At 56.7% G+C, this 136,145-nt stretch overlaps 6 protein-coding genes across 12 annotated transcripts in view; 3 read left to right on the top strand and 3 right to left on the bottom strand.

The window, feature by feature from the left end:
- Positions 1–22,961: 22,961 nt before the first annotated feature.
- Positions 22,962–89,461, top strand: NFIX (nuclear factor I X). Of its 2 annotated transcripts, XM_065873100.1 has the most exons (9): positions 23,328–23,883; positions 69,293–69,355; positions 69,695–69,769; positions 70,144–70,264; positions 71,414–71,550; positions 74,529–74,651; positions 76,598–76,773; positions 84,706–84,797; positions 89,447–89,461. In XM_065873100.1, the coding sequence occupies exons 1-8, from the start codon at positions 23,328–23,330 to the stop codon at positions 84,775–84,777; spliced, it is 1,323 nt and encodes a 440-aa protein (XP_065729172.1). In that variant the 3' UTR covers positions 84,778–84,797; positions 89,447–89,461. The 2 variants fall into 2 exon arrangements, with proteins under 2 accessions (XP_065729173.1, XP_065729172.1); XM_065873101.1 differs by lacking the exons at positions 74,529–74,651; positions 89,447–89,461 and adding an exon at positions 22,962–22,997 and having other exon boundaries at positions 23,352–23,883; positions 84,706–84,777.
- Positions 89,462–94,084: 4,623 nt separating this feature from the next.
- On the bottom strand, positions 94,085–96,941 carry LYL1 (LYL1 basic helix-loop-helix family member). Of its 2 annotated transcripts, XM_065875335.1 has the most exons (4): positions 96,933–96,941; positions 95,652–96,004; positions 95,477–95,568; positions 94,085–94,626 (listed from the first exon to the last, which is right to left on the bottom strand). In XM_065875335.1, the coding sequence occupies exons 2-4, from the start codon at positions 95,981–95,983 to the stop codon at positions 94,211–94,213; spliced, it is 840 nt and encodes a 279-aa protein (XP_065731407.1). In that variant the 5' UTR covers positions 95,984–96,004; positions 96,933–96,941; the 3' UTR covers positions 94,085–94,210. The 2 variants fall into 2 exon arrangements, with proteins under 2 accessions (XP_065731407.1, XP_065731406.1); XM_065875334.1 differs by lacking the exon at positions 96,933–96,941 and having other exon boundaries at positions 95,652–95,983.
- A 2,182-nt stretch (positions 96,942–99,123) lies between these two features.
- On the bottom strand, positions 99,124–108,016 carry TRMT1 (tRNA methyltransferase 1). 3 transcript variants are annotated; one of them, XM_065873260.1, is made up of 17 exons: positions 107,938–108,016; positions 107,430–107,633; positions 107,289–107,344; positions 106,893–107,035; positions 106,539–106,726; positions 104,449–104,564; positions 104,227–104,339; positions 102,028–102,176; positions 101,770–101,856; positions 101,616–101,685; positions 101,386–101,520; positions 101,208–101,293; positions 100,763–100,871; positions 100,600–100,676; positions 99,722–99,841; positions 99,502–99,631; positions 99,124–99,302 (listed from the first exon to the last, which is right to left on the bottom strand). In XM_065873260.1, the coding sequence occupies exons 2-17, from the start codon at positions 107,612–107,614 to the stop codon at positions 99,153–99,155; spliced, it is 1,914 nt and encodes a 637-aa protein (XP_065729332.1). In that variant the 5' UTR covers positions 107,615–107,633; positions 107,938–108,016; the 3' UTR covers positions 99,124–99,152. The 3 variants fall into 3 exon arrangements, with proteins under 3 accessions (XP_065729332.1, XP_065729331.1, XP_065729333.1); XM_065873259.1 differs by having other exon boundaries at positions 107,430–107,714; positions 107,938–107,994; XM_065873261.1 differs by lacking the exons at positions 101,770–101,856; positions 107,938–108,016 and having other exon boundaries at positions 107,430–107,590.
- A 14,260-nt stretch (positions 108,017–122,276) lies between these two features.
- On the top strand, positions 122,277–125,272 carry NACC1 (nucleus accumbens associated 1). Its single transcript, XM_065875327.1, has 5 exons — positions 122,277–123,222; positions 123,309–123,482; positions 124,076–124,181; positions 124,288–124,385; positions 125,010–125,272. The coding sequence occupies exons 1-5, from the start codon at positions 122,277–122,279 to the stop codon at positions 125,270–125,272; spliced, it is 1,587 nt and encodes a 528-aa protein (XP_065731399.1).
- A 4,899-nt stretch (positions 125,273–130,171) lies between these two features.
- Positions 130,172–133,031, bottom strand: STX10 (syntaxin 10). 3 transcript variants are annotated; one of them, XM_065874444.1, is made up of 8 exons: positions 132,910–133,031; positions 132,500–132,669; positions 132,230–132,324; positions 132,091–132,153; positions 131,039–131,146; positions 130,838–130,944; positions 130,656–130,750; positions 130,172–130,551 (listed from the first exon to the last, which is right to left on the bottom strand). In XM_065874444.1, the coding sequence occupies exons 1-8, from the start codon at positions 132,942–132,944 to the stop codon at positions 130,475–130,477; spliced, it is 750 nt and encodes a 249-aa protein (XP_065730516.1). In that variant the 5' UTR covers positions 132,945–133,031; the 3' UTR covers positions 130,172–130,474. The 3 variants fall into 3 exon arrangements, with proteins under 3 accessions (XP_065730516.1, XP_065730519.1, XP_065730518.1); XM_065874447.1 differs by lacking the exon at positions 132,091–132,153 and having other exon boundaries at positions 130,475–130,551; positions 131,039–131,136; positions 132,304–132,324; positions 132,910–132,944; XM_065874446.1 differs by lacking the exon at positions 130,172–130,551 and having other exon boundaries at positions 130,662–130,750; positions 130,842–130,944; positions 132,910–132,944.
- A 2,955-nt stretch (positions 133,032–135,986) lies between these two features.
- Positions 135,987–136,145, top strand: part of IER2 (immediate early response 2) — a 1,777-nt gene continuing 1,618 nt past the window's right edge. Inside the window, exon 1 of the mRNA XM_065875371.1 lies at positions 135,987–136,145. This exon is cut by the window's right edge and continues 1,618 nt beyond it. Coding sequence (XP_065731443.1) covers positions 136,122–136,145 — 24 coding nt within the window. The 5' untranslated portion in view covers positions 135,987–136,121.

The raw sequence follows: 136,145 nt of genomic DNA on the forward strand, positions 1-136,145 counted from the left end.
TGCATGTGTGGGACCCTACGTGGTCACTTGGCAGGGTCAAGTGGGCGTTTCAGGTATGTGCAGGGGGTGGGCATGCAGCTGTGGCTGACAGTGAAATCCCCCCCGCACTGACCACCTGCTTCCACTTCCAACCCGCTGGGAGCCTGGCCTTTTTGGTCTGCTTGGTTCCTGTCCTCTGCTCTTGAAGTGCAAGTGTGGGGTCTCACGCTTTCCTCCAGCTGGACCAACAGAGGATGAGGAGGCCCGGACAACCGTGCTTCCCTCCAACGCGGTGCTGAGGATGGGGCTCCTGTCCCTCCTAGCTGAGGTGGGAAAAAGGAGGGGGTGTCTGCACTTTCCTACCCCCAAAACCCTGGATGTGGAGGCGAAGGGGCCAGGGGAGACATCCCTGAGCAGCTCCCCGGCTTCTCCCCGATTCGCATGTGTGTTCGTCAGCATGGTGAGCCTTAGAGCCACCATTTTCCCGAGGGCGGCAGTGTGGCTGTGCGTGTGTGTGGGTCCCTTTCCAAATGTCCCTGTGTCTCCGGACGGTATGTCACTGGATGCGGCCTGGTGTCTCTGAGGGCCATTCCAAGCTCCGTCTCTGCGTATTCGGGTGACAGTGGGGTTGGTGGTGTGTGTCACCATGTGTGTCGGGATACCTGATGTGGTCTTTGTGTCACGGTGCCGCTGTGGGATGTCACTAAACAAATCGTCGAATCCTCTGGGTGTCTGATCGTCGTGACAGGCGTTGTATCCGTGTGCCTTACCGTGCATGGCGGCCTGTTGTGTTGACATACCTGTGTCAATGCGTGCGCCTATAGGTATTGCCCCCATGGCATTGTGCGTCCCGGGCTTGTCCCTGTGACCATCAATGTGTGTTTCACCACATGGGCCCCTCTCCCTGGCCTCCCTTGGCCTCTTGGCACCTTGTGAAGTGCCCACCATGGCGGCCAAGCTAGTGTCTGGGAGCAGGCTGGCTTCTTCGAGGCTTCCCATGAGGTGGCCCTGCTGTGGGCCCCACCCGTGCCCCTGGCCCGGCATGGACAGAAGCCCGTTGTGTGGCGAGGTGCGGGTGTGTGTTTGGGCCGCCCACAGGCCTCCCTCTGTCTGCCCGGCGCACATTGATCTTGGCTTCTGCCTGTGTCCGTCCTGGCCTGGCCAGCTGGGGTGTCCGGCTGTCTCTGTGGGCCAGAGCCCACCGCCCCCTACCGTCCCCAGCGGTCAAGCCTGCCCCAGGTCCCACACCTCCGTGCCGCCCGCTGTCCCTCCGAGGCCCTGAGAGCGCGGATTTGGAAACTGAGGCCCCCTGCCTGCTCCCCCGCCCCCCTCTCCTTCCTCCCTCTCTCTCCCCCCCTCCCGCTCCCTCGCTCCCTCTCTCTCTCTCCTCCTGCCAAACGCATCTTGGCTCCGTCTGAATATCTCTCCTCCTCGATTTTTGGCTCCAGCTCTGGGCGCGTTCACTAAAAGAAGGGCTAGCTCCCCCCTTCCCCGCCCCCCTTCCTTGCTGCCTCCCCCCCCTCTGGAGGAGCCCCTCTGAGGGCGGGAGTGGCCGCGTGCAGGGGCCTGGGCCCCCAAGCGGGCTTGGCCAAGGGGGCACAGGCCTGGTGGGCGAGGGGGCTGGGTGGACTGGGCCTGGCAGCCCGAGAGAGCGGTGGCCGGGGTGACCATGCTGCCCGGCTGGGCGGGCGGCCGGGTGGGGAGGGGTCGGGGGCACGGAGCTGGGGTGTCTGGCTTCTGGTGGGGCTGGCAGGCCTCTGTGAGGCGCAGCTGTGCCCAGAACGCCAAGCTGCGTTTGCCATCACTACCGATGTGGCTGCGCCAGCGGGGAGGGGGAGGCGGGTGGCGGGCACTGCGGCGCTCCATAGCCAATCGGAAGCCGGGGTTGCACTGGGGAGCTCTCCCCCCACTGGGCCCCACCCTGAGGGAAGCTGGGGTTGGTGTCCAGCAGTGGGTAGGGGGCAATGCCACCACCGCCGCTGAGGACCCTGCCCCCTTGGTTGAAAGCTCGGGGCCAGCCTTCCTGGCACAGATGGGGCAAGGGCGGGGGGGGGGTGGGGTCTGTGCCCACCTGAATCTTCAGGAGCCTAGCTGGAGTAAGGGGCAGCTCAGAGGCGCACCCCACCCCCTCGGCCCCAGGAAGCGGCTTTCAGTCCGGGGCAGCCAGGAGCTGGGGGTGGGGGCCGAATCATCCAGGAGGGTCCATCCAAATATCGGCTTCAGTAGAATCATCTCGGGGGTTTATTCCGGGTCCATCTCACACAAAGTCGCACACTCTCATTGGCACACACAGGCACAAAGAATCACGCTGTCACACAGGCACAGCACACCCTGGCACAGCACACAGACAGGAGCACACAGACACAGGCGTTCCCACACAGAGGCTCGCCTTCGCGCCCAGACACCTAGGGATGCCCGCCACACTGAACACAGAGGCTCGTGCTACACACGCAGGGACACACATGTGGGTGCAGACCCTGGGGCACACATGGTCACACGGTAACACACTGTGAGACACACAGCACAGACACAGGCACTGCCACCGCCCAACACACAGGAGCTCACGGCCCCACAGACACGTGGTGAGAAGCACACGGCACACGCACATGGGGACATTGTCAGACACATGGTGAACACACCTGGCGATGTCTGGAAGCATTTGGTTGTCACACTTGGAGGGGGGTTTGCCACTGGCACCTAGTGGGTGGGAGCCAGGGATGCTGCCCAATACCCCACAGTGCACAGGATGGCCCCAACCACACATAATGATCCAGCCCCCAATGTCAACAGTTACACACATGGGCCCAGCTAACCCCTGACACCCACTGCGTGCGCACGCACCCACACACACACGGACAAGAGTCCAGCTGACACAGTATCTCACAGTGTCTTGCTTACTAGGACCCATGTTTTGTCACAAATGCAGGGCCCCCCACCTCTCACACACACACACAAGCCCAGGTGCAGATGGTGTGGCATGTACACAGTCCCATGTTGCCCCAGCACACAGGGACGAGGGTCACACCCACACACCCATTCACACCTGGGCCACACCTGGCCCTGCTTGGAAATGGCACCTGAGAGGCGAGACCTGCCCTCCTTGTACCTCCCCTCTACTTGCTGGCCCTGCTGGCTGTCTTTGAGCTGCAGATCCAACCACCCCAGGCTCTCCTGAGGGAACTGGGAGCTCTGAGTCCCTGTGCTGGTTTGTAGAGGCCTGGGGGATACTCCTGGGAGGCCACAGGCCCACGCATGCCCAGGAGACCCTGGCCCTCTGGGCCTAGCGGCTAGGGGCCCCCGTCTCACGGTCTTGCTTCTGGCAGCCATCGAGACCGTCCAGGATGGAGGCGAGGCTGACCTCTGAGACTCTTGTCCTCCGTGTGGTTGTCTCATTAATCCTCTGGCCGTTGACTCCTCATTTCTGACTCTGGAGAAATACGACTGGTGGAATCATACAGGAAGAAAGCGTTTTGTGGGATAATAAGTGAATGAGTGTTTGTCCTAAAAATCACAGCAATGGCTAAAGTGTGCCGTGGGCTCGCTGTGTCTCGACCTGTGCTAAGTGCCTTCCTAGCTTGTCTCCCCGAATCCTTCCACATGAGGCGGGTGTGGCAAGGGTTAGCTGTGCCCGTGTGTGTGTCTGACAGTATATTAGGGCAGGGTTTCTCCACTTTGGCACTGTTGGCATTTGGGACATTTGGACATTATTAGGGGAATGGGGCCTCTGAGCCAACTTCCTGGGTTTGAATCCTGGCTCTGCTATTCACTAGCTGTGTGACCTGGGCAAGTTGCTCAACTTCTCTGGGCCTCAGTTTTCTCTCACAGGGTTGTGGTAAGGATCAGAAAGGAGTTGGCTTATCCAGAGTCCTTTAAAACAGTGCCTGATGTGAAGTAAGTGCTTGATTTTATAGATGAAAAACTGAGACTCAGAGGAGAAGCACGCTGGGACAAGGCCAAGGGCTAGAAAGTGGTGGAGCCTGAGCCTCTTCTCTGATTGCCACCATCCTAAATCCTACTGATGGGACAAAAATGCGGCTTATTCTCTGGCCTTTACCAAATTTCGGAGTGGGCCTCTAGGCCTTCCATACCCCCATTTGAAGTATGTCCCTGCTGTTGGCCCTTGAACCGTCCTTACTGCTCTGACCTTCAGATCTTTTTCTGTCCAGGGCTCAGAATGAGAGTGGATGGTTATCTCATCCCCTCTGCACACCCACTGGCCAGGCTTGCCCTCACCTTCCTGGCAGGGCCCAACACCCTCTCCCACACATTGCTGGGCACCTAGCCGAAGCCCTCGTGCTGGGGGTGCAGCCAGGGACCTGTGCATTCCTTCCACAAATATTTGTTAAGCACCTCCTGGGTGCCAGGCCCTGTTCTAGGCCCTGGGGGCTCGGCGAGGAGCAAAATCAGTGGAGGTGCCAGCCCCGGTGAGAGGGTAGACCGTGAACCCGATAAACAAGGGAGGGTCCAGCACTTGAGACAGCGATGGGTGTTATGGGGAAAAGAGAACAGTAGGGTCCTCGGAAGTGCCGGGCAGCTGTGGTTTTAGCAGAGGTGGTCTGGGAGGCCTCGTGGCTCGGTGTTGACTTTCAACTCTGTTGCTCTGCCACAGCTCAAGTGCGGCCTCCCAGGCCCTTTGCCCTCTGCAAGGGGGCGGTGCAGAGGTCAGGGGTACGTGACTTAGCATGGTTGCCCCCACCGTCTGCCCGGAGCGCACAGCCTGTTGTTGCTGCTGTCTGAGGTCATCCGTGAGCCGTACTTGTGGATACGCCGTATGCTGCCCGCCTAAGACCTGGGGACAAGATGGCCGGCGCCTCTTCTCTACAGAAACTGGGCGTCAATGGGCACCGGGCACTCTCAACTGTGCCGCTCTGAGCTGGGGGGTGGGGCTGGGGCAGCTGGTGGCCCGGAGTGGCACTTCCACCTGGGCCCCTCAATTTAGCTCCCTTGGGGCGGGTCCAGTTTATTTTTACCCCAGCCTGTCACCCTGGCAGTGCCAGGCCGTGCCATCTTTGTAGGGTCTTGGGGACCTGGCTTTGTCTGCCGGAACCCCGATTCCCAACTAGGTCCCCATCTCCCTCCACCCCCAGAACTCCAGGTGTGAGGGCTCTGGGCTGGGGCTAGTGGGGTAGGCACTGCTGGCTGGCAACCATCATGCCCAGCCTGGTGGCATTTGGTTTGGCACCCTGCCTGCCCCCCACCCCCACCCCATGCCTGGGCAGAGCCGAGCGGCTGCTGCTGCCAGTCTCCATCTTGAAGCTTGGAGTGGGGGTGGGGGAACGCTGGGCACCTCCCGGCCCCCTGCCCGCCCTGTGCCACCTGGGACTTGTCCCCCATGCCTACTCCTTGGAAGGGCCCGGGCTGCTTTTCCCGCTGCCCCTTTGCATCCTGGAGCTCGGCGAGGATGCCCGCCTGGCTTCCATCTTCCCTGCTCGCTTCCTCGCTCTCTCGCCTGCTTCCCTGTAATGGCTCACCATTTTTGGCATCTCCTCCCCCTCCCCCTCCCATAGGCGCCAACCTCACTTCCAAACCCGCCATTGCTGGCTCTCTGGCCTCTGCTGCCTGGGGCTGGGACCCTGGAAGAGAGAGTTTGGGGGGCCGAGCATATGGGCATGAGGGGGGCTTTCTGGGTGCTTGTGTGAGTGTGTGTCTGGAGGGGGAAACATGCTTCGAGCCAGCTCGTGCAACCAGCCTCGAGGTTGGCAGAGCTGGGCTGCAGGAAGGGGGTGGCGGAGAAGTGCAGACTCTCCCATTTCTGACCGGCCCCGGGGCTTCGTGTCAGCCTCTGGGCCACTGGGAGACCAGGTGGGCATTTCTGTGCAAGCCGGGGGTCTGGACTGGGAAAAGCAAGGCTTCATTTGTAGGGTGCTCCAACCCTTCCTCCCCCAAGTCACCCCCGTCCCCAGGACTTCAAGTTTTCTGTTCCCCCCGTCCAGAGCCAGGGGTGGGGGAATCAAGCCCCACGTTGGGCACTCGTGCCCCCAGAGGGACAAGGGACTTCGGAGGAACCGGTTTACTGCCCCCCCCTCAACCCCAGCTCGCTGCCCGCCTCTCTCGGCACTAAACAAAGTTTGCTAAGTAACTTCAAATGTTATTTGAGGACGGCCTGGCCTCAGCCCAAGGCGGCCCTGTGGAAACTTGTTTTTCGCTGCCGAGGCTGCAAGTATCAAAGACACACTTTCGGGGAGGGGGGGTGCTTCGACGCCTCTCCCCTCTCTCTGGCAGGGGCTGGCCCTGAACGGACACATAGACACACAGAGGCCCGCACCGGCAGAGGGACACACACATCATGCTGTAGCTTGCGACACCAGACACATGACAAGCAAGGACCATAGCGCTCACTGATAACACACACAACACCCACATACTGACACACCCAGGGGGGAGGGAAGGGTTTGGAGTGTGCTGCCCCCAGCCCACAGGCCCTGGGGTTTTTCCAGCTGGTGAGGTTTTTCCACACTGGGAAAGTGCATGGCCACGAAGCCTGGAGTCCTGCATTCTCAGGTCTGGTGGGCATGAGTGGGTGCTCAGATGGGTCCCCTCCCCTTTCTCAGCCTCAGTTTCTCCAACTGTAGAAGGAGGCGCTGGGCCCAGAGGGTGTAAGAAGCAGAATCCCACACTGATGAGAAGAGTGCCTGGGTTGGAATCATTGAAGGGAGGAGTGAGTCCCTAATAGCGGGGTCTGAGCATGAGGCATGGGGTACAAGCAGTGCTCATAGGTGTCATCTGGCATTTCTGCAAACCTGATGGGTGTCCACCCTGACTGGAGACCCCGACCTCAAGCAACTCTAGGTTTGCCAGTTCCCAGGGAGGTCTCTGTTTTTCTCCCCGCTCCCTCCATTTCTCTCCTGGCTTTTCTTGATCTTTCCCTAAATCCCTCCTTCTCTGGGTCTCCACCAGCCCTGCCCAGGCCTGGAGCTCAGGGAAATCGTGGGAAACAGGCTTGGGGTGTGTGTCCCTCACTGAAGCCAGACAGGCCTGGGGTCCTCCATGCCCTGAGGTCCCTGATGAGCCTCCTGGAGTTCCCCAAACTCAGGCAAGAAGATGGGGGGTGGGCATCTGAGCTGACACAATGTGGGAGGGGGAAGATCCATCACAGGGTCCCTCTGAAACATCCCCTCCTGAGGTTTGTAAGCAGATGGGATCCTGCTGGACAATAGAAAGCCCAAGGCTGGACAGGACACCGGACTGACCCGCCCCCAGGCCCTGAGAGCCTCCCCATCTCGCTGTCAGCCAGACCCTCACTGAGATAGGTTTATGGGGGGTCCCCTGGTCCCAGCCCCACACACCGCTTCATCTCCACTCACAGTCGGTACCCGCAACACCCCGCCACCCGCAGTCTGTCGCGCAGTGACAGCCTGTCACAGGCACCGCCGCACACCGGCACAATCTGTCGTCCACGCACAGTCTCACACACAACCTGTCACACACACGCACACACACACAGCGGCACAGTCACACACACAGCCAGCCTCACGCGATCACACCAAGCGTCACAGCTTGTCACAGCCATAGACTCCTCACAATAAAAATAACAGCTACCAACTCCCGAGCAATTATGCCTGGGCAGTGGGTGGGCGGGTGCACGTGACCTCCTGTAACCCTCTCAGCGTAAGGCAGGTATGAGTAACCTGTTTTACAGATGAGGAAACAGGCCGGAAGGTCACGTGCCAAGGTCATGAGGCTAGAAGTGGGGTGGCAGGAATTAGCCAGGCCCCCAGGGGCAAGCGACATTTAAACAGATCTCACTGCTTTTCAACCCACTCCTATCCATCTGAGACTCCCCCTTCTGCCCCCCACCCCCGCATGGGAGTTCCCTTCCCATTCCCCAGATGGGAAAAACTGAGGTTCTAAGCAGCCCAGCCAAGAAACAGGGGAAGGGGCCTCCTGGCCCCTCGCGTAAGAGGGCTCACACTGTCTGCCTTCACCTGAGGAAATGTGAGCCATGCCCTCCAGCCCAAATGTTACTTTGCTCCTTTTGGACCGCGGTGGCTGCAGCCTGCGGTTCTGCTGGATTCCATATGTAGGAGCCTTTGGCTGGGGCCAGGGTTCTGGAAGGCAGAGAAGTCCTGGGTCTTCAAAACCTCTGTCTCCATCCACAGTTGGGGGTGGGAGTGGCAAGCCGTTGGCTGCCAGGCAAGTCCCTCGGCCCAATCCATGCCCGGGAGACTCGGGCTGCCCTGTACCCCTACTCCCCAGGGCCCTCCGCATTCCAGGGCGCTTCCTCCTCCTCTGCAGCTCGCTTTCCCCTTCTTTGTTCCACCACCCCCACCCCACCCCCGCCCCGCTCCCCGGGGCTTCCCCCATTAGCGCTGCCACGGCCAAAACCAACACCGCTCCAACGACATCCCGCTGAGACCCGCCGGGCGGCGGGCGGGCCCTGCCCCCTGGCCCGCTCAGGGGCCAAATCCTGGCTCGGCGTGGCGGCGACGGCGGCCCCGGCGCACGTGGCTACCCTTAGGGCAAGCACATGCGCACACCCCGGCGCATCGGCCCCGACGGGGCACCCGGGCGGGCGCAATCCCAGGTCCAAAGACCCAGCGGACACTCGGCCGCGCGCACGCACTGCACGTAAGCACGCTCCTGCACAGGGGCTCAGACCCCGGTCGCCAGAGTGCCCTAGCCAGGCGCCCCCGACCGGGATCCCAGGCACCGCCAGCTTATACGCATACACGGGCTTCACGCCCCAATGGGACTGCTGGGAGCACACCCCCCCCCGATAAATAATACCCTTTCCCAACCTCAGATGGGGTCGCGCGCACACACACACACACACACAAAACACACACACCCATGCGCTCTTGCTTGCATCCTCACCGAGGTTCTGAGCGCTGGTACTGCTCTGCATCCCCACGGGGGTCCCGGGCTTAGGTGAGCCTGCAGGAACTGCCGGTGCCCGCGCGCGTGGCTCCCGGCCCACGCGGGCACACACCTCCCCAGTCTGCACACGCGTGTGTTTCACGTGAGCTGCACACCTGCCAGGCCGCCCAGGGCACCTGGCTGCAAAACCGCATTCAGGTTTTGGGGGAGGGGACTGGGAATCGGAGGCCTAATTCCCACCGCCCCCATCTCTCTCAGAACACCCGCCTCCCCAAATGTCCCTGGGGCGCAGGTGAGACGCCCCAGAACTGTTGCCCAGTGGCGCCCCTGCATGTGCTATATTTATATTGGAAATGTGTACCTTTATATATATTTCTTATATGTAAGAACCTCCCCCCATTCCCGCTCCACGTTTATACTTGGGTTTTACCATCCCTATTCGGCTTCTTCCCAAACCTGCAAAAAACCCCATTTCTCCAAGCAGGGACGTGGGGCGAGGCAGGAGCAGCCTCCCCCCTTCCCACTGTGGTCGCCCCTCGTTCTTAAAGGCTAGGGACCCCCTTCCCACGAAAGGCCGAGCTACATCACCGAATCCCCAAGCCCTCCCCGAAACACAATCGCGGGGGTGGGTGCTGGTGGCGAGACATTGCTTTTTGGTGTGTTTGCTGTTGCTGCTTAAATTAATCCTGAGTGACGGCCTGCAATTCCTCTCCACAAAGAGGCCGTTTAATGCCCCCCCCCTTCTCGGGCGAAACTTCCATTTGCCCCCCTGAGTCCAGCTTGGCAGCTCAGGCCGCGCGCTACGAGCCCTCCTGGACTTTCCCTCAGGTGCGCCCGGGGCTTGGAGGCGGGTTCCCTGTGAGCACCGTGGACCTCAGGAGCGAGTGTGGGTGGGTTTTGGAGGGATGGGAGATGTCTTAAAATAGAAGCGTCTCGCTGAACGGAGGTGGGGGGACGGCGTCCCAAGACTCCCTAGACGGCCCCACTGCCCAACCAAAGCCCTCCGGATGCCCCCGTCCGCCGAAGAAAGATCAACTTCCGTGCCTTCTCCAGAGCGCCCCGAGGGGAGGATCCAGACCGTCCCCCAAGTCGCCCTGAAGCCCCCCAGTCCGCGTGTGTTTGTGGAAATTCCGGCAGAGCCGTGCAGCGGGTGCCCGGTGCCCGTGTGCTAGCCCCAGCGTATGCCCCTCGCCAGGCTCCCGCCTCCTGCGACTCCTTTCATTGTCACCTCCCGGGTATTCTTTTCGTGCGTGACATTTCCCCGACCCGCTGCAATTGGCTCACGCTTGGCTTGGGGGGCAACATAGGTGGGTGAGGGTCGTGGCGAGGCCTCCCCTGGGCTCAGGCAAGGGGAGGGCTGGGTGTTTTCCACGCGCAGAACTTGGGTGCTGACTGTCGTTGTCACTTGCAACGCGCACCACAGGGTAGAAGGGGACAGCATAGCCCTCCAAGGTGCGGACGGCCGGGACCCGAGGGCGTTTGAGGGCCAGTGCTTAGAGTCGGGCGTGCGCGTGCGCCGAGGCGAAAAGGCGGGAAGTGGTGCGTTGAAGCCCCGGATGTGGAAAGCGCCTGTGGCACAAGGTTGTGTCGCTCGGCAGGCGGAACGGCTCCAGGCGTTGAATGAGGAGTGAGGACCACTGCCCCCGCGGGCAGGTGAGGGGAAACCGGGAATGGGTGTGAAGGAGCAGCGGCGACAGGCGAGGCCTAGGGCCGTTTGCGTTCGCAGCCAGAAGCACCAGAATGATGCCAACTAGACCCCGAGGGGGTCTGTGGCGGCCTTTCGGACCCCGCACTGCGCTGGCGCGGCTCCCTCTAGCCCCGTTGCGGCCCAACCCCTCCCCGCGACCCCGCAAAAAGTAACCCGGTGCGGGCGTCGAGGGCCGGCCTGGTTCGCGTCCTGGGACATTCGCCATTTGCAGCACCAGAGGCCTGCGCCAGAAGGGGCTCAAATGGCGGCGTTTTGGCCTCGAGGCGGGTTCGGTCCCTTCACCAGGCGCGCGACGTGGGGTTCCGGGCCGCCGTTTCCTCATTGTCCCTCCTCCTGTGCCATCTTGATACCCGACAGGGGATAACGAGGGGGCTTTGGGGAGAATGCGATGTTAATGATTCCTGTTCTTTGGCTGCTCGAGGGACTTTTTGAGCTTAACTGCCCCAGAATCTTGAGGGCAACTTTGGGGCGTCCTTACGGAGAGAATCCCTCGTACGCGTCTCAGCCTCCAGACCCCTAGCCTCGGAAGAGCCTCCCCATTTCTCCCCAAGTCGCCTCTTTTTTTGTGTGTGAATAAGGGCGGGGAAATTTACCAGGGGAGCATTTTGTTTGTTTCAAGGGTTGGCTGGGTTTGGGGGCGTTTGGCCTCCAGCGAGCACAGGGAAGAAATGTGACTAAGTGTTAGAAAATGCGCTTTCCCTTTCCCTCTTTTCCGCCCTCAGGCCGCGGGAGTTGCGCAGCTTCTAAGAACCTTTATAAAAAATTTCCCCCTCAGATATCCTCTGATCGACACCGCCTTCCCTCGGCGCTGACTTCTTGAATTTGGGGCGCGCTAAGGCCTCTCCACCCATTGCTTCCAGCCATTTTGCAACACTTCTGGGCAGGCCGGGGGAGAGGATGGAAAAGAGGAAAAAGAACGTGTGCGCCGAGTGGATCCGACTTAACCTGTTGGAGAGGGAAGCTAGTGTCCGGAAGGCGTCCCCCCCAGTCTACCCCTGGAGCTCGAGCAGCCCCCGGGCGTTCAGAGAAAGCACTCAGGGGCCTCCCGATCTGCCCCTCCGAAGCCAGTCATAAACCCGACTTCTCATCGCCCGAATTACTTAAGGGCGCTTTGATGGTGTTAGGTCCTTTTCCTTTTCCACGCTCCAGCTGCGACTGGGGAGGTGACCCGGGGCAGCGGTTGACACGGCGCTCGGCACCCTCGATGGGTTGGGAGGCGCCCCATCCCAGTCGCATCCACTCCCCTCAGGCTCCCAGACCACACTTAGCTCCCCTTTTCCCCCCCGTTTATTTTTCGGGTCATCTTTTCCCTCTTCTTTAAAAAAATTATTTTAAACACTGTAAGGAGTTTTTGTACTTTTTTCTTAACGTGAGACAGAGAATGTTTAATGGAAACAGGCATTTAAAAAAAAAGAAAGGAAAAAATACATGTCGGCTGTCCGTGGAGCTCGAGCCTCGCCTGCTTGGCGACTGAGCTTTTGGTCGCCGGTTCCCTGGTAGAACCGGCGTGGGGCACCTGGGATCTCTGCCCGTGAAAAGGCGCTATAGAACTACGAGGAATTATTATGATTTTAATAAAATTGTGTCTCATTTAGGAGCGCGCTTCTGCACTGCCTCTGTCGTCGGAGCCCGGGTTTGCCACCGCAAAGTCTGTAATCAGAGAAAAATACCAGCTTTGTTGAGGGTTAGAATATATCATTGGCTCATGTGTGCGGGTTTTTGTTTTTAATAATGCTAAGCATTGGAATAATTAAAGAGTGAGAAATAATTCGTCTCTCCTCTCCCCTCGGTATTGTCTTCTTTAAGGGTGGAAAGCGCACTTTTAGGCAAAGCTAGTTAGTTTTAATGCGGGCTTTATTTCTCAATCGCCTTCCCTCCGCTCCGGTTTGATTCGCAAATCCCCAAACTGGCACAAGCCGGGAAACTTGCCGCGGCGGCCGTTCTTCTCCCGGAGTTGGAGGCTCGCTTTCCTTTTTTCCCCCCCCTCTTTCAGAGACAACCCTCTCTTCTTCCCTCCCCTGCCTCTGGGCCCTGACCCACTGCCTGGTTTTCGCTAGAGCGATTTAAAAAAGAAAGAAAGGAAGAAAGGAGCCGGGCTCTGGTACCCCCGTGCCAGCCGAGGGCGCGTTTCCCTGGCGGCCGGCTGGTGGGAGAGTCAAACCCGGTGGCTGGCGGGTGTGGGGTCTCAGATGAACAGTCTCGCCGCCTACCCTGCACCCCCCCACCCCCCCAAAAAAGGATCAAGTAATCCAGTATTTCTAAAGATCGAAGCCTCAGAGAGCTCAGATCCCTTATCATATTTTAAATTAAGCTAAACAGTTCTTTCTTCCCAGCCTCATATGCAATAGGAAGAGAAAATTCGGTCCTCGAGAGCCTGCCTTGGCAGCCCCGTGCCCTTGGTAGGGGAGAGAGCTGTCTACTTGGGCTGGGGCTGGCATCCAGCCCCAGGATGGTGCCACTACCCACAGGGCCTAGATTTGGGGCAGGAGAGAAGGGTCCAGGGCCAGTGGTGGGCACAGCCTAGGGAGATGTAGGAACAGAAGAAGAAACATTTCATCAGGGCTGCAGAGGTTTGCTTCAGGCTGGTGGGAGGCTGGGCCACTGTCCTGGTCATTCCCCCAGGTGTGGGGTGGACGGGCTTGAAGGGAAAAGAGGCTTTGGTGGTGCTTGGGGAAGACGCAGCTCCCGTGAGAAAAGAAAGGGGAAAGAGGGCAAGAAATTGGGGGTAGGGGCTTGTGCCCCAGGCACCAGTGGATGTGCAGTGGCTTCGCATTGCAATGGGAGTTATTTATTTGCTTCAGGTGTTTTTAATTAAATGGGTTCCTGTTTTATTTACCTTGTTATTCGGTGCTTAGACTTTTCAGCGATCCCTTGCATTCTTTTTTTTTTTTTTTTTTTTTTTACATAAGGAGAAACTTTTTTCTCCCCTTGGAAAGATATTGTGGGAGGTATTTTGCCTTCAGTGCTTTCTCTTTCCTGCTTTTTTTAAAATTTAATTTTAAAATTTTAAAGTAAATTTAGTGCCAGTGAAAGTGAGGGGGGAGCCAGCTGGGGCTGGAGCCAGGGAAAGAGGGAGGCAGATGCAGCAGAGTTGGGCCTCCCTTCCCGCGGCAGCTCCACCCCGGGACCCCCTCACTCTCTAGGCCCCCTTCTGCCACTGCTACTCCCTTCCTCTCCCTGCAAGGCTCTTTTGGACAGGGACGAGGGGAGCCTGTCCTGTTGTGTGCGCATTCACCCTTCAGGAACCCCTGCCTCTGCAGAGCCACTTTTCCCTCATGACCACCTAATATCAGGGCCCCCCAGTCCCTGCCTGCTTACTCCCGTCAGTCAGCTTTCAGCTCGGTGGGCCCAGTTTGTCTCCCACACTTGCCCTGCTTGTCCACTAACCCCGCTGCGTAGTTGGTTGCCCTGTTGATGGGATCAGAGTTGGGCAAGCACAGAGAGAGACGGACAGACAGACAGACAGAGGCGCAGAAACCCGTCTGCAGCAGTGAGGATTCAAGCGGCTTCTTTTCACTATGAATTTTTGTGGTCACATGAGTAGTGCACTTGGCTCTGTAATGTGCGTGTATACATAGGTGCTCAAATTTGAGGCTGCTGGCGTGGGCAGGAGCTATTTCTAAGGCATATGAATTATGAGGACTCTGTAGTTGAAAAACTCAAGGCCCCTTGAGCGGTGCTGAAAATGTTCTATTTCTTAATCTGGGTGGAGGTACACAGGTGTGTTCACTTTGTGAAAATGTATCGAGTGGAAGACTTAGAACTGTGTGCCTTCTTTCTGTGTGCCACACTTCAGTTAAAAAGTTTATTTTTTAAAAAGGAAGGCACAGCCTCAAAAGTAAAGGCCGAGGGTTACAAAATAATAATAATCATTATTATTATTTAAATAAGAAAGTTCTCCAGCCTGCTTTGCTCAGGCCTCTCCACTAAGGAATGGTGGGAGGTCTTGTAAAAATTAGTGGGCTGATAAAAAACCTCTCAGGCATGTGGCCCATGAGGCTTCCTTCCTCCACATGTGCGGAGTGCCTGGAAACCACCTGCAGACATAGGTTTAGCTGTAGGATTTTAACATCTCAGGACCAAAGGATAGAAATTGGTAAGGAAGAAGTTACATGCCAATTACATTTTGCTCTCAACATCTGGAAAGCAAAATTGCAGCTGTTCTCCCCCTCCCCATTACCACCTCTTCTTTTTTTTCTGCACACTTAAATTTTTTGTACTTGTGCCATTCGTACTTCGGTTTTCTGCACTGTTAAAACATTTTCACGGCTCTGACGAAATCAAATTGTTGGGTTTGGGCTTTTAAAAAAAATGTGTATGTATATGTATGTATCTTACAGTCTGACAGTATAATTTTTTGGAGCGATTTATTTGAACAGGCCCGCAATCAGTTGATAATCCCCTTCCTTTTCTTTCCCCTTCTTGGCCTTTCCAGCACCATTCAGGCCAGAAGCTTGAGGGAGAACGCTTGGCCGCTCTTGCCTCTGCTCCTTTGGGCAGGTACTGACAGCTTCGCCCTCCACGGCCCTTCTGCGGTGTTTTTGTTTTCCCTTCGCCCCCCAAAAATATTTGAACCAAAAAGCCTCTTTTTTTTTTTCCTCCACCCACAGCAAACTGAAAGGGCTAGTGAACCGTGATTCAACAGAGCGAGGGCGCCTCTTTTCTTCCTTAGCATTAATTAACTCAAGTTCGTTAGGACGTTGGGTCTGTCGCCCACAGTTTTCTCTTGTGTGTGCTGAATCGGGTCATAGAGGGAGACTTCCCATGCAAACAGTTTGTGTTGGAGCTGGAGGACACAGAGGGGGAGAGAGGGTAAGAAAGAAAGGGAGCCAGTGAGGGACGGATTGTGGCCGAGGGGTGGGCATGGTCCTAAGCTCTGGGCACCCTGGTGCCAGCCTCCGAAGGGGCTAGACACCGGGGGAATAAGGATTCTCGGGTTTCCTTGGCAATGATCCTGATAATAAAATAGTTGGGGAGAACAATACATTTTGAGGGATTGAAAAATGTCTTCCTTCCAACTCCTAAAACTGTACATTTGGGGGAAGCCGCTTGCTTGGACAGGGCCCATCCAGCTCCCCTGAGCCCTCGAGCAGCAGTGAAAACCTCGGGCTCTTCCCATCCTGGCCACCGGCTCTCTGCCCCAGGCTCTGGGCACTGCCTGTTGCCACAGCAACTGCAAGAAAGAGGTTCTCTCTGGGTCTAGGGGCGTGCAGACCAGGCAGAGGGCACCCGGAGCTCAGAGAAACTCTCCTCTTGCCCTGGCCCTTCTCTCCTGTGGCAGGGGGAATAGACCTGGCAAAGCAAGGGGGTGTCAAAACATCCTGACAGAACTCTTGGAGCTCATGAAAAGGACTTGGGAAGGCCACAGGAATTGTCTCCAAAGTGCAGGGCGAGTGGTGGGGAGAGGGGAGAGGACCATCTCCCCTGGAGGATCCCCAAGCATTTTCTGGGGTCAGTAGTTGGCAGCCGGGCCTTGGGCAAGAGTTTTCAACATTTTGTTGTTTGCTCTGGCCTCCTCTCTTGCCCTCCAGATATTTTCTCAATGCGCTGGGCACAGACCTCATCTTCACCTGCTAGTCTCCCCTTACCATGCGTTTTGTCAGTTTTTCTTTAGAGAAAGTTGTGAAGTTGGCTTGTGGGGTTCTTCCTTCTTCCCGGACCCTTGACCACCATGGAGTGACACTTCCCAGACCGACCTGGTGGGTGAGGCTCAGGCTTCGCACTGCCCTTGCCCCTTGAAGCCCTTGGCTGTCATCTATCCTGTGCGTTGGTTCGTTCTGACCTTCGGAGGGTCCCATCCTCACAGAGCTCCCTGAATGGACGACGGGGCTCTGACTTTCCCGGCTTTTACTTCGATTTGGTGACACAAGAAAGTTTCAAGCAAAATAGTGAATTAAAGACTAGGGTTTTGTTTCCCATACTCTGTAGAGGATGAAAGTAAACAATTTCCAGTTGCACTAGAGAGAATAGATCGTCTTCCCCCAATACCTCTATTCCTGCCCGATTTTATTCAGTGCCAGGAGGGAGAGGGGAGATGTGCCTGGAGCAGGGTAGTGTTTGGAGCCAGAATGAGGCTGCCTGTTGGCCCGATCCCAGGCCACCGCTCCCGGTTTGTAGTCAGGAGGAGAAAAGGAAGGGAAGGGGGTGGGTGTTGGTTTATAGGAGTGTGCAGCCTGGTTCTGAGGCAGGCCTCATCCTAGACCCAGCAAGGGGTGCAGGGCAAATCCATTCAGCAAGCTGAGGATGCTAGAAAACCCCCGTCCGGTCCGCCATTCCTGGGCAGAGAAAAACAGGCCCAAGTCAGCCAAAAACCCGCTTTGTCCAAATTCTCCGAGCCTCCTCGCAATGTGCATATTCTGGTTTCCATGCTTGGCGGTTCCAGACTCTTGGATGATTTTACTGTGGCTGCAGAGCCCCTTCCTGCCTGCCCGCCCCCACCCCCCAGAGAGGGGAGGCCCCACCCACCTCTCAGATAAGCAGCCGGCCCCTTCCTTTTGCTGCCTACGGGTTCTCTTTCCATTTCTGTCCGGGAGTCGGGCCACTGCTTTCTTGTATCCCTTCTTCTGTGGGACAAGATGGAAGATCTCAGGGGTACGAAGTTGGCTTCTTTTTGGTTCAGGCCAACGCTGAATTATAACATCCCGGGAATTGGACAGGCTAATCAGGGCTCTATTTGTGGCCTTTTAAAATTTCCTGCATCTTTTTTCACCCAGGCTGCAGATATGCAGTAGTAAAATGGATCCTGATATATCTGGTAATTCCTATGTAGGTTTTTGTCAGTTATTTGCACTGTGTACAGTTATCCAAATTAACACGGACATATATAAAACTAGCATGTGTCCAGGGTCTGAAAGAATAAATCTGAGCCTTAAAGCAAGCAGGATGTGGACAAATAGGATTTTTTTTTTTTTTAAAGATAAAGTGACCTCCAAATAGTGGCCCTGTTTTTAAAGATATAACTTCTTGTGCTTCTAGATGTTTTACTAGTGGCAGGTATAGGCCAGTTGCAAAACCTGTCTCAGGCTGGGAAAATTATTTTGTTTCCTTGAATATTTTTGAATACTGTGTATATGACTGAGATTCTGTACACATTTCCCTGTTTTCCCTTAAATAATCCAGAAGGCCTCATTTCTTTTGTGGATTTTTGGAAAGCGACACATTTAACTTTCTCAAGCTAGAAGCAGTCACTTTAGCTAGTTTTTCTTTTCTTTTCTTCCCCTTCTGCTTCTCTGTCTCATTCTTCTTCTTCTTCCCCCTGTCCTAGAGTCCTTATCTTTTCTCCTTGCTCATTTTCCCTTTTCAGCTGCATCTTCTTTCCCTCCATCTCTGTCCTTCTCTCTCTTTGCAGTTTTGGGCCCAGCTTGTCTTGCTCTCTCAGGATTGGGCTTCCTTCTCTCTTTCTTTCCCCCTCCCCCTATTCCTCCTCTTCCTACGGCCTGCTCATTCTTTTTCTTTTGGAGGCACATTTTTCCTAGTGATGGCTGAAACCAGCATGGGTATTTCAGAAATGTTTCAGTGAAAACTGTTGTTGTTTAAAAAAAAAATCAAATTCTATATACGTGACGGTAATGAGAGAGATCTTTCTCTCACAAAGGCAGAAAAATTCCTTTCCACAAACTACAAGCCCATGTGAATTTTAAAAGTCGAATCTCTGGCTTCTGGGATTTTTCTGTTAAATGAGGGAAAATACCTTTTCCCTGCTTTTCCTTAATTTTTCCTCTTTGTTGTCTTTAATTTTCTTTTTTGCTCGCTACTGTCACCAGCATCACTGGCTTCCTTACCCCTCCGTTTTTTCTCTCATTCCCTTTCTCCCCTCCCCTCTCCTTCTCCTCCAAGGCTTGCCTGTCCCCTTGCTCCCTCCATCCCCTGAGCCCTTACATTTTCAGGTGGCTCAGCCCTGGAGAAGCCTTGAATCCTCAGAGGTTTTTTTTTTTTTTTTGCCTTGGCTCTGATCGGGGTGCAGGGTGCAGAGTATCTGAGTTCCTAGCCAAGACCGAGACTGGGACAGGTAATCTTCCAACAGGAGCCTCTACTCTCTTAACAAAAGGGGGACAGTCCCCTTTTGTCTGGGGTTTCTGAGGGGCGTGTCCAGGACCGAAAGCCGCCGTCAGTGGCATTCAGGAGGAGGGGGCTGTAGGGGTCGGGTTCGCCAAGTGTTTCTATTGGAACCTGAGCGATTCTTCTCTGTGTGCCCCACAGGAGGGAGAGAGACCCAGTCATTAGAAATACCCTGGCTGCTCACCCAGGAAGGCCTCCCCCCCCCCCCCGAGAGCCAGATGCCTCTGTGGGAGCAGGGTGAGGGGAGACTGCTGCCTGGGAATCCTCTCAGCCCACCTTCAAGGTTACAGGCCACCGGCAGGTGAAGGACAATTGATGATTGTTCTCCTTCCCTGTTCCTCCCCTGGGAAGTGCCTGTTGCTCTTCCTGTTAAGGGAGAATTGAGGGGGTGCAGTGGGTCCCCGCGGCTCCATGGAGATACTCCATTGGTCCTCCTGGGCCACTTTTATGTGCAGTCTCTCCACCACTCCATCGACCTTTGACCTCTCCCTTCACCCAGGAGTGAATCATGGATCTTGTCCCGTTTCCCTAACTTACAAGTGGATCCTTGCATCCACCATCTATCTCCCTTGCCACCTAGGCAGTTGCACCACCGGATTCAGAATCGACCCATGTTTAGCACCCGGCATGGTGGTCTGGGAGATGGAACATGTTAGGATTCTCTAGGAGGCTCACACTGGCTGTTTTCTGTTTGGTGTCTAATATTTAGCATGAATCAAAATACTGGAAAAACACACCCCCATGCCAAATATAAACTCACTTCTAGTTTCTACCATCTCATCTTTATTATATTTTTTTGCCTGTTTCGTCTCATCTTTAGAAAGTAACATTGCTTCTCTCAAGGTGGAGAGAGGCAGGGTTTGGTACCTTATGTTACTCAGCTAATATCCTTGACTAATTGGACCCAAGCTGGTTATTAACGTGATGTTAATTATTGAACACCACCCTAAGAGGCCTGTCTTGCAGTGACACCTGCCTCTTGCTCTCTGGCCTCTAACTGTTTCTGTCGGCCAGTCAGGCCAGTCAGGGCCTGGACTGGGGTCCCAGGTGCTGAGCGGCACTGTTCCTGTTGTCTGGGTCCAGCGCCAGCCCAGGGCTGCATGTTTTGTTTGGGCACACCCCGGGCCCTCTTTCTCGAACCTTTCCGCTGTGCGTAAAGGCCACCGAGCACAGGGTTTCAGGTGGGGAAGAAAGGGGCGAGAGTGAGCAGTGACCTTTCTGTTGCCAGCTGAGGGCTGAGCCTCACCTGGGGAGAGGGCAGCTGTAGGGACTGGGTTCTGAGTAGGATCAGTCTCTCCCTGTCTGTGTTCATGTCCTCCTCCGCTCTTCCATTTCTTTAATAACTGTCCCCTCCTTACTGCTTCTCAAAGGCCTAAAGCATGGCTGCTCAAGGGCCCTTACCGGAGAGGACCCAGTGGAGGCTTGCACACTCCTGGCTTCTCTCCCCCCCATGTTCACCTTTCCTGTCTGTGTGGAAGGTCCAGAGCAGGGGTTCCCCTGGGGAGCTCTTCCTGGTGACTCGGTTTCCCCAAGGTTGTCTCACGTTTCCCGATAGAGCTCTTTCCTGCTTTCTTGTTTCCTTTATTAGCTCTCTTCCTTTCCTTTAGGGTTCTTATTTCATGCTCTTGCACCTTCCTCCATATGGTTTGGGCCCTTTTAGTCTGAATTGAACGGGGCACAGGTAGGTGAGTGTTCCCTCTCCTCCAACCAAGAAACACTAAACACAGACCAAGTGGAGAGGGCAGAGCTGGAGAAAGCAAAGAATCAAGAGTTCAGGAGGTGGTGGCGGGCGGTCGTGCACAGGCGGGACCCTGTGTTTGGAAGTAGTGCCCATGCCTTTGTCACTTCCTCCCGGGGTTGGCTGTTGTGTTTGTGGCTGCGTGTAGTGCTTGTCAGTGGAGTGCTGTGACAGGAGGCTATTTTAATAAACTGTTGCAGTTTCTCGAGCAGAGCTGCATTGCGTTGGCATCCCTCTTCACTGCTAATGGAGCGTGCGTGGCTGGGTGTGGGCCGCTGCCGAGGGAGGCACTGAGCTCGCTGAGGGCTGGGGAGAGGGAGGCTGTGAGGTGCTGGGGGGGGCCTGCCTCCTTCGTCTGTCTGGGAGTGCTCCTGTGAGCAGCAGCCAGACCGGGGGAAAGGGTGGCTACACCCTGGGCGCCAGGTCCCTGCCCTGGAAGTGCTGCTGGCATCGACACTTTCCGAGCTCTCTTTCTTCTTCTCTTTCTATTCATAGCACGGCAGGCAGGCTTGTGTGTATGGCCAGGGAGGAAAACTTCCACTCGCCCCTGTGCGTCCCATAAACAAAAAAAGAAATAGAACCAGAAAAAGAGTGTGCGGGCCTTAGAGAAAGAGACTGAAACCAAAACACAGAGAAGAAGGCGCAGCTGCTTTCCCCAAGGCCTTCTGGGGCTCCCTCCCGCCCGACAGCCTGCCCGGAGTCAGGCCTTTATTTATTTATTTTTCTGGCTTAAAAAAAAAAAAAATTCTGTGTCTTCCTCAGCCCCAGTCCCCCTCACCCCCTTCAGATTTGCTGGGTGGCCGCTGCCAAATGGACCCGAGTGGGAGCCTGGAATGAAAAATTCATAACTGCTGGACTTTGCTTGTTCATTAGACGTGAACTTGTCGATTGGGCAAATTGTTTTTGGTCTCCAACTGCCCGGGGCTCTCCCCACCCTCTCGGCTTGCCCGGTTCCCTCCTCCCCTTGGACGCAGCCATTGGCTGCTCGAGGATGTCTCATTGCCAAATAGGTGGATCCTTCTCTCTCTCCCTCCCCCCTTCCTCCCCCCCCCCCTTTTTTTACTGGCTTTGGCACAAGCAAATGGATGGGGATTGAGCATGAAAGGGGAGAGAGAGAGGGAGTTTGAGAGAGAGAAAAGAAGCAAAAAAAAAAAAAAAAATCCAAAACCCAACCAGCGCACATACATACACACACAAACACACACACACAACACACACACACACACACACAGCCCCATCCCATCCACGTCCTCTCTCTCTCTCCCTCTCTCTCTCTCTCTCTCTCTCTCTCTCCTTCCCTCCCTCCCTCCCTTGCTCCCTCCCTCTTTTGCACGCTTCTGCCAGCGACGATCTGCAGCCGGTCCGAACTCGTCCTCTTCCCCGGGAATCTGCGAGCTCCCCCTTTGCCTGCGATCAGGCTCAGAGGCGGAGGGAGGCAGCTCGAAGTTTATACCCCTGTGCCGCTGCCAAAGCCGAAAGCCTTTTTCTTCAGCTGCCGCTTTTCCCCCTCCTGGTTTTTGTTTTTGTTTTTGTTTTGCACAGGGGTGGGGTAGGGCGTGTTGTGTGTTGGGGGGGACGGGTGGGAGGTAGGTTTTGACTTTTAAATTTTGCATATTTTTATTTTATTTATTTATTTATTTATTTATTTTTAACTGGAAGGTGATGCACAGGGGGTGAAACTGAAAAAAAATTTTTTTGTTGGCTTTTGTTTACCTGGCGTGTGTGGTAACCAACTGGCTCCCTCTCTCTGCTTGCTATCCCTGACCTTTCTTTCTTTTTGCTCCTTTAAAAAAAATATTAATTTCCCCCTTCTGTGCAGTGGAGCATGGGTGGGGGGGAGGAGGGGGAAGGGTTTGAGAATCCACCCAAGCCCGGCCCCTATTCCCCAGAACACCAATAATAACCCCCTTTAAAACATTTACCTTCCTCCCCTGCTCCTCCCCCTCCCCCCTCCCCCCACCCGCCCCCAACTCACAACTCTGTTAGTCCAGAAGCTCAGAATCGGGCGTTGGGCTTTGCCGGGTGCTTCAGATCAATGGTAATTATTTAATTTTTTCCAGTTTTATTTTTGTAAACAGAAATCAATTATTATTTAAACTTCAAACAAGCAAACAAGCAAAAAAAAAAAAAAAAAGAAGAAGAAAGAAAAAAAAACCAAAAACCGAGAGCCCGGCCCTCTGTCACCTGACTGAGTGGGAAGGAGGGTGAAGGGGTCAGTGGGGATGGGGCGCAGGATGCCCCATGTAGCTTTTAACCCTAATGTGGTTGATCGATACCACCACCTTATTTGTGTTAACAAGAAGCGTTTTTTTTCCTTATTACTGAGATTAACATTAGTACTGGTGTTGATAACAAAGCTGAAATCACATATTTAGGGTTTAGATCTGATTTTTAAAATGCTGGGGTGGATGTTCCAATCGGAGCAGGAGAAAAGAGAATGAAAACAGCCTGGGGAGGGGGAAGCCAAAGCCGTTTCCTCGCTCGCTGGCTCGTGGATGTCATGTTCTCTCTTCTTGGGGGTGGCCAAAAACCTACCGGTGTCCGGGCGTGAGGTGGCCCCCGCATGCCCTGCGTGTGCGTCCACGGGCATTTGTGCAGACTGGACACTGTGCTGGGGCGAGCTGAGACGAGTTCGAGGCTGCGATAGAACATGGAGATGTCATGGGCGCGACAGAGCCTGGCGGGGATACCAGCAGCGTGTGTGTGTGGACGGCAACGTTGTCTGTGCGCGCGTGTGTGTGAGTGAGTGAGTGAGAGAGAGAGAGAGAGAGAGAGAGAATAGGTGTGTGCTCAGGCTCTGGGTGTCTCTGTCTGGCTGCTGAGGCTGAGATGGGAGCAAGCAGCTGGCTAGGCTGGTGGCAGCTCCAGACCACACTTTCCTAGAACAATCGCAAGAGAAAATTGTTGTGCGGGGGGGCGGAGGAGGAGAAGGCGATTTTTCTTGTGCCCCCCTTCTAACGCTTCTTTTCTCCTTTTCTCTTTCCCCCTCACCCCGTCTTCCCCTCCTCCTGTCTTCCCTCGCCCCGCATGCTCCCGGCTTGCCGCCTGCAGGATGAGTTCCACCCGTTCATCGAGGCGCTGCTGCCTCACGTCCGCGCCTTCTCCTACACCTGGTTCAACCTGCAGGCGCGGAAGCGCAAGTACTTCAAGAAGCACGAGAAGCGGATGTCGAAGGACGAGGAGCGGGCGGTGAAGGACGAGCTGCTGGGCGAGAAGCCCGAGATCAAGCAGAAGTGGGCATCCCGGCTGCTGGCCAAGCTGCGCAAAGACATCCGGCCCGAGTTCCGAGAGGACTTTGTGCTGACCATCACGGGCAAGAAGCCCCCCTGCTGTGTGCTCTCCAACCCCGACCAGAAGGGCAAGATCCGGCGGATTGACTGCCTTCGCCAGGCCGACAAGGTGTGGCGGCTGGACCTGGTCATGGTGATTTTGTTTAAGGGGATCCCCCTGGAAAGTACTGACGGGGAGCGGCTCTACAAGTCGCCCCAGTGCTCGAACCCCGGCCTGTGCGTGCAGCCACATCACATTGGAGTCACAATCAAAGAACTGGATCTTTATCTGGCTTACTTTGTCCACACTCCGGGTAGGTTGCTCTCAATCCCCCTTTTGCCCACCCCATTTTATTTTACTGGCTGGCATTTGTTCTGTTGATTCTTCTTTCCAAACGATACATGCATAGACGCGATGGGCCTAACTGGTGCGTCCGTCCTCCTGAGGCCTGAAGCACGTTTGATGTTCCCTTTTCCCTTCTGTTTCCCTCCACTCTCTCCATTCTTCCTCCTTTGCTCATTTGCCGTGTGTTACTGATTGTCGTGCCCCTCCGTCTTTGGAGGACTCATCTTACCCAAAAGACGCTGCAGGTCCTAGGACTGGGGCCAGGATGCCCCAGAATTATCCAGGATGGTGAGAGTTTGTGATGAACACCACTACCACCAAAAAAAAAAAAAAAAAAAAAAAATCCCTCCTTGCTCTGATTTAAAATGAGTCAGAAAGAAGTATTGGGGGGCAGGTACTGGTTTTCCTGCAGCGTCTGTCCCCTCAAGTCCTGGGGAAACGCCAGATTTGGCACAAGCAGGGTGGGCAGCAGTTCGGTGGAGAGAGGGGCGTGTAAAACCCCCGGATATGAGACAGAATGAATAGAAAAGAGGAAAGAAGGCAGAGGCGGGCAGCTTCTGAGGCCCAGATGCCCAGGCGGGAGCTGTTTCGCCTGGGATTTGGCTGACGGAGAGGAGAAAAGTCATTCAATTTCACAGAGAGTGAAAATGAGCACGAGATTCCTCGCGCTCTTGCCCTTCACTGTCCCTTCCCCTTCGCTTTTCAGCTGAAGTGGTGAGACCCCGGGATGGATGCCCGCAGCCCCCATACCTCTGCTGGGGGGCAGAGAGACTCTCCCCAGCATAGGCATGCCAGGGAGTGGGCATTGCTGTGGAAGGTCTTAAAGAAACAAACAAGCAATCAAAACTCTGTAAAATCTCCTTTTCCTTTTGTGTTCCAAGTAGTTCCAGCTCTCCTCTTTGCTTTTCCAATTTCACCCTGCATTTTGGGTTGTGTGGTTCAGTTCTCCTCCTCTGTTCCTTTTTTTTTTCCCCCTACCCTTTCCCTTTTTATAATTTCTTTCCGCTTTTGTTTTCTTACAAATTGAAACAGAGATGGCTGGTTAATTTTTAGCCTCCACTCAGCTACGCCCAATTTACTGCCGCCTTTGAAACCTAAACGGGCGGCACTCTGTGATTAAGCAAGGCAGAAGTGTGTTTACATTATACCCAACCAACTTGTAATGAGAGGGCTACCAAACCTTTCTCTCTCTCTGTGTTTTTTTTTTTTCCTTTCCACCATTCCAGTATTTCCCCCCCTTTTTTCCCCTTTCTTTCTCTCTTCATGCGAATGTAAGAGAATGTGGCTTAACTTCAACTCTAGTGAATGTTCTTTCCCGCAAATGTGTGTGTGTGTGTGTGTGTGTGTGTGTGTGTGTGTGTATCTTCCTTCCTGTTCATTCACAAAAAAGAAAAGCAACTCACTTTTCTGCTGTGGTTACCCCCTTGCCTGTTTGGGATGTTGGGAGGAGAGGTATGACTTAATCCAGAAAGGAAATTTGGGGGCACTTTCAGCATTGCATCAGCAGTGGAACCTCGACTGGGATTAGCACTGAGAGTTTATGTGTTGGAGAACTCTGGGGAGGAAAAGGTGGTATTTGAGGCCTCTCTTCTAGCTCATTCTCTCATTCTGAGAGGTGGCTTTGGTAGTTGGTTGGAGGCAGTGGATACCCCCCCCCAACTCCTGTTGTCCCTCCCTCCATGGATCTTTCTAGGCCTGTACCTAGCCCTGTGTGACTGTCATGGCCCGCTCACGAAGAATGACCAACTGCCGGTCCTCTTCCTCGTTCATCCTTTTTCTTTCTGGAAAAGAGACCAAAGAAAAAATGAAAAGTTATTCCCTGATTCTCTGTCTACTCGGCAAATCAGAGTGGGGAGGGTGTGTGCCTGGTGGTATTGGAAGTGGCTTGGGGCAGACTTGGACCCTTGAGCTTGTGTCTGTCAGATAGCTCCTCCGAGAGGGGATTCCGCACCTTCCGATTTTGGCACTAGGGCCTCTAAGATGAAATTAATACTCATCTTCCTTTTGAGCCGGCTTCCTCCTACCTTGCTCTGTAGCTGGATCCCTGTAGCTGAGCTGTTTCCCTAGCTTCTCTTATTTTAGGCCAAAGTTTTGACTGCTGCCAGCATGGAGCTGAGGTAGGATGAAGTGTGTGTGATGGAGACCATTTCCTGACCAGCCACCTGGGTCCTGGACTGACCAGGCAGGTGTCAGGAGAAGGGAGGCGCCCCCACTTGCCCCCTAGCCATAATGAGATGATTTGCCCAGGAATATGAGTAAATTCATGACCCATTGCATGCAGCCATGGCCACCTCTGTCCCAGCTGAGGCCGAGTTCCTTGACAAAAGCTGAGTGGAGAACTGAGGATGTTTTCTTACAATTCGTCTATAATTCAAGTCCCTGGACTCCAGATAGTTTCAGTGAAGGTAGGATTTTTGTTGCTGAAATTGCTTTAATTCAGGGGTGCCTTACTGAAGGAGTGGGGGTGAGTTGGTGAGGCATGGGCTACCAGTGGCCCTTGGGTAAGTGGCCTCGAGATGGCATGGAGTGGGCATGGCTTTCTCTCTAAGCCACTCCAGTTTGCTAGAAAATGTCTTCTCCTGGCTGAGCCCCCAAACAGTGTCAGTCCAATAGCACGACGTTCCTTCTCCATGTCCACGCAAAGACATACTCAGTGGGGTGCCACTTGTTCCTTCCTTCCAGTATAAACTGGGGTTGGGGGCTGGGCTGGCAAGGGCTCAGACAAGAGGTAGGTTGGATTCTAAAAGAAATGCTTTCCTTCCTTTCAAACTGGGCTGAAGAACCTGATCTGGGCTGAGCTGGTGGTGCCAGGTTTGATGACAAGCAAACTTGACATGATGGTAAGCATGGGGGCATGGCTTCGCCTCCAGGCACCATTGTCATCTGTCATCCATGGCCCTTGGTGCTTTTTTTTGTCCCACATGAAGCTTTAGGAGGTGGCATGGTTGAGAGGGACTAAAGGACGTGTGTGTGTGTGTGTGTGTGTGTGTGTGTGTGTGTGACGTCAGGAGCTCCACTCCCAGAATACGCGGTCCTAAGAGGCCACCCAGAGTGTTTTGCACCCTTCATGAGGGTGGCCTTCCTGCTGGGAAGGAATGTCGCTGTGTGTCTGTTCCATTTAGGAGGGGATGTTGAGGCAGAGCAGGGTCAGAGAGCACTGCCACGGGGAGGAGGTAGTACATTCCTGCTGATGTCCTTCCATCCAAAGGGGGTGTCCCAGGGCAGTGGCTGGAGACAGAGGGGAGCCTGGGGCCAGGAGGAAGGATGCTTGTGTGAGGAAGGATGGCTGAACTGGTCTGGAAGCACAGCTAGACTATCTCCAGTGCTTCTGCGGGGGTCCGAAGGTAAACTGCCATCTTCAGAGCTTCCTTAACCTAGGCCTCGGTCCTAGGAAAGAAAAACAATCTGAAAGTAATAAAATGCTCTACTGGATGGAAATGTCAGCTTCTCCCCATCAGATCCCTCCAACAGGCCCACCGTGGAGGTCCATGAAGTCCAGGTATTCTTTTCTCTATCTCCGCTTTTTCATTCCAGAGAAATTTACACATAGAAGGAACCCCCATCACCAGGGCCGACTTATGGCCAGTCTCAGTTCATCCACAGCCCCCTGCTGCCCAGCTTTACACTGGGCCGTTTAGGAGAAAACCCAGGCATCATAGCTTTTCATTTGTAAATATTTCTGTACATGTCTGTAAAGATAAGGACTCTTGAAAAACGTAACTGCAATATCACTGTCACACCTAAAACGATTTCTTTAGTATGGTCGGAGAGCTGGTCAGTGTTCACATTTCCCTAATTATCTCCTAATTTTGTTTGTCTCGGTCAGGATCCCACTCGGGTCCATGCATTGCAGTGGGTTGCTCCATCTTTGAAGTCTTATAATCTCTAGGTGGTCCTCCTCCTCCTCTTTCATCTTGGTTTCTTTCCTGGCAGTTTCTGGGTTGTTGTTGTGGAAGGAACCTGGTGGTTTATCCGGTAGGGTTTCCCTGTTTGGACTCTGCAGGCTGTGTTCCCCTGCGTTCTTCAGTGTGCCGCTCTGAAAGGAGATTCCGCCTCCCTCCTCACCTCCAGGTCTGGGGATAGCTGGGCCTTCACCTGTTGCAGGAAATGGATTAGCACCTCAGGATCTGTCTAAGTGAACTTTTTCAAGTGCAAGGTTGCCCTTCTCAATATAAGAGCTTCATGGTTTTCGCTGTCTGCTTCAGGACTTGGGGCTTTGCGGTGAGCACTGGTTTTCTGGTCCAAGGGAGGGCTCCACGTCTGCGTCCTTCCTCAGCAGTGGAAGGCATTGCTTCGCTACGTCAGTCCTGCCAGGATGTGGCTGATGCCAGTGAGGTCCCCCAAGCCTTTGCTGGATGCCTGGCCCATCTGGCGGCTCTGGGTGAGTGCACGGGGGTGGCCACAGGCATACCAGCCACCGTCTCCGGAGGCCTAACTCCTCCTGAGGCCCCTGTACCACTTCACCCGTGCCTCTTTTTTCTAGGCCCAGAAATGCCACGGGTCTGCGTTTCTGAGGCAGCGCCATCTGGTGCCAGGGCTGTTGAAGACTGCAGGGCCTAGTTACCAGATTCCTAAAATTAGCAAGATATACCAATGTAGGGTTAGATGCCTTTCAGAGCAACCCGGAAGAGATGTCATCACTGTTGTTCGAGGGTCAGCTTCGGTCATTGTAAGAGTCTTCTGTTCAACTAATTCAGAAGTTGGTTAAAGGGATTAAACCAGCTAATATGTGAAGATCCTGGCACACAGCAGAAAAGCAGTGGACGGCAGCTGCTGCAATTCCAATTGTTATGGTTCCGTGAGCCCAGGGATGTCTCCCTGTCACCTTTACCTGTTGGTACTATTTCTGCCTTAAGGGATGAACTAAGTGAGAGTTAATTTTTCTGTAACATAGCAGCGTTTCAAGTGCTGAAGACAGGGCTCATGGTTCCTTTCCACCCCTCTTCCCAGGAAGCTGTCCGTTCTCCAGGCCAAACGCTGCCAGGCTCTCACGCCTCCCACATTTGGTACGGCTCCTTGCGCACTTGCCATTTTGGTCATCACCCTCTGGAGGCCCTCTTAAACCAGAGCGTTCTGTATTAAACAAGGAAAGTCCAAGTTTGATCCCATCCCATGGTAGCTGCACGATTTGCTGGGCCTTCCAGCTACATAATTTTCAGGGCCCAGTGCAAAACGAAAATGAGGGGTTCCTAGTTCAAAATGATGAGGAATCACAGTGAGACAACAGTTGGATCATTAAACCAAGCACAGGTTCTGTGTGACTGCCCAGGTCACATACCCAAGAGGTCTGTCCAGGCTACATTTGCTCTGTTAACGTGACGTGGGGTGCCTGGTTCTGGGTGGTGTAAAAGGGTGATGAGGCTCAGGCTGGCTTTGGAGGGGGCATGACCCAAAAGAGGAGCTCAGAAATACTCAGACCCACTCCTTGGGCTGGTCTCATTCTGGGACTCCCTTGACCATCTGCTCTCATCCCCTTTGTCTGTAGCTTGTTTGTCCAGCCAGTCAGGGGTCCGCACTGGCTGTGATGTGCAGGGCACCTTGGTGGAGTGCTCACTGTCATGGCTGAGTTGGAAGCTGTAGCTCAAGGAAAAAAAGAATTACCTTTGTCTGAGCTTTGAGCTGGCAGAGTTCGGCCCATGAATAAGCTGGAGGGGACCTAGGAGCCCAAGCATGGTGACCAGCTGTGCTCCACTGCCCACCCAGAGGAAACAGGGCCACTCTGTAGCAGGAGAGCTGGGGTCCAGATGTACAGAAGGACTTCCTGAGGATTCAGTTTACTTTTTGGCACTGCCAGAGGATGGTTGAATTTCCTTTATTCATGAAATAACGTACGCATTTGGTGAACCTACTGGGAGCAAGACCCTTCTAAGAATCAGAGACTCCTACATGTGGCCTGCAGGGTTTGGGTGAAGGCCTCCTGATAAGTTCTAGAAGACACCGTCCTATAGATGTGAACGAACAGTGATCCATGCAGGAGGCGAGAGAAGACCCAACAGAGCTTCATCAGGCGCAGCTCCAGGTGGGCTGTGAAGAAGGAGGCAGGGCCCATCTCAGCCACCTTCTAGAGCTGCAGGGACCCAGGGTGCTGAGGAAGGGTAGGCCAGAGGGGTAGAAGGCTGTGCCGTGGTCTCTCTCCGTTCTTGCGTCCTGCAGCGGCTGGGCAGAGAGGGTACAGCTAAACATCTCCCTTTCTGCCCTGGGAAGAAGGTGTCTCCCTCCCCACCCCTTTTTCTCTTTGCCCCGTCGGTCCCACCCCCACCCCACCCCCCTGTCTCAGGAGCTGCCACGCTTCAGTTATTTTATCCTTCAGTGTCCGATTCAGAAGTCCTTTCAAAGGCCCCAGCAGTGTCAGCGCAGTGCTCGCACAAAAGGCCTCTTTGATTTCTTGTTTGTTTTCATTTGCCAGCAGAGGGGGAGGGGGCAGGAGAGAAAGAGCTTCTGGGTTTTAAAATTTTTATTTGGGTTGCTTCATTCTCAGAGGAGTTGGCTCCCTGGAACTCTTTTCTGAGTTAGGGGCTCAGAGGCGGGAGGTAGCCTTCTGGGGAGAAGGCTGGGATGGGGTGTGGGCACTGCCTCCTGAAGCAAGAGGAGGGGATTTGGGGGATTAGGATACAGTCATTGATTCACCTTCAAATGTTCTGTGCTAGGCCTGAGGGTAAGAAGGGTCAGGTTGGAGCCCTGCTGCTTGTGTAGAGAAAGGTCTGAAGTGCCTGACACCAAAGGACATTGTCCTGTTAGCCGCATCCCTAGCAACGGCCTGGTCACAGCTGTAGGATTTGAGCAGTCCTGAACCTTGACTTTGCCGTTTTCCCTTTATCATCCCAGATCCTGCCGTTTCCCTCTTGGTCGGAGGGGAAGGGGGTGGGGGTCCTTTTAACATGCACGCTCCTTGGAAATTCTTAGCACCTTGAAATACAGGCTGTGGCTCCCCACTCTCAGTCAGGGAAGTGGAAGGGTGAGAGGTCTACCCCGCAGCCGGGCGTCCTGCCAGCAGTGGTACACAGGCCCGGGAGGAGACCCTGTCCTCCCAGGGCTTGCTCTCTCACCCCGCGCCTCTTGTCTCCCCGTGATGTCTGGCTCGTGAGAGGCTGCAGCATAGGTACCGCTCCCAGAGGACCCAGCCCATGGCTCACGGAGGACTTTGAGGGCAGGCCGGTCCTGCCTGAGGAGCAGGGAGCTGAGGCTGAAAGGAGATGGAGGACCACCGGTGCCTGTGGTTTGGGACTAGAGACACGGCGACCACCGCCTGTGTGGGTGCAAACTTTAAGCACACGTGGGCACGCCCTGATATACCAGTAAGAAAGGGTGCAGCCTGTTGGTCGTTGCGCCTGTGTGGAGGTCTGACTGCAGGGGCTGGGGAAGAGAGCGCCGGAAAGCGAGGCTTGGGCAGGTGGTCACGGGCGTCAGCAACAGGGAAGTGTGCCCACTGGGTGAGGGGGGCTCCGCAGGGCCTGGTTGGCAGACGGAAGGAGGAGGCTGGGGGGCTGAGAGATAGATAAATATAGCTGATGGCATTTCTCATGATAGGTTTTTCTTGGCACTGAGGGCACCGTGGCAAACAGTACGACAAACGCCTGGCCCTGCAGGCCGCCATCGCCATTTTAAGCATGTTTGAGCAGAAGAGGTGTTGGCATTAGAAAAGGGTCCCAGCAGGTGGAGGGGCTGCAGCAGGGGGGTTTGGCTGGACTGGGCCTTACCGCCCTGGGTACCTGGGTTCCTTACTTTGTCTGTATGGATATCTAATATTTGATTTTCTGGCCCTTTGGGGATTTAAAAAAATATTTTGGGGTTGCCCTTTGTGGGCCTGTCTCCCAAGTGACTTGTCCCCCCCACCAGCCACCGTGGCCTGTTGGTGGTGGGGCTGTTCCGGCTCTCCTCCTCACTTTTGATGTCTTAATGATGACACGGCATGCCACTGCCCCAGGGTCAGGGACATTATTTTTTATTTTTTTCATTTTTATTGGATTATAGTTGATTTACAGTGTTGTGTTAGTTTCAGGTGTACAGCAAAGTGAATCGGCTATGCATAGACATATGTCCACTCTTTTTTAGATTTTTTTCCCCATATAGTTCATTACAGAGTATTGAGTAGAGTTCCCTGTGCCTCACTTGTTATAAATTTGGGGGACATCCAATAACTTAAGAGACACTCCTTTGTCCAGGTTCCAAACAATTTTCTGTTCCCGGTCGGTGGAGGAGAGGGCACACCCGTGGTCTCCATCCCTCGCTTTAATTCCATTTTTCCATTGAAGGCCCAATATGGCCGAGGCACCGTGTTAAGTCCTGTTCGTGTGTTAGCCACCCAAATTCTCACATTGGTTCTAGTTTTAAGCCCACATTCCCGGCTGTGAGCCTGTGCACTAGGGTGACACACACAGGGGTGTTTGTGTGTAGTGAGGAATTGGTGAACCAGAGTCAAGGACCTGGGAGGCTTCCTGGAAGATGACCTGCTTGAATTGCACCTTGAAAGACAGTGAGGAATTAGTTGGTTTTTGTCAGCTGGCTGAGCATTTTCAGCTTGCCTTGAGCTGATTCCCTCCTCACAATGGTTGAGTGATATAGGCAGGGCAGGTATCATTATCCCCACCGTACAGAGAAGGGAACCCGGTACAGAGATGTCAGGGCGCTTGGGTCACACAATCAGTTTCCTGCAGAAGGACCCCAGGTTTCAGGTCACTGAGCACCTTGGCTTCCCTCCGTGGGCCTTGCCATTCCTTGAACTTCATGGGGATTGCTGGCCTTGGTGGAGTCTCAGAGGAGAAAGCCGAGCGGGTCCCCGTGGTCTCCCTTGCTCTCTAGGAGCTGAGACAGAGTGGCTGGAGCCTCGCCTGTGACTCAGCTCAAGGGCTCCCCCAGCTGCTGAGCATGTGGGGTGGAAACAGCAGGCGGAAACCTGGCCTGTCCTTGACACTCGTCTCCCTTCCCGCCGGCCAGCCCCCTGCCTCTGACCTGAGAGGCAGCACGCTAGCGTAGACCGGGGAAGCGCGGCTGGATGCCCCCACCCTGCTGTGGCCAGCTCAGCTTCTTGGCACCCCATCCTGGAGCATGGGGAGGGCAGGTAGATTATGCAGGAAGTCCAGGTGTGCGGTCAGGCGGGCCCGGCTGGATCTTGGGATCCCTGATCCTTGCTCTGTCACGCCTTTTTCCTGGGAGTCTGCTTGGAATTGCAGTTTGAAATAAAAATGAATGTAATTATCCTAATTAACCAGATGATCGCTGGAAGTTTCGCAGTAATCTGCTCTTCATTGCCTTTTATGCTCCTGAATTCTCGTAGACTCTCATTCTTACCCCTTTCTTAAAGTTTGAAAACTTTGGGGCTGTGTATATAAAAACTCTTCCAATATGCTGAGGGTGGCTGGGTTGTGAGAGAGGCTAGCTTACTGCTGGAGACTTTCCTGTTTCCGTGGCTAAGAAGATAGGGACTTGACCTCTTAACCATTGGAATCAGGTCCCATAGAGCAGGGTTTCCCAACCATGGCGCTGTTGACTTTTGGGCCAGATCCTTCTGTGTCATGGAGACCGCCCTGTGCATTATAGGGTGGTTAGCAACATCTCTGGCCTTGACCCACTAGTTGAACCCCACCCCCCACCCCCCGCCCTATGTGTGACAACCAAAATATTTCCATACATTTCCAAGTGTCCCTGAGGACAGAGCTGCCCCAGCTGAGACCCTCTGGCCTGTAAGAAACAGAGCGATTCAGACAGAATGTACCCCAGATTCACCTCTTGCCTGTCTTCCAGTTTAGGAACTTATTTACGTTTTCTCACATGGCAACAGAACCTCAGAGCCCTGGCTGTTCCCCTGCATGTCCTGTTCCATTTTCCCCTTTCTGGGCAGAAGGACCCTGGGCTGAAACCATCTGGGGGCTCCTCTCCCCTTGGGAGCCGTGAGTCCCCCTCTGAGTCTCGCACTGAACATCCCTCTTGATGTCTTGCATGATGGTCTCTCTGTGTGCCAGGGCTGCTGTTCTGGGGACTGGAACAGGGGATTCACTACTCAGCTGACCCAGGCCTATGTAGTGAGCCATTGACCGCATCAGGCCCACCCCAGACCCCAAAGAACAGCAGACGTTTGTTTCGGCAGCATGGGAAGCAGAGATCAGAAGTGTCTCCTGAGCCTCAGCACTAGTCTTTTTAAAGGAAGTTATTTGACTTTCCTTATTACGGTGGTAAAACGCACTCTTTATTAAAAATTCAAACAATAGAGAAATGTAAGAGACGGGCTGCCCAAATCACCCTCCTGCACCAGAGAGAAACTTACTTCCCAGATCCATATAGGTTCTTCTAGTTTTTTCATCAATTAACTTTTCATCAAACAACTTTTAAATACAGAGATATCTATTTTAAGAGCAGATGATATGTTTGGGCTAATTGAACCGGCTCCATTGAGTGCCACTGTGGTCTTAAATTTTCCTATCCCCTGCCCATTCCACCTGTGTCCCGCATCACCCCAGGTGCAGAGCCCATGTCCCTGTACTCTTTTCCCCTGAGGTGACAGTTTCTCTTTGTCCTTCCTGGGAGCAGGGTGACCAGCAGAGCATGTGCTGCTGTCTGAGCAGCCAGGATCCTGCTCTAGGGCGTTCCTGCTGGCAGCGTAACCCCGATGGCAGAAGTCAGGGCTCCACCAAATCTCCAGATTCCTTCTTCCTGTCTTGTCCCTGCCCCTGGCCTAAAGAGAACACTTCTGTCTGCCATATCTTTAAGCCCGACACAAAGGGCCCTACCAAAGGCGCAGCTACCACGGGGTGATGAGGGAAGGAGGAGCCACTGAGAAGTGGCCTGCTTGACTGTGCTGGCTTGGCCCCAGTCCTTGCCTCCTTCCAGCTCTTTCCTGGAGGGCCACGGTGCTCCTCTGTGTGCGGCCAACCCTCTGCCAACTGGCCTGGCGTCCTGGAGGCTTTTCTAGACCCTGCAGGCTCCTTCCAGGGGTGACTGCTGCTGCTCTTTTCCTTTCTTGAAATGGAGAGTGTCCCTTAACCTTCCAGGATTTTGTCCCTTCACAATTCTTTGTGTCGGGCTTAAAGATAGGCAGACAGAGGTGTTCTCTTCAGGCCAGGGTCAGGGACAAGACAGGAAGAAGGAATCTGGAGAGAGCTTTGCTGCTGGGTCTGATGGTCTAGGGGAGGCTGCAGAGGACAGTGGGAGTAGGGTGACACCTGGTGACTCTTCTCGACTGGGTGGAGTGTGCAGAGACATCAGGAGACCCCTGGAGGCAGGCCTACCGAGTGCAGCCCTTGGGGAGTGTGTCCTTATTATGCCTGCAGATTATATCCCCATTAGTGCATAATTATTATGTAATGGGCGTTATTGCATAATGGCAGTTATATAACACGTGGCCCAGAAGACGGAGGGGGGGGCATGTAATAAGTATATATCCTTTGGCTATAAATAGTTACCAGCCCTGCACTGAATCTGTGGTCACACCAGAGCCACCTTATAAATACCCAGCGCTGGGCTATAAATTTCTGAGCCGTGATGTAGGCAGGCGCGCGATACCTAGTTAGGGAGTGGTAGGAGGGACCTGCAGCCCCACCCAGCCACATGACGTCATTGTTTCTGTAGTAACGAGATGGCTCCCTGGGGGACCAAATGAAAGGAGGCCTTTAAAGGGGGGAGGCAAATGGATAGAAAGCTTTGGTGGTGGGGGGGAGGTTTGCCAAACCTGGGGCTGACCGGGTGGGGTCCCCTGTGCAGAGGACTCCCAGGTGTTCAACCAGTACCAGGGCAGAAAATGCCGTTTCCTTTCATGTCCTCTTTAGAGGGTCTCAGGTCCTGTCCCTGTGTCCAGCAGGTCATGTGAGACTCAGCCGAGTGTCAGGGACAAAAGGGGAGTCAAATGGTGTCTCCCCATCCTTCCATCTCCCAGGTGATCTCTCCTTGGCTCTGGGACCACTTGCTGAAGGGGAGTTGAATGTGTGCACACCGGAGCTCTGCACCCCAGGGCGGGGCCATTTCTCCTAGCAGACGTTTTAGGTCAATTTTGGCCTTAGTAATATAAGAAATATGTGAGCAATTCGGCTCATGGCTCAGAGAGCCTCGTGGAAGTCATGGCTGTGAGAGATGGTGCCCGGGAAGGAAGAGGAGACAAGGATAAGATTTTGGTCCCAGAAGAAGCTATAGGGTAGGATGTACTCTTTTTAGGTGTGTGAGCGGTGGTTTCATATAGGGCGGTGAAGAGCTACTGTTCACATCCCTGAGGGTAGAGGAGGAAATGTTTTTTTGTTTTTTGGCCACGTGGCATGTGGGATCTTAGGTCCCCAACCAGGGATCGAACCTGCACCCCCTGCTTTGGAAGCACGGAGTCTTAACCACTGGACTGCCAGGGAAGTCCCGAGGAAATGTGTGGGTTTTTTTGTTTCTTTTAAAAAATAAATTTATTTATTTATTTTTTGGCTGCGTTGGCTCTTCGTTGCTGCGCATGGGCTTTCTCTAGCTGCGGCGCGCGGGGCTACTCTTCGTTGTGGTGCGCGGGCTTCTCATTGTGGTGGCTTCTCTTGTTGCAGAGCACGGGCTCTAGGTGCTCGGGCTTCAGTAGTTGTGGCACGCGGGCTCAGTAGTTGTGGCTCACGGGCTCTAGAGCGCAGGCTCAGTAGTTGTGGCACACGGGCTTAGTTGCTCCATGGCACGTGGGATCTTCCCAGACCAGGGCTCGAAGCCGTGTCCCCCGCATTGGCAGGCGGGTTCTTAACCTCTGCGCCACCAGGGAAGTCCCGGAAATGTGTTTTGATGGTAGGTAGAGGGATTAAAGTTAGTTGGGAGGGATGGAGGGAGGGTGGGTGACCTACTTGTCCCAGTTTGCCCAAGAGTCTCCTAGTTTCAGCACTGAAAGTCCCTCTTCCCAAGAAAGCCCTTTGTCCCCTGAAAACCAGGATGGTTGGTCATCCTAGAACAGCAGTTTTTAACCAGGGGCAATTTTGCCCCTCAGGGAACATTTGGCAATGTCCATAGACGCTTTTGGTTGTCACAGCCAGGGGAGGGTGCTGTTGGCATCTAGTGAGTCAAGGCCAGTGCACAGGACATTCTCTCAAGAAGGAATCACCTGGCCCCTAATGTCACTATAGATCTTCCTCAACCTACAGTGGGGTTACATCCCGATAAACCCGTCATAAATTGAAAGCACTGTAAGTCAAAAATGCATTTAATATACTAACCCACGTCATAGCTCAGCCTAGCCTACCTTAAACGTCCTCAGAACACTTCCATTAGCCTACGGTTGGGCAAAACCATCTAACAAAGCCTATTTTATAATAAAGTGCTGAATAGCTCACGTAATTTACGGAATATTGTACTGAAAGTGAAAAACAGAGTGATTGTATGGGTGCAGAATGGTTATAAGTGCATTGGCTGTTTACCCTCCTGACTGCCTGTCTGACTGGGAGCTGTGGATCGCTGCTGCTGCCCAGAATCACAAGGGAGTATCAGAGTATCGTACTGCATATCGCTAGCCCAGGAAAATATTATAATTTAAAATTTGAAGTATGGTTTCTAGTGAACGCGTGTTGCTTTGCACCACGTAAAGTCAAAAATTGTGAGTCAAACCATCAAAAGTCGTGGATTGTCTGTAGTGGTGAGACCGAGAAGCCCTGCCTTGGAGGTGGGTGAGCAGAACCTGTGTGTCTCTCCTTACGACGGCCATCCCTTGCCTCTGCTAGCGGAGGCCCCCAACCCCTGCCGGGCCCCCCCTCTGAATTTCTTGCAGCTCTATTTTCCATGTTTTGATTGGTTGTGAGTAGGGTTCTGGGGCTGGGAGACCTTTTTTAGGGAACCCTGGGGCTTCTGAGAGGGTCTTTTGCCCTCTCAAAGCTCAGAGTCCCTTTGCAGTTAAGACAGTGCTGAGAGTAAGCCCCACCTGGCAGTGTGGCACTGAGTGGATCCTTTGCCTGTTACTAAAAAAATTAATAGTAATGAAAGAATCATGAAAGAGCGATCCCTTATTGCCTACCAAAGAGTTTCCGAGAGGCGAGACGTGCTTGCTCCCCCCCCTGTCCCCCCCCACCCCGTCTTTCAGGCCAGCTCTTCCCACATAGACCTGAACAGGCCACGGCAGCCTCTGGCCCATGGCACCCCCTGAGTGTACCAGTCCCAGGATGAGAATTTGTTTCCACAAAAGCCCATTTCCCAGACTCAGCAACCAGGGCCAGTCTCTGCCACCCAATGAGACTTCACAAATGGAACAGATGAGGGAGCTGAATTCTATCCTGGCATGTGGAGTGTACAGAAATCTGGATTCTATCTACCTGATATCATTTATAGCAGATTACATTTTGCACAGCATACATGAAATATAATCACAAGAGTATAGCAAACTCTTTCTTTCTCACCTTTGTTTAGTGCCTGTTTCGTTTACTACCTGGCTGCAGTTTACTTGGTCCCCTCTGGCCCTGACACCATGCATAGTGTGGCCAACTGGGTCATCGTTACTGCTGGCCTGGGACAGGGCCCACAGATGATAGCCAGGATGGTGGTGCAGTGGTCTGGTCTGCACCAGGGAGTTAGCCAGAGCAAGAGGATCAGCTGCCTCTTGTGTGTGTCAAGCCCAACTTTTGAGTTTGGACTTGGGATTGAGACAGCTAATGAGCACGGGTGGGAAAGCAGGGCCCTTGGGTTTGCAGGCAAGTCCTGCCTGCTGTGCCAAGGGGAACTCTGTGGGGAACAGTGCTGGCTTCGAACACAAAGGCCATTGCTGCATGGAATAGTAATCCTCAGGGTATTGCCAACCCGAGAGATATGGCCAAATGAGAGGCCCCTGCCCCAAGGATAGGCCAGATTTCTCTCACTTATTCATGGTATTGTGGTTTATAAAGTGGGCCCAGAATACAGATCTCTGGGCATCGTTTCAAATACATGCATTTTAAAAAAAATTAAACAACACACACACACACACACACACACACACACACACACACACACACACGCACACGGTTGGTTCTAGCCGTGCTGCTACCCAGGAGTGTTCCTGGCCACGTGGGACAGTAACTGAGGATGATGGTCCTGAAGCCACCGTCTAATATTAGATTTTGAAACTCAGAGATTCATTAATATAACTACTCAAATGCCAGCCTGGCTTGGCAAGGCCTCTTGAATTGTGTTCCCCTCCAACAAAGCACTCTGGCTGCAGGGACGCCCCTGGTGAGCCAGAGCCCTACTCCCTGGTTTATGGATGGTGGTTGAAGGCATGTGTTGGCTTCCTCAGTGCACCCTCCCTGGGAGAGGCGGGGAATTCCCACGGTGCCAGGTCCTGCCTTTATGCATCTTGTCATGAGACGGGCACCTCTGGAGAGTCTTCAGTAGAAGTGAGCAGTCAGCTGGGCAAGGCCCCCTTTGAATGCAAGTTGGACCCAGGCTTGGCTGAGGGCCAGGTAATTTTGCTCCCCTATGACACTTTGCACTTAATTTTGTAGGTTTCTTTTGCTAGGCTGGAATCTTGGAACTGGGACTATGTTTTATCTGCCTTGGCATCTGGCTCTCGCCCAGTGTATAGTCTTATACAACCCCATAAACCCATTTTGAATATTGAATTACCTTCAGATGGGAAGCAACCGACAGCCCATCCCATCCTTGAGATGATGCAAAGGCATGAAACGGCATAAAAATCAGAAATGGGGCTGCTAAACGAAAGGGGTGGAGCGGGGAAGAGTGGCTGGTGTGCCTTCTGAGTGGGCATGATGAGGAGAGAGTACGGACAGGTGAGGAGTGATGGAAGCTTCTGGAAGGCTGGAAGGAATGTGGCAGGCGAGTGGGAAGCTGTAGGTTAATTGATTGAAAGGGACTTGGTTTCTCAAATTTTTTTTTTTTTTCCCTTTTTGAGAATGGGAATGAGGTGTCAGGAGAATGGGGAAAGAGCAGCCCTCTCCCTGGTCCCCTTGTTAGACGGGCCGCTGCTGGGTGGGTCATAGGCTCCAGCTTAGCTGGTCCCACCTTCGCCCAGGCCTTCCCTCTGTCTCCTTGGCTAGTCCTAATAGACAGAAGGGGCAAAACATACGTGACCCCCCAAACCCCCACCTCCGCCAGCCCCCAGCCCACCCGTGAAGGGAACTCCTCCCATGCCAGATCCTCCCCACCCTGCTAGCCTATCAGATGCCCTGTAGCACAGGTTGGCAGGGAGCAGCCCCGGGGCATGGAGATTGTTTGCCTTTTGCTCAGGGGTTCCCCCTCATCCCCTCCCCTTTCCCCAGAAGCCCTGACCTTCAGGCTCCTCATGCGGCTGTGGATGCAGACACGTGGCTGGCTCTTCCTTCCCTCTCTCTCCTGGGGACCCCTCTGGCCCAGGCCTCCTGGGCTGAAGATGGCTGCCGTTCCCCAGCTGGTGTATATGCTCCCAGCTCTGGTGGCTAGATTTGGTTCTTAGCAATGAATTATTAAAGGAACACGAACAGTGCGTTTCTCATATACTCGCACGTGCACAGCCACTTCTCTGAGCCGATTCTATGGTCGATTCTGCCGCTGCTGCCCCTTCACTTGCCTCAGACTTTAGAGTCGGTTCCACTAGTTTTGGAGTGAATTCCCAGCTCTCCTCTCTCCCCCTTAAGAATCTCCAGTCAGCCACTTCCTCCCTGGTCCTGAACCTCTTTCCTCTGGCCCCCTGTGCCTGTCCTTGACTTTCTTGAAGATCTGCTTTCCCTTCCAAAGTTCTACTTGTCAGTGGAGGGGTGGCCTGGTGCCCCAGTAGTCTTAGGAGTGTGGTGTGCAGGAGTGTTGCAGTGTGACAGGGGTTTGGGGGTGTTGCCTTCTTTCCTGCTCTGTGTCCTTTGACCTGGAGTCCGCCTGAGCATGAAAGTTCCTGAGGCGGAGGCCTGCCTGGCTCAAGCGAACACGAATGTGGCTGGACCCGCAGGGCTGTGGTTTGCCATCACCTCATTATGCTCTGCTACGATTTGGGGAGAGAATCACGTACGTACGGTCTCTCATCCATCTACTGTTTTAAGAAAGGCATTTTTCTGGTTACAAGACTAGTGCCCATTCCATCATAAAAATACCAAATAAGCACAAAGTCTAGATAAATAAAAATGTTCAAAATTCTACCACTTAACCACTAATAGCCTTTTGTTGCATTTTTTATACCTATTCATGCACATATTTTATTTTTAAAAAATTGGAGTTTATGATAGAAATACTTTGGGGTGCTACTTATAAAAATTTTGTGCATTCTACCATGTCACAATTTTTCAAAAAATACTTTGTGGTGGTTTAGCATCTTATTATTAGCTGCATTGTCCCTAATTCTCAACATTTCTAGTGACTTCTATCCTCTTTTCATTTGGGAAACAAGAAATTACCTTTTATTATAAATGTAATATATTATTATTTTTTAAAAATACAAACATGCTTTTTGAACAGCTCATGACACTTCAGTGTTCCAGAGTTGATGTAATCCCTCATGTGTGGAGGCCTTTAAGTTGTAAATTCTGCTGGTATGGACATCCGGGTGCATTAAGTTTTGTAGCTCTGTTTATGAACTTCAGACAAGGCTTCCTAACAGTTGAATTATCAGGCATAGGGTATAGACTCTTACAAAGACTTGTCACATATGTTGTTAAATTGCTGTCTGGAAATTTCATGCCCACAGATGGCACGTGAGGGTCCATCTCACCACATCCCCAGCTGTACCCTGTTTGTGCTACCCAGTGCCTCAGAAAGACACTACCATCATTTGCACACATCACGCACGTATCATGTACATATCACGTGAGGATGTGCTTTTTATGAACCCACATCCCATCCCTGTCATAGGTGTGTGTCCACTGCATCAGCTCACATGTCCCCTGATGGAGGCGTGCTATCGTCCAATGAAAGAGCTAATCTTGGACATCACCCCACACACTCACATCCTCCAACCTGCATTTTTTTGTGAGTCTGAGGTCCCCTCTCCCAGGCCTCTCTCTGTTAGCACTGCTAGAAGGGGAAGGTTTCTGAGGGCCTCAGGCATGGCAGTGTCGGTTCTCTTGGGCCAGGAGCTGGCAGGGGAGCCTGGGGACTGCCTGGCAGTGAGCAGGTGCTGGCCATGGCATCTTAATGGCAGCAGCCCCCCAGCGCCGCCGCCCATGGTGGCCACCAGCAAGTGCCCCAAGAGTTCCTGAGGAAGCAGCTGTTGCCCATCCCTGAGGCCGGCCCCACTGTCTGCCACCAGGACCCTGGGCCTGTCTGGTGAAGTGCGTGTCCTCCTATGAGTGGAGGAGAGGCTAAGGGAGGGCGAGCTCTTCCTTCCAAGCTGTAGACTCTGCCTTCACTCACACACACACACACACACACACACACACACACTTTCACACCCTGTGCCCCAAAGATGGCATCCCCCAGGGGTATCATCACATATCTGGGACGCACAGCTCCTTGCGTCCTGCCCCAGGGCCAGGGTCAGGGCCAGGGCCATCTCCTTCCCTAAAGTCCCTAGGCATAGGTATGTGAGCACGCTCTTGTCGGGCCCAGTTCCCACTGGCTCTAGTCACATGCCTTTGCGTCTGCATGTACACATGTGTATTCATCCACTTCGAACCCTTCTACATCCAGGCTGCAGTGTCTTGGGCCCCTTCTACTTGATGCTCCATCTCGCCCAGAACTTAACTATCCTCGGGCCCTGTGAGGTAGGAACTTCCATATGACCCCTGAGGCCCAGTGGGAAGCCTGTGAGGTGCAGCAGTGGAGGGGTCATGCAGGACAGGGAGAGGCAGTAGAAGCCTTTCTCCCTCTTCTTGCGGTGGCAGTGCCAGGCGTCCAGTGCCTAGAGGGCCCGTGGTCATACCATCGTGGCAGGGACTCCTGTGTTTATGGAGCTTGGTTCGTTTTTTAACTCTGGGGGTGTTCAGCATGTGTTACCCTGTGAGTGTCTGTGCATGTGTAGCTGAGTGTCAGGAGGTGGGTATCTGTGTACTAGTGTGGGTTGGGGTGTGTGTGTAAATGTCAGTGCGAGTCACACCCCAGGACGTACGAGTAAACTTTGAGGGTCATGAGGTTCAAACTCTCATTGCTCCCACGAGGACACAGAAGCCTAGGGAGAGTGCAGTTACCTGCCCCCAGTCACCCAGTGAGTACCCAGGTCGCCCAGGGGCATGGCCAGCCCAGACTCCAGGCTCTGAGCCCCTTGGGCCTGGGGTGAGCATCTGAGTCAGTGGTGTGCTTACTTGCTGCGAAGTATCATGCCTTTCCAGCCCTCTCAGCAGCTAAGCAGCTCCCATCTGGGGCTCTTTGTGAACCTGCCTCACTATTAGTCTACCTGTTAGTAAAAGAGATTACAATTGCTGTAATTACAGGGCGCTGCGGCTCCACCAGCAGGAGCAGAGCTGAGTGAGAGGCGAAGGGTGGGGGGAGACCAGCCCCACAAGAAGCTGCTATTAAAAGCCCCATGTTTTGATATGGTGCGGGGATAACAGCCCTTCCCGAGGGGATGGGAAGGTGGGCTGGGGTCCCACTAAGGCTCTGGCATGACATAAGGAGGACAGGTCATCAGGGCTGAGGACAGGGAGGGCAGAGGAGGCCCTCAGGCACCCTGCCCTCACGGGCCCCATGCTAAAGGGATGGGCCTTTGCAGGCACAGAATGCAGGAGACGTGGTGGCAGTTAGGGTGGGACAACAGCTCTCTTCTTAGGGGGGCTCTACAGCCACCAGCTCCTGTTGATTGGTGCGGACACATAAGTACCTGGTCTGTGCTGGCACGGGTCCAAAGCTGTATGTGACATGATCCTGGCAGGACAGAACGCGGGTGATCATAAAGCATGGGGCTTCTCAGTGGGGGCACTCCTGCGATGTCTGGAGACCTATTTGGTTGACACTGCATGGGGTTGGGGGGTGGTCACTGCTGACGTTTAGTGGGTTAGGGCCAGGAATGCTGCCAACTGTCTTACAATGAACGGGAAGGTCCCACGGCAGAGAATGATCCTGCCCCAATGTCAGGGGTGTCACAGCCGGGAAACCCTGACCACCACAGCGGAAAGTGATGGCAACGGGCAAGTCAGGACAAAGGAGGGACCCAAGGACTGCCTGGTGCTGCATCTGGAGACCTCAGCCCAGGGTGCTTAGCAGGTCTGTCCCTGGGGAGGTAGGAGAGAGCGAATCCCAGGCTGACAACCCCAGTGTGTTTACCCCGTGGTGGGTGTCAGAGGACTGGAGGCCATGGGCCCTCGTGTCCATTCCCCTCCCTTTTCTGGCAGGCCTTTTCCTCTTCCAGCAGCAAGAGCTGGACTCGGATCGGGACACTTGCCCTTGCTCCCCCCTTTCATGTCCTCATTGCCCACCAAGGCACCTGGGAGTGAAGAGCTCAGACCCTCTCCCTCAGTTTGAGCCTCATAGGCCTCTCTGAGTGGGAGGAGGCGAGAGGAAGGTGTGCAAGGATGGGAAAGGCTTGAACCCTCTGGTTCCCATCCTGCAAGGACACTGGCCACATCCTGGCTTCTCCAGAAAGGACATCTGGCCCAGCTTCCCCTCTGAGACATGGAGCAGAGCAGGACAGAGGCCCCTCATCAGTAAAGTGGAGTTTGTTCTTTTCTGGATAGGCTTCTCCACCATTTATTCCTGTCCACGGAAAGGGCAGTACTGCCCCTTTCCCACTTTTGTTTCCAGCTTGGGCCCCTTCCAAGGTGCCCCTTGGGAGAGAGGACAGGATGCTCGAATAGGAGGCACAGTGGGGAGTGGCTTGCGGGTCCTGTATCTTAGGGTATGTGCACTGCTTGCGAGCAGGCTGTGCGGTGTGGCTCCTGTTGCCCTCCCAGCCCTTAGGCTGCTGTGTCTCTGTTTTCCGCAGACAAAGCACAGAGATTTTCGGCTGTTGTGAGTTCCGTGTTTCACACCGAGTCCCTAATAGTGGAGTCGCTTAGCCTTTTTTCCCCCCGTTTTTTGCCTTGACAGCTCCAACCTTGTAATTTTACCTTCTCCCGCCCTGTGTGTTCCTTTCTTTTCCTCTCGCCTTCCCGGGGTTTTTGCTGCTCATCGCTGGGAACCCCCTTTAGGAGGGATCGCTTCTGACAAGAGGGGAGGGGCTTCCTGTCAAACATTGGGGGCTGATGTTTTGTTTCGTAAAATGTCTGTAAATAGGCTGTGAGGCGATGACTCTACACGGATCCCTGTGCACCAGAGTGCCTTTTTGTGTCTGTGCACATCTCCACGTGTGAATGTCAGGAGCAGAGAGAAAGGGAAGAGAAGGAGAGGAAGAAGAAGGGAGGAGAGAGGAGAGGGATGGCTTCCGGGGGCCCTGGGATGGCTCTCTTCCTTCTGGGATATGGTCTTGGTCCAAATCACAGGCCCTTATCAGGAGAGGGCCCAAGACCCAGACCCTTAAGGGGCCAAGAAGAGCATCAGGAAAAGCCACTGCCTGCCACAGTGGCCCTGGGCCAACTGTTCAGAGAGCTGGGATGGGATGGGGGCCCATCCTCCTCTCTAAGGCCATAGGTCTGGAACCTGACCTTGAAGTTCAGGTATCCAGGACTCTTAGGCCCTGAGAGGTGGGTCCTGGAGGGAAGTATTCCCGGCATCAACTGATCACTTTAGATTCTTGGGAGCAATGTCATTCTGCCACCCGTGAATGGGAGCCCGTTGTTCCCTGGACACGAGGCTGTCTCTTCGGTAGTACAGTCTGCAAGGCCACTCCTGTTCTATTTTTTTTTTTTTAAAGTAAAAACGCTTGTTGCCTTATTAGATCAGTCCCTTTTTAAGCTTCAGGTGGCTTACCTATCCCAGGAGTTGACTTAGAGCAAACTCACTAAAAACCCTGGTTTACTTGACTTTATAAACCTGACCACATCCTTTTCCCCGCCATCAGCCTTCCAGACCACGGAATGCTCTGCATTTCAGCTGTTCCTCAGCCGACACCCTCCCTGAATCCATTTTGAGTTGTTCTTCCCCAGCCCCACTAGAAAATGTCGGCTCCGACTGTACCATGCTCGTGAACAAAGGTGCAGAACGATTTTGGCTGCTTCGTCCAGGAAATAAATTCCTCTCTGGTGCCAGAAACCATTGAGTGGTGCCATGTGTTGAGCTCCAGGGCCCAGCACCGTGGGCAGGGCTGTCGCTCAGGGTGAGGAGGGTGGAAGCATGGGATCAGGAGGCTCTGGGGATGAGCGGCTTGCTTCCCACACATCCCACGTGACTTGTTCAAGGACCTGATAAGTTGCCACTCGGCCTCCTCTCCCAGGCCTGGCTTTCCATATGCAATTGCCTGTGGTCTGGTTGGTCCCTCAGCCCACAGAAGATAGGCCCCTCTCTCTACCCTGAGGCATCCTGGCCCCTTTATTTCCATGCACCTCGCCTGGGTCCTCTTGCTCTGTCTGCCCTGGAAAGGTTGGTTTCCCTGGGTCCGCTCATCCTCCTCTTCTCTTCCTGCACTCTCACCTGTAATTGGTGATGCTACGTGTCAGCGTCACTGAGCCCCATCTCATTTAAGTCCACGACAGTCTGATACTCTAGATGCTGTTATAATCCTTGAGTTATGCCTGGAAGCCCAATGCACAGAAGAATCTTTCTGTAGGCTTTGCACTAGGGAGTGGCAGCTTGGCGCCCATTCCCTCTGTGCACACCTGTCCCTCACTGCTGATACCCCTGGCATATCTGAGATCTGATTTCTCCAAACTCTTCTTTCCAGCTCCTAGGCCGACATCCAGTTGATACCCCACGCTGTGTCCATAAGTGACCTCACCACACTCCCAGCTCCCCTCTTTTCTCTCTGTTCCATGCCTAGTCTTGGTTGGGGGTGTCACCAGCTATCCAAGCTCATGAGCCCTCACAATTGTGGCCCTGTGGTGGCTCCAGAGTGTCTCTGCCTCTTTACCACTGTCATTTTCCGAATTCAGCTTCTTCTCCTCTCTTTTGGACTTGTTTTTTATTGGGTTATAATTCACATAATAAAATTCACTATGTTAAAGTGTACCAGTCAGTGGCATTTACCGCATTCATAATGGTGTGCAACCATCACCACTATCTAATTCCTGAACAGTTTCATCACGCTCTGCCCCAACAAAAGACTCCCATACCTATTAACAGTTTGTCCCAATTCCTCCTTCCTACCAGCTCCCGGAAACTACTAGTTTGATTTCTGTCTCTATGAATTTGCCTGTTCTGGACATTTCGTATCAGTGGAATCATACACTGTATGGCCTTTTGTGATTGACTTCTTTCACTGAGCATAAGGTTTTCAGGGTTCATCCGCAATGTAACCTGTGTCAGAACTTCATTCCTTTTTATAGCTAAATAATATTCCATTGTATGGCTATACCACATTTTGCTTATCCATTCTCCTGTTGATGGACACGTAGATTAATTCCACTTTTTGGTGATTGTGAATAGTGGTGCTATGTGCATTTGTATACAAGTATTTATGTGGACATATGTTTCTGATTCTCTTGAGTATACAACTAGTAGGGGAATTGCTGTCTCCTGGAGTTTTCTAACCACCTTCAAATTGGTATCTGGTCACACTGTCTCCCAGGGGTGCCATCTTCTTAGGCGGGCACACAGGATCTCTGACAGGCCTTTACTGACCATTCCAGCATCATCTCCCATCACTTCCCAGGCATTGTGGATTGCAGCAAATGGAGCTGTCTGCAGGCCCCGCGTTTTGCTGTGCGATTCCTCCTCCCTGGGCTTCTGCTCAGGTTTCTCTCAGTCTGCCTTTCTCTTTTCCCCTTTGTCCAAGTGCCTGTATCTTTCACACCCCAACTCAGCTGTCACCCCCTTAGTGCAGCCTTTTCCCACATCACTTCCCACCCCCAGGGCTTACCTCTTCTTCTGCAGGGTCGGGGTGGGGCTGTATTTTGTCCATTATGCACCCAGTTTCCAATTGCAGGGGGAGTTGCCCAGGGCAGCTTCTCTGGTTCTGTATTCAAGAGCATCTAGCAGGTAATAGGTGCTTAACAAACTTGTGAAATTAACCTTAAGGCACTGTATTGCTTTTCCTGCATGTCACAGATCTGTGTGTGACCCACCCCAGTGCCCCTGCAGACATACAAATGAACACACACATTTTGTCTCCAATCCCCTCTGGACCCTGGGGTGTCAGTGTCTTCCCATTCACTCCTCCACCTCCACGGCCCCACGTTGTCCACTCCTCCCATCCAGGCCAGCCTCTCTGGAGGTGGCCCCCGAGTGGCCTCCAGGGCCCAATGTTGTTGGCCATTAGCATAGGCTGGGCTCGAGCACCTGTGAAACTCTGGGACCTTCCTGAGGCCAGGGCAGCAGGTGAGCAGAGGAGCAGGGTAGTAGCTGCCCCAGATTTGGGCGGGTGCCTTGAATCTTGGATCCCAGATCCTGTCGCAGAAGGTGGGGCAGAAGTGGTCCCACCAGGTGTTTGGGACACAGCCTGGCCCACGCACCAGCCTCGCTCGGTCTCCAAATGAGTCACCGTGCTCAGGCTCTGCCAGGTGGCCCAGGATGGGCGGGTAGCTCAGGTGGGAGCAGCGCCACCCCAGCCAACCCACCGCAGGCTCAGGGAGGAGCAGGGGCACACCCACTCAGGGTACAGAAGGTGGGGAAGGGGGGAAGAATGCTGTCTGCACCTGAGGGGGTCCGCAGCAGTCAGCGGTCAGGTGAGGCCACACTTCATCTCTTGTCTTTCCCTCTCACTGGCTCCCTGTCCTTCCCTGGCTGGTGACCCAGCTCTGGTCAGCCAGCAATGCCTCGCTCCTGTACCTGAGTCAGTGAGCCTGATTTTCTCCAAGCCCCAAGTGCAGGTAGGCTCCAGGCAAGCTGGAAGCCCAGTGGCCCCCCTCCTGGAGACGCTGCCTTCCTAGGCACAGCCCAGCCCTCCTCCTCCTCCTCCCTCCTCAGCCCTCTCCTCTCCCTGGGCCTCTTCCCCACGTGGCTCATTACAACTCCAGTTGTTCAGGTCTTGACCTCAAGAGCCTTCCCTATTGACCCCTGACCAGCGATACTAATCTGTGTCAACAGGCCCCAGGGGTTAAAGAAACACAACCCGCTGCTGCCGCCTTAGCAGGTGCCTGGAGGGGGCGGGGTGGCTCCTGGGAGCTCTGGCTGCGGTGGGAAGGAGCTTCCGCAGCATTGCTCCCTGCCCACTGTGCCCGCCCTCCTGCTCCCCCTCTCCTGCTCTTCCTCAGCAGACCCCCTGCTGCCCACTGCCCCCCACCCCCTCTGCCACCACCCCCTTCTGTCTTGTCTTTGCTCTCCACTTTGCCTGTAGGACTTAGGACCAAATGCCCCCTTGCATGCAGGTGGCACTGCCTCTGTGCCCCATCCTCCCCCACTGCGCTCCTTCCCTCTCTTTCTCTCTCTCCTCCTCGCAGTTGCAGTCCCGGTCAGGATCCTCCCCCTTGGCCAGTGATCCTCACGCCAGAGCCTGCATCAGATTCCCCCGGAGGGCTTGTTACAACACAGATTCCTGGGCCTGCCCCAGAAGGCATCTGTATTTCCAGCTAGTTCCCAGATGCTACCCATCCTCCAGGCTGCCCGCCACACACGCACCTGGAGGCTGAGGAGGCACACTGTTGGCCACCCGGGAAGGGCGTTCAAATGGGAGCTGTCCTGGTGGGGCAAGAACCCCCCTGAATGATCACTGCATTCTGAGAGCACGGGGTGGGTCACCTGAGGATGGCCTGGTGACAACACAGGGGCTGCCAGGAGGGACCCATGGTGTAACACTGGGGTCATGGAAGGGAGCTTCCTGCCTTCCCTGGTCATGACTCTGATGGCGACCATGTCAGGGTGAGGGGGCACCCTCCTGACATGATGATCTGGGTCCTCTTAGAGAAACAGTCACGTGTCGCACACGTGTTCCCTTTCTTGGGATGAACCTAGAGTTCTGCTTATAACATGCCCTTAACCCTACCCTCTGAGTGAACCATAGGCCGTCTCCGCCCTGCCTGGCTGCTCTGTGCTGCTGGGGGCAGCCCCTACCCCCGTTCACACACTTAACCAGAGGAGGGAGAATGCTGGGCACAGGGACATTGATTCCCCGTTCCTGTTCTGCCTAGCCCGTGGGGGTCTGTGAGTTCCCATGTTGCCCTCATCCTGCTCACAGGGAGTTGAAAACCTAGATAGCAACCCCACAGGCCTGGAGGCCACCTGCCTTCTCTTCAGCCCGCCTTCGGAGCTGCCCATCTTAAGACATCCTCTCCTTTCCTGGGGGTCACAGTCACAGGTTGCCCCTCCAACTGGGTGCACATGTGTCTGGCAGGGGGTGGCCCGAGGAAGACGCTGAGCAGTGCACTGGGTGGGACTCCAGCAGGGAGCGGCCATCACAGGCTTGGTGTGCTTGGGTGGGCTTGAGAGCGTTTTGCGGGGATCCATCTTTCTGGCTGTGGAGAGGCTGGTAGTCCAAGGGGTCAGGCTGGCCAGGGGTCAGTCTGGCTGGTGGGGCACCTCTGGGTCTCCCCGCCTTCCCTGCGTGCTCTGCTTCTCTTCTGAGTTTCTACTCTGTCCCCTACTCCCCCTTCCCTTCTTCTTGGCTGTGCCTCCCCAAGGCTGGGGAGCAACAGACAAACTCTTCAAAAAAATTTTTTTAAGTTTCCCAAACTTTTCCAGATGCCAAGAAAGGGCTGGAGAAACCCTGCAACTGCAGAGGGGGAAGGAGGAGGGAACATGTTCCAAGGCCTTTCCCCTCTCTCCCGTGGTGGAAAAGAGGGACAGCTAGGGGAGCGGGGTGACTCTGGTACTTCATACAGCCCACCTGGAGGTCAGAGAGCCCCTTCACCATCCCCAACCCCCTCATCCTCACTCAGAAACCCCCGCAGCCAGCGTTTGTGAGGCAGAGTCAGAGGAGAGCTGCAGCATCAAATTACAAGGGAAGTGACTTCTGGGGTTCAGAAGGGTGGATTTGGGATACAGCATAGAGCACTCCCCAAGCCAAGGGAAGTGGGAGCTGAGAATGGGGCAACCTGGCCCCAGGGGCTCCCTCCCCTGGAGTCTGGGGCCTGATATGAGATCCCACCACTGCTGGGGCCGGGAGTAGGGGAAGACAGGAGGGGGCGGTGTGTGGGGACAGTGCAGGCATGGCTGCCCTTCCCCAGTCAAACCCCCAAGGGGGTGCTGCCCCCACCTCTGCTGTTCTGTCCATCCACTCCCTGGACACCTCCTAAAACAAAGGCCTCTTTGTGGTCCTGGCCCACTGGCCTGATGCCAGCTGCATTCTTTGCGTGTTTCCTGAGCAAGATCCCGGCACCAGCTCCGTGGTCAGCTCCTCCCCCACCAGCCCAACTCCTCGGGGGCTCAGAGCAGTCTCCTGTCTTCTGCCCTGCCTGGGGTCCCCTCACAGCTCCCATGCCTCCCATCAACAGATCTGGGCCGAGAAGGAAGAACCCTGGGAGCTCTGCCACCAGGCCTGTGGAGATTCCATCCATCCAGGCTCTGGCTGATCTCGGTTTGGTTCCACTGAACCTTGATACTCTCATCTTTAAAACTGGGGAAAAGAACAGCCACCCCATGGGGCTGTCAGGCAGATTAAATGTCTCCGAGACACCCAGGTCCTGCCTGCCACACAGCGGAGGCACTGTGTAACTTGAGCTCCCCACTTCTGCACTGTACCCTGGGGGGCTGGGGGGCTGTCAGTGACCTCAGTGGGTGGCTGAAGAGCTCCAAGGATCTCAAGAGCCTGAGGTGGGGGCATTTCTCTACAGTCCTACGGTGGACCCGGAGCCTAAAGCCTACTCCTGGGGGTGCTAACGCCAGCACCCCAGGCAGTTCTCCTCCTAAAGGACGGAGCTGGGTCTTTAACAAGTGGCTCACCAATGCCAGGCCTGGTTCCGCTCCCCGTGCCCCTTGCCCGTCCTGGCAACCACCTGTAACAGCAGCCCTCTTTGAGTTAGGCGTGGGGCAGGGGGATTTAGATCTCTGAAAATAAGGGGACCGAGGAGCGGGGTAGGGCTGGGAGCCCCAGGTAGTGTTGGCTGGGCTTTTGGAGTAGAACTCTTTGGAAACTGAGCAAATACACACCCGTCACCTTCAGTCACCAGTCACTCGTGGTCGCACACACGGTCCTAATGAAGTCCTAGATTGCTGCTCTGAGTTTTCTCCCCCCCCCCCAACCCCCGTCGTTAAAAAATGTTCATAATTTGGAAAGAAAAGAAGCTTTTTACAAGCTGGCAGCTCTAGGGAACTTTCCGTCGGTTCTTTCTGGCCTCGTGATGGGTGGGGCTCACTTTTCCCTTCCCTCTCTCTCCTGCTCCCCTAATAATCGCCCCTCCCCAGCCCTGCCAAACACATAGGAGACCTCCAGCCAGCTGTCACCCCAAGAAAGCTGAAGTAAGGCCGAGAACCTGTCTGTGCCCTCCTGGGTCCCAGGCAAGCCCTGGCACAACCCCCGCCTTCCCCCTGCGCCCCGGAGGTTGCCCTCCAAGGCCTCGAGCCCTCAGATAGCAGCACTTCCTGGAATCTCTGCCCGGACCCAGGCCCGGCAGCCTGCCTGCCCTCCCGCACCGCCCCCACCCCCAGGGCTCGCCCCCACTCTCCTGCTGAGTGAGGGTCCCCTGAGTTCTCCTGGAGTCCGGGGGCCCTGCCGGGGAGGGAGTGGGAGGTGCTGAGCTCACCACCTCGGCATCTGCCCTCCCCTCCCCGCCTCTGGTGCGAGGGCCGGCCACACTCCCGCCAGCGCCCTCGCTCCCTAATAGCTTTTTAAGTCCAACCACATGTGTCTGCGGAGCGAGAGCGTGGAGCCGCCCCTCACAGGGCCTCAGTTCCCCCCTCCTTCTCGTAAAGACCACCCTTTACTCTGCGCAGCCTTGGGGCTGGGGGAGGGGGTCTGCTTCCCAACAGCCCATCTGCTTGCTCCCAGCCAGATGAGCAAAGAAGGGGATGGGCTGGCAAGATGGCTGAGCAATCGGGAGTGTTGTGTGAGGCCAGCCCTCAGGCTCCAGGACCCCCAGCCTCCTCTCTCTCGGTCCTAGGGTCTGGGATCCTCAGTCCCTGAAGCAGGCGAGGAGGGGCCAGCTGTCTGTGTGTGGGAGCCTGAACCAGGCGGCAGGCAGCGGGTGGCTAGGAGCCTCGGGAGGAGCCCTGACCTCTCCATGGGCCTCCCCTGCAGGGGCTTCGTGCCAGTACCTCTCTCCTGCACCCCTACTGCGCTGACCCCACTATCGGCCCTCTGACTTGCACACGTGTGGTTCTCTGTGCGTGTGAGTGGTCTGTGGGGAGGCCTGTGGGGTGTGGTTTCGCAGGAGGGGAGTGAGGGCTGAGAACCAACGTGCAGGCAGGCCTGGGGTCCTAATGAGAAAATTGCTTCCAGCCAGGGAGCCCAGCTCTGTGGCTGAAATTGCATCCAGCCCCAGCCAACTCCACCGCCCGCAGTCCCACCCTTCGGAAGGAGGTGGGGGAGCAGTCCGGGGCAGGGGGAGGAGCAGGGCTTGCACACGACTCAGCCCCCCAGCCCCCAACACCTCGGAGAGAGTCTTCTGCCTCTCAGGGAGGAGGGGACGAGAGTGAGCTCCAAGGCCCGGCTCGGCTCAGCCTTGATGATCCATATGCTGATCCTGAATGCTTGATCCTTAGGAGGCAGGGGCGGGAGAGGGGACTAAGAGATTCCCATCCTCTGCTTCCTGCTCAGTTCTGCCATTGCATCTGTGGAGCGCCCTTGAAGAGGTGGGCCCATTTACAGTCTTCCTGAGAAAGGATGTGAGGAGCATTTTGTTTCCACATAAATGCTCTGTGCCTGTCTACCCAAGTGGAGTCATTTGAAATCCAGCCTCCCCCAGAGACGCAGGGTTCGGCCCCTCTGGCCTGCCTGTTCACTCAGGGGAGCCCAGTGCCTGCACCCCAGGCCAGGGGACCCAGTCAGTGAAAGGCCAAGGCTGGCTTAGCTTTCTTTTTTCTTCCCTTTCCTCACTCACTTGTTAGGCCTTTCAGCAGAACCACCCATAGAATTTGTAAGGCCCAGTGCAGAATGAAAACAAACGCAAGGCCTCTTGTTCAAAAGTTAAGAATTTCACAACGGGAAGAGCAGAAACCAGGGCCATGAAGCCATGGCCTTGCTTCGAGAAGAGCTGGTACCCACTGCCCAGCGGCCAGTTGGCTAAGTGAGATCTGGCCCCAGAGGCTGACCAACCTCGGGCCTGACCCTGCTCTGCCCCAGTAGACCAGAAGGTTCCACCTGGTGGTTACTCGTGAGGGGGACCTCTCCAATTTCTGGGAAGGTCTCTTCCTCACCTCATTCTGGTCTCTGCTGCTGCTTCCATCAGAGACTCTGGATCACCCATTTTCTGGACTTTAGAGATGGTGGTTAGGGAGGAGGGCTGTGTGGGGAGGGGGCAGAGAGAGAATGGGCTACAGCTCACATGCTTAGAGAGTCTAAGGACAGGGCTCCTCTTGCCGCCCTCCAGAGAGCCTGACGGTGGAAACATGCCCCATGAGGTAGAACCTGCCGCCCGCTGGGCCCAGCAGGCAGCGGGTCAGCCTGGACCTTCTTACACCCTACCCCCATGCCGTGGGGCCTCACCCGGCACTAGCAAGTTGCAGTGGTTGTGCTGTGCAGAGCAGGGCACGACGCGAGCAGGAGTGCTTGGAGGGAGGGAAGAAGGCATGAGGAAGGAAACAACCCATTGTCATCCCCCAGATTACTGGCTGGGATGGCAGGGGAGGAGGTGGAAAGCTGACCTTGTTTACTTAATTAAAAGTAAACAACAGTTTGCCACTGCCAGCCTCCCATTAGCTGTGTGCCGAGCCCTAGGAGCTGGGGACTTGGCTTGCGCTCCCACCAAGCCGGGCTCCTGTCACCACACCCCCCAGCCAGGGATCCCCAGGGCCCTGCACCTTTCCCTAGTTCCGCCCTTCCCAGGCTGAGCAGGGGGACGAGCTAAAACCAGTAGTGTCTCAGAGTCCTATGCGTCAGGATAAGAGTGTCAAGAAACCATCATTTGGCAGGCCACCGTGGGGTGAGAGACCCCTGCGTGTGCACACTGTCAGGCCCTGTTGTGGCCCAGTGAGGCGGGGCAGGGGGCGCCACCTCACCAGTTAGCCGGTTAGCCCGATGTCATGATCCCTGGGGAAGGTGGCATCACTCCCTCCCCACCGAGGCCCCAGTCCACACTACCTGGAAGCCTAGGCCTCTCTGCCCCACCTCCCACTTTTTTCCTTTTCCCTTTTAGCAGCTTATAAACATCCTTCTTCCATCTTTTTGGCTCTGCTCCCAGAAGGGGGCTGTTCAGGGCTCCTGGAGGGCCAGGGAAAGAGGCAAGCTCCCTGGCCCTGAGGGGAGAAGAGCTGCTGGAACTGGGTCCCCCCACCCCCACCAGGACAGCTACAGGTGACCCCAGGAACAGGGGAGGGGGGTTGGCCTGGGTTGGGGTTTAGCTGGGGACACCTAAACTCCTGTTTCTCTGGAGCCCCCAAGCAGGAGGGTAGTCTGATGGCTAGAGTTGTGCACTACTTTCACTGGCCTCCAGGGGCTGAGCAGGGTACCTTTCCAGGGGTCTGTACTCAAGCAAGTCCTCATCTTTCCTGTGGGCTTTGCTCCCAGCGATGTAGAGCTCAGGCTTCTTTCTGGACCCAGGCATGACCTCAGGCTCGTGACTTTTAAATGCTCTGAGCTTTCACTTTCCCTGTCCAAGGGCCTCCTCCACCGCCATACTTCCTAGCACTCGGAGCTTTATAAAACCATCGCTGAGCCTGAGTAGCTCTAGACCTCCTCTGGCCAGATGGGTAAGGTAGGGAGAATGGCTCAGGAAAAGAGAGCCATACCCGAGACACTTGGGAAGCCAAGCACCCTGGGACTTAAGCCCAAAGGGGGAGAGGTGAGGCAAAGTGCCGGTAGTAAATACACAAACCATGGTTTTCATCTGGTGCCCAAGAGCAGCGGGTTCCACCAGGGCTGATTCTGCCATGGTGGAGGCATTTTGGGTTGTCCCAAATGAGGGGGCATGAGGCTACTGGCATCTAGTGGGCAGAGGCCAGAGATGCTCGCATCCTGCTGTTGCACAGGATGGCTCCACCACAGAGAACGGTCCATTGGGTGGGGGTTGAGAACCCTGGTCTGGAGTTTGACCCTCCAGAAAGATTTAGGTACTCACTCTTCCCCTGAGCCATTCTGCCCCACCCCTGTCCCGCCCCTCAACATTTGCATCCTCTCATCTTCCTCCCCCACCATCAGGATTCACACATCCACATGTGTGCACACATGCACACAAGCTTACAGCTCCCAGGATTCAACACATTAGGTTTTTCACATGCTCTCGAACACACAGAAAAATCTGGGGAGCCTGTCCCGTGCTTAATTGAATTAAAGGACTGGGGTTTGGCAGGACATTGTGTATCTGAGCTGCAGCTTCTCCCAGCAGTTTCAGTGCCGTAGAGGACGGTTCAGGCTCCCTGCGATTCCAGCTGCTGCTCCTCTCCCCTCTCTCCTTCGCCCACTTCCCCACCTGGGGAGGGCAAGGTCAGCAACACCTCACTCCTCCTCCCTTCCCTCAGCACCTTGCCTTCCAATACTGCTGGTAGGAGGCCAGGGCCTCCTGTGGAGCAGGTACCCCTCAACCTGAAGCCAGGGGACTGGAGCAGAACGATCCTGCCAGTCCTTCATTCCAGGTTTTCTGCTGCTGTGGATGGGGTGGGAGCTGGAGAGTGCCGCTGGCTGGAAACGTCTTGGCCAAGTGTAAAGCCATCAAGCTCTGCTTGAAAGGTCCGAGGGCTCTGGGGAGCCTGCATCCCTGCTGGAGTGGCTAGGAGCCTTAATCGGCAGGGTGCGGGTGCCAGTGGAGGGCACACAGTACTACCATCCCTCGGGTCCCCTGTCCAACGTGAGCCATGAGGGGGTATGGGGGTTGGGATGTGCTGCAGAGCAAAAGGGATGCTTTTCAATACCTCTCCCTTCCCACCCCTGCCCACCCCCTCTGCAGTCTCTCCTTTGGCAGGCTCTGGGGGGTGGGCCTGTTCTCAGCCCCCCTTTATGACCCCACTCTGGCACCTCCTTAGGGAACAGATGGAGTGAACTCAGGCCCTGCCTCTCAGCTGAGGGCAATCCCAGCACCACAGCCCAGACCTCGCTTTGAGGAAGCCCTGCACGAGCCACCCCTTTTCCAGAGCCTGAGGGTGTTGGAAACGGCCCATATCTGGAATGGGTACAGGAGATGCTCTGGAGCCTCACTGTGGGCAAGAGGGGCATGGTCAGTCAGCCTGGGGCACCATCTCCTAGGATGTGTCACCATCTTTCCCCATGCCTTGGCAGGGGTCCTGCTGTGTGCAGAATCTGCCCCCCAAGCCCCACAGTTAAAGAGCAGCCTGGGCGAGCTGTTAGTGGCTGGCAGCAAGGGTATCCAGGGGGCCGACTGGAGGAGCCCAGCCCCACATGTGTGACTCCTGGTGCTTGGGCAAGGCAGAGGGTAGGGAGCAGCCCTTCCCCGGCTGCTGGGCTGTTCCACTGGCTGGCAGGAGGGCTGGGAGAAGGGTTGGGGGGCCGGAGAAGCAGCTGGGCCCAGTCCGGGGGCCCTGAGAAGCGATCTGCGCAGCCTAGGGTCAGGGGGGAGGGGGCGGGGCGGGCCTCACCTCGGCTAACCTCCCTGCGGAACAAAGGAGCCTTTCTCCACGCCTGCCCTGGGAGGGTGTGCCTGCCCGGCTGCTGCCACCGCTGCAGAGAGCACTGGCCTGTGGGTTTTTTTTTTTTTTTTCTTCTTGACTTTTCTCCCATTTCTATCCCTCTTTCCCTCTTTTTGGTTCCCGATCTCTGACTTTTAGTCTCCATTTTTCACTCTTTGAGAGGGGTGAAAAAAAAGAAAGGAATCTTCCTCTTCAGGCGTTTATCAAGCGCAGAGGCACGTCTGTGCTGCCGAAAGGTGGGGGCGTCGTGGGCGTGTTGGGGGTCACGCGGCCGCAGACCTGCCCACATGCAGGGCAGCCCCGCTCTGGGGGAGGCAGGCCGGGACTCAGCTGCGGTGGCGTGGCGGCTGCGCAGGGTGGGCCTGAGCTCATTGGATTACCTCTCCCAGCCATGCACCTGGCAGTCCTCCCCCCGCCCGCCACCGCTTCTCCTCACTCGCCCATTCCCCGGCCCCCTTGCATCCGGCCCCCGCACCGCAAGCTGTTCCTAATCAATGAGAACGGGAAGCTCGGCCCTCATATCACATCACGGGATGTGCTTGGCAGCGGCAGCAACCAGAGCTGCTGCCTCAGGCAGCACAACCCTGGGTCCGAGTGGCCGGAGCCTGGCCGCGTCCTCCTCGTTCCAGGTCGGACCTTGTGGCTGTGCAAGGGGAACCCAGGCCCCAGGGCGGACTGTGCGCAAGTTCGCCGCCTCCGCCCCCGCCGCAGCCTGCGGAGGGCAGCTAGTGTTAACTCGCTGTGCCACCTAGCTGCCGAGTCAGGGAGTGCAGTACACCGCTCTCGGGGGGTGCGGGCCCCTGAGCCCCACCGCCCTGGGAAGACCCTTTCGGTACTTCAGAGCATTGTGAGTGGGGAATTTGGCACCTGCCATTCTGTAGGACCGATGTCATTTTGTCCCTTTAGCGGCTTGAATTGTCCCAGCCCTGAGTCTGGGTAGCTGCCTCCTACGCCAGCCTCTGAACTCTGTGCAAATTTGGGCTTCTGGAAGATGCCCTTCTGCTGCTCCTCAAGACCCTGAAATATAGTCCCAGAAGCTGCCCCCTTTACCCTATCAATAGCTCCTTATGTATGCTTGGCACTTTATAGTGTATAAAATCTTCCCGTTTCATTCACTGTCAAAATTCCTGCTCGCGTGTCCCCGTGCCTTCTGAGGTAAGCCTGGGGTTGTGTTGCACAGAGAGGGAGAGGAGGCCCGGGAGACATGCTGGGTGCCGAATAGCAGCAGGTCTAGGATTTGGACCCCAGGCTCCTGATTCCAAGCCCAGGGCTCCTTCCAGCAGCCAGAGAGCCATCTCAGCCCCCAGGGAGGTCACCTGCCTGCCCACCCATTCGGCCCAGCCTGGGCTCTCAGGGCTCCGAGTTGGAGATTTGCAATCAAAGTCCCAAATTCCTCATGTTTCGTCTGGGCAGCTCTGGACAGTGGCTGCCTTAAGGCCTCCACGATGGGGAGTGCAGCAGGCCTGCAAGAGTGCTCCCCTGCCCTTACCTTCATGGGGAGACTCTTGTTCCTTCCTTTGGTCAGTCCAGTCATCGGGCATGAAGGCCGGTGTGTCCAATCCTGGCATCCAAGCCCAACTGGGCTTTGCAGGAGTATTAGTGGTTCTGGGCTTTCCAAATCAATTCCTTGGGTATGAGTGTCGAGGTTTGGGTCTTCAGGAAAGATGTTCTCTCAGGAGTGGGAAGGTGCCAGCTAGCTGACATTTCTGTCTCCTGGGTGGTCTTTGTAGGCACGGTTGGAAGAAGGCTCTAGAAGGCTTTCTTCAGAGTCTTTTTATCCACTCAAACTGCACTTCCAGGTGTGGAGGAGAGAGTAATGAACAAAACGCTGATAAGCCTTGACCCCACGGGACTGATGGTCTGGTGGGGCACTCCTGGCCAGGAACCACCAGCCTAGGAGATCTGCTGGCTAGGTCCTTAGGTCTCTCAAGCTGTCCAGAGCCAGAGTCTCCTATTCCCCCAGCCCTGGCCAGCCAGAGTTTCCCAGTATTGGGTGGGATTTGAAAGAAGGGCTGCTCAGCTTCTATCCTCCAAGCAGAAGCTCTCCACTTAGGCATTTGCTTATGACATGCATTTGTGTTTGTTGCTCTTCCATGAGCCCAAGTCTGACTCCCTCCACAAGGCAAGTGCCTGGTAGAGGAGCGTCCTTTAGGGTTACCAGGCTGGGTACCAGGTGCTCTTAGGAGGCTGAGGAAGTTAGAGCACCTGAGGATGAGAGGCACATGGCCTCTGTCCGCTTCTGCTTCCCCAAAGGAGAATGGAGGTAGGTGGGTTCTTCTTCACCAGGCCCCAAGGGTTCCTGGATGGATTCTCCCAAGGAAAGGGGACAGTGGGAGGCAGGTGGGGGCAGAACTCTGCTCACAGTCAGAAGGAGAGATGGAACATGGAGCTCAGGGAGGCCGGGGGGCCCTGATGCTTCCCCATTTCCACCGTCCTCTGTCCTGCCTGGCTCCCTTTGCAATAGGTGAGGAGGCTCCGAGTGTGGGGGCCTTCCCCTTCCCGGGACTGAGAGTGAATTTCCTAATCCTGGGGATTCGATTTTCCCACCTTCGTTTCCTGGTCAGTTACTCCTTCCCTGCATCTCCTCCCTTACCAAGAACACTGTGAGAGTGGGTGGGTAGGGGTTCCTTGGCATGGAGTCTGCCCAGTCCCTCGCTTTGCCGAGCACCCTACAGAGGGATGCTGGCAGCTAGATGCAGACCAGAAAGTTGTGCTCGTGAAGCCACTCCTGAGTATCTTTAGGAAAGTTTTCTCCCTTTCTGTTTTTGTTTCTTAATGCATCATTTCCTCCTTTGCTTTTTCTTTCTCTCTCTGCTTGCTCCCCTTTCCCTGTCTCTCCTATAATGTTCTACTTCACTTCTCTGATTCTTTTTTCTTTTCTTTCTTTTTTTTTTTTTTTTTTTTTTGGCCGCACCTCACGGCATGCGGGATCTTAGTTCCCCAGTGGAAGTGCGGAGTCTTAACCACTGGACCCCCGGGGAAGTCCCTCAGGTTCTTTCTATATTCTTTCTTTGAACCACTTGGCTTTGACTCTGATTTTCTGTCTTGGCCCCTCCCTCTCTTTTTGTTATAATTTTGTGTTTTTGTCATTCTTTTGCTCGTGGGTTCACTGCCTTCTTCCCTCCTTCCCTTAAATTCCTGCTTGTCTCAGGAATGTCCCTCAAGTGGCCTCCAGAGCCTTTGCCTCCCCTTTCTCATCCCAAGTTGGCATTAGCACCCAGAGGACTCTGTCCCTTCACAAATAATTAGACCAAGGGCAAGTGTATTTAGGGGTTGGGGGGAAGGTGACGCCTGGCCCTGGGAGGTAGGGACACTATTAATAGTCCTAAGAGCAGCTGGGGTGGGGGCAGTTGTCTGGCCAGGCCTGGCCTGGACGGCTCTAAGGGCCAGAAATGGCAGCACTGGAAATAGAGTGGACAGGGGTAGGGGAGCAGCTCTGCAGGCCCCTTATCTGGATATGCCCTCTCTGCCGGGTCCCTGTCTTGTCTTGGTTTGTGGAGTGTGGAGGGCATTCTCCACTATCAGTTTCTATCCATCAGGTTGGGAGGGAACAGAACCTTCAGGGCCTGGGGGCCACTTTTCTGGGCCCCACCATCACATGACTTGTGGCCCCAGGCCTTCTTGGAAATGTTGGCTCCAGCTGCCGGCTGAGTCGTGGCACTAGCCTGTGTTGCCAGGAGAGTCACGCAGCCGCTTGTGTGGCAGTACCTGTGCTCCTGGTGCCCTCAGCTCTCTGCGTGCCTGGCGCTGAGCTAGGATGGGCAGAGCCTTGTGCTCGGCACCCTCAGAATCCAGGGGCACGAGCCTCTCTCCCCTCTCCTGTTAGCTTGCCCATCTTCAGGCCTCTCCTTTCCCTGCCTCTCCCCTACTGTTTCCAACATCGTGACTGTCCTGAGACCATTTACTGTGGCTGCTGAATTTGGGGAGGGAGGGATGCACCTGTAGAAGGCGTTCTGTTTTGCCTTTTATTTCCAGAGAAACCTCTCTGCCCCTCTTTGCTGATGGTAATGGGCCAGGTCTTGAGGGAACCCCTCTGCTCGCTGGTGGTGGTCTCTGGGGTGAGACACCAAACACTATCATCTAGGGTGTACGTGATGTATCATAAAGACTATGAACTCCTATGGGAGGGGAGCTGAGGGTTAGCCGCAGCTTCCCCACTGAGGTGGCATTTGAGCTGAGCCCAGAAGGAGGGGTGGAGTTTTAGCTGAGGAGGGGTGAAGGGAATTGGTGATCCCAGTGGAAGGACAGCTGACGTTTATGGAAGCCCTACTATGAGCTGGGCCCTGGACTAAGCACCGTATCCCTGTTTTTTCATTTATTCCTCGCCCAGGAACCCTAGGGTGCAGGCGGTATCTCCATTTTACAGACGAGGAAACAGTTCAGAACTTGGCCAAAGTCACTGGGCCGGTAGGTTCTAGAGCATGGATGTGAACTCAGGGTAGCCCCTTTCCACTGTTGCTGGCTGCCCACCTCCTCCCTCCCCTTGCCCTTGGTGTGCCCCCTCTTTCCCCTCTGTGCCGGGACCCTTAGTGGGCACAGGGTCCAAATGAAGTGTACCTCCCTGGGTGGGCCAAGGGCAGGCTCAGGGTGGAGGCAGAGTCAGGCCTGGAGCCAAGGGCACCTGCCTCCCTTTGTCTCACCACAGGTCCCTCCCTTTGCATTAGTGGCTGTCTCACGTTCATTCCCTCGCTGGTGTGAATTCTGCTCTGACGGGACCTCCTAGCCCCCGGGCAACTCTGGAACGTCCAGGATGGTGTTACTGCCCGGCCCTGGGTCTGCCCGTTCAGTCTGCAGACAGCCACGGAGCACTGATATCTGAGGTGCTGGGGACAGTGTTGGGTCCCCTGCAAAGGGCAGACCCAGGAGGAGCCTGCAGGCCCACCTGCAACTCCTAGTGCTGCTGTAGGTGGGGCTCTCGTTCGTTAAGTATTGGGCTGGGCTTGGAGAGGCAGCTGACGGGCTGATGGGCCTGGCCTCTTTCCCTCCATCAACCTGCTGGGTGCTTTGCTCTGCACCGGGGTATGTCCCTCCTCTCTCCTTTGCTGGCCATTATCTGTCATGCCTTGGGGATGAGCACCTGGGCACCAAGTTCCCCCAGGCTTCAGTGCCCAGGCCCCATCTCTAGTTCTCCCTGGCCTGGGGGCAGTGCTAACAAAGGTTCTTCTGGCAGGTGCAGGGCAGAGGACACTGAGCAGCTCACACCAGGGAGCGGGCTGGGGGGCTTGGGGCTGCTTGCCCGAGCCCAGCCTTCAGATCCTGTTCTGCTCGTCCTTTGGGCACCAGATAAGCCCATGGACTTGCCTTCTCTTCCCATCCCACAGCTTCACTGCCAGGCCATGAGCCCTGCTGTAGCCAGACTTGGCCCTTGCTCCCCAGGGGACCCCAGATAGCCACCATGGAGGCAGGGTGTGTGGAGGTGGAAAAGGCAGTACGGTCGGAGTCAGGGACCAAGAGTGGAATGTCCCATCTTGAGGCGGCTGCCCCTGGCCTGCCAGATCCCCGTGGCCTGATCTGCTGTCCCCATCCCCCACCCCACCCCCAATGGCCTTCCTTGAACCTAGGCCCCAGGGACAGCCAGAGCAGATCTAGACCACGTGTGTGTCGAGGTTGTAACTTGGTGTCTTTCTCTTCCCTGTCACTCATCTCCTCTTCCCCCCATCAGGGACTCAAGTCAAGGGCTTGAGCCCCTTTGCATCCATGAGGGGAGGGGAAATGAGAGAAGAGAGGAGGGTGATGGGGGGGGAGTGACATGTCTCCCCGCCTTGCCCCTGCCCACACCCCACCCACAGCTTCAGAGCTGTGCTTCCTGGTCAGGCTTCTGTCTCCAGCCATGTGGGGGTCTAGGGATGACAGAGGAGGGAAAAACCTCAGGATGGCCCCATGTCCTGTGCGCATACATGCTGGCTCATGGAGGTGGTGTAGAGAGTGGAGGGAAGGAGGGGAAGATCTAGAAGCCCCCTGGGCCTGGTCCAGGCCAAGCCCAGCCCCCTTCTGTCCTCTGGCTGCCCTGCATTCTCAAGAACTTCCTCGGTCTTGAGTCTCCTGTTTGCAGAGACAGGGAGAACCCCTCTGTGACCCGTTCCCCTAGCCCCCCATCCGTCTGCCGCTCCCCTCCTCAGGGTGTCTCAGATTCTCGGACTTGGGTTTCAAGAGGCACAATAGTTACATTCTCCAGCTCTGATTGCTGCAGGCCAGGCCTTTGGCTCCCCTTGAGATTGGGTTTCTCATGCCCTGGATGCTCCTGAATTGCAGAGAAGGTGTGTGTGGGGGGCGGAGGGGGGGCATACCACACTGAGTAGGGCAAGGGATCAGCTCCCGAATTGGCTGTTCAGAGTATGGCACCCCCAGAACAGAGCACACCCTCACCTGCTTCTCGAACTTCAGACTTGGGGAGGGCCAGGGGAGGGGAAAGGCAGGCACACCCCAAGGGCTGGTCTCCCCAGCCCTCAAAGGCCAATGGTCTGAACAGAGCTGAAGGGGGTTCCTCTTAGCGTTGAGCATGCTAACCACAGCTCTGGACACACCATCTCACTCCATCCCTGCTGGGCAGTATGAAGTGGCTGGTGGCATCTCTAAGTGTGTGTATGTGCGTGTCTGGATGCATAGCAAGTGTTCGCCCTAGTGCACACACGTGCCTGGGTACGCACGTGTGGGTGTGGTTGAGCTGGGCCTGCGCGCCCCTCTCAGCCCCCGAAAAACGCACTCAATCTTTGATGTGCGTGGGGGCAGCCAGCCGGTGAATTACATGTGGCCCCTTTCTCAGAGAGAATTTGTTTCGGGTAGGAGACGAGGGAGAGCATTTGCTGCAGTGAGCAGGAATTCCTCCCTCACCTAGTAGGAGCCATAAATATCTCCCTGTCTATGGCTGGAAATATATATATATTAAAAACATGCTGTCAGTTGGGGTTTATGTGCGATTCTGGGCTCCTTCTGGCTGCTGGAGCTTCCCCTCTAGAGCTCTGATGAAGAGGCAGAGCCCTCTCGGAAACACACGCACATGTGCACACACGTGCGTGTGCGTGCGCGCGCACACACACACACACACACACACTTGTGCAAACAGGCAGGATTGGGAGAGGAAAGGGGGCCCAAGAGAGGGAAAGTGAAGGAGAAGGAAGGACAGAGAGAGGGGCATGGAGCCAAGACAGAGCGAAATGAGACCAGAAATAGGATTCCAGAGGGAAAGGCGAAGAGCTGGATGAAGTAGGGGGGCTTCGAGAACTGAGAAGAGGTAGAGAATGAGTAGAGCCGGTGGAGGGGTGAGAAAAACAGTATTTCGGGGGCTTTTTGGCTGTTCCAGGAGAGATGGAGGAACCCTGAGGAAGAGAGGGTCCCACGCTGCCATCCTTTGGCTGAGCCTGGCCCAGGTCTGGGTGCTGCACAAGGCCTCCGGTCCACGAGCGTTGACCTGGGGTCGGGGGATGACTGATGACGTGTGCGGGGATGAGTGGAGAGCGGCCCTGGACCCGTGAGCCAAATCCCATTTCAGAGCCTTGCTCTGCGGAGCCTGCTTGGGCCCACACCTAGAACGAGTCCAGATTTGTCACCTGCCCCTGGACGGTCCTCCCTTCTGGAAGCCTCTGCAGTGGTCTGAGCCCTGAGGCACCACTGGCAGGCGAGGCCTCTGCCTCGGAGGTGTGGATTGCACGAGTAGCCCCAGTCCTGAGAGGAAAACAGCAGAGCGTGCTCTCATGTATGACACGAGCCAGCCTGAACACACCCCTTCCACCCTGGCAGCATCAAGGATGAGTTGTGGCTTCCAAAATTCTCTTCATCCCCAGACCTGGACCAGGCAAGGGCCTGATGCCTGCACGCCCAGGCATCCATCATCAGACAAAGTGGCTGGACTTGGTTTTGAGGAGGCTGCATCTGATGGGCTGAGTGGAAGGAAGCTTAGAGCACGGAAGGCACTCTCTGGTTCTGAGCACCAGGACGCAGGAAGATGTTGTCTCAGGACTGGAGGGAGGTAGCGGTGCCTTTGGTCCCTCTGTCCCATCTCCAGTCTCTCCAGAAGGGGAAGGCAGCCTTGGTCCCTGGAGAGGGGTGCAGGCGTGGGGGTTGGGGTTTAGTCAGGGTGGCCCTGAACTGGGGGTGTGTGGTCAGGGTCCCTACTGCTCTGGTAACTAGGCTGGAGAGAAAGCCAAGGCTGGAAAAGTTGCCAGGGGACATGGCCCTAGAAGGCTGGGGAATCAGAGCGACAGCCTCAGAGGCGTGGGCTGGGCGGGAGAGGATAAAAATGGAGTCGGGCACCTGCCCGCCTTGTGCCAGCCAACACTTTCCCTGCCCCTCCACTGGCCCACAGGCCACCAGCTGGCCCATTGTCCCCAGTGAGAAATCAGACACTGGAGGGGGGCTCCCATGTGGCAGGAGCTCACTCATGCAAGGCCGCCTGGTAGGGACTGCCAGGGGAGAGCCACCCGTGCTGGGTCGGGCAAGGCGAGAAGGGGGGTGGCAGAGAGAGGATCCCTCACTGCACAGCAGTCAGGGCTCCTCCTGTGCCGTTGGCAGGGGGCAGTGCGTGGGGCCTGCGAACAGGAGATAAAGAGTTCAGGCAGAGGGTTTTCTCTCACTAACCGTGGATTTGTGTGTTTGTTCAGCTGGTGGCTCTGATAAGCCCCATTCTGCTAGATAAAAGCCAAGCAGCCATGAGGCGGGGCCTGGGGAGGGGTGTCATAAAGGGGCCTGCCTGTTTCTGTCCCAAGGCCTGGAGTTATCCCCTCCCTTCCCTAGGGAGTCCAGACAGCGAAAGGAGTCAGGCGCTGGGGTGTCTTGCTCCCTGATGTGCCAGCCTGGGGTGCAACTCCGGATCCCCAGGGGCTGTCCAGAGCAGGCCCTGACCTGAGGGCACAACTCCCCAAAGGGCACATCATTTAAGAAAGCTGGCCAGGCTGGCTCCCGCCTCTGAGTGGGGAGGGCATCTCCTTGCTCTCCCCAGGGGCCTGCCCACCACAGTCCTCGTGGCCTCTCTGGGCCCTGCAGCCACTGACTGGGCCCCTGCCAGCCCCCTTCCCCTGTCTGCCCAAGGTGTGCCCCCAAGCTAACTGGGTGGACAAGGGCCTGCCCCCATCATGCCCCCTGACTGTCCTGAGGACCCCGTCACCTTGTCGGGGCAGGGGTTTACTTGGTACACTGTTTGAGGGCCCTGGGCCTGGGGATGGCCCGTGGGGGCCTCAGCCACGTTGAGTGGGCCCTAGCCTCGGCCCTCCCTGCCCATTCCACTTGGCACTGGCCAGGAGGGTGAAGGGGGTGCCGCCTGAGCAGGATGGTGGGGCCCTGGCCACAGCTGCCCCTGCCGCAGGGCTGGCTCTTCTGCCTCTGAGCCCGGGTCCAGATTTCTAGTGTCTCTGCCTTTTGTCCTGGAGCTGAGCTGAGCGTGCCGGGGGCCGGCGGTGGTGGCATTGCGGGGATGCTGGCTGGGGCCGCCAGCCGTAAGATGGCTGCCAAGGGCTAAAATGGCTGCCAGCAGCGCCCGGAGCACCGCCTGGAGGCGCGTGGCAGCGGGCCTCGCCTGCGCTGGATCCTCACTCCTGCTTTCTCCCTTACGTGGAGATAATAGTAATAGCAGCAGTAATGTTTCAGGGCAGTGTCCTGGTTTAGAAGGATTTCCTGTCTGTCGCGCTCTCCTGGAGCCCCATTTGTCTCTGCCTCTGTCGCTGGCCCACCTCCATCTCTTTGTCGGGTTCTCTCGTCTTTCTGTCCCTGGGCTGGGTGTGCGCATGCGTGCGGCTTTCTGTCTCCACCTGGCCATTTTGGAAGAGCTGGGACCAGTCTCATTGAGTAGCCTCCTCCATTTCCTCCTACTCCACCGTCTCTGGCCTGGAGGGCTCCGTGGGGACTGAGTTGGTCCTGGGACAGGTGGGGTCGGTAGCAGGGACCCCTCGGCAGCAAAGCCTTGACTGTGTGCCCCTCGCTGGGCTCCACATGCAGGTGTTACAGCTGTGCTCTTCCTGAGGTATGAATCTGGGAAAGGACGGCCCTGCGAGACATCAGGCTCAGGGCCCTGGTCCAAGGAGGCCCTAAGGTGGGCTGCCTACTGCCTCAGCCCCTTCCTTGCCTGCTCCCTCCTGGACCGGCTGGGGCTTGAATCAGACCCAGAGAGTCAGGAATGAGCTGAGGTGAGAGAACAAGAAAACTCACATCCACAGAGAGGTTGTCCTCCCAGGAGCGTGGAAGGAAGTCCTGTGGACCCTCTCCAGAGCAGAGTGCCACTAGCAGAGAAGTGGCCTGAGGTGGGATTCGCTATCCCTAAACACACCACAGGGGTGAGTGCACAGGGAGGTGTGGAAGGACACACCCCAAACACAAGGGGGTGAGGGGCCCTGTTAGCACTTATAAAGCTCCATTTTCTTGATTTGTGACTAGATTTATTATTATTTTTCTTTTAGAATTAAAAAAAAAAAAGTGGGCTTCCCTGGTGGCGCAGTGGTTGAGAGTCCGCCTGCAATGCAGGGGACACGGGTTCGTGCCCCGGTCCGGAAAGGTCCCACGTGCCGCGGAGCGGCTGGGCCCGTGAGCCATGGCCGCTGAGCCCGCACGTCCGGAGCCTGTGCTCCGCAACGGGAGAGGCCACAACAGTGAGAGGCCCGCGTACCGCAAAAAAAAAAAATAATAATAAAAAAAGTGAAACCATTCTGGGGGCAGCCTGTTTTTTTTCCACCTGCCCCAGTGAGGCAGGAGGCTAGGAACTTGGTCGAGCTGCAGTAGGTCCTGGGCTCTGAAAAGGCTACTATTCTGCCCACCAGCCCCAGCACCCAGGGCTCTTCCTTCCTTCCCAAGCGGCTGCAGGGTCCCCCCACCCCTATCTCTTGGGCCTATGTCACTCTTCAGGAACCTCCTTGCTGGTCACTCCCCAACGTGAGCAGCTCAACTGTGAGGCCTGTATAGGATGGACACCCTGGTGAGCCGGCTGATTGTGAGGTGGTGGGCGAGGGTGGTGGAGGCAGGGTTACTCCAAAGAGTCGGGCAAAGCCCTGGCCAGTACCAGGGCCCGGTTTTCTGAGGCCACCCCATGTGGTCCCCGTGTGAGAAGATGATTCTTTACCCAATGCCCGCCTTTCCCCTGCCCCACAACCTGCCCTGGCCCCCCTCTGCCACCCTCTCACCAGCTGTCGTGCCCAGGCAAGCATTCTGGAGGTCCCCGTTGTGCCCCTGGTACACAAAGCTTTGAGGACCTGGGGGGCAGGGGCGGGGGGCTTTCCCAAGCTCAGCAAAATATTCACACACACACTCCACCCTGCCCCCAGCCCTCTGTGAGCTCCCACCGCACAATGGGCCCTTGTCTCGGGGCTCCCTCCGAGCAGCTGTGGCACTGGGGCATGAGACAGCCCAGACAGGCTGGCACAGAGCAGGCGACAGCGTCAAGGCAAACCTCCCCCCCCCCCGCCCCCCCGCGACCGCCCCGTGTTGCCAGGCACTGCCCGTAAGCATAAAGGTGAGGTGGGGGTGGCGTGGGCAGACAGGAACGGCTCTAATTAATGAAGGGAGGGAAGGGGCTGCTCCTCTGGAGCTTGAGCTGGGTAGAGAATGGGGGGCCCTTGGGTCCATCCCAGCTGTGCAAAGAGACAGTCGCTGGCTTCTCTCCTGGGCGCCTCCTTGCCCTGACTCTCAGCCAGTGCGTTCACTCGTGGGCAGCTTGCCCCCAGGGCACATCAGGCAGCGCTTGGAGACCGGTTTTTTGGTTGTCACAACTGGGGTGCTACTGGCATCTAGTGGGGGGGGGTGGAGGCTAGAGATGCTACCAAACACCCTGCAGAGCCCAGGATAGCCCCACCACGGTAGTAGCAGTTCCTTCTCTCCCTGGTCTCCTTGGGCTGCTCAGGGAGGGGAGGAGAGTGAAGGTGTTTAGAAGGCTGGAGCAGCAGCTGCTTGCCTGGTGTTCGTGGAGCACTTTGTTTTTGACCCATCCCCACCCTTTGTGTCTCCTGCAGAATCCGGACAATCAGATAGTTCAAACCAGCAAGGAGATGCGGACATCAAACCACTGCCCAACGGTCAGTGCCCCCTGCCCTCCTGCCTGTACCCAGCCTCCCTGGCCTGCTGTGCCCCACACCCTTCTCTGCTCTCCCCGGCCAGGGCAGGCCTGCCCCTGCCATTCCCCTTCACTCAGCTGTCCCTTGACTGAACTTGGGCTGCTATTCAGAGGGGGAGGGCGCTCATCGGTAGCACACCCTAACTCCCAGGGAGATCTGAGACCCCTGAGGGCCAGCCTGGGGCTGGGACATGGGGCATGGGATGGAGCAAGTTGAGGGTGGGGAGAGCTTTGGGGTAGCGGGCAGACATCCCCTCCTGGCCTTGTCTCCGCTCACTCACTTGCCCTTTTCCCTCCTCAGGGCACTTAAGTTTCCAGGACTGTTTTGTGACTTCCGGGGTCTGGAATGTGACGGAGCTGGTGAGAGTATCACAGAGTGAGTCCTTCCTTCTGGGCCAGGGCTGAGTCAGCAGGGGTGGGGGTGAAGCGGTGGGACTTGGACCCCACGTAGCCCCCCACTGATGGGGTCTTGGTTGGGGCGGGGGCAGACAGGTTTCCTGGGACGCTCTCGGCCTCACTGGCATGGGGCTGGGTGGAATGGAGGCATCCAGAGAGCCCCACCTCTAACCTCCATTTCTTTGGAGGAAAAAAATCGTAACCAAGGACTCTTCCCAACAACCTCCAGCCAGGAGGAGGTTTCCTCAGTGGCCTTCACAGTGAACTCACCCCAGGGCTTCTGGGGAGCTGCTCATGGCAACAAAACAGGCACCCACACTTTCCAAACCTCATCACACTCTCCCTTCTTCCCAGCTCCTGTTGCGACAGCATCAGGGCCCAACTTCTCGCTGGCAGACCTGGAGAGTCCCAGCTACTACAATATAAACCAGGTGACCCTGGGGCGGCGGTCCATCACCTCCCCTCCTTCCACCAGGTGAGCCCCGCACCCCGGCCTTCCCCCAGCCCCCAGGCATCTCAGGCGCTTTGGGCAGCTGTACCACTGTGGCCTGGGTGCTTCAGAACATCATCCTTTGTTGAGGGCACTGGCTCCAGAGCTGGGGCTCACTATGCTCCCCAACCCCTGAGATTCCTGCTTTGTGCTGACACAGGCACTCGGCCTTGGGGACACAAACTCAAACAAGGCATGGCTTTGCCTAGAAGGAGCTCCCTGTGGGCATTGGAGAAGGCCTCTCTCTTGGGGATGTGACATTTGAGCCCAGGGGTCTGGTACAGGCATGGGGTGGATGCTCGAGGTAGAGAGAGCAGCCTTCAACCTGGCCAAGGCTGGGCGGGCTGGCGGGACTGTCCCACGGAGGACTTCAGAGGCCAGAGGAGGGTGTTTAGGGCTTAAAATCCACTGACGGCTTTTAAGTAGAAGATGCTGGGGATATGTGTTCTAGAAAGTACTTCTAGAAGAAGTTAGAGGCTATCCCAGCAGGTTGGAGGGGAGGAGGGCCTGAGTCAGATGGGGGATGGCCTGAGAGGGAGGGATGGAGTTGAGAGATATTTGGGAGGTAGATATAGTAGGCCCTGGTCACGCAGGGCAAGGTGGGATCCTGTCCTTTTTTAAAAAACCTTGGACATTTTGGTTCATTGTGAGGTTTAGGCATTCGTTTTGATATGTTAGAATATTGCATTACAATGTTATGATGTTTTCATATTTAATCATACTTTAATATAAAATAACGTAATATCACGATGACTGAGTTTTGTGTCACCCCCTGGCATTTCTGTCCCTGGCCAGTGCCTCACACGCCTCGCCCCAGCTGTGGGAGCTGATGGGAAATAGAAGGTGGGGCTGAGGAAGCAGTTGGGGGTTTTGCCCACTTCTTTGACTTGGGCAGCTCCATAGGTGATGGATGGTATTGTGACTGAGAAGGGGCTCAAGGAGGAGTGGGTGGGCTGGGCCCAAGGGGCTGTAGGTCTGGCCTTGGGGGGTGGGCACACAGCGAGTGCCCTGAAGTGCTGCTGACAGCGGGCACCCACTCCCCACATGGAAGACTGTCAGCGCAGGCTTCCTCGGCCTGCATACCAGCACCTCAGCTCATCCTTGGCCCACCTGACCCCTCTCCTCCTTCCCCAGCACCACCAAGCGCCCCAAGTCCATCGATGACAGCGAGATGGAGAGCCCTGTCGATGACGTCTTCTATCCCGGCACAGGCCGCTCCCCAGCAGCTGGCAGCAGCCAGTCCAGCGGGTGGCCCAACGATGTGGATGCAGGTATGGGCGCCACAAGGCCCGACCTGGAGCAAGGGCAGCATGGAGCCTCCTCTTCCCCCTCAGTTTACCTGGCAAACCTCTCACCGTTCCTCCTCCTGTTGGTGGCACTGCCCGTCTTTTCACCCCCTGAGCTTCCAGAGGAGGGCAGACCAGGAGAGCAGAGGCGAGCAGCTGGGTTGTCCCTGAGTGGGCAGTAGAGCCCATAGATGTGGCAGAAGGAAAGCAGAGGCCCCGACCCTGAGCCTCCGGGGCCCTGCAGTGGGGGACGTGGCCTCCCGCTCAGAGCCTCCTCATCCTCCTTCTCTTGGCATTTCTTTAGAGAGGCTGCCCCGGTTCTGCGGTCTTCATGGTTTAAAGCCATTTCTCAGACTGGGCACTCTTGACCTTTGGGGCCGCGGTATTCTCTGTAGCGGGGCCATTTTGTGTCCTGTAGGGTGCTGAGCAGCAGCCCTGACCTCCACCCACTAGATGCCAGGAGCAAACCTCCTCACCAGGTGTGAGGACCGAAAAGGTCTCCGCACATTGCTGAATGTCCCCTGGGGGGGACAGGACCTTCCTAAGTTGAGGACCACTGGTCTAAAGGGCCCAACTTCACAGAGAGGCGCAGAGCCTAGTAAAGAGCGAGCAGAATTGTTTTCAGGCCTCCCGATCCTCTCTAACCACACCCTTGCTGGTGAGTACACCCACCTTCACCTCCAGTCTTGACAGGAGGTATGGGCACACCTGGAGAGCCCAGGCGGGACAGAGGGGGGCTGTGTGTGTGTATGTATTACACAGGTGTGCATAAGGAGGCTGCCTGCAGGGTGCTTCTGCCGGACACATTGTTGGTGCAGCCTGTGTGTGTCCTCAAAGTATGGGTGTCTTGAGACCAGGTAGTGCAGACCTCTGTGTACGGGATGTGCATGAGGTGTGTCTGCATTGGTCAGGCCTGGGGACAGGGGCCTCGTTCTCTGACGCAGGAAGACGAGGGTCTACCTGATGGTGTTTTGCTTGGTATTCTGTAGATGTTCCCCTACCGGGAAGGGCCGAGTGGATGGGCAGGGGCCAGGGCTGGGGGAGAAGCAAGACTAAAGGGCAAGGGGGTGCTTCTGCTTTCCTGCTGCCCCAGATGCAACCTCTGGCTTCCGCTCTCAGCAACCTGGGAGGAAGAGAGGACTCACCTCCGGGCCTTGGGCTGAGGGAGAGGGTTAGACCAGCAGCAAGGCTCACCTCTGCCGGACAGCGCTCCGGCACGACTCTGGGTGCCCCTCCCAGGGTGTCGTGGCCAGCACAGCACAGATGCTTCCCTGGGGGAACCTCTGGAGGTGCAGAAAGAAGGGCTTGAGAAGGCCTTGAAGACTCCCCAGCTAGGGCCTCAGTGAAGTGTTTCCTCAAGGACTGGTATGCCTTGAGGGCCATGTCTACTGCTGGCTCCTGAGGCATGGGCCCCCAGGTCCCTCTGCGCAGACCTGGTTCCCAAGGAACCCTCCCCTCCGCAGTTCCCTCTCTCTCCTTTTCTTGGCTGCCTGCTGTCGAGCTTGCCACTTCTGCTCCTTCCAGCAGTCCCGCCCCGCACGGCCCCAGCATTCTCCCGCAGCACCCCCAGCTCCCTCGCCTTCCCCCCTTTTCCTGTGTACTCATCCCCTCCTCCCACCGACCCTGTGCTGTTTTCCTGTTCTGGGACAAATCACCAATTAAGCAGCCCAGCTGCAGGACTGGGAACAGCTGGGGAGGCACTGTGTGGCCATGGGGACAGCTGTGCACAGCTGGTGGAGGCGCTCCCCCCGTCGTGCCAGCTATCAGGTGGCACACAGCTGCTGCCAGATAACACCTCTGCTGGCGGCTGGGAGTTCACCCTTTCCCCGCCTCTTCCCTCTGTGGTTAAGACAGCTCTTATTTCTGTGTTCTGAAGCCTCCCCCCGAACCCCCCCGCCACCCAGCACACACACCCCCAACCCAAACCGATTCAGTTTGTGTCCCAATGATGGCAGCTCTGGATATCTGCCCTGACTTCCCCTTATCCCTCCCAGCCTGGGCATAGCCTCAAGGCCCAGCTGAGGACAGGAGACAAGCTCCCCTGGGGGACCTGGCCTGGGGGCCCTGCTTTGTATAGCATCTTGGATGTCATGCCCACTGGGCACAGAGATGACCTTGATTGGCAACATCAGGCTCTTCGAGGGAGAGCTCAAATGGGGTATTCTCTGTGTCCCTGTCTCCTGCTGAATGTCACCCCATCTCTGGTACTGGGAGCCGAGCAAAGCCCTGGAATTACCCGTGCTCTGACAGTCCGGCCTTTGGGTGCCCTGACTGAGGAAGTCCTTTCCTGTCTAGCCGTAACCCCAGCACCCGCCCAGGCCCTCCAGCCTCCTCCCTGCTCTCTGGTCAGATGCTGTTTCTCCGCTGTGGTCCTTCCCAAGGGCCAATGGCTGTGCTTTCCCTTCCCGTAAGGAGCCCTGGTTTCTTCCCATCGGAACCTCCCAGAGCCCAGGGCCCCGCGCTGCGCGGGAGCTCAGTTCCCTGACCAGCGATCAAAACCCCGCCCTCACCCCCACCCCACCCCGCATGGAAGCGCGGGAGTCCTAAACCCCTGGACCGCCAGGGGAGTCCCTGGGCCGGCTCGCTCTGAAGCTGCTCTCCCGGGCTCCGCCTGCACACCTTCCCTGCCCTCTGGCCCTGCATCCCCCCTTTTACTCTGTTCCCCTTGAGCTCCTTATCTGCTTGTCAGGGGGCAAGGTGGGCCCCCTTGCTCACTCCCTGCCCAGTGCACCGAAGGGCCTTATTTTCCTCTCCTGTCGGCAGCACCCACGGCAGGATGGTCTGCACACGGCCTGAGAAACAGAGCCACAGTCAGGCAAAGGAGGCAGGAGGGAGCCTGGTGGGGGAAGGGGCAGCCGGGAGGGGGCCGAGGAGAGAAGGAGTGAGCTGCTGGCTTCCCACCTTCCCCTGCTCCCTCCCCACCCCAGCTAAACCTGCCCTGTGTTGCTGATTCCTCCCCCCAGGCCCGGCTTCTCTAAAGAAGTCAGGAAAGCTGGACTTCTGCAGTGCCCTCTCCTCTCAGGGCAGCTCCCCGCGCATGGCTTTCACTCACCACCCGCTGCCTGTGCTTGCTGGAGTCAGACCAGGTGAGAAATGGAGGGCCCGGAGGGGGGCAGTGGGGGTGGCAGAGGAGCCCACATGGGCAACTGGCCAGGCAGAGGGGCCAGGGCCGACCCTGAGTGACAGCCCCAAGCTCTCTGAATGGGCTATGGTATGGCAGTGGGTGGGCATGGGAACGGGCCCTCCCTCCGCAGCAGCGCCTCCTCCAGACCCAGGCCAGCCCTTGGGCCTCCTCACCTTGTTCCTCAGCACTCTCCCACTTGCTTCTCACACCCCCTGTGCATGATGCACGCTTGTGCGCTGTGTGTGCACGGGTGTGTGTGTTTGCCTGTGTGCGTGCATCGGATGCGTGTGTGCTCGTGTGTGTGGCACAGGCCTGTCCTGAGGCTTCCTCCCTCCCACTTACCCCTGACTGCGGAAACCTCAGGCCCATTCCTACGCAGTTCTCCTGTCCTCCCTCCAGCTGTGGGTGGGATAGCACAGGCTTCTCCCTCTGCCCTCCTTTCAGCTCTTGTCTCTCAACTCCTCACAGAGCCCGGGGCCTGTTTTCCCAGCACCAGCCCAGGTTGATGTGAGCACGGGTTGAGAACAGTACTCCTAGGAGCCCAGGCCCCCTTCTCGGGGCCTCCCTGCTCTTTTCCAGAAGTGGAGGGCTAGGCCAAGGGGGAAGGTGGTACCTGGGCTGCTCTTCAGGGAAAGGAGCTGGCCCTGCTGCCTTGGGAGCTCTCTTGCTTCAGTCTCACGGAGAGAGTGCTCGAGGGAAGGATGCCTCCATGTTCTGGAGGGGATGGAATCAGGCAGGAAGCTGTGGAAGCTGAGTCCTCAGCCACTTGCCTCTTCCCTCTCTTGGCACCTGTCTGGCAGAAAGAGGCCTGGGTTTTTTCTGAACACTGCCCTGTGTCCCGTGTCCACCCTCTGTCTCCTGGGCCCTCCACGGAGAACACTGAGGTTTTACCCTCCCGGCTTCTTCCTCAGGGCCTCCTGGCTGGGAGCCCAGAGGCAGCCAGCAGCGGGGCAGGGCGTGGTGGCCGCAAGGTGGGGGCGGGGAGCCCAGGCCCTCTGCACAGGCAGCGGGAGGGCAGCAGGCCCTGCTCAACTCAGCTTTTATGAACTCCAGAGAGAAGCCAAGTTTCTTCAGGCCCCTAATGAAACTGAGAGCAAGAGGGAGCTGATTGGAAACAGACAGGAGGGGGAGGACTTGGCCAGGGAAGAGCTGGGGCCTGCTCCAGGGTGGGAGATGTGCGTTCGGGGACGTGCGTACGAGCGATTGGGGCTGAGCACAGAAGAATGCGGCCTGGGCAGCAGCAGCCAGGTGCACACCCACCGCACACAGGAGATGTGTGTGTGCACTGCAGGGGCCCCTCTTGCACTGGCGCAGGGCTGTGTGTTTATCTGCAGCCCCACAGAACGGGTCTGTCTCCTCATCAAGGCTCCCCACCCAGGCCCCGGACCGGGGTGAGGTGAGTGAGGCACTCACCTCGGCACAAAATGTCAGGGAGCCCCTAAAATCTCAGTCATCAAGATAAATTTTATTTTAATGCAATATTTCTAAAAATTAAAATGATCGCAAAGATACACGATGAGCAAATGTCAATATTTTAAATAAAAGATTGGACCGACCTTGTGCTTGCATGACCCTCACTTACCTCACCCTAGCTCTGGCCCTGGTTCCAATCAAACTTTATTTACAAAGATAAGCAGCTGGTCTGTGGGTCCCGGTTTGCCAAGTTGGCTTTTTAAAATATTGCATTAAAATGTTATTTATCTTGATTTGCTGAGTTATTTGGCACCATCTTAACTTTCACACTAGCGGCCAGTGCCTCGCTCTCCTCACTCTGGTCCCTGCCTTGCTCCTGCCCGTTCTCTGGATCCAAAGTGCTCTGACCAGCAGTCCTCCTTGTCTTCAGTGCCCCCCACCCCACTGCCTCCTAGGCCCTGACGATGCCCTTTTCTTCCTGCCACGTGCATGCAGGGAGCCCACGGGCCACAGCATCAGCGCTGCACTTCCCCTCCACATCCATCATCCAGCAGTCGAGCCCATACTTCACGCACCCGACCATCCGCTACCACCACCACCATGGGCAGGACTCGCTGAAGGAGTTTGTGCAGTTTGTGTGCTCGGATGGCTCGGGCCAGGCCACCGGACAGGTGAGTCCAGAGGACCCCACGAGCCCCTCTACAGCTCATCTTTGCGTCTGTCTGTCTGTCTCAGGGCTCACAGGGAGAGGGCCCAAAAGCTGGGAGCCCACCTGGGGCTGCAGCGGCAGAGAGCCGGTGGTGCCGAACACCTCGATCTTCTGGGTCTGGGAGTAGGGGTCCACGTATCAGGCCGGGGCCTGTTTGTCATGGTCCAGAGATGAGGGGGCAGTGGCTGGGCCCACCTTGCTTGGGCTTTTTGCCCTCCTTGTGGTCTTTTGCTCTAGCAGGAGTGTACCCATGATCTGTCCAACCTGGGCCCAGGCCCCTTAGCTCCTAACACCCCTCTTAAACCTCAGGGCTGCAGGGATTTGGTAGGTTCTAGACCAAGGTTTCCCACTATTGACACTTGGGGTTCTTCATTCTCTGTTGTGTGGGGATGTCCTGTGCACTGTGGGGTACTGAGCGGCATCCCTGGCCCCCACCCACTCTGTGCCAGCAATACCGCCCCCTCCCCAGCTGTGTTGATCATGAATGTCTCCAGATTTCAGTGTGCCCTGGGGGCATCATCATCCCCCAGTGAGAAGCCCTTAGTAGAGGGCAGGCCTAGTTCCACAGGGTCTTTCATGAGACCCCTGTTGGCAGGACTCTTAACAAGGGGTTCTCAGGTCAGTCATGGTTCTGGAGTGAAGTCTTCTGCTCCTCAGCCTGGGAGAGAGACTGGCTCCCCATGGAGTTCTGTGGCCCCACTGTCCTTCTCCGTCAGCAAGCCCCGGGGCCTGGTCACTGATGAGCAGAAACACAGAGCCACTCAGCAAAGGAATTATCCCAGACGGCAGTGGGCCAAAGATGACCCTTCCGTGGGACGGTGGTCCTTGTTTAGTCCCTGGGAGACCATTCCAGGTTGGGGCATGGTGGTCTCTAGACCTCTGGGAATGTTCTGGAACTCCAGCAGCATGCTGTGCTATGAGAAGGCCCAACTCCTTTCTCCACAGTTGGTCCAGCCTGGAACCCCACTGTGAGAGATCAGATGGGGAGGACACTCAAAGTGCCTTGGTAGGGAAAGACATTGGGAAGCCCATTGCCAGAGGCAGCCCAGCGAGAGCAGCGGCCCTCCGCTCAGCCTGGTGCGGCCTCGGGGCGCCCTGCGCGGTGCTGGTGTATGGATCTGGGGCAGGGCCGTGGCTCAGCCTCCTTGCTCTCGCTGTCTAGGACAGAAGCCAGTCTCCTTCCCTACCTCCCACTCTTCTTCCTCTTCCACTTTTCTCATCTTTTTCTCCCCGTTGCCCTGCAAGGGTTTCTTTTGCTGGCTCTGCAGCTCCTTAGCACACTCAGAGCTTCACCCACCTCTCTGGACAAGCTCTGTCCACTCTTAGGGGCATGGAGGGAAAAGTGGACATGACTCCAACAGCTTCCGTGCTTCCTTCAGAGATGCTGGCAGAGTCTACGGGAGCTGCCAGCATGTGTCCCAGCCCCCAAGGGGCCTGGGGTCTGGAATATGGATCAGAGAGGCCAGGAACCCTTCCGTGCCTGCTTCTCACCTAAGGACGCAGCTGGGGTTTGGAATCAAAATGACAGCCACCTGGGGGACCAACTTAGCCCAAAGAGCCTAAGCTGACCCACAGGACCCTCAAGAGTGTGGGTCAGTCTATCCCTGGGCATCCTGATGGCCAGGTCTTGAGCCTCTCCCTGATCAAGGGCTCAGGAATTCCCTGGAGGTCCAGCGGTTACGACCCTGTGCTTTCACGGCCGAGGGCCCCGGTTCAGTGCCTGGTCGGGGAACCGAGATCCCACAAGCTGTGTGGCGTGGCCAAAAAATAAATTAAAAAAAGATCAAGGGCTCACTTGGCCTAGACGGTTCTCTTCTCAAGGCAGGTGCCTGCTTGGAGTATACCGCAGACAAAACGCTACCGACAGGGGAGCGAACAGCCCCTCTGGTTAAACAGAGAGTCTAGTTCGGCTGGAGAGCAGTCTCTGCAGGTTTCCTCTTGTGGCCTGTTGTGCCCAAGAGTTGGGGGGTGGGGCTTGAATTCTGCAGTGAGTCTGCTCCACTGGGCCCAGTTTCTGAGAGGAGGCTAGAGATGGCACCACGCTATGGAGGAGGGGCGAGCCAGAGAGAGGCCCTGGGCTCTGCAGCTGACCTGGTGGCAGACGGTGGCGGTACAGGGCTGTGCTTGCTCCATAGCCACCTCCAGAGTAGTAGTTCTCAGTCTTAGCATGTATGAGAGTCACTTGGAGGCCTCACTAACACACAGGTAGCTGGGCCTCACCTAATTCTGATTCAGCAGTTCTGGTGTGGGGCCGAGAATCTGCATTCCCCCCCCAAGTTCCCAGGTGATGCTGCTTCTGGTCAGCGGACCCACTTTTAGAACCATTGATCTAGAGACTAGAGGAGTAAATTCCTAATCTCCTTGAGAATCTGAAGTTATGGATCATCTTTGCAGAAAAATATATGCATACAAAATTTTACAGACAACTTGCAGAATGGTTCCCAGGCACCTCTTAGACCTCAGCGTAAGGCCCTGATTGAGAAAACCACATCGGTAAAGGCCAAGGTCAAATGGAGACACCACTTAGAGGACATGCAAAGGGCAGAAAGAGGATACCTGGTTAGCTGTATTTCTGTCATAGAGAAGAGGCCACCAGGTGAGCACGATGGAGAAGTTGCAGGGCCTGATGGGAGAGTATGATTCTGGGAGGCAGAAAGCCTGGTACTAGCTCAACCTTGACCACCAGCGCCAGAATGGCCAGGCCCGCATCTTCATCTGTCAGATGAATGTGAGGAGCTCTCCCAGCCCCTAGGTTCCTTCTAAGATCTTAACTCACAAGGTCTTAAGGCACTGCAAAGTCACAAGACCTTGAGATTTTTAAAACCTCAACTTGTACCCCAACCAGAGCGGAGACATCCTAGCCTGGCTGGGACTTGCTTCCAGAAACTGAATGTTGTAAATCAGCAGGTTTCGACGCCTGGCCATATTGGGCTAGGATTTGCTTTATTGGATGGGATTAGTGATTTAGATCCTCCTAGGCAGAGACAGGCTCTGAGGAACCAGAGGCTGCCCTATGGGAGCAAGGGCTGCCTGGAAAGCTCCCGTGTCCCAGCCCCCCCCCCCCCCCCCCCCGGAGCCCAAGCTCAGGACAGCCCGGAGAGAAGAAGTGAGGCTGTGAATCTGTTGGGATCATTCCATTTCCTGCCCTGATGGAAGAATGAGATAGGAACAAGATAGACTGTGGAAATGAGGGAAGGCAGTTTCCACGTGTATGTCAGAACCACCCTGCAGAACCGGAAACCCTTGCTCTCTGGCCGGTGCTGTTGCTTGGAACTGAAAGGTCCATTTCCAAAATGACACCCAGCACAAAGGGTCTTCAGCCCAGGACACCAATAAGCACGAGAGGCAGCCACTGCTTGCTTTTGTCACGGGCCTCTAAGTGGGCAGGAAAGATCAAGTCAAGGGAACCATTTGGAGGGACAGTGTCAGACCTAGGTGACTGGTCACTGGAGGGTGGGACAGCAGAAACTCAGAAGGGCATGGCCTGCGCGGTTCAGCCATGGGGCTCTGTGGTTTTAAAGTGCAGCAGGATGGACTAAGTTGATTCAACTCAGTCAGTGGGACTTGAGTGCTACATGCTTGGGCCACACAGAGGTGACGTTCCACCTGCTTGTTGGGGAGCCTTGGAGGCAGTCTGCTTCAGAGGCTCCAGTGGAGGTCAACAGTGTCCTGGAAGAACGAGAGAGAGAGAGATGGATGGTGATTCAGGACATCTGGCTGGTCCCCATGCTGGGGATGGTGTTTTCTGAGCAGGCTTTGAAGGGTGTGAGAAAGGGTATTCTAGAACAGTGGGTTCTGCAGTTAGCAAGTGTGCAGCTCCGACTGCTTAGGCTGTGTTCTGGAAACCCCAGTAGGTTTACAATCGGAAGTACTCAGGGGGGAGGGAGTGTAGGGGCATGAGTGGTGGAAGACCCCATCTGGGCTCTATCACGGCGGCCTTGCGTGCCTGGCCGGGGAGATTATGTTTTATGTCAGATGTAGCCGTAGCTGTGGAAGGTTTTAGGGCATCAGAGAAGTCTGAACTCCTTTGGGTTTGGGAAGAGGGTTAATGAGTCTGCTGGAAAGAATCCGTAGGATCCTAGGAGTTAGACAGACATGACTCTGACCTTCAGGCCTTTCCAATTACAGCCGGGTGACCTTGGCTAGACCACTTAATCATGAAGAGCCTCAGTATCCCCTGTTGTGGAAGGCGGAGAGTAGAGCTTCCCTTGCAGCAAGGTTTCTCAGCCACAGCACTGTTAATCTTTGGGCCAATGAGCCTCTGTCCTGGGGGCTGCCCTGTGTGTTGTAGGGTGTTGAACAGCATCCTCAGCCTCCATCCCCAAGCTGTGCGCGGAATGTCTCCAGACACTGTCACTACCCAGAACTGCCCTGAAGCAAGAACCACTGCCTTGCAGGGTGGTTGGAGGATTGGACACAACCTGAGTGAAGGGCCTAGTACAGAGCCAGGTGCCAAGGGTGCCGAGCCGCTGAGCACAGTCCGCAGAGGGGAGGCCCCTTGGGAGTCTCACTGTCATAGTCCAGGTGAAACCAGTTAGGAGAGAAGGACGACCTAGCTGGACACGTCTAGGGGTGGGCCCCACAGGGTCTGCCCACCAACAGAAGGAGGAGCATAGGAACCTCCCAAGGTCCTAAACCTGGGTGGCTGGGAGGGCAGAGGTTTGACCCACAGGAGAGGGACCAGTTTAGGATGAAAAGCTGTGGCCTGGCCCCCTTGCGCCCAGGCTGCAGGTGGTCATCGAGGGCACTGCCCAGAGCAGCAGGAGGTGTGGAGCCCAGGGAAGCTGTGTCTGCAAGAGGCTGGGGACCTCTGCCCTTCCTTGTGGCTCCTACACCCCCTGAAGCCCAAAGGCTGATTGAACACAAGGCCACACATGGGGCCTGGAGGAGGAAACTCAAGTGTAGGGCACAAGGGGGAATAAAGGATAATTAGTGGATCTGGTGACCAGACATCCCCAGCTTCTGAGGGAAAGCCACTCAAAGAACCTTGTGGGAACCAGAGCTGCCAGCAATGGATTTTCCTCTTGGGCTGTTCTGTAGCAGATAAGCCAGCACCCCACTGTCCTCAGGCTACCAGAGCCCAGGGCATGCTCCCTGGCATCCCCCCGAGACCATGACACGGGGCAGATGCTGGTGGGCCTGTGGTCCTTGGTTGGGTCTGCTGGTCCTACCCCAGGGGCCCACGGAGGGGAGGCATGTGTGTGTTTTACGGGGGCACAGGAGGTAAGCTGGTACATCTTTGCTGCCATAGGAGAAGGTCTTCAGGAGCGTGAGAGTTGTGAGTGCAGCTGCTTGTACGGCTAGGTGGCATGTTTCGGTACCTAAAACCTGTTCCCTAAGAAATAACAAACCACCCGTCGGACATCTCCCTTCCTCCCTCCCACAACTTCAAAAGAGAACTAAAAAAAAAAAAAAAAAAAGAGAGAAACACCTGAGAGACCAAATAGAGGCCTCACGCCCTCACCAACCCTGTGCCCTGGAGGAGAGAATCCCGTCCTGCATCACCTTCCGCCGGGAGCGCCCGCTCTCAGGAGCGAGCTGGCGTGGCCGCGCAGGGGAGCGTGTGTCTGTGTGTGATGTGCCTTCATGCGTCACTCTATTTATGTTGTTCGCAGCCCAACGGTAGCGGCCAGGGCAAAGTCCCGGGGTCATTTTTGCTACCACCGCCGCCTCCAGTGGCCAGACCTGTGCCCCTTCCTATGCCTGATTCCAAATCCACCAGCACTGCCCCAGACGGCGCCGCCTTGACTCCTCCATCACCTTGTAAGTGGACGATGAAACCGAAACCACAACGCCCAGCGTCCCCAGCCCATCCAAACAGTCTCCACTGCAAAAAGAAAAGCCCCCTCCCTCACTGCCAAAGCCCCCCAACCCAGAGTGCCACGGAGCCTCCCACCCAGACAAGAGCAGAGCTGAGCCCCCCCAACCACGGCCTCCTGGGCCTTAGTTGCACCAGCCAGCACCCCACTAGCCCCCCTGCCCGCCCGCTGCTCCCAGCTGGGGCCCCTGGCCCAGGCCCCTCCGGGGGGCGGGAGAGGGAGCACAGTGGGGCACACAGGCCAGGGGTGCTGGCCAGGGAGGGAGGGGGGAGGGGAGGCACAGCCATGCCATCTTCATGCCTAATTGCTGTTTTTTCATTTTTTGTTTTTTCGTTTTTTGATTTTTTTGTTGTTTCGTTGTGCCCCCCCCCACACCAAGAAAATTAAATGTGACCACAAGGCGACGCCACCACCATCCCCTTTTTGCCTTTGCCCCCCTCACCTCCATTCTGGGTCCCTCAGGCCTCTAAATGTGCAGCAGGCCAGCCCCTGATCCCCTCCCCTTCAGCCTTCAGTCTCATATTTGGTTTCTCGTTGTTCCTCTTTTTTTTTCCCCCCCTTCCCATCCCTCTCCCTTCCCTCAATTTCTTCCCCAGGTTGGATGTTCCAAGGACAAGGAAGGGCTCTGGGCCTTGGCTTACTTCATCTCTTTCTCTCTCTCTCTTTCTTTTTTTTTTTTTTTTTTTTAAAACCGATGACAAATTTTGTCAAAGGGAAGAGAAAAATCTGAGTTGAGAGGCCCAAGCTAGACCCGACGACGCTTGAAGGACAGGAGAGGCGGAGGGTGGGCGGCGTGCCGTCTGTGGGACTGTGGGCGGGGGGTGGGCAGCGCTTCGGGCGCTCTGGGGGCTGGCAGGCCGTGGGCCAGGACTTCGGGACAGCGGCGGAAGGGGTGGCCCATCTCACCACTTTTCTTCGTCTCGCGCTCTCTGTCTCACCTTCTTTTTTCTTGGTTTGAGTTCTTTTCCCCTGTCCATCCTCTTCATGCCATCTTCTCATCTGCATTCGCCACAAGACACGAAGTCATGGTCATGGTCATTGGAGGTGGGCAGGGTGGGAGAGGGGGAGCCAGGCTGCGGGGTGGCTGGGGGCCACTTATGGACAGAATCTGGTGAGCACGGGGTCCCTGGGGTGTATCTGGTGCAGGGGGTGGTGGGGTGGGGGCTCCCAGTTAGCTGTGACATTCCTCGTCCTCTCTGGGGGCATCCTTCCTCCTGGGGGTGCAGCGCCAGTCCCCTCCCATAGGGCTCCAGCCAGACAACCCAAGAAGAGCTCCTGGGTATTTGGCCCATTTGCCCCCCAGACCCTAGAACAGTTGCCCCTGGTGCCCAAGCCCTGGGCCTTTGCCAGGCCCTCTGGCCTCCTCGTCTTGTACCTCGGGTCCCTGGGAACAGCAGGACCATAGGCCCTGGCTCATCCATCAAAGGAGGAGAATGTCTGCCGGGCCTGAGCCTCGCCCCCGCTGTGCCTGAGCCAGCAGCCAGCTCCCAGACCCCTCTCTGACCCTGACCCACCCAGCTCAGCCCTCTATTGGGACCCTTCAAGTTTCCCAAACCACCGGCCCAGTCCTTGGGCCCAGAGTGGTAAGTGGTGTAGCACCCAACTAGGCACCCCAGTTGGAGGGGTGGCCTGGCTGAGATGGCCTTCTCCGAGCAGGATGGGGCCAGTCTGCCAGAACTCCCACCCTCCCCGGCTCCCTCTTCTCCAGACCCAAGAGGGCCAGTAGGAAAGCAAGGGTACTTGCTTCGGGTGCTCTGGGACGAGGGGTATCCCTGGCCCTGCCTAGTGCCTGTTTAGGGGACAGAAGTGGGCCCATGGGGCCTCAGCTATAGCCTCCAGGGCCATGAAAGAGGATACCTGGCTGCAACGGAGTGCCAGGGGTGGGGGACTGTGTGCTCCTGGTCCAGTGAGAGGATGAGGGGGCCCCTCGGGCCTGTCCTTCCCACTGCCAGCTTAAAGCCCAGGCAACATGGTCTAACCTAGTCTCTCCCTCTTCTCAGCAGTCCCAAAGGGCAGTGCCCGGGCAGGCTCCAAGTCCTCACGGGGTCTCTCCCTCTCTCCCCTGCTCCCCACAGCATTCGCAACGACAGGCGCCTCCTCTGCCAACCGGTTTGTCAGCATCGGACCCCGGGACGGCAACTTTCTGAACATCCCACAGCAGTCTCAGGTAGGAGGCCCTGCCCACCAGGTGGATGCAGGCAGGGGTGGGGGCATCTTGGTGTCCGGGAGGAGGCAGGGATCCTTGGGGCAGTCCGGGAGAAGAGGCTGGGGCAGGGCTGGAAGGCTCAGGCTTTTGCGTGCCCAGCTGAGCCTGCCTCCCCAGGCAGCCCCCAGGCCCCCTGGCTAATCAGCTAATTGGATAATTAGCTCTGACAGCCCTGGCCCTGGGGAAGGCAGCCAAGGACCCAAGGCTAGAGGCGCTCTGGGCCAGGCCTGGTGGAAGCAAAGATGGAAGCAGGAGGCTCCATCCGGAGGAGGACAGGGTCTGCCTTGTTGCTTTCCTTTTGCTCCGGCTGGATGCTCTAGCCCCTGGCCCTCCCCTCTTCCTTGGTTTTGGGTGGGCTGGGTTGGGGGTGGAGGAGGGACAGAGGCGGCCTGGTGGGCCACGTGCCCAGAGACTCTGGCACCGAGGGTAAGGCAGGGCTCAAAGCCGCCCTGGCGGGGCAGCTCCCCCACGTCCTATGAATCCTGTTAGAGGGGAGGCCAGGCTGCTGGAGCCCCCAGTCCTGCTGCCATCTGCCCCCAGTTCTCACAAGGAAATGCCACCCCTCCAGCCCTCCTGCCGGAGGCCCCTGGACCTGGTTTTGCACAGGCATCTTTGCACACACATGCACGCAGGCCCTCTCCTCCCTGTGCCTGTCCCCAAGAGGCTGGGAATAGCCTGTAGAGCCCAGGGCCCTCAGGGCACAGGGACCAGCCTCTGGAGCAGGGCAGAGGCAGCTTTTACAGTATGAGGCTTCTGGGGAATGGAGGGGAGGGGAGCATGCAAATATCTTTTTCTTTTGCACATTTTACAAAAACACACCCTGTGAGCCCAGGGCCTTGGAGGCTTCCTCAGCCCTGGGAACACCTCTTTCAGCTTCTGCTCCCTCTTTGCTCTGAGGCCCAAGTCCAAAGAAAGTTGGTGGATGGAAGTTTTGTGTGTGTGGTTTAAGGTTTTGTTTTTTTCCCTTTTCCTTTCCCTCCCTAAAAAAAAAAAAAAAAAAAAAGAAAGCCAAAAAACTTTGTCAAACTTCAAACTTCAGAGCTCCCTAGTGGCAAGGAGGGGAGGGGAGGAGAACTTCAACCCCCTCAAGCTTCCCACCCCCTTTCCCCAGAGTCACGTCTGACCCGTCTGGTTTCCAGGAGCAACCAGACATGATGTAACACCCAGATGAACTTGAACTTGGGGGTGTTGAGAAGAAAAACAATGGCTCCGAGCAGGGGCTGGAGCCAGCCCCCTCCGCTCTGTGCCAGGGAGGCCAAGAGAGCCCTGCTGGTAGAGGGCAGGAGGGGGTGCCAGAGGAAGGGACAGCAGGAGGGCCTCCCCTCCTGGCTCTGGGCTGGCACCAGGCGGCAGGGCTCTGGTGCCCCTGCCTGCCCACCCTCCCTCCCGCTGTCCGCCCTGCAGCTCTGACTGTATATACGCTTGTTCACTCTCGGGGACCACTGCCATGAGCCCTCCCCATTCACCCCATTTCCGCTTCCACACGCTTTCCCTTCTTCACTTTCTCTGCTCACTTTGCTTGGATGTTGGGGCCAACTCAGAATCTGAGGCAAGTTTGGGAAACAGTTTTTCTTCCCCTTGTTCCTACAAGGAGCCTTGGGCCGGGGCCCTGAGCAGGCAGGTGTGTCTGGGGATGGGGGTTGGGGGGCCGGAGTCGGACAAGCCGAGCGAGCGGGGAGCCCTCGGGCCTGGGGGCAGGCAGGCGGCTGCAGCGGGCGCAGGGGGTCCAGTGGGGGGCGGTTTCCACAGTAACCAGTGACTTTAGCTGATCTCTGGAGCACCAGATGGAGAGAGAACAATAGAATGAGGGAAGAAAAGAGAATTTTACCAATTTTGTCATTCCCTGGGCAGCGTTTTTTACTTAGTTTTAATCAATTTTGGACCTGGCTCGGAAGCAGGGAGGTGTGAGCAGAAAAAGCCGCTCCGTGCTTGGCAGCAGATCCCCCATTTCTGGGACCCGTGGGGAGGCACCAGGGAGTCCCGTTGGAGTTGTCTTTGTCCCTGACTCCAGGCCTGGAACCAGAGTCTTCCTCCTCTGAGGGGAGGGCCCCTCAATCTGAGCACGTCCCCCTGCCCCCCACCACTGTGCGGCTCAGGAGGCCCCAACGGGGCCAGTCTGGGGCCTTGGCTTGGCCGCCAAGGGCATCGAGGCCAAGCAGGCCCTCCCTGCACTGGTTGTCCCTGGCCTCTCTTCCCTCACAGGAAGGGGGAGGGGCAGGCTCACAGCCAGGGTGATGGTGTAAGGGTTCTGGTGTAGTCTCCCCTCGGGAAGGTGTGTGTGTGTGTGTGTGTGTGTGTGGGTGGGTGTCCCAGAGAACACTAACACCCGAGCCTGCAGGGACAGGGGGCTCACTAGGGCAGCTCCCCTATTCCTCCGGCCAGGACCAAAGCCTGGGAGCTGGCTGCTGAACCAGCCCTCCCCCAGCCACTGAGAATGCCTGAGGCCTGGGTTTCCTCCACACCTTGCTAGGCCCCCATGAGCCTCCACTTGGCCTAAAATCAGTCGATGGGGTTGAACTTTGGGCAGGTGCTCCAGGAGCTCCATCAAAGGAGGGCAGGTCTCCTCTCTGCATGTTGTCCAGTACGTGGCAGGAAGTGTAGTATCTCTGCCCACCCAGTAAATGCTAGCAGTGCCCCCAGTCATTGTGGCAACCCCAAACCCCCGTGTTTCCAAATGCCCTCCATCTGCACTACCCAGTGTGGTGGCCACTGGCCACATGTGGCTGTTTAAATTAAATAACGAGAGAAAAATTTAGTCCCTTGGTCACACTAGCCATATTTCAAGTGCTTAGAAGCCATGCATTGTTAGTGGCTACTGCATTGGACAGCACAAATAGAGAATATTTCCATTGTCCCATAAAGTTCTAGATGATCTCCGAGGCCCTTTCTTCTTTTTTCCAGTTTTATTGAGATATAATTGACATATATAGCATTGTATAAGTTTAAAGTGTACAACATAATGACTTGACTTACGTACATCACGAAATGACTGCCACAAGAGGTTTAGTAAACATCTATGATCTCATATAACCAAGGCCCTTTCTAACTCTAAAACTTGATGTCTCCATCTCACGGTGGACGATGGCCTGCGGTTCCAAACCAGAGCCTGAGGGCTGTAGGCATAATCTGTGTGACCAAAACAAGTGTTTCACATATTGGAAAATTTCACGTGAAATTGTCTGGATTTTCAAGCTTCTTTTCTTTTTTTTTTTCAAATTAATAATTTATTTTTGGCCGTACCACATGGCATGTGGGATCTTAGTTCCCCGACCAGGGATCGAACCCGCACCCCCTGCATTGGAAGCTCAGAGTCTTAACCACTGGACGGCCAGGGAAGCCCTTCTAGCTTCTTTTGAAAATTTGGCTGATCTAGCTACCCTAGGCCCTCACCCTGATGCGGCAGCCTTGGCCACAGCCTTGGAAAGGTGCGGGTGTCCTGGTCACCACAGACCCTGCCTCCCTGTGAACACGCCACACATAGCAGTTAGGAGCATTGAGTCTGAGCTGCCCCCTGCATTTGAGTCCCAGCTTGGCCCTGTGGGCTGTGTGGCCTTGGGCAGTTCAGCCACCCTCTCTTCACCTGGCTTCTGTGCAGGGTTGGAGTGAGGATAGAATGAGTCAGCACCCGGTGCATGCTCTGTAGTTAGCTCTGCTTGGCCTCTGCAGATCTGAGTCTGTGACCCTGAGCCGGAGAGAGGCCCCAAGATGCATTTTCAGGGACCACCCACCACCATTTTGCCCCGAGGGTACCACCAGACATACCCAGGCACTGTAGACCATAGAGGAGAACCCCCCTGCCCCGCCCCTTGGCCGTGAGGTGGGGCCAGAGCCTTTTGTGGAGGGTTCTGCCAGGCAGCCCAGTTCCCAGGGGTCCACCCTAGGTGTGTTTTGTACTGAGTGGCTGCCAGAGCCTGTTTGTGGGAAGGCGGCGCCCCCTGCTGGCACCCTGAGGGAAGCGATGCCCACGCGAGGGAGCCTCAGGTCTTCCACAGGGCGTGGCGCCCAGGAGGGTAGAAGATCAAGCCCACTGGGCTACTGATCCCTTCCCCCAGGCCTGGTACTGCTAGGGACTGAAGCCATGTGGTACCCACCCCTCCCCAGACTTTCAGGCTGTGGGACCTTAGCTGAGCTATGCAGATGGGAATTTCTGCTTTTAATCCAAAGAGACAGAAAGAAAACTCAGCAAGAAGCTGGGCTACCCCCCACGCCACTCCCCAAACCCCTCTGGGGACAAAAGCTGTAGCCTGGCATCCTCCCCCACCCTCCAGGACCCACACAAAAACCTAAACAATTGGAAACGTGGGCAGATCCCAGGTCTGTGCTTGTGCCAGTGCCAGCCACGGGGATTCACCCGCTGGGCACGGTACCCACGAGAAGGCCAGCTGGACTCCAGCACCGGAGGCAGGGTCTCTTAGGGGGTCAGGATCCCCACAGGAGGGACCGACAGAGTGGGGATGTACCTCTGCATGAGGTGTTGGTTCCTTGGCTCTGCTGGAGCTGGACCCTCCAGGGGCCTCAGGAACCAGCCTGGAGTCACAGGACCAGGTGGGAGCAAGAAGGGACCTGCCCCTGCTCTTCTCAATATCGCCTCTTTTTTCGTCCCATTTCAGTCCTGGTTCCTCTGATAAGATCGACAAAAGAAATGGCAAAATGAAAAGAAGAGGTTCCTCAAAAGGGGGGAGAAGAAATTTTGAGACGTGGAAAAAAATCCCCCAGCCCAGCCCAGCCCCACCGAAAAGCAAAAATTAGACGTCGTCAGCCACTCAGCCCTTCTCTCCTCCAGCCCGGGGACCCCTGCAGGCCCCCAGAAGCAGCTCAGTTCTCGGAGAGCCTCAGAAGAGGTCTCGGTGGAGCTGTGCACCAGCAGCCAAGCAGAAAGAAACATGCAAAACGGACTCTGTCAAGTAGAGGACAGAAAGAAAGGATGCAGAACTGCCTTCCTCCCCCCATACCCCGTCCCGGCCTTCTGGGGAAGGAGCAAAATCCCCAAACAAAGCAACCAGCACAATTCTGAAGGGGCCTGTCCCCCACCCTCACCCTTCCCAGGGGAACCCCACCCTCGACTAGGGCCGGAGCTTCACTAGGGAGCTCAGAGGACCAGCTTGTAAAGATGATGGGGTGCAGATCCAGAGGGCTCTCCCCTCCAGACTCCACCCCCTCCCTCCCTCACTGCCTTTGCCTCTGGCTTCTTCCCCCAGCTGCTCTGGACCGGGTGAGGCAGGGTAGCCTCGCGATGTCCCTCTGCCCCGCCCTCGGGCTAGAAGCCCCCCAACCCCGGCTGGGCAGGGGGCATCTCCCGGAGCTAGTTTTGTGCTCCCAGAATGGAGGTTGTTCTACCACCCGACCCTGAGCTGCAGGGGCAGTTCCCCGGGCCCCAAACCCCTCTGTACAGTCCATAGGAAAAGGTCGGAATGCTCTAGACAGCCCATCCCAGCCTGGGACAGGTCCCCTCTTCCCTCTCTCCCAAGGCAGGCCAGGAAGGTCACCGTCCTGACATGCTACAAGTGAGGGGAGGTGGGCCCCAGGTTGCCCCCACACCCCAGCCCCGCATGCAGGTGCCCTCGCTCCGCCCCATCGGTCCCTGCCCCTGCCCCTACGCAGACAGCCCTGCTGTGGCCGGGCCGGAGAGTGGAGCAGAAAGGGGACCCCGGAGTCGAGCGAGGAGGACGAGGCAGCCGCCGCTGCCGTTGGCTAAACCGCCACCCGCGCTAGGTAGGCGTCCTGCTTGCCGACTTTCAGTTCCTTTGGAGGGTGTTGGGTGTCGTCCTTTTTCAGAAGTGTTTTGGAGCTTTCTCTGCCTCCCCTTTCCCCCACGCCACCCCCACGGCCACTTCTCTCTGGATTTCAGCTGTAATGTCTTTACTCTTTATTTAGGGGTGGGGCATTCATTGTTTCGGTCTTTTTGCTGTTGCAATTGGGAACTCCTCCATTTGAGCAACTTGGGAACAATTTGGTAACACACCACAAGAAGTAGCTCTCCCCCACCACCACCACCACAGCCCCCTCCTCCCCCAAGGGATGGTTGGGGGCCTGTCCAGAGGGTCTTCAGAAGCCCCCCTGGGAGGGAGGGGAGCAAACAGCACGCCCAGCCCGCCTCCAGGGTGTGACTTGGCCCCTCTGGCTTGTCTTTCTGTGCCTTACTCCCTCCTCCCTGCATCTTGGCCCCCTTCTGGAGTCCTTGTGCCTCTCTCTCTCTCTTTCTCTCTCCTTCTTAACTGTATGAAAACACAAAGCACAGGTCAGGATCCTCTGAAAGTCAATCAACCCAACGTTGCACCACACAGGGGTGGGTTATGGGCTTTATTTATTGTGAATCTAGTTTGTGAGGCTGTGGCCCCAAGCAAAGGGAGGGAAGGAGGGGAGGGAGGTGGCTGGAGAGGAGAGGAGAGCTCTTACCTGGGGCAAAAGGGGCCAGCTTGAGTGGTGCCGCCTCCCCAGCTGGAAGCCACAAGGTGGCTGGCCCCAGGGGTGGCTTTTGTTGGAAGTTGAGCGAAGCCCCTCCCGCATCCGCGTGTAGCCCTCGAGGAGGACCGGGTCTGAGAAGCAGGGGATAGGGGAATCCGCGGGAGCCTGGGGGTCGTGGGGAGTAGGGCGGGGGGTGGGGGGCCGGGTGGGCCGGGCGTGACGCGCGGTCAAAGTGCAATGATTTTTCAGTTTGGTTGGCTAAACAGGGTCAGAGCTGAGAGGGGAGCAGAAGGGACCCCTGCCCCCCTGCCCGGCCGCACACGCCCCTTCCCTCGAAGACAATCGGGGCCGCGGGCGCGGTGGGTCCTCGGGGGCGGGGGTCTGCGGGGCGCCCGCCCAGGCGAGGTCGGAAGCTGCAGGCCAGCTGGGCCGGGGCGGGAGCGCGCCCTGCAGGGCTGCCGGGGTGGGCACGGGGGTTGGGGGCCGCTCCTTTCCTAAGTGTTGTTGTGAGGGGCAGGCGAGGGGCGACGAGGGCGACAGGAGATGTGGGGACGTGTTAGAAGAGAAAAAACCCACAAAAAATATATATGGGGGAAATGAACTTTTTTTTTTTTTTCATTGAACCAAGTGCAATGCATCAGAGAGTTTTCCTATCTTTGTATGTTAAGAGATTAAGAAAAAAAAATTCTATTTTTGTTGTAATGTCCTCGCGGCTCTGGGGACGCTAAAAGAACCGGGCCTGCCCCGCCTTGTGCGGGGGTAACGAAAGCTGAGTGTTTTTTCCTTTTTTTTTTTTTTTTGTTCTTTTTTTCTTTTTTTTTTTTTTTAAGTCGTTTTCCTGCGTTGACGAGGATGATCTGGGGTTTTTATTTGTTTCGTCGTTCGTTCTCGGTTTCGGTGGGAGGGCTGAAGGAAACGTTCACATTTTAGAATTGAAAAATAAAAAAAACAACACCTCGACATTAAAAAACCAACACAAGATCAAAAAGGAAAAGGACGAGAGAAAATTATTTTAAAGATAATTCAACATAAAAACCCTGGTGCTTCTTACATTATAAAGTACGTTTTAAAAAACCCACAAACTATTATACATAAGTTTATGAATCAATTAAATATCCTGCACTTGTTAGGAACACGCATATCCCTTCTTTGTTGAGTTTAACGGAACGGGACAGCGGCGTGCGCCCGGCGGCGGGCTGCTCTGGCCGCGGGTCTCCCCGGGCGCCCCCTCCCCGGGGCCCAGCGCCCCCTCCTCGCCCCATCCCCGTCCGGGCCCGAGGGCGCGGCGGCGGGTCCCCAGCCCCTCCCCCGCAGAGGTCAATGCCAACGAACAAACGTCCCCTCCCTCCCTCTCCAACCCGAGCGTCCTTCTTTGAGCCAGACGCCAACTTGACCCTCACCAGCATTATCAGGAGCGCGCTCAGCAAGTTGGTAGTTTCTCCCCTCCCCCGCCCCCCACCGCTTCCCTGGCGCCCGCGACTCAACATCACCCTCCCACCCCCACCCCGGTCACCCTCCGGGGAGTACGGGGAAGGCTCGACGCTCCAGGACAGGACCAGCCAAGCTGACAGGTCGATTCGCCCAGGCCCGCGCACGCACGCACGCACGCACACGGCCCCGCACACAGCCCCAGCCTACCCTGCAACCAACCCCGTCGACTGCCTTACACACCCGCCCCCGCGCTGGCCGGCCGACCTAGTGCCTTGTTCTCACCCCCGTGCTGGCGGAGCGGACGCCGCGCTCTGGGTCCCAGAGGGGCCGGGTGGCTCAGACGACCCACCACTTCCCCACCCCGACCGTGCTGAACGGACACCCCCCCCCCCACACACACACACGAGAGAAAATAAAGGAGCAATAAAGTCACGAGAACTTACGTCCCCCAATCGAGAGCCCGAGGGGCACCCCAGCCCCGCCTCTGCTCCCCCCCACCCACCCTTGGGGCGCCCCCCTCCCCCCGCAAGCCAGCCTGGGCCAGCCCCGCTTCGGCCCCGGGAGATCCGTGCGCCCGACCAGCACCAGCATCGCGGACCGCAAAGGCCGCCCGTCCCGTCAAACAAGTTTCTTCTTAGGCTAAGAAACGCAGTATATACGAGTATCTCTATATATAGTACTAATGGATTTGGTGTGCTTCCCCCTTAGCGTCCCCGTCCCTCCGCTCCTCTTCCTTCAGCCTGGTCTCCCCCTCTCTGCCCTCCACCCCCGTCTCTGCACTGAGATACATAAGAAACAAGGGTAGTTTACTGTCTGTTTTGTTTTCTGGGTTTTCAGTGTCCTAGCGGAATGCAAGTAGGCAGCCAGCCCGTACGTTCCCTCTCCGCCCCGCCCCACCCCACCCCGCCCCCGTCACTGCGCTTCTGTTATACCATCTTTGCCTGACTCTCTCCGGCTTCTCCATTGAATGGCTAATGTGTATGTGAAATAAAGAAATAAAGAAAAACAAAAGCAAGAGCGCCTGAGCCTTCGCTAACGCGATCGTGCGGGAGAGTTTCGGGGGATCGGTGGGGTGGGGCCGCCGCATGGATTCTGCGCCTCTCTCCTCCCGCCAGGCCGGCGGCCGCCACCGTCGAGGAGCGCGTATCTCTTGGTCTCCGGGAGGGGGCGCCGGTGAGAAAGGAGTAGGCTCTCCGGTCCCTCCCCACCTCCCTCGGTGACCCCAGCACGTAAAAATGCGGCACCACTTGGGTCCGATGACCGCTCTGACGTGTTGGTTCCCGGGTCTCTCCCCCGGGAGGGGTACGCGGACAAGGCCACTTCCAGCGGGCGGTGGGCGATAAAAGGGTCTGCAGGGCCCCTGGGGGCGACGGTCGCCCTTCCAGACCCCCGGGCCCTTTCCCCTGTAGGGGACTCTTCACTGGTCCTTCTTCGGGGGAGTTATCTCCAGGGCAGGCGCTGAGCGTCGTCCGCCCCTTCCTGGACGGCCCTGGGCTGAGTTCCCAGTGCCCTTCGGCTCAGAGGCGACACCGTGGAGGTCATCGCACCTCCGGACTCACAGCCGCTTTTTCTGTCTTGATGGGTCGGCCCGCCCCACCGGGGCTGCCATCGGGGCCGCCTGGGGGCGCGGGCTGCGGGCGCGCCACCACCTCGGCCCTGCGACAAGGCCCGCGGCGGGCGCCGTCGTCCAGGGCTCGGTGCGCCGGCCGTTTGCGGGGCCCTGGAGGGGCGGAGCCTGCGGCCAGAGCCGCTGCCTGGTCGCGCAGCAGCCGCACCAGGAAGCCAATGTATTTCATGGCCAGGCGGAGCACCTCGTTCTTGCTCAGCTTCCGGTCGGGCGGGTGCGTTGGCAGCAGTTTCCTGAGCTCGGCGAAGGCGCCGTTCACGTTCTGCTGCCGCCAGCGCTCCCGACTGTTGGTGAACACGCGCCGGGCCACCTTCTGGGGCTGGTGCCCTGAGGACAGGAGTGGCAGGGTTGGCGCCATGGCCCGGGGGAGGCAGGCACCCCCACCTGCTCCCAGGCTCCCAGCACCCTCATGGGACTTCAGCCCCGGCGGGGAGCTGGGCCTTTCTCCACCCAAGGGATACACACGTAGGATCCACGTGTAGCCCTCCTGCCAGTTAGCAGCCCCCCGCAGCCCCACCTCTAAGCTGCCTAGACAAGGACTATCACAGGCCCAGGCTGCAGACAACTGAAGCCTTCTGTACCTCTGTCTACACCTTGATGTTAAGGGCTGAAATTCTCCAGGGAATGTGGCTGTCGGTCCGGGAGCTGTCCCTATGGTTCTCATTCTCATTCTGAGAGTTTCTCTCCCAGTGATTGTGGTGCCGTTCGTGTCTCAGGTGGCCTTGTGAACTCCTGGTATATCTAAATGGCTGTGGTGTGTGATCATTGCCGTGCGGTTGTGCTTGTGTGGCTAATTCCTGTGTGGCCATGGACCTCAGTGGCTGTGGTTGCGGTCCTGTGGCTCTCTCTCTCTCGTGTGGCTGTCTCTTGGATGGTTGCTGTCCTGTGGCTGTTTTCTGTGTGCCTGCGCATGTGCGTGGCTGTCGTTTTGAAGCCCCCGTGCCATGCTGTGTCTTGCCGCGACTCTTTGTGGCTCATTGGGTGGCTGTGCTTGTGTGGAACCGGTCATTTGTCTGGGGTTTTGCACGTGGGTGTAACCTGCCCGAGTACTGAGGCCCTGTGTGGGCTGTCCTGTGTATGTCTGCGTGCGATGTCACATAACCTTGCCCTGTGGACGGCTACGTGACAGACGTGGGCCCCAGCAGAGATGGCTGGGCGAACACAAACCCATACTCACCCTCAGCCAGCTCCAGCTCACAATGGCTTGGTCTCCGCTTCAGCCGGCTGCTAGGGAAGGTGCTGAAAGGTCCTGCCGGCCCAATGTAGAGGCTGTAAGGGGTCGTGGGTCACTAATGCCTTGTGGGTAAGGACCCTGACCCCGGATTCCCCCCAGGCCCCAGTCCCCCACTGACCTGTTGAGGAAGGGGTGAGGGTGGTAATGCAGGGCCAGGGGCGCTGGGGCGGTCCCCAGGGTGGAGAGTTGCAGCAGCGGGGGACGGAGGGTGCTTAGTTCCGTGGTGGCCATGGCTGCCCCTGGGGGCCTGGTGTGGCCCAGGCTGATCACTGGCACGCCAGGGGGCAGCCTGGGTGGCGAGGAGCCTCTGTGGCCCATCTCCTCCGCCTTTGGGGGCCCAGGCGAGGCAGGCTTTGGGGGCGGGGCAGGCACTGGGCTGGGGGCACACACCATCTTGGCCTTCTCGGTCATGGTGGGGCCCACCTCTGCCTGGGCCTCGGGCGGGCACATGGACCCCGAGGGGGTGCTCACCTGTGGGAGGAAGGAAGCCAGCGGGGAGGGGGGAATCAGAAGCCACCCCCCACCCTTAGCCCAACAGAGCCCTCAAATGGGAAGAAGACTGGAGGGGGGTGGCAGTTCAGTGGGCAAAGACAGGTGCAGGGTGGGCCCAGAAACTACCAGGACATGGGAGGGGGGCCAACACAAGGACAGGAGGTGCCCACTGAGGTTCTGGGCAGCACTGAGCTCAGGAATGCTGCTTCTGAGCTGTCTGTGACCCATGAGGCCTTAGTTGTAGAGCCCCTGAGCCAATTTCCCTTCTTCCAGAATCCCCTCTCGCCTGGAGCCTGGAGGGAAGGGCAAGGCAGGGAACCCATGATGGACCCTTTGACCACAGGGTGCCCCTGTAACCCTCAGATCTGATCCCAAGACCCTTCATTGACACCATGGACCTTGGAATCCCTCCACGATTGACTGACCCTTCACTGACCACTGCCCCCTGGCTGACCATGTGGCCCTCAGCTATAACCCTGAGGCTCTTCCCATTGTCTCCATGTCAGACTCTGAAAGTCCTCCATAATCACTCCAGTGACCACGCCCCCACCCGCTGAAAATGTCCCCTTTACGAACCCTGTGACCCCACTGCTGACACTGACTCCAGATGCTAACCCCACTGCCCAGCACAGAGTCATGCCCTAATCCTCCCTCTGGCTCTTGTGTCCTCCCCACCCCCCATCAGTATCCACCCCTTTGCACCCTGCTTCCACATCCCTGGTCACTCGTGGCCTCATGGCCTGGCGTGTCCCAGCAGTGTCTGGGATTCCTGGCCCCCCTGCCCTGTCTTCCCTAGCTAGGCCTGGTCTCTCACTTAGTGGGCCCCCTAGATGAATGAAGGAAGGAACGAATGAATGAATGTCGTAGGGTCCGGGATCCCCCAATTTCAGGCCCACGCCACCCTTACCCCAGCACTGCTCCGGATGCCTGCTGATGGCCGTGACTCTGTCCTTCAGGTCCAGGATGTGGTTCCGACTTCAGGCAAGGCACCGCCGCCCACTCGGGCCCCTGCGCTCCGTGCTGCTGGCAGCCGGAGGCCCTGTCTGGGCCGCAGCATCAGGCCGCCCCGCTTCCTTGGCTCCCAAGGGCCACCGCGGCGGCGGCAGCAACAGGGTAGGTCCCTCCAGGGAAAGTGAGCAGCTCCGGGCCGCCTGCCCTCTCCCCGCCCCTGGCGGCCGGGTTTCCTCCCTCTCACCCCTGGCGCAGCGGCCGGAGGATGCTGGGCCAGTGCAGATAAGGGCCTGGCTGCCTGGCCGCGCCTGATAAGGAGCCGGGCTGACCCCGGAGGAAACCAGCGGGCGGGGATCTCCTAGCGCGGGCCTCAAGTCCCCGCCCCCAGCCGGCACATGCAGGACTGACTGTCACCCCTCAAGGCCTCACCCTCCATCCCCCCAGGCACTGAAGGATCCCAGCCAGGGTGCACACCCCTAGGAGTGAGGTGCCCAGTTGCATGCAGAAGGGACACTGAGGCAGGGATGGATGCAGTGGTCCCTATGTCACTTGGGTCTGTCCTCCAGCTTTGAATACCCCTTGCTGTGTCCGTGCTGATGGGGGTGGAGGAGAGCTCTTTCCGGCCCTGCTGGGGCCTCGTGACCCAGGGGCCCCCTTCTCCTCTCCTCACCCTGCCTGGTTCCTCTTTCTACAGAGTGCCTCCCCGCCTTTCTGCCAGCCCCACCCTGGAGTGGGGCACTGACTGGAGGGCAGTTCTGACAGTTTGGCCTTGGGTGTCCAGCCTAGGCAGGTGTCTTGCCCCCCCCCCCCCCCCCACCATGCACTATCCACACCACCTTTCCAGGCCCAGGAGGGTGAGGGGAAGTGCCACAGCTGGGGGAGATTTCCTCCCATGCCAGAGCTGGCAGAACCTTCTAATAGGTTCCTCCCCAGCAGGCCCCCACAATCCTGGGCCTCCACATCACAGGATCACATAGCCCCAACTCAGAGGTCCTTGGCCCTCATCCCACAGTGGGGGCCACTTCAGGGTGGACAGTGATAAAGAGGCATTGGGTAAATATCTCGGAATGGCGGTAAAGCTCAAGTTCCTGCTGGGCCTCACAAAGGGAAGGGTGCTGGGTACCACAACGTAAGCAGTGACACTGTCAACATAACACTGTCCCTTATCCCCAGCAACCTCCCACCGGGTCAGTCGTCCTTTGCCCAGTGCGTATCTGGGTGACTGCAGGAGCCCCAGGCAGGCCCTCAGCTGCCCCCCAGCACCGAACTATCGCCCCCCCACTCAGGAATCAGGTGAAGCCCAGGACCCCACAAGCAACCTTCCTACTGCCCCAGGGAAGCAAGGGTACAGTTCTAAACATACGAGTTAACTCTGGTATCCCTACAGGGTGGGTTCTGGAATTAGGTTCATTTTACAGATGGGGATGAAACAAGGTAAAGGGCGCCTGCAGGGTCCCACAGCTACCACGTGGCAGGGTGGGGATTCTGCCCCAGGCCTCTTCGTTAACGCTGCCACCCGCCGCTGCCCTGGGGGGGAGGGGTTGCAGCAGGCTGCCGGGTGCCTCAGTGTGCGAGCCCGAGGGGCCGCAGGGCAGGAAGCACCTGGTCCGGAGCGGATGCATGAGGCGCCTGGTTCCGGTCCGGCTTCCGCCACCGGGGCCCTGGCGGGAACTGGGCCAGAGAAACCAGTCGGCGAGGTGGCGGCGGCGGGGGCGCGAGTCCATAAGCGGGCGCGGGGTCTAGAATACCAGCCTGCGCGCGTGCCTGCGTCCAGGGGGCGCGCCCACGCTGGGAGGGTGGGAGGAAGGGGAAGGGGGTAAAGGTCCCTGCGGGCGTGAGCGCACGGCTGCCGCCCCGTGGCCACCTCGGGAACGGCAGGCGCCAGCAAATGGGTGGCTAAACACCTTGCGGGAAGACGATCAGCTCCCCACCTCTCCGATACAGACAGAACACTCCCGTCAGAAACAATGACAACACTTCATTCGGGCAGGGACAAACACAGCCCAGGTGCACAGAGCTCCCCAAGGGAGTTAAAACAGATGGACAGAGGAACAGACCCCAGACAAGCAGCTGAAGAGATGGACAGAGCCCCTCCAGCAGATGGACAGACACACCACAGGCAGCCTCCCCATTCAGACAAATGACAGTCAGGGGAAGGTGAAAAGTCTTTATTGGCTCAGTCTTCGCCTGGACCAGCAGCAGCCCCAGGCCCAAGGGGGTTCTGATCGGGGGCCTCTGGACAGTCAGTGGGGGTGGCTTCAGCAGTGGCCTTGGGCGTCAGGGGGCTATGCGAGTAGCAGCACTGCTCCCCACGCTGGCAGGTGCCCTGGTGGGAGTATGATGGGTGTGAATGAACCCTGGCCCGGAGCTCAGCAGCCTCTGCTGGGTTCCCTCCCTGGATGGGGAGCTCACTCCCACACACTTGCCTGGCCCCAGTTCTCCCAGCCCTGCCTGCCCATTGGCCCAGCCCTGTTGCCGGGAGGCGAACCCATGTGTGCTTCAGTGGGGGCTGGGGGGCACCTCACCTCCTTGAACCTCTTGCAGGGAAATGTCTTGAGATGGGCAGCCCGCTGGGCCAGGTCCTCATCCGGCTCCTTTCGCTTATTTTGGAGCAGCTTGCGTCTCTCTTCCACAGCTTCGCCTGCCGCCTTGCCTCTGCGTAGGGAGATGAGTAGCGGAGGCTCCGTCTGGCCTCCGTGCCCACTCCCCCCAGCCAAGCCCCACCCCCATCCCACTCTCACTCACCGTGGCCGGGCGCGGGGCCGGGGACCCCAGTTGGCCTCGGGGTTGGCCTGGAAGCGCTTGAGTCCTCGCTGGCGGGAGCTGGGGTTGGCATCGTCCCGGATGGTGAAGTTGGCCTGCAGCCTAGGGAAATGAGGGTGGGGGCTGAAGGGCACCTACCAGGCAGGCGGGCACACACCACCCAGGCCGCCTGCCCACCTCAGTGCAGCTCGACGTGCTTTGGGAAAACTGTGTCTGCAGACGTCAGGTTTCTATCATTCATTTAATAAACATTTATCAAGTGCCTACGGTGTGCCTAAAGTCTGCTGCCGGTAAAGCTGACATTCTAATGCACAAGACAGGCAAGCAATGGGGCAAATCAGAAATCAGCAAACTATAACGTGTGAGGGCATGAGATTAAGAGTTTTGGGGAGCCTGGGAGCCATGCAGAGGCCCTGAGGAGGGGCTGTGCCTGGTGAGTTTGGGTGAGGAGGCCAGTGTGGAGTTGGGGGTGGTGGTGGTGGACGAATGAGGGCAGGGAGGTGAGGGGGAGATGGTGCAGGGCCTGCAGATAGAACTGTTTCTAGTGAGTCAGGTGGGAGCCACGGAGGGTTCTGAGCAGAGGAGGGACGGGATCTGACTTGTGCTCACAGGTGCCCTCTGGCCACTGCAGGGGGGAACAGAATGCGGGGGGAGGAGAGCTGGGGGACCAGGGTGAAGGCCACTGCACTGGTCCAGGTGAGCAGTACTGGGGCCAGAATAGGGTGAGGGCAGAAGGGGAGGGAGAGAGGTGGATGGATTCTGGATCTCACTTCAAGAATGAGCGTGTGTCTGTGAGGAGAAGGGTCTGTGTCGTCTGCTTCCCGTGCCTGCGGGCAGCCGTATCCGTGCCATGCCCCTACCTGGGCTCCACACTGAGAATGCGGAATGCCGGACTGGTCTCCGACAGGCGCTCCCGTTTCACCGGACACTCCTTCTCCTGGGAGGCAAAGGTCAGAGGTCAGAGGATGCTGGCACTGACCATCCCCTGCCTTCCCAATTCCGTCTGGTCAGGCCTGGCCTCACCCAGCAGCGCATGATGTCCCAGAGGGCCGAGGAGGGGGCGTCCGTCTTCACGGCATTCTTACAGGCGTGGGAGAGGGAGACCCGGAAGCCAGCATGGAGGAGGGCAGACCTGGGGAGCGGGAGGGATTGTGAGAGGGAGGGGAAGGCTGGACCCCAAAGTCGGTGCTGACCTGTGAGTGTGACCCTTGTTTCACAGACTGGCGTGGCTGCACACCTCCTGGTGACTACATTGCCTGCGTAATGCCAACCACCTTAACGGTAAGACTATCCCCGTGGCCAGGGCTCATGGCTTCCAAGAGCTGTTCTAAGCTCTTGTGCATGAGAAGCCCTACACCGGGGTTATGTTTGGTCTCCATTTTATAGGGGACTCCAGTCCAAGAGGGACCCGACTTGCCCAAGGGCACCCAGGGGTCAGGCAGAGGCTCCACCCCGGGCCCGGCCTCACCTCAGCTGCAGGAGCCTGGGCGTGCTACAGTGGATGGCGCTGCTCAGCTGGTCCAGCGTGTAGTAGAGAGGTACATCCAGGAGCTCCTGCGAGAGAGGACGGGGTGGGTGTGGGGCGGACCGAGGAAGGATGGCCGGGCACCAGCGGAGCCTCCTCCCGGTCACGGTGCGGCCCCCACCTCAGCGACGACGCTCAGGACCCCACGGATCCGCTCAGCGGTGTGGAAGCGGCCAGGGTTGGCGCTCACAGCCTCTAGGACACGGCCCACGAAGTCTAGGTCGTGGAGGGGCTCTGCCCACATGGGGCCACCAAGCTATGGACACACAGGGACCAGATAAGCAGGGATCAGGACAGCCAGGACCCCCGCCTCCCCCTGGCCTTTCCCCCCGCACCCCCACCCAGCCCCACCTGGTGTCGCTGCCCACAGTGCTCACACTCTGGGGCCACAGGGGGGCCGCAGGCTGCAGAGAACTTGACCCTGCACAGAGAGGGGTGAGGTCGGGGGTGGTGACCCTGGCTGGGATGCTCCCTTCACCTTCCTCCCCAGCTCACCCTTGCTCACCGGCCACCGGAGGCTCCTGAAGCTTTGCCAAGGCGCTGGAGGTGGAACGACCCGCAGCCCACACACTGGAACACCAGCGCCTGCTTGCTGTGGGAGACCAGGGTGGCCACCAATTCCTAGAATTGCCACCACACCCCAACTCTTCCCTCAGGCTGACTGGGTCCCCTCTGGGCTCCCCAGGGCAGCCTTCCCTCCCCCCGCCCCGGGAAAGGCCCCGTTACCTCCCTCATCCATCACCCTTCCCTGCCCCAGGCTAACCTGGCCGAGGCCTTGACCTTGGCCTGGCCGGTGAAGACACGGACAAAAATGCGCACGTAGAAGTCAGCGCTGATGCTCAGCAGGGGCACCACAAAGCGCTGGTAGCAGTTGGCGTGGAGGTCCAGGCTGTGTAGGACAATCCTCAGGGCCTGGCGTGGGGGATGGGTGCCAGCCATCAGTCCTGCCCCCACTGCCACCTCCCCTACAGGGAGCCACACAAGGTGGTCGCAAGTACAGGGTCAGGGCCGGCTCCCCGGGTTCTCAGCCCAGCCCTGAGTGACCCTTGGCAAGTGAGAGCCTCAGTTCCCTCATCTATGAAATCACACCAGTCTGTCTCTTTAAGGCCCTGGCACTAAATGATTAAGGAAGGGACTTCCCTGGCGGTCCAGTGGTTACGACTCCACGCTCCCAGTGCGGTAGGCATGGGTTCCATCCCTGGTCGGGGAACTAAGATCCCACATGCTGTGCAGAACGGCCCTCCCCCCCCAAAAAAAAGATTAAGGAAAGCACAGGCCCAGTAAACCAAACCTCTTCCAACTAGCATTCTCAGCATGCCCCATGCTGTGTGATGTGGCACAAGGACCTGCATTCCTCTGGGCAGGATACTGGGTGCTGCGAACTACTGGGGCCTTCTCCTTGCCAGAGGCTGCAGTAAGACTCTGACACGGGAAAGGAGGCAGCATTTTCCAGACTGACCTGACAACAAGGTCCTTAAGGAACGAGGACAAGAGCTCTCCTTTCCCAGCCCCTCAACATAGCCAACCCTACCTTCTTCAATCCCCATAGCAACCTGGTAGGGTCTGGGTCATCATCATACCATTTCACAGATGCAAAAACAGAGGCCCAGAAAAGGTGAAGTCACTTGCCCGAAGCCACCAGCAAAACTAGGACCTGAACCCAGAGCCAAATGCAAACCTGGAAAAACTGCCTTTAAAAAATAATTTTGTGAAAAAAAAAAAATAATAATTTTGTGGGTTTCCCTGGTGGCACAGTGGCTGAGAGTCTGCCTGCCGATGCAGGGGACACGGGTTCGTGCCCTGGTCCGGGAAGATCCCACATGCCGCGGAGCAGCTGGGCCCGTGAGCCATGGCCGCTGAGCCTGTGCGTCCGGAGCCTGTGCTCCGCAACGGGAGAGGCCACAACAGTGAGAGGGCCAAGTACCGCAAAAATAAATAAATAAATAATTTTGTGGACAACCCTGATGGCGCAGTGGTTAAGAATCTGCCTGCCAATGCAGGGGGCAAGGGTTTGATCCCTGGTCCAGGAGGATCCCGCATGCTGCGGAGCAACTAAGCCCGTGCGCCACAACTACTGAGCCTGCACTCTAGAGCCCGCGTGCCACAACTACTGAGCCCACACGCCGCAACTACTGAAGCCTGCATACTCTAGGGCCTGCGTGCTGCAACTACTGAGCCCGTGTGCTGTAACTACTGAAGCCCACGCGCCTAGAGCCCATGCTTGACAACAAGAGAAGCCACCGCGATAAGAAGCCGCACACCACAACAAAGAGTAGCCCCGGGTCGCCGCAACTAGGGAAAGCCCGCGCGCGGCAATGAAGACCCAACGCAGCCAATAAATAAATAAAGAAGCATAAAATTAGAGATAATAATAATAATTTTGTGGGAGTTCCCTGGTGGTCTAGTGGTTAGGATTCCAGGCTTTCACTGCTATGGCCTGGGTTTAATCCCAGGTTGGGCAACTGAGATCCTGTAGGTCATGCAGTGCGGCAAAAAAAAAAAAAACCCCACAAAAACAAAGAAAAGAAAATCGCAAAGTTGTTGAAGTAGAGAATACTAGAAAGAATAATGTAATCAGCCACTCTTATCCTGGGCAAAACTACTGCCCCACCCCACCCCCAAAGGACCATATTTGGCAGCCATGCTCTCAGGAACTATGCGGGTTAAAGAACGTGCTTGTTGGGACCTCCCTGGTGGCACAGTGGCTGAGACTCCGTGCTCCCAATGCAGGAAGCCCGGGGTCGATCCCTGGTCAGGGAACTAGATCCCACATGCGTGCCGCAACTCAGAGTTCGCATGCCACAACTAAGGAGCCCGCCTGCTGCAACTAAGACCCAGCACAACCAAAAAAATAGATAAATATTAAAAAAAAACAAACAAAGAACGTGCTTGTCATCAAAATCCTGGGATGGATCTGGCCAAGCAGGTCTGGGGGTGGGAGGAGAGTCGGGAGGCCCCTCACCATCTCGTGGCAGGCCCGGCTCTTGAGGGCCATGGCCCCGTACTTGCTGTAGCATGTCTCCCCACTGTTCCCCGCCAGCACTGCCATGTCTGTGCAGGTCACACACAGCAGCCCTGTGGGGAGGGACCCGGCAGTGAGGACCCTCCAACACCCCAAGCCCTGCTCAGTACATAACCCCCGCCCACCCATCCCCACCCCGCCCTTGCATCAGGCTGGCCTCACCTCCTTCACTCACAGCCTGCACAGCTGCATCCAGGAAGGGGGCGGGGCTGCCATAGGGGTCCAGGTCAATGACATCAAACCGCTCCGACGCCTTCTGATGCTGGTACATCAGCATCCTAGGAGCGAGAGGGCCAGGTCCTCAGCCCCCTGCACCAGGGACCCATGCTGTCCCCTACACACGTTCACTCATACAATGTGATGGTTTGGGCCTGGACTTGGGGGCCAGCCGCGTGGCTTCAGATCCTGGCTTATCCAGCTGCTGACTATATTAACTTTTCCTCCTTGGGTCTGTCTACCTATCCAACAGCGGCAATAATAATAGGGAATTCCCTGGCGGTCCAGTGGTTAGGACTCCGTGTTTTCACTGCTGAGGGCCTGTGTTCAATCCCTGGTCGGGGAACTAAGATCCCATAAGCCATGCAGCGCGGCCAAAAAAAAACCCAAAAACAAAAAAACGGAAAAACAAGATGGCAATAATAATAGCCAATACCGATGCAGCACGTATTTACCTGACACTGTTTCAAGCGGTTTATAAATGTATTAACTCATCTAATCACACAATCTTCAACAGATTTGAAACTATTGTTGTTCTTTGCAGGTGAGAAAATGCAAATGCTCCTGACCATGTAATTTATAACTGCAACCCTTCCTTCGTCCATCCCTTATACCCTGTTATTTCACCCCTGCCTCCAGCACTTCTCACCTCTAGTTTACTACACAGTTTATTTATTTGTCATGATTATTGGTTATCATCTGTGTTTCCTATTAGATTCTTTTTTTTAAAAAAAAAAGATTTATTTACTATTTATTTATTTTTATTTATTTTTGGCTGCGTCGGGTCTCTGTTGTGGCACGCGGGCTCTTCGTTGGCGCGTGGGCTTCTCTCTAGTTGTGGTGTGAGTGTTTTCTCTCCTCTACTTGTGGCACGCGGGTCGCAGAGCGTGTGGGCTCTGTAGTTTGTCGCACGCAGGCTCTAGTTGAGGCGCGCGAGCTCAGTAGTTGTGGTGCGTGGCCTTAGTTGCCCCGCGGCATGTGGGATCTTAGTTCCCTGACCAGGGATCGAACCCGCGTTCCCTGCGTTGTGAGGTGGATTCTTTGCCACTGGAACACCAGGGAAGTCCCCCTATTAGATTCTAATATGGTCAAGAAAGCAAACATTTTAAATTCATTTATTTTCTGTAAAGGGTCAGGTAGTAAGTATTTTAGGCTTTTTGGGAGACATATGGTCCCTATCACATATTCTTCTTTTTCTAAACCTTTAAAAATGTGAAAAACATTCTTAGATGGCAGGCCGTAAAAAAACAGGCTGTGGGCCTCGCAGGCTGTAGTTTGCTGACCACTCCACAAGGTCAGGGATTTTGTCTGTATTGTTTACCGATGCAGTCCTGACAGGCAGAATGGCTCCTGGGGATTTCCCTAGTGGTGCGGTGGTTAAGAATCCACCTGCCAATGCAGGGGACATGGGTTCGAGCCCTGGTCCAGGAATATCCCACATGCTGCGGAGCCACCAAGCCCGTGCGCCACAACTACTAAGCCTGTGCTCTAGAGCCCTCGAGCCACAACTACTGGGCCCACGTGACACAACTACTGAAGCCTGCGTGCCTAGAACTCGTGCTCCACAACAAAAGAAGCCACCGCAATGAGAAGCCCGTGCGCCATGACAAAGAGTAGCCCCCGCTCACCGCAACTAGAGAAAGTCCACGCACAGCAGCGAAGACCCAACGCAGCCAAAAATAAATGAATAAATTTATTTTTTTAAAAAAAGAATGGTGCCTGGCACTGGATATACACTGGTTCACTTGACTGAATAGAAGTACAAGAAGTTGAGTCTAAAATGGAGACCATAATGGTACTTATTTCCACCTCCGAGCACAAGCCACACAGGTGTAATCAGTAACCCCTATAAAATACAGCAACCCCTATAAAACTACTGTCTTTGTTTTATAGACAAGGAAACTCGGGCTCTAAGAGGCTAAGGCCACTCTCCCAAGGTCACAGAGCAAGGTTATGACACAGCCAGGATTTGACCCCAGGGACCTCTGTTCCAGAAAGCACCTTCCAGCAGCTAGCCTCTACTGCCCAGCACCTACCGGGCATCCGCCTGGCTGGGCTGTACAAGGTGGGCCACATCGTTGAGTTGCACGTTTCGGTGCATGAGATCCACGGCCCGGGCAGAGGCATCATTGGCAACCACGGATCGGAGCCCAGGCACCTCTAGCGCAAAGCGAATGGAACGCAGGCCGGAGGCTGCCAGGCCTTCCAGCACTCGCAGGCCTTCCTGTTGGAGTAAGCAGGGAGCCCCACTCACATCCATGCCTCCATCCTCTGCTGGGCACCAAGGAGCCCCCCCTTCCCAGCTCCTATCGCTCTACCCCTCCAGGAGCCTTCCTTCTTTTACCACCCACTGGACTCCAGGGCTGCTACCTCCCACGTTCAGGCCCCACCTCGCAGATATCCCGCACGGCAGCTGTTCGAGGCTGGTCTCCCGGGGCCAGGTTTGCACCCTCTTTCACTTCGGCCTTGTCCTCCTCTTGCTCCGACAAGTCCACGATCACCTTTTGCAAATCCTTCTCACCTGGCACCTTGACTGCAGCCATCCAGACGCACGAGTTAGGGGATATCAAAGCGCCATCTGAGAAACCTCCCCCAACTCTTCAGAATACAGGAGATTCAGGGAAGAAAATCTTCCCCAAAGTCCCTGGAGAAAGGCAGAGGAGCAGAGCCCAGTGCCTGCTACACGGCTGGAGTCTTTCTGGAAGGTAAGGGAGAGAAGGGGCGGGGCAACGAGAGAGCTCTGCATGACACACCCCTGCCCACCAGAAGCCTGGACCTCTACTCACTCTGGATTCCTTTGGCCCCAAGCTGAATGCGAGCAAACTCGGTAATCACAGCACATCTGCGGGAGACGGAGAGTCAGCTCACACTCCTTCATCCTCATAGACCCACTGCCCTCTGCCAAGCTGACCCCGGACTCTGCTCACGTCAGGTCCCGGTTGAACTCCTGCACTGGGTTGTAGAAAACTTCGTTTGCGCTGGGGAAGACGATCTTGGCGGCCCCCTCAGTGACCGTCGTCTCCTGAACCTCAGGTGGGCGCTCTTCTCCGCAGGGCTCGGTGCCATTCTCCATTGCCGCTGGATTTGGCGGCCCTTGGGGCTGCCCCTCCATAAACCGGGCTCTAGAGAAGCTGCGGGCGGAGCGGAGACTCAGGCTTAGCCACAGAACGATCCTCGCACGGGACATCCGCGGGCGCCTCTGCCCGCCAAGCCTAGTTCGGAGGGCGGGGGAGAGAATAGCCAAACCATCAGAGAGCTGCTTTCCTGGCCGGATGGCCTACACAAGTGTAAAGTAGGGACTAAGGAAACCCTATGACCTCAGTAAATTGACACCACCCCCCGTCTTTGGAGGACTGTCCCTGAGAAGCCGGAAGCCCTCGAGCGGGCCCACCCATGCTCCGGATCCCTCCCCGCGTCGCCCAGGCCCCCCCTCACCTTCTCTTGCAGCACCGAAAACCAAATTGGTCTCGGTGCACGTTTCCCCAGATTAGGACCTGGGCGCCGCCATGTTGGCACAGTGGGAGGGCAGATCATGTGACAGAATTTAGTCAATCGTTGATGCTACCTATAGTGGGCAGCTGGGATCAAAATGCACGGCGGAAAGCGCTGAAAGTCTTGTGTGACGGCCTTAATCACTGCGGCTCCCCTGGGAGGGGACACCACACTAGCCCCATTTCACGGATGAGGAAGGTGAGACTCAGAAAAGGGGCGGTAAGCGGAGAAATCCGACACCTATTGATCGCCTCCTGTGTGCTGGGTTTTGTAAACACAGTATGTCAGGGCACCCTGAGGGAATAACTCAGACTCTGGAATCAGATTTCCTGCGTTTGAATCCCAGTCCTACCACATGCTCTTGACAAGTTACTTAAACTCTCTGGGCTTCACTTTCCTTACCTGTTAAATAAGAGCCCTAGCTTCCAAGATAGAGCAGAGATTAAACGACAGAATGCCTGGAAAATGTGCAAAGTAGGCTCTCTCACATAGCAAACCCTCAGAAGGTTCTAACCGGTGTAGGAAAGGAGACCGTAGTGTCGGTACTGACTGGTTCCAGCCCCAGCTTGCCTTCCTACTTGTTCTTAATGCTCTCTGCTTATATGTACCCATTTGCAAAATGGGCAGAACTTTTTAACGTTCGTTATTGAGTTGTGATGAGAATTAAACGAGTTAGTGCAGGTAGAATGCTTAGAATGGAATCTGGCGTCGCATAAGCATCGGACAAGTGTTAACTTTTATTGTTTCTTCTTGGGCCCGGTTTTGAATCCTGGCACCCGCCACCACTTCCTTGCTGTGTGACCTGGAGCAGGTTTCTTCATCTCTCTCTGCCTCCCTTTCTTATTTTCTATAAAGTGTGTGTGTGTGTTTATAAAATAATTCCTACCTAAAGATATTACTGTGAAGTTTAAACGAGATAATCCCGTAAAGAACCTAAAACAGTCCCTGGCACAATAAACAGCAGATATTATTGTTTGCGTTTTTACAGGAAAGTTCCGAAAGGCAGAGCGACTTGTTTAAGGTCGCGGGACTAGATGGTGGCGAGGTCGGGACTCGAACTCTGTAGCAGAGCCAAGGTCCAGACAGGGATTCCGAGGGGCCGAGGGAAGAGACTGAGGCGAGAAGGGGCGCGTTCGGCGCTCGGCTGGCCTAGCCTCGGGGGCGGGCACCGGGGGCGGTGCGTGGGCGGGGCCACGGCCGCTCCTCCCCGGCCCGGCGGCGGCGGCGGCGCGCCTTGCGCTCGCTCGGCGCTCGGCTGGGGCGGCCTGGCCCACAATGAATGGCCGCCGCGGCTGCCGCTGCTGCTGAAGCGGAGGCCGCGGAGGCCGCGGAGGCGGACGCCGAGGCCCCGGCGCAGGGGGGCGCGCCCCGGGCCCAGGCCCGGCCCCAGCCGCCGCTGCGGAGCTCGCCGGGAGCCCCCGGAGCGCGGCCACGGCGCAGGTGAGGCGGCCCGCCCCAGGCCCGGTTCCGGCCTCCTTTCGCCGGGACGGCCGGAGGGCATCCGAGGTCCGGCTAAGGGTTGAGGGGGGGAGGACATGGGGGCCTCCTCCGACCGGGGAGGAACCTGGTTAGCAGCCTGCACTGTGCCCCGGCCCGAGCCGAGAGAGTCCCGGTCCCCGCGAGGGGCCTTGAGCGTCCAGCCCCGGGCCGGGCCGCGGAGCTTGGGGGCGTCGGGATCGGGCCCAGACCTCCTTCTGTCATTCCCCGCGAGAGGGGAGCGAGACCAGGCCCGGGCAGGTGCAGCGGTGGCTGGGGGCCGGGAAGTTGGAGGGAGGGCCGGTGGAGGAAAAGTGAGGAGGCGCCGGGGAGACCGGAGGGGGAGGGGGAGGAGGAGTCGGGCTTTGGGCCGGCCGAATGGGGGAGGAGGGGAGAGTGGCTTGGCCGGAGGGAAACGGCCCCGAGGGGGGGCGGGGAGGGGCCGGGCTGGCAGGTACAGTCGGGGCGCTGGAGGAGGTGGGTCAGGTTACAGGCCTGGGGGCGGTTGAGGAGAAGCCCAGGAAGTGGGGCAGGGTGGGTGTGGGCGGAGTTAGTTCTAGTGGGGGCGGTTAGGAGGAGATCCCTGAAATGTTTGCAGGGGTCACATGAGGTTTCAGTCCGGAGAGTGGGGAGGGGGTGGCGAGGACCTGATACGGAGGCGATCAGGTAGGTTGAGGAACTACTGTAGGAGCTTTGGGAGTCCGGGGGAGGCCGAGCCTTTGCGCTAGGTAGGCTAGTGGGGATGTGGGAGCAGGTCCGGAGAAACTAGTGTGATCAAAAGGCAAGTGCCAAGGGGCACCCCCTCCCCCCTTCCCCGTCCAGGTGTTAGCTTGGGGCCAAATCTGAGGGGTTTTTTCTTTCTCACACCTCATCCCTGCCTATCTCAGGCTCTGGGTCCCGACATACCCTTTGGGCAAGCCTCTGCTGGCTGCTCCAAGGTGCTAGCCCGCCAGGTGGGCGTTTGTGTGGGCAGCTTGGGAAATAGTCTGGAACACCTAGCTCGGGCATCTTGTTTACCACCCTTTTGCCCACCCCCACCCCATATATCTGTAGGGAGGCAGCCCAGCTCCTGTTATCTGAGTATCTTAGGGTCCTAAGATTCTTTCCCCACTTTTTGTGACCAGAGTCTTGAGGCTCAAGCCTAGGGGTTGGGACCTCACTACTTTTCAGGCACCAGCTCTCCGCAGGTGAGTTACTGGGAGGTGAGCATACAAAGCTCTGTTCATTGTGTCTTGAAGGCTCCTGATGGGTGGAAGGCAGGTCACCAAGAAAGGGATCAAACCAGGCACCTACACCCTGGACCAGGCCTTTGGCGCTCCGGGTCCCAGGGCTCTGCCTCTGCAGTGCTCTTCCTGGGGCAGGCCCTGTGCTGAGCTTGCTGGTTAGATGAGCTCATGGATTGCTCACCACCACCAGGTCAACTTAGGCCTTCTTCATGGTACTGGGGAGGAAGCCGCGGCCCCATGGCTTGTCCCAGGTCCCACAGCTAGACAGTGGCCGACTGGGATTGACTGACCCTCCGCCCCAGCCCGCAGTCCCCTGGCGCTGGCCTTTTAGGGGCGTGACTGGAAGAGCCCACTGTTCTGGATTCCCTGGTGGGAATTCTCTGTCCAGGACTTTTCTCTTGCCCATCCCTTGTGGACAGTTTTGCTGGTGTCCCAGGGAGCCAGATCAGTGGAAGCTTTTTTCCCCAGAGGCAAGGTCATCCCTGTTATAATGGGAGCCAAGGGGTCAGGGGTCACAGAGCTGTGGGCTGGCAGAGGGAGGTGGTTATGAGGATGGAACCTGGCTCTGGAGCTGGATTTTTGCTTTTTTTCCTGGTTTATCTTTCCCTCTGTTTGGTCCCCAGTCAGACCACCCCTGCTTTTGTTCCTTCTCTCTGGGCTAGCTGCAAAGCTGTTACCAATGTGTCCTGGGAACGTTGACTTGGGAGCCTCAGTACCTGAGGCAGGAACCACAAACTGCTGGGTCGAGTGGTATCAGCTAGATCTGGGTTTAATGATGGCTTGTCACCTCATTCCCTCCCTTCCCCCAATCTCCTTGTAGTTCCTAGAACTGCCCCCACCTGGGCTCGGCCCTGCTCCCCTCTTTGGCTGGCCTCCTGGTTTTGGGAGGGGTAGAAACTGGGCCAGCAGCCCCATGTAAAGAAGTCTTCCCCCTGCCTGGTTGGGCTGAGGCTGGCTGCCGTGGCGCAGCCTGGGGCCTCGGCTGGGGCTCCGGGCTGGGTACTTAGGATTGGGCACAGCTGCCTCCAGTCATAGAGCTGGAACGGGGGCAGAGACTGGTAGGAGTTGGCCGCTGTGTGTGATGGCAGAGAAGGGGGCAGTGAGTCCGAGCCTGTTCCTGGAGCTGGAGAAAGCACTCTTAATAATTGCTTTTCTGTGAGGATTTAGGGTGCCCAGACCTGGGGCGCCAGAGGAGGCCAAAACAGCCTGGCAGGCGAGAGCAACAAGTTAAGGGACCCTTGGGACAGTTTGATTTCACATGGGTGCCAACTCCCTGCTGGGGCCCGGGGAGCAGCCCTGAAAAGCAGCTCCTAGATCTGCTCTGAGCAACTTCTAGTGAAGGTTAGACAAAGGTTTGTCTGAAGGTGACTGACCTCAGACAAACAAATGATCAAGCTCATTTCTGATATCCCCACGTTCATGAATATAGTAAAACCAAGTGAAGTGATGTGCTGGGGTGGGTGGAAAGCATTAGATTTGGGTGGTCAGGGAAGGCTTCCAGGCGAGCTGAGCTCTGAATAATAAGAGATCAGCCTGCTGGTGGGGGAGCTGCGGCAGGGAGGGGCGAATGTTCTAGGCAGACAGGACAACACATTGAAAGCCTTTATTTAGCATGTGCCAGGCTCCTGCTAAGTGCTCTAAACATTTTGTCTTCATGAGGGAAGGAGTGAAGGGTGACCCTAGCGTGGAGATAAGAGACCCTTAGTGCCGTTCCCAGAAAAGAAGCGTCTGATCTCAGGGTGTCCTGGATCCCCCCATCGCCCCCAGATGCAAGTCCAGACCCCTTGGCCTACATCCAAGGCCTTCTAAAATCTGATGCCCCGGCCAAGCAGTGGGGAGCCCCAGCAGGTTCTTGCACAGGGCTGCAAGGAAATGAGTTTTGGTCAGTTTGGCAGGACCCGTCATGGAGGTCAGCCTGGAGGCATGGGGTTTGGAGAGGGTTGCGGGTTGGTCCAGGAAAGTCTGACCCGGCTCATCAGTGTCACTGCCAGAGACTGTGGTGGAGGAGGGCCTGCCAGGTTCAGGTGGGGCTTACAGCATTTGAGGCAAAGGTGAGCCGGCCTTGAAGACACGGAGGTGGTATTTGCACCAGCCTCTGCTGCTTCTCTTGGGTCCTCCCTGCCTCTCATCAATCCCGTCCCTTTCCTGGGTGTCATGCTGCTCTGAGCACTTTCACCCATTTGTAAATCACTTAAGCCTATGCCTAGCGTGAGCACGCAGCCCCGCCTCCCTGCCTCTGCTCCTGGGTCCCCTTGGCCAAGAGTGTCATCCCTCTGTCTCCTCCTGAAGAGCCTTCTGAGCCACAGAGGCTGTGAGGTGGGACTGAACAGGTGGCTGTCTCGTTGTGTCCAGTATCTGGTTGTGATCATTGCCCCTGTCTCCTCGGGATAGACAGGATGTGAAGGTCTCAGCATCCTTAGAGATCCGAGGGCCCTCTGTGAGGACCATGACTGAATTAAGCAGAGGGTGGGTAAAGGTGAGCAAATGTGGTATAGTGGAGAGTCAGATTCCACTGTTAGCGCCACCTTGCTCAGCCAGGAGACCCTGGGCAGACGTTGTGGCCTTGGCGCCTCAGTTTAAGTATCTGATAAGTGGGGACAAGCAGACATACCTGCGCTGCAGTGGTTCCCAACCAGAGGTGATTCTGCCCCCCTCAAGGGATGCTTGGGAAATGTCTGGAGACATTTTTGGTTGTCACAGCTGTCACGGTAGAGGCCGGGAATGCTCCTCAGTATCATATAATGTACAGGGCAGCCTCCACCACAGCGGATGATCTGGCCCCAGTGGCAGCAGGGCCTCAGTTGGGGCTCCCCGCTGCGTGGTTATTGGGAGGGTCATGTGAGACGTTGGTGTCTGGGGTGTGATCAGCCGGTGCTGGGAAGGCAGTGCAGGGAGCCCTCAGTAAGTATGGCCTGATAGCTCATGAAATGGCCTAAGGTTCTGGGAGATGGTGAGCGGTATAAGATGCCTCTGCTGCTGTCAGGGAGTTTGCAGTCCTGTGAGGGGCTAGGGGGACAGACAGAAGGGAACATAACTAATAATAGCAGCTGAGCACTGACTGCAAAGTCAGCACCAGCCTACCTACCTGTGTTACCTTAAGGCGGTTTAATCCTTAAAACAGCCTTGTGAGGCGGCTGCTTGTTTTATAGTTGGGAAAGACTGACGTGGGGGGTGGTAAGCACTAGTACAGATAAACGTTTTCTGGGAGCGTAAAGGAAGGAAAGCGTAATTCTAAGCGGGGAAGCTTTGTAAGGGATATTTGAGCCTAGTAAAACAGGATTCTGATTCTTTTGTCCTGCCAAGGCCCTGCAGGGTCTCCAAGCACATCTCCACGACCCATCCCCAGTAACGCCCAGCCTCCTTTGTGTTAGCCTCCCCAAGGTCACCTCAGGGCCTTTGCACTTCCCTCCACTCTTTGTGCAGCTGCTGCCCCACCCCCTTGTCCTTGGGTCTGGAGGCACACCGGGAGTATGAGGTAACTCACAAAGGTGGGCTTGAGGTCAGAGTGGGAAGGGGGTGGGGCCTGGCCGGGTTCTCTTAGGCGCTGCTGCAGGCAGAAGCCAGATTGCTGAGGACTTCGAGGAGAGAGTGGGAGGGGGGAGGGAGGAGAGGCAGCAGGCTGGATTGCTCTTTCCCGGAGGTGGCAGTGAGGGGAGGAGGAGTAGAGAGTAGCTGGGGGAGGCTGGGGGAAAGAAGAAGGCCTCTGAGGGGGAGCGGGAATAGCAGCACCCAGAACCCTTGGGTTGGGGCCTCAGGTGGGCAGCAGACCCCAGCTCGGGTCTCGTCTTCCCTTCTCAGCTCTGGTTTCTCAGTTTTCCCAGTCATGAAATGGGTCTAGCTGTGGTGGCCGCCTGCCACAGGGAGCAGCAGGGCCATGCGGAAGATGAGTGCAGCCTGGGCCGGCCGTGGTCAGGGAGCCCCAACTGCCATTATCTCCTGATTCTTGGACAGGAGCCACGTGGCCTGGGTGCCATCCTGGGCCTTGCTCTCCTCATCTGTAAAATGGCAGGAAGACTCATTTCTTCCTCAGAAACTGGTGAGAGGAATAGCTGAGCCCTCATCGGGTGCTGGTGTACAGTAGGGGCAACGTCCATGCCACCAACCGGTGCTAATCCTGTCACCCACTGTGGAGTTGACAGGAGCTTTTCAGGGAAAAAGAAAATGAATTAAATGTGCACGTACCTTAGAAAGATCTGTACAATCGGGTATTGCCTTGTTCTTCACTAGATAATGTTTGCCTAAACTACCTTCCAGTTTGCCTCCTGCAGAGGGTCCGAATGGCTTTGGGCCAGGAATGCACTCGGAGCAGCCTGGGGGGTGTGCCACTTTCCTGCCCCCAGCTGTCACTCTGACCTCATGCTGAGCTGGGTGAAGGATTGTGGGGCTTTCCAGGGGCCTCTGTCCTTCTTATGCTTGGAGTTAGTGGGTTCCCTTAACCAGCTTACATGTCAATGGGCAGCTCACCACTTCCCTGGAAAGTCAGCCAGAAAAGACAGTCCTTGGTGAGGCAGACACAGATCTGCCCCCCAGCCACTGCTGGCTGGGGTACTCGGAGCTCCCTCAAAGAGCTGGCAGTCTCCACCCCTAGGAATTGCACTGCAACACAAGCACCTCCGTTTCAAGCCTGCCGCACCCTAGCGGGATCCGGCAGTAGGACAGCAGTCAGTGGGAATCCCAAGTTCAGTTACATTGAGCCCCAAGTGGGACCCTGACTGCAAGCCACCCACCTGCTATGGCTGCCAGAGGAGGGTGTCTGTCTGAGCAGCACCCTCTGCGTTGGCCCCGGCGGCCCCCACTGCGGTGCGGGTGGCACCCCTGCCCAGCCTCAGAGACCTCTTCCAAGTCCCACTCTGTTCTAGTCACAGTGCGACTAAAAGGGGAGTGTAGTTGGAAGTAACAGAAATCATTCATTCATTCCGCTAACAACGATTGTGTGTCCACTGTGTGCCCGTCTAGTTGTAGGGGGCAGGGGACATAGTAGTGTGAACCAGACAGGCAGTCGCCCTGCCCCGGTGGAGCTGACACAAAGCCAAGGACACATCGGGTTGGTAGATGGTGGGAAGTGCCAAGGAGGAAAAATGAAGCAGAAGTGGCCGGAGGAATCGGGGTTGGCAAAGGCTGTCTTTGGAAATCTGAGATAGGTGATCAGGAGAGTATGAAGGGCTGTGACCGTCTTGGGGCCTGCCTTGTAAGAGGTCTGAGAGCAGGCAGTCCTTACTGTGCAGGGCCCCCATACACATCGTAGGGGCCCAGGTGGTGAGAACTGGTGTTGAAGAAATTGGAGGTGTGAATCCTAGGCTCTTCACCCAAGCAAGGAGGGCTAGATAGAGCCTGTGTGCACTGCAGCCAGAGCAGGCTTGAGGGGAGAAGGGCTCAGCTGAGGGTGCATTGTGTGGGCATGTGGGGTATGTGCAAGTCTGCTGTCCAAGGGGAGGTCCAGGCCAGGGGCTCCATGAGGGAGTTGTGGGGTGAGTAGATGGTGTTTGTTTGTTTGGTTTTGGCCACGGCATGCAGGATCTTCCCTGACCAGGGATCAAACCTGTGCCCCCTGCATTGGGAGCATGAAGTCTTGACTTCCCTGGATCTCCAGGGAGGTCCAAGTAGATGGTGTTTTGAGCCTGTCCTAGTCTGCTTGGGTCGCCATAACAAAATACCATAGACTGGGCAGCTTAAACAACAGACATTTTCTCACAGTTCTGGGGGCTGGAAGTCTAAGATGCCAGCGCAGTCAGGTTCTGGTTGGATTCTAGTGTGCTCATGTGGCCCTTAGTGTCTGCGCTTGGAGATAGAAAGAGAAATCTCTCTTCTTCTTCTTCTAAGGACAAAGAGTTCTGTTGCATTAGGGCCCGACTTTTATGATCTCATTTAACCTTAATTACCTTCAAATAAGACCCTGTCTCCAAATACAGCCACACGGGGGATTAGGACTTCAACTTAGAAATTGGGGTGGGTGACACAATTTAGTCCACAGCAGAGCCCTGAGACTGGGTGTGATCCCCCAAGGAGAGAAGCAGACTAAAGACTGAGCCCAGAGCCAGCTTTGCCTTCCTCTGGTTTCTGGAAGGGCCGTGCCTGCTTCTCCCTTGGGGCTCTGCACACCTTCCTGGTTCCTTGAGGGCCACGCTCCCAGCCCACCACTGCCCCATTAGATCACCCCCCACCTCCACCCCCTTGTGCCCCCCAGATCTCAGCTCCAGTGTCCCCTCCTCTGGGTGAGGTCAGAGGCTCGGCCCTGCAGCTCGTTGATCCGTGTGACCCTGGATGAATGGTCGTGTCTCTCCCTGGACCATGAGCTCTGGAGGCAGGGCCTTGTCTTAGTGGTGGCCTGCCCCAGGCTCTGGGCACTTCCTGCCCCAGACAAGGCGCTTGGCAAATATTTGTTGAGTGACTGTTGAGAGGTCATGGAAACCCTGTGTCGTGCCCTTGCGTCTTGTCAGGAAACCCACCCTCTTCCGGGGCCAGGAGTAGCGATGGAAGGGTCCCCTTGGCCTTGTGTGGGTCTGGGGGCCGCCCCTTCCCTCCAGGGGGATCTGGGCACCCCAGAAGATGTGCCGGCTCATGTGCCAAGTTGTGAGGAGAGAGAATTCAAATACGGTTTTCTGCCCCTGGGGAGATTATAGTCAAGTGGGATTTAATGTTCTCAGAGGTAAGCATAAGGGCCCTGTGGCTTGGGGGTTGCGGGGAGTGCCGAAGAGGGCATCTTCTCCAGTCTGGTGAGTTCTCAGAGCACGGGGCAGCTGAGGGTGAATGAGGAAGATGCGGGTAGTGGGAGGAGAAGGGTCCTCCGGGCAGGGTGCACAGCTTGGGTAAAGGTCTGGCTGAGGGGAACCGTGCAGTACAGGCGAGGGGCTCGGGCTGGTGAGGACAGAACTGTTGGCTGGTTTAGAGAACCGCACCGCCCCCCACCCTCACCCCGGCTCTCCATCCTACCACTTCCCAACCAGCAGGTGACCCAGGCCGAGCGCCAGCTGCTTTCGACCTGTTTCCTCTGGAAGCCTGATCTGGCTCCGTGGCTCCTCCCTCACAGCTGGTGTAGGTGAGGGGCAGGACCACCGGCCATTGTTCTTCTGAGTCTGGCAGCCTGGATTGGTGCCACGATCCAGGGGTGGGTCTCTAGTGGTCTCCAGTGGCCTCTTCCACCTCCCCCACCCCATACCCTGTCCTACTTACAGGGGCAGCGAGGCAGGCCTAGCACCCCACTCCCTGTCACTGCAGAGGGTGCGTGCCTGTGCACGGATTGCATCAGCCTTTTGCATAAGTTGTGCTCCCCCCCCCCCCCCCCCCGCCCCGCCATTGCTAATTGAAGGCTTCAAAGCCCTGGGTGCTGGGCTCTGAGGCCCCATGGGGTTCACGAGGCCTGGGGACCCCAGACTGAATGTCAGGTTGGCTCTCGCCCTCGGGAGCCCTCCTCCTTGCGTCTCTTTTCCCTCCTGTTGAGAACCTTATCGCCCCCATGCTGAGCGCTCACCACAAAGCCATCCTGCACCAATTCCCGTTGAGGGGTCAGGCCCTGAAGTCCCACTGCTTGGGACGGGGCAGGGCGGTGCTGTGATCACCACCCACAAAGTGGGGCCCTGCTAGCCTTCACTGTGGAGTGCTGTGAGCAGTTTGGTAGCCTTCCGGAAATGCGCGCAACAGTGTCCGGCACACCGAGCACAGTTAAGGAGGACACTTTGCAACGCCCTCCGTAGCCCCAGAAGCATCCACACCCATATGTGTACTGCCTCAGCCCCCTCCCCCCGTTCCCTCATGCTTCCCCCACCCCCACCCCGCAGCTGCCATTTCCCAGACAGGAGCAGTCTATTCCTGCCTTAGTACACTATTTGACACGTTTACAAATATTTATTGACCGCCTCTCTCTGTTCTGATGAGCTAATCGTGAACAAATCTGCCAGCATGCCTGCCCCCTCTGGAGTTGACAGTCTCCTTGGAGGAGTACCTATCTACACAACCTTTTTTTGGCTTCGCTATGCAGCATGTAGGATCTTAGTTCTCCAACCAGGGATTGAACCCGTGCCCCCTGCAGTAGAAGCATGGAGTCTTAACCACTCGACTGCTAGGGAAGTCCCCTGTCTACAACTTTTAAAACAATACCCTGTCTCCCGTAGAGGCTCATTCCTGAGTCACTCACCCCCTTCTCTCTGTCCCCGCCGCTGATGCTGGGAATTCTCCCAAAGTTGGTCTGGGCCCAGTCTCCCTTGCTCCGGGCTTCCCATTGCTCACTCTCAGACATTCATCCTCACCAGGCCAGGGCCCACCTGTCCCACACCCTGTGCCGCTTTCCAGCCACACTGGCTCCTTCCTGCCCAGGACTGTTGGTTGCTCTCTCCATCTCCCCATCTTTACCTCGCTCACTCAGTGACACACTCACCCCAACTAAAATCACGCCCTGTGGCTCCTCACTAGACAGTGAGCTACATGTGGGCACAGCCAGTCCTCTTCAGGACTATGTCCCCAGCACCTTGCAGTCCATCGGGTGGGTTGGATGTATACCTCCCCATTTTACACATAAACAAACTGAAGCACAGAGAGGTGAGCGGCTGGCCTGAGGTCATGCAGCTTCAGAGTGGGGCTAGCAGCAGAACCCAGGTCTGAGGGACTCTAGCTCCACCGCATGCATGTCCTGCCTTGGTCCTCCCCCTTGGGGTGTAAGCCTTCCAAGCCAGGGGTCTAGAGCACCCCTCCAGGGACTAGAGGCCAGGCAGCCTCTTCCTTGGCTGCCTCGGCCCTGGTCACTTGGGCCCTAGTACCCGGGGGGTCTTCAGTTTGGCAGCCTGGGGAGGTGGGTCCGGGCTACCAGGGCCCTGGAGGAGGCTCTCTGGGCTCTATCCTTTGCCTCCTCTTGGTGCCTCAGTTTCCCCTACCGCCTCATTCAGAGGCCCAGCTCTGAATGAGGTGGTAGGGGAAACTGAAGCACCAGCTCCTAGCCTGTCCGGCCCTTGGTTTGACCTCCTGGGACGTGCATGCTGCCGTCTAATTAGGATTTCCCTGTCTCTGCCTCCCCCTCCTGATTGCCTTTTTGTTTTTCACGGTGGCGACAATGATTTTGATGAGGAAGAGGAGGGTACAGCAGAGGGGAATCATGGATTTCAGTGCCCAGACAGATCTGGGGGAGCCAGGACTCACCCTTGCCCTGAAGTGCACCTCTGAGCCCATGGGCACATGGCCCCTTGTGTTCCTCCAGGTAGCCCTTTCTGAATGAACCTGGGTAGGGCCCAAGTCTTCACTGCATCCCCAATCCTCAGCCCATCGAGGCAGCTTAGAATAGACTGGTTAAAGAAAAAAAACTGAAAGATGCATGAGAGCTAACATGGGAGTGAGAGACGGACAGCTGGGGGCTCTAGTTATTTCCTGCCTCAGGGCCTTTGCACACACTCTTCACCTTTTTCCTCTTCTCACCAGCCTGACACTCTGCTCAGGCCTCTCTTCTTACCCATACCTGCCCATTCAGGACGACTGCCCTCCACAACTATAGAATGGCAGGGGACTCAGTTTTACCAATGGGGGCACTTGTAAAGCCATATCTTCCCTCAGAGCCCTTTTATGATTACCCCCAGAGCATCAGACATGCTGTCCTCACCCGACCAGTTCTTCCTCCTGGGTTGGAACATGCACTGATGGAATAGGCTCTGATGCAGAAGGTCACACATTTGAGAGGTGCCAGGGCCCCCCAGGTGGTACTTCACAGGTCAGGATGGGGGTGGGCTCCCTGAGCAGGATCTCGTGCAGTTCCTTAAATTCACATTTCTTTCTCCACCCACCCCTCAAGCACTTTGGGGTGAATTGTTTGTGGTGTGATTTCACACACTTTATTTTTTTATTTTATTTTTTAAAATTTATTTATTTTATTTTTGGCTGTGTTGGGTCTTTGTTGCTGTGCGCAGGCTTTCTCTAGTTGAGGCGAGCGGTGGCTTCTCTTGTTGCAGAGCATGGGCTCTAGGCGCGCAGGCTCAGTAGTTGTGGTGCACGGGCTTAGTTGCTCCGTGGCATGTGGGATCTTCCCGGACCAGGGCTTGAGCCCGTGTCTCCTGCACTGGCAGGCAGGTTCTTAATCACTGCACTACCAGGGAAGTCCCACACACTTTATTTTAAATATTATTTACTTTTGTAAATAGGCAATACATTCACCAGGTTCAAAATTTAAAAGACCCTAAGATGGAATTCCCTGGCAGTCCAGCGGTTAGGACTCTGAGCTTTCACTGCCAAGGGCCTGGGTTCAATCCCTGGTCAGGGAACTAAGATCCCACAAGCCGTGTAGTGTGGCCAAAAAAGACCCTAAGAATGTACATGGTAAGTCTCGTCCCCAGTTCTACACAAAGGACATTAGTCTTATGGTTTCTTTCTTCCTTTTACAGCTTTATTGAGATGCATATACCAAGCAGATCACCCGTTTAAAGTGTACAGGTTCAGGAGTTTTTAGTATATTCAGAGTTGTGCATCCATCACCACAATTTCTGAACATTTTTCACAAGGGCAAGAAGAAACCCTGCACCTGTTTGCTCACACTCCCCTAATCCTCCAAGCACCCCCAGCCCCAGGCAACCACTAATCTGCTTTCTGTCTCTTATCGATTTGCCTGTTCTGGACGTTTCATATAAATGGGATTGTATAATATGTGGTCTTTTTGTCTGGCTTCTTGCATTTAGCATAATGTTTTCAGGGTTTATCCAAGTTGTAGCATGTAGCAGTAGTGCATTCCTCTTTATGACTGAGTAGTATTCCATTGTGGATTGACCATATTTTGTTTATCCATTCATCCGTTGATGGACATTTGGGTTGTTTCCACCTTTTGCCTATTGTGAACAGTGCTGCTGTAAACATTCACGTACAGGTGTATGTGTGGATATATGTTTTCATTTCTCAGGAATAATTCCTAGAAGTGGAATTGCTGGGTCATATGGCAACTTCATGTTTAACCATTTGAGGAACGGTTTTCCACAGCAGGTGCACCATTTCACCTTCCCACCAGCAGTGTAGGAGGGTTCCGGTTCATTTCTCATCCTCACCAATACTTATCTTTCTTATTCTAGCCAGCCTAGTGGGTGTGGAATGGTGTCTCATTGTGGTTTGGATTTGCATTACCCTGATGACTAGTGATGTTCTCATGCAGTTTCAGGGTTTCTCGAGTGGTCATTCAGTCATTCAGCAAATGGTGATTGAGGGTCATGTGCTCAGCACTGCAAACGCAGTGTGAAAAATCGGATGACTCTGCCTTCTTGGTGTCTCTATGCCTGTTACCCTATGTGTGTAGTGCTAGTGGTGGTTAATGCTCACGGGGGGCTCACTGTGTTATCTCATTTAATATTCAAGCCCAGACGTGTAAGTATGCCTTTGCCCTCCTTTCTGCAAAGGGACGGCATAGGCCACCCCGGCCTATAGCTGACTTAGCTGATTTGACAGTCTGTCACAGAGGAAAGGCCATGCTGGGACAGGAGTGGGCGGCACCTGTGATTCTTACAGTCGTGGCAAATTCCACCACGTGGATGTCCACGCTCCCGTGTGTCTCCCTGCAGCGGGCTGAGTCTGCCATCTGACCCTTTCCCTCCGTCTCTCCCTGTCCCCTGCGCAGCCGCCGCCGCCATGGCCCAGACCCTGCAGATGGAGATCCCGAACTTCGGCAACAGCATTCTGGAGTGCCTCAACGAGCAGCGGCTGCAGGGCCTGTACTGTGATGTCTCGGTGGTGGTCAAGGGCCATGCCTTCAAGGCCCACCGGGCCGTGCTGGCCGCCAGCAGCTCCTACTTCCGGGACCTGTTCAACAGCAGCCGGAGTGCGGTGGTGGAGCTGCCGGCGGCTGTGCAGCCCCAGTCCTTCCAGCAGATCCTCAGCTTCTGCTACACGGGCCGGCTGAGCATGAACATGGGCGACCAGTTCCTGCTCATGTACACAGCGGGCTTCCTGCAGATCCAGGAGATCATGGAGAAGGGCACAGAGTTCTTCCTCAAGGTGAGCTCCCCCAGCTGTGACTCCCAGGGCCTGCACGCCGAGGAGGCCCCCTCGTCCGAGCCTCAGAGCCCTGTGGCGCAGACGTCGAGCTGGCCGGCCTGCGGCACCCCATTGCCCCTCGTGTCTCGCGTCAAGACAGAGCAGCAGGAGTCGGACTCTGTGCAGTGCACGCCCGTGGCCAAGCGGCTGTGGGACAGCAGCCAGAAGGAGGCCAGCGGTGGCAGCAGTGGCAACGGCAGCCGCAAGATGGCCAAGTTCTCCACGCCGGACCTGGCTGCCAACCGGCCGCCCCAGCAGGCCCCGGTGGTGGCGGCAGCACAGCCCACCGGAGTGGCAGGGGGGCCCGGGGCCGGGCAGCCGGCGGGGGGCGTGGCAGCAGCGGCAGGCGGAGTGGTGAGTGGGCCCAGCACGTCGGAGCGGACCAGCCCGGGCACCTCAAGCGCTTACACCAGCGACAGCCCCGGCTCTTACCACGAGGAAGATGAGGAGGAGGACGCGGGCGAGGAGGGCACAGACGAGCAGTACCGGCAGATCTGCAATATGTACACCATGTACAGCATGATGAACGTCGGCCAGACCGGTGAGGTGCCCCACCACAGCCCCAAGCCTGGCCCCTCGCCCCCGCCCCCGGCCCCGCCCCCAACACACCAATTTCGCCCCTGACAGCCGAGAAGGTGGAGGCCCTCCCTGAGCAGGTGGCCCCCGAGTCCCGGAATCGCATCCGAGTGCGGCAAGACCTGGCGTCTCTCCCTGCTGAGCTCATCAACCAGATCGGCAACCGCTGCCACCCCAAGCTCTACGATGAGGGTGACCCCTCTGAGAAGCTGGAGCTGGTAACAGGTGGGCTGGCCTCACTTGCTCCCTGAATTCCCCCTTCCCCACCTTGGGCCTCGATGCCCTCTGGGCCAGCAGCCTGCAGCACAGTGCTTAGGAGCCAGGCTCAAGGTCCAACCCCAGCCCTGCCGCCCACTGGCTGTGTCCTGGGGCAGCTGACACCTCTTTGCATTGATACAAATCAAAGACTGGCTTGTAGCTTTCCACCCCGGAGGCTGGTGTAAGTGTGGGCCAGCATTGTTGGCCACATGGGAGCAGATCAGTGGCTTCATAGCGTGGTTTGAGGGTTGATCAACACGGTGGTTAAGAATTTGGCCCTTGGACTCAGGGTGTCAGGGTGCGAGCATCTGCTGCCTGTTCTTTCTGATGCTGGTGGTTTCGTGGGCAAGGGCCCCGGCACGTTGGGTGCCCCGTGGATGGTGGCGCCACAGTCTCTGTCCTCTCCTGAGTGTTGAGGAGGATGCTCTAAGTTGAGTGGTTGGGGCGGGGGGCGGGGGGGGGGTCTTGGTTGGGCCCAGGACGGGGCTTGGCCGAGTGGGGAACGTGGTGGTTTGCCCCCGACACCCATCATCCTCTGGCTCCGCCCCCTCCCCCTCCAGGCACCAACGTGTATATCACCAGGGCGCAGCTCATGAACTGCCACGTCAGCGCGGGCACGCGGCACAAGGTCCTGCTGCGGCGCCTCCTGGCCTCCTTCTTTGACCGGTGAGGCCCATGCCAGAGCCCCGATGTGGGGGAGGACGGGGTGCCCCATGCCCCACCACCACCACCACAGGGGGCCTGACTCCCCTCCCCCATGCCCCTCGCCCAGGAACACGCTGGCCAATAGCTGTGGCACCGGCATCCGCTCTTCCAGTAACAACCCCAGCCGCAAACCGCTGGATAGCCGCGTCCTGCACGCTGTCAAGTGTAAGTGTCCACCTTTCTGGAGTCGGGATTGGGGGATGGAGGTCTGGGGCAGGCAGGTGGTCCTTTTCTCTGGTGTTGGCCCTGATGGATGGGTAGGTAGGGTTTGGTATTAAGAAGGATTCTGAGGTTCAGTCTAGGCTTGTTGGGAAGAGGGCTGTGATTGGTTAGAGGGTTCTTGGTTAGAGATTTCTTGAGGGGGTGGGTAGGACACTGAAGGAAAGCCACGAAGCCTATGGGAGGGGGGGGTCTCAAACTTATTCTGGTCATCAGAGTGATGAAGTGGCCAGGCCTCAGCCAGTTGTCAGGAGGGAAGTCTAGGTTTTCAGGTGGAATCTCCCAGTTTCTGAATTATGGCAAATGACCCACGTTTTTCAAGAGCACTGGGCCATCCCGCATCAAATCCACACGTCGCATACGCATGGCCAAGCTCTGTCAGTCCTGGGCCCACTGATGTGGTTTAGCGTGCTGTCCGCAAGGCCTCAGTTTCCTCAGCTCCAAAGGGGGGTTCAGGGGTGCCATGGTTCTGGGGGGGGGATTCAGGAGCAGCGTGGGGGCTGAGTGCCTGTTGGGAGGGTGGGAGGCCCAGGCCACGCTCGGCATGAGCTACCCATTCTGCCCGGACAGACTACTGCCAGAACTTTGCTCCCAACTTCAAGGAGAGCGAGATGAACGCCATCGCAGCCGACATGTGCACCAATGCCCGCCGCGTTGTGAGGAAGAGCTGGATCCCCAAGGTCAAGCCGCTTATGGCCGAGGGTGACGCGTACACCACCTTCATCAGCTACACGGGCAAGATAGAGCCGGACATGATGGGTGTGGAGCACGGCTTCGAGACGGCCAGCCATGACGGCGAGGCCGGCCCCTCGGCCGAGGAGGCCCTCCAGTAACCCCCACCGGACCCTCCCGCGGGGCTGTCACACTCCCCCTCCTGTCACACCCGCCCACCATCTTGGTCACGAGCTACTGTCTGTCCTTCCCCAGGACCCGCGGGGGGCACTGCATGCTCCTGGCCCCTCTGCCTCCCCGTCCCACCCCCTGACCCCAATCCTATCAGGGATCCGGGCTGGGAGAGGACGGCAGGTGGTGCGAGGTCTGCGTTGCCTTCTGTAGCACACACTCGTGCACAGTCGGGGGGCTCTTGCTCCCCCTCTCCTAACCCCTAGCAACTGTCTCCCCACTCACCAGGCCAGGCACAGGGAGGGGCTGGCCTGGGGGGCTTGGGAAGACCCCCTTCCCAGGCGCTGGGCCACCTAGCCGGAGCATTCCTCAGCCTCCGCCCCCCACTGCAGCCCCTTGGGGACTCACAGGGGCCCCGGGTTCTCAGGACCCCTCCCGCCACCACCTCCCAGTGCTTCCACGTTTCCAAAAGCGCCTTCCTGTCTCCCTTGTCTGTCCCTGCGCCTGGGGGCTGGGGTAGGCGAGGCCGTGAGGACTGCCCGTTTTACAGCTGAGGAAACTGAGGCTCAGAGAAACTCCATGACCGACCTAAGGTGGCGGGCGGTGGCAGGCCCAGCGCCCTTCTCTTCCCCCACCTGTGCTCAGCCTCTCTTGCCGCCACCAGCCCCCTGGGGCCTGAGAGGGGCAAGTCCTGAGAGGGGGCCCTTGGGGGCAGACCGAGGGTCTCTGAGAATAGGAGAGGTTTCCGGGGCTCGCAGAAGCGTGTGGGTGTGCGTGTGTGTGTGTGCGCGTGCGTGTGTAGAAGTTTTGCTTTTAAACAGATGAAGATGTGAGAGGCAGTAGGACCAGGGGTGGAACCCAGGGGAGCAGGCTGGGGGGTGCTGCTGCCTTTCCCTCCCTTCCCCCACCCCCACCCCCCACGGCAGGGCTCCCAGCCCCCACACCCTGTACATACTTTTTAAAACATTTTTTTAGCTAATGAAATATTGAAGTATAAGATTCCTTTTATTTTTCAAACCAACGGGACCGTGTCTGATGTCCCCTTCGGTCCTCGGGGCTGTGGAAGGCAGGACGGAGTGGGGAGCCAGGGGCAGGCTGAATGTGCGCGTGTGTGTGGAGTGGGGGCGCGCGTTGCCGAGGGGGGGCCCCCCAGGCCCCGCTCTGCCTGGGCTCCCGTGGGTCTGGCCGGCTCACACTCAACCCCAGGGCCTCCCCCCAAGGGCTACATTGCAAGGGTGTCCCTGGTTTGTCCAGTTGGCTGAGTCCAGCTCCTGGCAGGGCCGGGTCCGCTTCATGGTTAAAGATTGTTTGCAGAATCTTCTTTTACCATTCCTCTCTTTCTATCCTTGGCCTAGCTCCACGAGTGGTTTTGTGTTTTTTTTTTTTGAGTTCTACATGTAAATTCGGAGGGTTCTTTTTGTTTTTTTAACTCTCTTCCCCCCCCCCCCCCCCCCCGCACCCCTCCCCACACATGCCGGGTGTCTGTTTCTTTGCAATTTCACATTTTTGTCTCTAGCCCTGGTTCTCACCGCCTCTGTCTCCCCCGCAGTCTGACTAGCCCGTTGCTCCCAGCAGCCTCTCTCTTTCCAAAGGCAAGGGGATTACAGGAGGTGGGGTGGTGGCCAGCTGAACCACTGGGATCTGACCTGGAGGCCTGCCCGCCCCCCCCCCCCCCCCCAGGAGCCCCTGCCAGCCTGCGCGGAGCGGGTCCGAGCGGGTCCTTCCTGACATCTGCTTGCTGCCAGGGGCCCGGGGGGTGGGGGTGGGAGTGGGGGTGGGGTCAGACCAGCGGGGCCCTGGCGCTCTGCTTTCCTGGCCCAGCCCCAGTACCTTAGCCCTCAGCCGGTCCGAGTGCGTGGGGGGGAGTCGACAGCCCCAGCTAAAGCACAAGCACCTTAGTCGCACCTCCCCTGCCCCCTCATCCTGGCCTCGACACCCCACCCCAGCGTAGATCCCAAAGCACAATATCCTGGTCACTTGGCAAGCTGCCGGGCCGACCAAGGCCGAGGGGTGGGCTGGGGCTCCAGCCAGACCCCCAAAGGAAGCAGGAGTCCCCAGGCGCTCCCCTCCTTCCAGGCCTTAGCGGGGGCCAGCTCTCTGGGACTGGGGTCTTCTCCCTCCCCACCCCCTTGTCCTGGGCAGGCCCCTGTCCAGCCCCTCCTCGCCTTGTCCTCGGGTGGGGCTTGCCCCGTCCCTCCTCCGAGCCCCTGCAGCACTGGGTTGGGTGGCAGAGCCCTCTTGTTTCAGGGACTCCAGGAGGTGCCCCTGGCTCCCTGGACTGTGTGTATAGGTCTGGGGAGGGGGCGGGGGAGAGGGGCTGGGCAGGGGCGCAGGGGAGGAAACTCCTCACCAGGAGAGCCAAAGACAGGGTTGTGCCTTACCCCAGGAGCCACCCCTGCGCCCTCCCGCCCTGCCCTCCCCGTTCTTGGGCGGCCTGCTGCTTTTCCTGCTTTCCCTTCCCCTGGCCCTGCCCTGCCCTGAGCTGCATGGACCCCCCCCCCCAACCCCCCCACCCCCCGGGGCAGCCAGGAAGGAACATGAATGGAGGATCACCGACCAACGCAAAAAAGACTATGGGGGCCCCCCTCCACCTTCCCCGGCCGCCCATTCACCCACGTCTCTTTCACGCAGGACAGACCACCCGCCCTGTCCGCGTGGAGTGCCAACACCCTCCCTGCCCTGGGCCGAGCCCCTCCTCCCCGGGCCCATAAGTGAGATTGCACATTAACTACTGTAAGAAGAGGAGCCGCACTGGGAAATGTGAACCATGAGAATATCAGTGATACTGATGAGGAGAATAAACTAAACGCCTTTGTAACAGCCCTGCTGCAAGCTGCTCACTGGGGGCGCGGGGTGGCGGGCCCAGGAAGGGACGCTGGCTGCACACTAGGGCCCCCCTCCTTCCGCAGAGCGACATCCCCATTCCCCAGGGCTTCACACTGACATGCAGTGGGGGCCCGGCTTGGGGTGTGCTCAGAACGGCCATGCCAAACGTCATGCCTCAGAATGTCGGCCTGAGGGGAGGGCCCTCTTTAGGTGGGAAAACAGCTTCCAGCAGCTTCCAGGTTGCCCCAGTATGTACAAACAACACCCTCCCTAGGCTCTTCCCTCACACGTGTGGGCCCTAAATCCTGCATGGGCGTCCCACAGGAGCCCCTCCAAAGCTAGAAGGGCAGCTGCTCCATGGAATTAACTGTATTACAGATGCACTTGCTGCCCTTCCATGGTATTTGACACTCCCAGCCCCAGAAACGTGTCCTGAACGCCCCGTCCCGAGCCACTGCGTCTGGAAGGAGCACTAAAGTCAGAAGGAACACTAAAGTCGGGATGGCAAGCCTAAAATCAGGCGGTGGTTGTTGAAAATACCTGGAAGAGGGACTTCCCTGGTGGTCCAGTGGTTAAGACTCTGCGCTTCCACTGCAGGTGGCACGGGTTGGTCAGGGAACTAAGATCCCACATGCTGTGCACGGTGGCCAAAAGACAAAAAAAAACTGGAAGAGCTGTAGGGCCCTGAGGATATGAGTGGGAAAATGTTCTAACAACCGAAATAGAAAAGATGCAACGTGCCCTAGGGTCCCATTGATTCAGAGATGTCTCAAGTAGTGTGGGAAGACTACTGACAGACCTTAGGGATTCCATCAAATCAAAAGATCTTTGCTGGGGAGGTGGACAAGGGGTTTCATCTCCGCCCAGTCCAGGTCTCACCACCCCATGATGACTGGAGGGAGCTCCAGACTTCCTTGGGGTAGATGATTGAGGGTGACTCAATTCACAGGGTGACTTGGGCATGCTTCAGTAAGACCAGCCCCCTCTGGAATCCTGAAGCCCAGCTTCAACCAACAGAAAGCAGGGGTTTGGGGGAGCCAACAGCAGCATCAACAAAAATCTTCAGGTGACTCTGGTCCAGAGTCACTTCAAGTAACAGGAAGTCTGCCTGTCTTAACATGTAGGCAAGCCCAGGTAGGTGGAAACACTGTCAGACTCCCAGAAGCACATCTTTTTAACCCCAGGAAGACGTGTAGAATGGATCAAGACAACCTGAACCACAGCATTAGTGGTAGTGGTTTTGCATTTAAAAAATAAGTGTGTGGGGGGGGGGCGGGGAGAGCAGAATTCCCTGGCGGTCCAGTGGTTAAGACTCTACGCTTCCACTGCAGGGGGCCTGGGTTCGATCCCTGATCGGGGAATTAAGATCCCAAAAGCCACATGGTGCGACCAAAAAAAAATAATCTGAACATATTTGGTTCTCTTTGACAAATCAGCCTAATGGAACGACAGACATCCTTGTTAAGAGCACTTTACAATGTATAAATGAGCGACTGAGAAGGGTGGGCCTGATGCCTGATTACATAATGCTCAAGATGGAAACATCTAAGACAATAAGTTAAGATTCACAGCGCTTACAAGTTTACCTGGCTTATAGGAATCATTTCTCCTACTCAGGAAGGCTCTATGGCAAAGCCCTTAAATTTACAAATGCTTTCTTGTTAGAGTGAAGCATCACAGAGGGATCGAAGTGACCAGGTGTATGAGGGAGCCTAGTGGTACTCAGAGGCCCCTCGGAAGTGACAGCTCAGTTCCACAGCTAAGGGACTCACCTACCTACCTTAGACAAAGAACAAGCAAAAGACGTTTAGGCTGAACTTCAAAAGCTCAAGAAGAATCAGTGTTTGGAATTTCGATGGTGATAAAATTATCCATCGTGAAATCCAAGAAATAAACCAGAATAGTCTTTTCTGCACCAAATACCAACCATTGAAGTCCTTAACACACACATGCACACACATGCACACTTGGCCCCAGCGTGTGCAAGCAGGGGGCTTCGAACAGGAGTTCCCATTCAGGGACAGCCACAAGTTCAGATCGACACATCATACGATACAAATGTATGTAACAAAGGCTGGGATTTTATTTCCAAGTTGACACATGTAGAAGGCACACGGGCAAAGCGATGGCTTTGGGGCATGGGAAGGAGAGATGGGGAGGGGCGTGTCTGAGGTCCCCCTACCTCCACCACCCCCTAAGCGCACTTGAGACAGAACCAGTGGTGGGGGCTCCCACCCAGGGCCATGAGGGTCCTACTGGCTCTGGATGAAGCCTTGGGACAGCTCCCCAAGCTCCCCTCCTCCCAGGGGGCAAGGCTCTGCTGATCCCCCCAGCTGGAGGGACCAGCTTCCTGGGGAGGACCAGGATCAGAGAGAGAAGAACAGGATGAGGGCCAGGAGAAGCACCCCCAGCAGCACCACAATGGCACACCACTGTCGGCGGTCTGGGAGCAAGAGGGTCAGAGTTCATAGAGGGGAGGCAGCACCACCCACAACCCCCTCCCTCCACTGCCGAATTGCCCCCCCCCCCCACCGCCACGGGACTCACCACTGGTCATGTGGGATACTTTGGCCATCTTCCTGAGGACCCCATCCATCCGGGACTGGGTGTGGTCCATCTCATGAGCAAAGGTGTCCAGCATACTGCTGAGATCAGGAGGTAATCAGCCCCTGGAGGGTCTGTGCAGCCGGCCAAGGGTTCCTGGCCCACCCCTGGGGTCCTGGCCTCACATGCCCTGCTCATTTAGCTCCTCCCCGACGCGGCCGGACATGTGTTTCAGAACCTGGATACTCCCAGACACCATTTCCAGCTGTTGGTCCTGCTGGTCCATGATCAGCTGCAGGTTGGAGGGGTGGGAACTGCGGTCGGCAGGGAGCCCTGAGCTGCCTGAAGGCTCCTCCAGCCCAGGGCCTCCAGCCACCCACACACACCTGCTGTGTGGCCTGCTGCTCTTCAATGTAGCGAGAGGTGGTTGAGACCACACTGGCGTCCAGCAAGTCGCTGGTTGACTTCAGGGTGGCTGGCTTGCCTGTCAGCATCTGTGGAGGCCAAGACCACAGGCTCAGGGAGGGTCGCCCACTCACGGCAGAGACAGACAAGGTTTGTGGCAAATTTAGATGGTGGTTTGTCAGGAAGGCAGTCTCTGGAGTGGGACGGCCTGGGTTCCTCAGAGCCACCACTTACTAGCAAGGTGACCCCGAGGCCATATCACTTGACTTCCCTGTGCCTCAGTTTCCTCATCTGTAAAATGGGGAGAGCTATAATTCCTGTTTCCTGAGGATGGAATAAGGGTTTAATGAATTAATCCAGGGAGAACACTTATTATCCTATAAACACATGTATTTAAGAATTGAACTTTAATACCCAAAGCAGCACACACGGAAGGCATGTGGACCCTGCTATAGGGCTCCAAGCTGCTGCAGACCTCAGCCCTCCACCCTCCCAGACCCCATGTGGGTTTAATGGGTGAGGCCGCTGTTTACAACATGCAAGAATGAACACACAACATAGAGGGAAAAGGTGTACAGACAGAGGCAGCAGAGAGAATGCGCACAAAAGGCATGAGTGGGTACACACATGGGGCAAGCACACCCACAGAGGAAAATGGTGTGCATGCACAAGGCAGGTGGGGATCCACTCAGAGGTCAAGTTCAGAGAGGTCAAGTGCATACACAGATTAAAAAGGTAAGCATCAAATCCTGAAAACAGTAACACAGAGAGCTAAAAAAAAAAAAAAAAAAAAAAGGAGCTAGGCCACCCCCCACACACAGGAAACCAGTATAGACCCACAGGAGAAGGCAGAAGAGATTATACACACAGAAGGAGCTCAGGTGTACACATCCAGAAAGAGCAGGCGGGTAGACAGCATGGAGACAACTGTGCACAGAGAAGATGAGCACTGACACAGAGAGTGGCTTGCACTCCAAGGGGAGGGTCACCCCGAGAGACAGGGGGTGAGGATACTGGGTCGGGATGCCTTTACCTCTCTATTATTCCTCTCCATGAAGGCTATGGCTGCGGGGCTGACCATATGGTCCTTCATTTCCTAGGGGTAAGGACAGCATCAGAGAGTAATGATACCCCAACCTCCCCACCCTCACCCCACTGGAAACTCTCTTCACCTGGACTGCTTCCCGCATCCTCTCCACAAACACCTTTCTCTCCTGCAGGTCTCCGGCTGGGAGCCTGAACTTGCCTGGGTTGGCTTCCACTATGCGTAAGCCGCGAGTCAAGAGTCAAGGCCAGAGCCCGACAGAACGCCCTCCTCTGCCTCAAAGCCCTCAAACACCTCCTAGGTGTCCAGCCTCCCCGAGGGCTGGCTCCCACGGCCCACTGCCACTTCAATGGGCTCTCCCATGCCGCCCTCCAACCCCCGCCCCCCCCCAGGATATCGATGGTCTCCTCCAGGTCCTCGAGGTCCCACTCGATGCTGCGCAGGCCATTCCGCAGCTCATTGGTCGTCCGGTCCAGCTCCTCGCGTCCGACCGCCGCGCCCTCATGCAGAAGCTCGCACCACCGCTGGTAAAGCCCGCGGGCCGTGTTCACGGCCTTCTGCACCTCGCTGCGGGCAGGGGCACAGCGGGCGCGGCTGGGGGCAGGCGGTCCACCCTCCCACCACTGCGCCCCCAAACGAGCTGGGGACTCAGGAGACCCTCATATCCCACTGCGTACCCCTCCCACACGGCCACGGGGCGATCCCGACGGCGGTGCCCAGAATGCCTGAAATGCTCCGTATGGCACGCGGGCACTGGCTGGCAGGGGGACAGCACACCCTCTGTCCTCCCCCATCGCTGTCACTCACCCTCGGACTACCAAAAACGGATCTTCGAGCGACATGTCACGTCCCTCACCCGCCCGAAGCCAAGCCCCCCTCCCCTCTCGGCCTGGGAAGCTGGTTCCCTCCAAGAGGTGCAAAACGAGCCGTCACCCCCGCCCCCGTCACGTGACCACTGCCATCATTGAGAGCTGGGCCGCCAGGAGAGAAAGAGAGGCCTTGGCAGCCCGAAGTGCGAAAACATCCGCTCTCTCTTTCGCCATCTTGGTTGTGGGCAGAGACGGCTTCCTGTCTGCACGTACCGCCCCTTCGCGTCCTGGTCCCCGGAGTTGTCCTAGTTCCGTCTGGCTGGGTTCGACTCAGAGCTCCAAATCCCTCGGTTCGAGACCCAACCTCTCGGATTGTTGCTGCGCAACCTGTTTCCCTTCCGGGCAATGTAAATAATAATAGTCTCCTTTAAATCAGGAGAGTATGGCTGGGGAAGGGGCTCATTCAATTTGTAGATCATCTTCATGGGCTCCCTGAGCCTGCACCTAGATCCTGTCCTAGGAGATGGGAGATGAGAGATGGTCCCAGCCCAGGGTCGGGAGTGGCAGGTTTGGTAAGGAGTATTGGGAGAGGTGGTATCCCCACCTTCCCGCGGGGGCAGGGTGAAGTGTGGGGAGTTCTGCTGGACTCTCTCCTCCTCTTTTTTCCTGCGGAGGAGGGACGCCTCGAGATCGCCCTAGGGCGAGTTGGCCGCGAGTGGGGGCCCGGAGATGCTTCTGGGGGGTGAGGTCTTTCTGGGTGCGAGCCTGGGGGTGCGGGAGTGGGTGTGGTGGTGGCTCTGAGGATGGTCTGCAGGGAAATCCTCTGCTTGTGAGGAGGGGTCAGGAATGTCTGGAGAGGGACTCATAGGGTCGCCACCTGTGTGACAGAGCCCTTCTGTGTGGGGTCTCCGGGAAAGCACTTTTTTTATGGGGGCGGGAGGCAGCTGTCGGCTGAGTGGGGTCCTGACCTCTGGAGCGGGATGTCTGAGGAAGTCCTCGGAGGGTCGCCCCCGTTGTGTGTCAGAGATAGCGTCTGGGCTGGGGATGTCATTGTGGAGTTTCGTGGGGGGGGGGGGAGGGAGGATGGGGGCGTCCTCAGCAGGTTGCCGTAATATGTGGCAGGATCGCTGAATGGGGACAGTTTTGGGAAAAGTCTTTTAGAAGAGAGAATAATTGTTGTTTTCATGTGCCGGGGTTGGGAGTGGGGGACATGAGCATGCTCCAAATGTGAACGAGAAGAGCAATTTTTTGGCGGAGGGGCAGGAATACATGAGAGGGGGCCTGGCAGGGTCTCCATGGCGGGGGCGGGGACAGGAATGTAGTGGTCCTCAGGGAGTAGCTGCTTGTGTTGGCAAGGTCTTTGTGTAGGTCTCTGGGAGATGGCGTCAGTGTGAGCCCTGAGGTGGCCCCTACCAGCCGGCAGGGGGCTTTCCGGAGGGGCGTCACACCTTCCTGGGCTCCGGAGGGAAGGAAGCGAAAGTTTCTTCTCGCTCTCCGCGGGCCCCCGTGGACGCCGCTCCGGAAAGCGGGGGCTCCAACCAGCTCTAGCGGCTGGGAGAGGGAGAGCGGAGGGGGCCTGCCAGGAGGGTAAGGCACCACCCACGCCCGCCCGCTGGCCCGGAAAAAGCCGGCTGAAGTCTTTTATAGAGATCCTGGCCCCAGTCCTTATATGGGCAGCCGGAAGCGGCTAGCGCGCATGCCCTACGTCATTACTTCCAAATATAGTTGTGGAAGTCTGGCAGATCTAGTGGCGGGAAGGTTCGCGCACCAGTGTGTGTGTGTGTGTGTGTGTGTGTGTGTGTGTGTGTGTGTGTGTGTGTGTGTGTGTGTGTGTGTGTGTGTGTGTGTGTGTGTGTGTGTGTGTGTGTGTGTGTGTGTGTGTGTGTGTGTGTGTTGGGGGAAGCCTCCCCTTAAAGGGCCCGCACCACGAGTGAATGGAGCTGTTCGAACAATTCTGCATTTTCTGAGGAACTGGAATTAGGTTTTCTTGGAACTGTAGTGCGTAGCGGAAGGTGGGGCCGATGTTTTCTATCTATCTGCTCTATCAATGCGTGGCTCAGTTTCTAGGTCCTATTCCAACTCCGCCTCCCGGGAAGCAGAGGCGGAGAACGGCTGCGTCGTTTGGGGGACCGCAGCCACAGGTTCACTCGGGCTGTGTTGCGGCCGGGTCCTCCGCCTTACGAGCTCCACGCCCATGGTGGATTTCGTGCCGACGGAAACTGGGGTGGCGGAGGGGGGATGCTCAAAGAGGAGCGCAGAGATGGCAGCCTGGGCTGCGCTTGTGTCCGCAGACGTTCGCCGCCCGTGTAGTGGGCAACTTTGCCCTAGAGCCAGCCAGCGTGTCCCGCTTTCTTAACTGCTTCCAAACGAGGGGAGTGACGGGGGCTGGCGGACGCTGGAGAGACAGGAGAGCTTCAGGTTCCAGTGGTCCCCTTTCACCGCCGTGGCTCATTTATTCGTTTAGCAAATATTGGACGAGTCATTCTGCCTCGGTTTCCTCACCTGAAGAAATAAGATATAACTACCCTCCGCGGAGTGGAGGTGAGAGATCAATGAGATGTTTGTGAAAGGAAAGCCTTTAGCGCCTGGCACGTAGTAAGAGCTTAGTAAGTGTAAGCATCGTTATTGATTAAAAAAACAAAAACAAGACATTAATTAGGCGCCTGGTAGATGCTAGGCACAGTTCCCACGGGGGATGTACCGGTTAGAACCCAAGTCTTCCCGGGTGCGAAGGGAAACGTGCCGCCTACGACCCGCAGGGGTCTCCAGACGCAACCCGTGAGTGGACCCTGAGCCCCACCCACGGCGCCTGTCCCCTGGGCCCGCGCGCGGGTGCAGTGGGGGGCCCTGAGGAAGCAGACCACCCCGAGAGCTCAGCTTGGACTGGGGAACGCTCCTCCTCACACGAGTTCGGGTCCCTTTTCTTTGCTCGGTAAATTCCACCCTGTCGCTTTAAGGAGTCTTTCGCCTCAGAGCTGTGGAAAGCCCGGATGCGACTTTCTGATTGGGCGGGGCGTCTCAGTGACTTCACTTGAGGTACAAAAGGGCCCGGGTGGCGGGCGCCGGGGTAGAGCGTCCTGGCAGCGTCTCAGCGTGGGTTGGCTTGAAAAGAGAGGCGTGAACGAGCGCCTTGTCCAGTGTGCACCTGCCACCTGCCCTGCCCAGCCCAGCCGCGTGTCCCCGCCGCCTTCGCCCCTCCGTCAAGCAGCTATGGAAGTGCAGAAGGAGGCGCAA

The sequence above is a fragment of the Phocoena phocoena genome, chromosome 3 (genome assembly GCF_963924675.1).
Source record: "Phocoena phocoena chromosome 3, mPhoPho1.1, whole genome shotgun sequence".
In the NCBI taxonomy this organism is placed as follows: Eukaryota; Metazoa; Chordata; class Mammalia; order Artiodactyla; family Phocoenidae; genus Phocoena; species Phocoena phocoena.

Excerpts from the sequence above, each read along its gene's own strand:
- TRMT1 (XM_065873259.1), bottom strand. The coding sequence starts at position 107,689 with ATGTCCCGTGCGAGGATCGTTCTGTGGCTAAGCCTGAGTCTCCGCTCC. Across the intron at positions 106,727-106,892 it reads CCGTGCGGGATATCTGCGAG|GAAGGCCTGCGAGTGCTGGA; the intron begins GTGGGGCCTGAA and ends TTACTCCAACAG. Across the intron at positions 102,177-104,226 it reads GCCGGGCCTGCCACGAGATG|GCCCTGAGGATTGTCCTACA; the intron begins GTGAGGGGCCTC and ends CCCCCACGCCAG.
- NACC1 (XM_065875327.1), top strand. The coding sequence starts at position 122,277 with ATGGCCCAGACCCTGCAGATGGAGATCCCGAACTTCGGCAACAGCATT. Across the intron at positions 123,223-123,308 it reads GATGAACGTCGGCCAGACCG|CCGAGAAGGTGGAGGCCCTC; the intron begins GTGAGGTGCCCC and ends CGCCCCTGACAG. Across the intron at positions 123,483-124,075 it reads GAAGCTGGAGCTGGTAACAG|GCACCAACGTGTATATCACC; the intron begins GTGGGCTGGCCT and ends CTCCCCCTCCAG.
- LYL1 (XM_065875335.1), bottom strand. The coding sequence starts at position 95,983 with ATGTGCCCGCCCGAGGCCCAGGCAGAGGTGGGCCCCACCATGACCGAG. Across the intron at positions 95,569-95,651 it reads CCTCACCCCTTCCTCAACAG|CCTCTACATTGGGCCGGCAG; the intron begins GTCAGTGGGGGA and ends GACCCCTTACAG. Across the intron at positions 94,627-95,476 it reads TGAGCTGGAGCTGGCTGAGG|GGCACCAGCCCCAGAAGGTG; the intron begins GTGAGTATGGGT and ends TCCTGTCCTCAG.
- STX10 (XM_065874444.1), bottom strand. The coding sequence starts at position 132,944 with ATGTCGCTCGAAGATCCGTTTTTGGTAGTCCGAGG. Across the intron at positions 131,147-132,090 it reads TGGAGAGGAATAATAGAGAG|ATGCTGACAGGCAAGCCAGC; the intron begins GTAAAGGCATCC and ends TGGCCTCCACAG. Across the intron at positions 130,751-130,837 it reads GAGCTAAATGAGCAGGGCAT|TATGCTGGACACCTTTGCTC; the intron begins GTGAGGCCAGGA and ends TGATCTCAGCAG.
- NFIX (XM_065873100.1), top strand. The coding sequence starts at position 23,328 with ATGCTCCCGGCTTGCCGCCTGCAGGATGAGTTCCACCCGTTCATCGAG. Across the intron at positions 23,884-69,292 it reads TTACTTTGTCCACACTCCGG|AATCCGGACAATCAGATAGT; the intron begins GTAGGTTGCTCT and ends TGTCTCCTGCAG. Across the intron at positions 74,652-76,597 it reads GCTTGCTGGAGTCAGACCAG|GGAGCCCACGGGCCACAGCA; the intron begins GTGAGAAATGGA and ends ACGTGCATGCAG.